This window comes from Lagopus muta, chromosome 7 (genome assembly GCF_023343835.1).
Source record: "Lagopus muta isolate bLagMut1 chromosome 7, bLagMut1 primary, whole genome shotgun sequence".
Taxonomy (NCBI): Eukaryota; Metazoa; Chordata; class Aves; order Galliformes; family Phasianidae; genus Lagopus; species Lagopus muta.
In genome coordinates, this window is record NC_064439.1 from 47,997,278 (window position 1) to 48,141,456 (window position 144,179).

Below are 144,179 nucleotides of genomic sequence, written 5' to 3' on the forward strand. Positions count from 1 at the left end.
CCATTAAATAAAGAAGCAGATGAAACTTCAGTTTGCCCCAAACCTTGCAGCTACACCTTTTCCATTACGTTAAGAAGCAGTTACGTGATTGCTTATGAGTAATTTATAGAAGGGAAAATAACTTTTTTTGAACAAGTGAACCTGGGGAGCATTTTTCTGATTTTTTAATTAAAAAGCACAATCAAGGATAACTCTGTCATCTCCCTTGCACTCTTTCATTAGGTCACTTCAGGGGAAAAAAAACCCCCTATCATTTATTTGCTCTGTCTTTCACATGAATATGACAGACAGTGTCAGTTTGGCCTGCTGCACTTAGGTCATGCTTGATGAAGTGCTGCCCATAGCCAGCAACTTTCATGTAGAAGGGAAAGAACAAGGCCAGGACACACAAACAACAGCCTATTTGTAAAAAGAGAAAAGCACAGTAAGTGATCATAATGAAACTCACTGTCAAAATAACAGATCCCCGTATTTAATTTCCCAAACCCTAGGAAAACCTATACCTTACGTGGAAAACTGAAGCACAAAGTCCATGTTTTGGGTTGATCTAATGGTAACGATAGCCAAATCCTACAAATCCCCAGCCAACCAGGAAGGAACGTGCATTTTTCAGAAGCAAACGTACCCTGTAAGTGCAGCACAGGCTGCTGAGACATCTGGCAACACACTGGAAGACAGGGATCAGATATACTGCAGAAGGAAAAACTTTCTATAGCTGAAAATATTGCAAATAAAAAAAAAATTAAAAAAAAAATCTGACAACTGGTGTTTAATACAGGGGGAAAACAAATGCTGCAACCAATAAAGCAGCATGAAGAGATTTTGCCAGGCAGCAAGTGAATATGAAGATGCAGCTCTGGGTCCTTAGTATCAAAAGCAAGGAACAGACAGAGCATCCCCAGAATAGGGTGATGCCTGCTCCAGGCAGGTGCACCAGCAGTGAACCACTCCTTCCTAACTACTCACTGCTCCTGTAAAGCAGACAGGGAACCTGCTTAAGCAGGGGGGTTGGATTCGATGATCTCTCGAGGTCCCTTCCAACCCCTGCAATTGTGCGATTCGGTGATCTTTCAGGCAGGCAGCGTGTTCAGAAGCCCTGCTTGTGATCAGAGATGAACTTCTGAGGTTTGTCGTTCCTATCAAAAATAATACAGAGGATTGATCAGCTTGAACCACTGAAAACCTTCACAAAGCAAACCTCCCTACTTGCTACACGCTATCTCAATATGCACTGAGATAGATGCACACACTACACTATCAGCTCAGTATGCACCTGTTTTACAGGTTGCTTTCCCTGGAAAATTTGAGTAGTTGCACTGATTTCTTAAGCTCTTGACATGGGAGCAATTTCAGCCTGGAAACGTCTCAGGAAAGGATGTCCTGAACAGGAATGAGAACAAAACTGGTGGAGCCTTTCAAAAGAAGCAGCATACAACAAGAAGTTCCAAAATTATACAGTAAATAAACTTTATTTCATCTCAGCTCCCGTCAGATTAGTGCTGTTGACAGTCACAGATCAGCATATGATACAGTTATGTATTAACTATTTACAATTTACAGTAATGTATTTTTTCTTTTTCTCTCCAGAAAATATAAGTACAAAAGCTAGAAGTAAACAAATGAGGTACTGCAATTCGGATTTATTGTAGGCAAAAGCATATAGGAAGTGACCTTTAGCAAACAATCAGATCAAATTGGTAGAGGAGTAGTCAAACAAGAGTGCCCAGTTCATCCGGAAAAATCACCTCAACTGCTATCCATCCAAAAATGTATTGCACTATTCATTCAAAAATAAAAAAATAAATAGAAGAGACAAACCATTTAGTTCAACTCTTAAAAAACACCCAGTATACAGTATAGAGATACAGTAATGGGCAATTCCTTCCTAGGGTGGCCTTTTCTCTCCTTTAAAAAAATAACCTTTAACACAAAATAGAAGAGTGTTCAATAGAAGAGAAAAAAGACTCATCCCCAGATGACCCCTGATTAGCGTCTCTCGTCAAGGCAGTTTTAACTATGCTCATGGTCCAAAGGTGGTGCTGAGCTTTGGTTCTTGCTGTTCCATTTGTGACCTTGAATAACAGCTTTTCTTCTCGCCCCCCCTCAAGAGGCAACAGACAGAGATATGAACGTGTTTCTAAGCAGCACTGTTAGGAGACATTCCCACTGTCATCTCCTCAGGACGGTCGTAGCCATGACTAGAGAAATGGAAAGAGAAAAGAAATGAATAGACAGTTTTTTATTAAGAGCAACTCAGAAGCACTTACTATTAAAAATGAAATTATTATTGATCATTGAGATACAAGAATTTCAGATTAAATCAAACGACAGCATTATGAGGCAATTTTGATTCATAATTCCATTCTGATATTATCGCAACAGTTGAGAAGGTTGATTTAAAAATCAAATTGAGTCAAAAGACCTGTAACAGAACAGGCAGAAATACCACTGGAAATAGTGAAGTCTGCCATAGTGTCACACATCGATCCACTTAAAAACTCAACACAACTGCTGTCCTCTGTGCATAAGGTCTGCCATCCAAACTGCAGGGAAGTCCCATTTGGGGGCTATCAAGATCACAACTTTCACAACGATCACCTTAATTTTCAAGTTTCATGCACACTAGAAAATTATTCCTTCTGCTGGCAAGCCATTAATCTTAAGTTACAAAAATATCTGAGACAAACTAAAGAGCAACAATGCAATAATGAGGGCTGCAAAGCTTCCATGCCTACTGTCCTACAGTACAGGCATTTGCTAACAATAAAGCCAAAAATCAGGCCCTCCTGTGACAGCTGAGAACGTACAAAGCTTCTACATCAGCACTACAGAAAGCACAAGGATTTAAGTTTCAAATGTGCTTCCTGCAATAATGTTGTAAAGAGCTTTGTTCTCTCATTGCTAACAGTTCAATTATTTTTAAAAGAAGCTGCTGATTTTGTCAAGAAGCTATTGCATTTTGAGTGCAATAAAGTGCATTTGCTATTGTATTTAAAGGGAAAGGTTTAAAAGATCACAAAATAAAGTGGAAAGTGTGAATGTTAGCTAAGAGATTCTTTTTTCCCTTCAGAAAAAATATTTTAGGCTGTACTGGTAAGAGGAAAAGATTGGCCAGCTGCACTGTGTGGTCTGGCAATGGAATGGGCCCAGGCTGGTCCTTTTTGGGTGAAGGGGTGCAGGCCAGGAACACGTGCTGAGCAGGGCACTGTGTTACAGCCAACAGCGACTGCTCCAGGTGCACTGAACTGACTTCTGGCAACTGTGCAGAGCTCTGCCATTGCAAAGGATGAAGGAAAGTTACACTGACCATATCCTACAGAACTCATCGTGAAGAGTTTATTAAACACCATGCTCTAATGGTAACATTAGGCAATGCAAAAAGCATTGCCAGGGCGTTTGCACGTTCTGCTCCTCTCTCATCCACTACTACTCTTTCACATTGTTTGTTTAGCTGGGTTGGTCAGATGCAACCTTTTCCTTTAGATCTACGCCAGCTTTTGCTTTCTTGTAACACCATGAATAGCATTACACCTCCTTTGTGAAAATAACTTCATAAAACCTGGAAAAAGGCAGAGTAAACTGAAAGCATAAAGGTCCCCAAAGGTGCTCTCCCTAATCTTGGTGCCCTACGTTCTCTTGACACCAAGCCAGGGCTCTGATTCAGGGAAGTACTGACTACTAAATGCCACCATACTCCAATCACTCTACAGAGCATATTTCATTAAGCTTTTCTCAAATAACACATTATCATATTTAGAAGATGTACAAAATTCATTTCAGGCAATACCATCGTTTTCAAAACTGACTTATCTATTCACTTATTCCAAAACCTACAAGGAGATCAGAAGATGGATTAGGATAAAGCCAACTACAAAAAAGGTAACATTACACACCTTTGATTTTAAATAAGATTTTTCCCCTATAACTGAGATTTTTGCACCTCAATCAACGTTTCAAGTTATTCTTGTATCTCAGAAAGACTGCTTTTGAATCTATATTTACCATGCTCAGACTTGGATTTGTAACGTAAGAATAAAGCAAAGTTTATCATATGCTTACAAAACAAAGTCTTAAAATGCTTTTAATTACCAAAAGGAGCCAAGAGAGGAGGAGAAAGAGAGAAAAAAAAGCAGAAGAATGATTAATATCATACTACAGGTTTTTATCTCCAAAGGAAACAAGTACATATTAGGCTTCACTCACCCACATGCTAACTAAGCACAGACTGATGGAATATTCAGAAGATACCACTGCGAGGTGAGGCAAACTACAAAGCCAGGAAGAAAACAGCTTATTGGACTACATGGTAAAGCACAGGTAAGAATGCTGTGAACATCTACTGATTACAGATGAGATTGCTGCAGTCAGGTCACAATAAGTAGGTAACAAAAAACACATTAGTGCAGGAGATACATTGGTCACACACTTATTTGTTGAGTGATCTGTTAAAGGTTTAGGTAGAAACCTCTCAAGTACATTCCTACTGTTTAAGACAGACAGACTAAAAGGACAAGTACTCACAGGCCCTTCCTACACACACATTTGTTCCTTTTCAGTAGCACATTTGATTGACAATTTACACACTAAAATTAAACCTTTTGGCTGTAAATGCACATCCAAAACCAGCTAGGCTTTACGTTAACAATGCACATTGATAAGTTTGTAATGTTATTACTCATTACTGCTATCATTCTGGTATTGTGTGGAGAAACACGACAATCATGTTAGCACACATCAGCAAACAAACCAACCCCAGCACATCTCTCTGCAGAATCATTTATGACTCCCCCACTTGTTTCAGTCTGGAACAGAGTTACCAAAGATTCGCCACAAGCATTAATTTGTTGTTTGGTAAACAAATGCAACTTTGAAACTCAAGACAAAACTGACTGTGTCCTTCGTTAGCTACATAAGCAAGTGCTTATATCTGACTTGCTGTCAGATGTCTATTTTTTCATCTCTGTGTACTTGGAAAGGACAAAAATGACAGGCTAAATCTGAGCCAAGAAACACTGCTACGTGAAATTGGAGACGTTTCTCATTAACACATCAACTTCTTTGAATTTTGATATTCAGAACCATCAACGCGCTGGCAGCCTGGAAAAAAGTTCTTTGTGTGACTGGCCATGATTTAGTCCCAAATTATTAGTTAGTACCAAAACTTGTTGGATTAACTTGAAGTTTTCTTTGGTATCAGGATTTGTGAGCACCTCTTTTGAGAAGACCAAGTTTCACATGGAGCTGAAATATAAACTCCAACTCTAACCTCACTTCTGACCAACTCAGAATGGCTCCTAAAGTATTATTAGAGTGTGCAAATAAATAAAATAAAATAGAAAGTCAGCTTTCTAACTGAAGGTCTGAAAAAGAGTCTTAGGAAAGCCATAATTACGGCTGTATTTATTTATAATTTATGATTTGTTATATTATTTTGGAAGCAAGAGTAGTGTGAAGAACTTCAAATAATACAGCAGAGATGAGAAACTGGTTTAAATAAAAGCCTTTTGAGAACAAAAATAGGACTTGCAGCACACAAGACATTACTGTTACACTTTAATCAGCATTTACACGACCTTCAAAGTATATTAAAGACTGCAAGGCTGACAGAAGAACAAAGTCTACAGGAAAATGTTGTAGTATCAAATGCTTTCCTCATCTGATACCTCACGCTGATGAAATGATGGAAACTTTCTATGAAATTCATTTCCAGGGCTCAACAGGATGTTTATGCTGATGCAGTAGCATTATGAGAAGTGCAACTACAGGTGAAAACATTCCAAATTTGATTTTGTTTCTGTAAGTGTTCAATATATCCAAGAGGCAAGTGAGAAAAAGTGAATGCAGCTCTTTCTCTCACTGAAATCCCTAAATATTGTACCCAGCTAATCCACAAAGGGAAGGATCACAATACTGACTTCAGACAAAGCTATGACTGCAGTTTTTGTCTTAATAAAAAGTAACTCCACTGTATAAAACAGTAAGAGGAATACCACATAAATGTTTATGCCCATATATTCTTCATCTCTTTTGGCCCTGCTTCTGAAACCCCAATTCAGCTCTTCAGTAAAGACGAAGTATTTAATATGTTTGTTTAAAATGGAAAGGCAAACAGAAAACAAACAAAACCTATCATCACAGACATTCCAAAACCACAAGGAGTGAAGCTGGTACAGTTCCACAGTATCCCTCAAAAAATTTAGGGGTAAAAATAAAAACAATAAAGTGATAATAATTAAAACAAAGGCTAGCAATATTTAATTATTTACAATTAAAAGGAATCATTCTCTATTGAATGTCCCACCACTTTTACACTCTAATGCATGCATCAATGCAGACTGATTGCCATCACTTTATTTCCTCCCCCAAAGCTGCACAAGGTCAAATCTTGCTATTGTATTACTCAGCACCACTGGTAAAAAGGCAGCACTGCAGAAAATGTTTTAAATTCTTATTTTTCATTTGTCCTTACTGAGAGTTAACTGACATATTTTGATGCTTCCTTAGTACAATACATAAATAAACAAATTCTTGTTAGGATACTGACACAAAATTCCACATATGTGGTTTTATAGGGAAATGGTTTGAAGTTGAAGGAGAGAAGATTGAGGTTGGATGTCAGGGGGAAGTTCTTTACAGAGAGAGTGGTGAGGTGCTGGAACAGCTGCCCAGAGAGGCTGTGATGCCCCGTCCATCCCTGGAGGTGTTCAAGGCCAGGTTGGATGGGGCCCTGGGCAGCCTGGGCTGCTGTGAAATGTGGAGGTTGGTGGCCCTGCATGTGGCGGGGGGTTGGAGATTCAAGATCCTTGAGGTCCCTTCCAACCCTGGCCATTCTGTGATTCTGTACATATTCCACTTTTATAGCACAAATCCCAAGCAGGTGAACTAATGAGTTTTCTATTCTACAAGCAAATGCTGCTCTTGTGTTTATCAAATATTATACTCCAGGGCTAAAAAAGCCTTCTCTTCTACCATTTTTTTCCATAGAACACCTATGAATTCAGAATAAACTTCTGAATTTAAGTAACACAAATATTCCCTCAGTTAACTTTTTTGGTAAGAAAATTAATCTCAGAATAGCAGCTTTCACAAATGCGGTTTAGACAGAAATTCTAGTTAAGAAAATGTGCTTGTTTTTGTTTTTTTTTTTCATTTTTGCTATAACCTACTGGCAGAATTTGACATTCCATTGGAGGGAAAGGGGGAGAAATGGAGTTCTCCTGAATGAAGAAAGTGTGAAAGAGAGATCTAAAGTTTCCAATTTCTTATTCTTGCAACATCACCTCTTGCACTTAAGCTTATTGAACGTAAGCTTATTACTACAACCTACCAGTGGTCGTGCATCCTCTCGTTCTAATATCTTCTGAGTCTGATCAGCTGGGAACTTCAGCACTGTTGTTATAACCTTGGCCATTGTCTGAAAAGAAGCAGATCATCTGTAATTATTATCATGTGACCTAAAATGCTTCTTAACATTTTAAAATATGCTTCTCTTGAGAATACTGAGTGTTATTCTTCAGTAATGTCACCAAAAAGCATAACGAAAGGAATTAAAAAATAACCACCAGTTTCATGCTGTATCTGCATGGCATGATACATTATGTGAAATACATGGAAGCCAGGAGTGTTCATTTCACTGTCACAAACTGCAGCTCCTGTACTACGATGTAAGCTCTGGAGTATTCATGTCCATTAATAACGACAGCAAACTGTTGCCAATCCTGCTCATGCCACATTTAATCTTAATGCAGCCTTTCTGAAAAGCTCATCTGAGGCACGTGGAACCTGAAAGAGTCTTTATGAATTCACCTATATTCACTGCACCCAAATATTTAGTAAAGAAACACAAAGAAATGAAACACCGAGAAAGATCCAAATGTGAGATGTAGAACTGCAGTTGTCAAAATATTGTCAGCAGGTGCACAGTAGCTCGTATTTAACCAGCAAAACATTTAGACAACCTCAGATGGAACATGGTAGAATGTCGAACTTTCGTGCTAAGCAAGCAATTATTTCTCTTTTAAAAACAGATTAGTGGGAAGAAAAAATTCCAGCAGACACAGAAGGTGGTTCTGGTGACTTTCACAAGAGAGGGCAAGGTAAGAACTGCAGGGCAGCTCCAACAGGACGCGGCTGCTACAGGAGCTGTAGCTGTTGCTCTTCAAGAATGCGGGTGAGATAAGATTGCTGCTCTCCAAGTCCACTGCTTATTACCAGCCTCACCACACGTGGAATGAAGAGGGAGATTGCAGCAACAAAGCAGCTGCAGGACAAAAATGACCACAGCTAAAAGAGAGAGGTAAACCTCTAACTTGCAGATACTGCTTCTGTCTATAATTCATTAGGCATAAATATTGAATATAACAAGTCCTGTTGAAACCCTTCAATTAAAAAAAAAGGTTTCATTTAAATATATTGGCAGCTCCCATAATTAAAAAGAGCCTTTAATGCAGTTCCCAGATACAATTAGGAGCATTCCCAGCATCACAAGCAGACCCTGTGCTTCTATCATCTCTTTTGGCAAAACCCTGATCACAATGATCTGGGACTGAAAGATCAGAAAGCACTGAGCTTAGCTTCAAACTGTTTGATCATTTTCCACAGGACACAATAGCGTGCAAATGTTAACAAAAAATATACAAACACTGCAAATACTGCATGAAGGCACAGATTCTTACGTGCCAACTTAAACAGAGGCTAAAATCTTCTTTCCTGACAAGTGTTTTGTAATTCATTGCTCTCAGTGACTTGAAATTTCCCATGGTCTTGGGGCTACTACAGAGATTCTAAAGCAGAAGAATTCAGTACGACTCACAGTGGAGAACTTACTTCACTAACAGCCTCTGTCACTGGGGATAACAAAACAGTAACTGTGAACATACGTGGATGCTCCTGGGTGTGCATCCCTGTACCCAGCCACTGACAGACTCACAGCTTTCACAAACAGAATAACCAGTCCTATTGTTGAGATGCCAGCTTGCCTTTCTTTCTGAGGTCAGTTATGTGAGCTCTGTAAATAATGCTTTCACAGTGATTATCCATCAGCCCCCTTCGTTTAGAGGGCTGCAGGTCAAAGCCAGACCCTTCAAAAATCATGCAGGAGTTTGACAGAAATATCCCTTGTCATTGTGCAGTGCACAAAAGCATGGCCAGCTGCCAGAAAAAGATTTGCATGAATTTATTACCTCCAATATGTGAGTTGGAGAGCAGCAAAGCCTGAAGCAAGTCTGACAGGACATAATTTGTGCTATTTCACTCACTATCTAGCCGATGGAAACACATTTATCAAACATATACAACATTCAGACCGACTTTCTGACTTCAGAACAGACTCCAAGTGGCACAATGAAGTAGCAAGGAGAAGCATCTGCCAGAATGGTCCTCCAGGACTTTTGCAAGACTTCAGATGAAGTGTGCAATAGAGCTGGAAGTTCAGCCGTTCACGTGCTTGTAGAAAATGCAGTGTTATTGAACCTGATTGTGTATGTCATGCATCTCTGAGGTCAGATATTCTGAACAAGGTGCATGCTTAAAAGTTGGTGATTTCATTTGACAGATTGTGCCAAGGAAAAACAAAGGGAAAAAGAATTAAAGGACTGGAGGGGAAGACAATAAACGTTCCCCAGCAAATGCAAATGTGCACATTAGTGAAACAGCTTACAAAGATCGTGACAAGCTGCAGATTATACGGGTTAAATGTTATAGTCATAATCACTGAGTCTTAGCTACTGAGCCACTATCGACTCATTATTTCTCTTAGCTTTCCAGCACTTTTGCACAACTGATGCATTCACTCATCCCCCCACTTAATACAATACCAGAACTGTTTACCAGGCTGCATCAATGGTAAATTGTTCCGGACAGTTTGCACAGCTTCTGTAGAACTGCTTGCACTAAAGAGGGCATCAGGCCCACAGAGATGACTTATTCCACTGCAGAACTACTTCTGAGACACAGAGTGCTTTTTGTACTCTGTAAAGGAAACCCTGCTCAGAGAAGGGCCACTACAATGGTCTGGGGAATAGACTGCATATCTTGTAAGAAATAATTGCCTCACCTGGTCCATGAAAACAGAAGCTAAGAGGGTACATCTGTGTCAAATAGGTTGATCTCAGTCGAGATCTTTAAACTCAATTAATGCATTGGGAATAAGAAGTACATATTAATATACAGTCTAAATCTCTTAACACAGTATTAGATGGATTATAACAATCACATCACCATTTATTATGGATCTCCAATCAGCATAGCAGGAAGAAACCAAACTATTTTCAAGACATAGTTGAGTACACTTAAGGTATGAGACACAACCCTAACTGCAGAAGCTAACCTCAGTGCCTTCCAGTCACATAATCAATGGTTGAACAACAGCACGAGATCAGCTTGAAAGCACTATTTGAAGCAAAATTGAAGAAACCACCAAAATATCTACAGATTTACATTAGCAAATATGTAAATATAGGTATGTTAGCCTTCATTGCATTTTAGTTTTTCATTAACAAATACCAGTACAGCTACATCCTTGATCACCTAATAACAGCAATACCAGAAACCTTTCCTTTTTTGCAACATATTAGAACATTTATCCTCAAATAAAAATTGCTATGATGTTATCAGATCAGGTTAATATAAAAATATGATAGAAATACAATCGCATTCAATTTAAGTTTATCATTCATTACCTATCTAAATCCGATTTCCCAAAGCTAATAGCTGTAGTGCTTTGAAAATTGTTTATTATGCATCTTCATTTGAATTAAATTTACTTTCCCTTTCACTGATATCAATTTTAAAACAATGCCTTCACAAGTTATTATAGGAACTCAATGTCTATTTTTCCTGATACAGTTTTTCCCCTCATCTGCTTTCAGGAGCCTGTGTGCAGGAAAAGTTGTAGTGGCATCTTCCAATTGCAGAGTGTAATCTCCAGAGCAAATACATACACACACAAATACAGATATCTTTCAATCACAGCAACTGGAGGAATGACGGAATGCTTGCTACCTGCACCACCAATACACACCAGTCATCCATCACAGTCTCGTGGGGTGGCTGAAGTTGGAACATGGCTGACAAAGTTTGTTATTGTGGTTAATGTTTAAGTCCCTCAGAATTCAAAAGCTATTGTAATTATCCAGTAATTATCCAGTAATGCACGTATTTTTCCTTAGTGATTTCAATCAGATGCTATTAAGGTGAGAGAGCCAGCCAATGAGGCACAGGCCTAGGAACAGAAGCTAACTAGTGATTCTAGTTTGTTTTGGATCCAGGATTTATGTTTCTCATAAAAAAGAAGTTAAATAGCAAAGTAAGAAAAGGGATGAAAAGAGAGAGGAATCCTGTCAGGACAAGAAGTCCTGTGTAGAACAAATTTTATTCCATTAGGAGCACAGTGAGAACAGACCCAACTAACACAGAAACCTGCATAAAACCTTTTTACTTAATAGTAGTCCAAGTTGAAAGCAGCACAACAAAGAATGGAAAAACTCCAGGGAGGAAAAAAAAATATTTATCCACATAGCATTTATCATCCAAGAAAAATGTTTGTGTTATGACATACCTCCTTTGAACCTGGTCAATCTCTTAGCATCAGTATTGTTACAAGCAAGTAAAATTCCAACATGGGAATGATTTCACAAGCTTGTCAGCGTACAACAAGGAGCCTACTGTGCAGCTTTTCTCTGCTTTTAAAAGTAAGTTAATGCTAACTAGTGAAGGTACACAGATTTGGGTGCCTTATAAAAGATTTTTAAGGAACAATCTGAAAAAAACCGTCATCTTCAGAGCTAGTAACAAGGTAATATTGAATACAACTGTAACTTAATCACATTTGCACCAAGATAACATCACAAAAGTTTGCTAATATAGTGCATATCAGCTTTCAAAGTCCAGTAAGCCTGACTGACACTAAGACTTCTGCTGGTAAAATAACACCTACCTGTAGAGGTATTTGTTTCTGTAAGTACCTTGGTGAGAGATGTGACACTTCCTCCCCCTCCCCAGTGTTCTCTCCTTTCACTTCCCCTATGTTTTATCTCAGTATCTCTTTGTAAAAAAGCCCTGAAAGTCCATTGAATCTTTTTACAATAACAGACAACACATGATGAAGCACCAACATCATGGCACTTTGGATCTATACAGCGAGGAAGCTGAACTTCACTCCACATCACACTGCTGCATACAACTTTCCATACCTTTGTCTCACGGCCCATCATATATTCAAAGAGCACTTTCCTCAAGTATTCAAACTCAGTAGGCTCTCCAAAGAGAGAAACGTCAGCATGATGAAGATTTCCATCTGTGTAAAGAAAAATAAGTATGTTTATACTGAGAGAAGTCACAGTGCAAACTGTTGCCACTGACAATAAGTCTTCCTCCCACCCTGATGGAGTAGCACTATTAAACACCAGCATGCCAGGCTGGCAGCAAAGTCTTGTGGCTTTTATTTATTTATTTTTTTCAATTGGTTGGAAACAGAAATGCTGAGGTATTGACAGGCTGACTCCTGTTCTTACCCCTGCCATCAAAATGGTTCCAAAGAATGTTTACCAATCAGGTGATAGGTGCTTTATATATAAAAATATAAATATATATTAAAAAAAAACAAAACAACTCTTATACATCATAAGAATGTGTGCACTCACAGTCAGAAAGTGACTGAAACAAAATGTAACCAAGTATGAAACACGGGCGTAGCGACCATAATTCTGCCAGTGCCTAAAACCTACTTAGAGCAATTTCCTGAAGCTTAAAATATAATGGATCAGCACATTTAATTAAATAAATTTAATAAATTTAATAAATAAATTCAATAAATTCAATTAAATAATCCTTAACAACGTACTACTCATGAAGTTTTGTTTTTAAATGAAAATTCAGGCATCTCTTCTTTTTAACTCATACCAGACAGACTTAAAACCTATTTCTTTAGATTCCCCTGTTTTTCTTGACTATGACTTGATTCCACTTTTGTATCAGTGCATCTGCAATCAGAAATAATACCAATTTAGGTTTCAGAGGGATTGCAGAAAAGATAAACTGATGTAACAGATTCTGAATTTAAGATAGTTGAAAACAGGGAAAAGTAGACTTAAAAAAAAAAAAAAGAAATAACTGCAAGTGTTTATATTTTTTTCAATGAAATGTGCTTTATTTGTATTAAAAAAGAAAGAATGTTCAAAGAAGGTGAACAGCTGCAGTATGAGATCAAGAGAGAAACTTTAGCTGTCTTACAGACAGCTTAGACAGGAGATACAGGATGCACAGAAGGAAACAAAAAAGGGAATACAAAGTTAAGAAAAAGAAAGAAAGAGGCATTCATGGGTGTGATAGGCAGTGGTATACCAAACTATGAATATAATCGTCAAGTTCTGCAAAGACAGCAGTGAAGGATAACTTTTATGAGGAATACTGATAGAGAATCAACTAATAGTTTAGCTTCTTCTTACCAAGCTAAAGAAGGAAGATAGAAAGATGCATAATTTAACCCAGCGTCGCAGGCCAATGGCAAATTAAATTAGCTGTTTAGAGTAGATATTGGACTGATTTGGACATAAGTCTTAGGAGAAAGTGGACTTTTGATAAAGAAGAAATGGTCCACAGAGATGGGTTAAAAATACTTGCTTGAAGTGCATAACAACTTTTTAAAGGAGTGTTCTTAATAAATATGGATAGAGCAAGAAAAGTAACAGTAAGGTAATCCAGGTGTCAGAGCAGGAGATCTTGGAAAGGACATTTAGTTATAAGAATGGCAGGAGTCCTGACATGGAACACAAGAGAGATTTGTGAAATGTAATAATTGCATAGTTAAGATGTTTAAAGAGTCACAAAGGCTGCACTCAATTAGCTAGGGTATAATTCCCCTCCACCCTATTTTCACTGAAACTGCCTCTATCAATCCCCCCAGAGATAACAGATGCTGATACAGAGCTGTCTCACTTGTAAGACATCAAACAGAAATGCTACATGATTTGCAAAACACATTATGAAAGTGTTTCAAAAAACCTGATGTTTTAATAGATTCTCTAAACAAAAGCATATCTTTCAAATAAACAAGCTTATGTGATGAAAAGCACGTACACACCTCTGAGTGGTGTCCCAACTGATGTGACATACATTTTCTTTTCATAATGTCTCAGCCTGTCTTCCAGTACATGAATCTAAACAGAGCACAGTCAAGATCAGAACTGTTAAAAGTAAGTTAGAAGTCAGCATAAGAAGTTCCAGCTAAACATCCTGACATTCTAGTAGAGCAAAATATATTTGCCCTTCAAAATGTTATTAACAACTGTGCCTAAGGAAAACGGTGCATACATGTATATAGACACATGAGAACATCTACTTATATACATATTCATATACTTAAATACATGTGACATATACATGTATATACATACACCCATATAAAAACACAGATATAAAATTACTTACTTACTTTACCTAAAACCAGAAGATCTAGTTTAGAAAAAGTGGGGAACCATAATTTGGTTACCCTGGGGACTGAGGAGTATTTTGAAAATGTGCATAGATGTATGAGTCAAAACTATTTCCCATGTATTAGTATCATACTTCCTGTACTGAGTTGTGCTCCATCATCAGTCGGAAGGAATAAAACATTTAATATTGCAAATACAGATCATCAAAAAAGATGATGTTCTCCCCTTGTTCAAGCAGCACCCTTACCTGCTCCTTGAACTCCTGCTCTTTCAGCTTTGAATCATTGACAAGTGTTGTCTTCTGTGCAAGCTGTGCCTGAAAGAACAGCCACATACAGAAAACTTGAACAAACTACTGAACATACTGCTTCAATGGCTCTGGGCAGCCTGGTCTGCTGGTAGGTGACCCTGCACATAGCAGGGGGTTGAAACGGGAGGATCACTGTGGTCTTTTTCAACCCAGGCCATTCTGATTCCATGATTCTATGATAAGCAGTACTGCTAGTTTCAAGGCATTACTTAGGGGGAAAAAAAATAAAAATAAAAAAATCCAAACTTACCTGAAGTTCTGCTATCGTTACCTAGAACAAGAAAAAAAAATCAGATGGAAATGCAGATATGAAAAAAGAAAATATCAAATATCTCATTCCCTTTAATCATTAATCATGCTTAATCGTATGACTAATCCAAGATGATAAACTGAAATGATCAAATCATGCATATTCTTTCACAAAGATGCTTCTATACTTACAGTAGCCCAAAATACTTTTTAATGCTTGCTTGTACTGACAAGCATCAAAGCTTATATTTAAATTCTCTTGGGTCTGTAATGCAATCATCATAAAGATAACTTGAAGAACATAGCATGTCTAAATACACAGTATGCCCAACGGTGCTAGCTATCAAAAAGCATATTCTCAAACTAAGGTTAATAGGAATTTTCTGATCAGTGACAACACCACATAGACTCTTCCTCATCTCAGTGTAAAAACAAGTCATATTTTTGTCCATCAAAGGAGAATTCCTCTGACTAAAACATGTTCTCAGAAAGACACATGCAGACACTCTTCTTTCAGTACAGAATTCTCTGTCCATCCTCGATATATTCAAAGGTCTATTTCAGTAATCTTAGGAATTTCAGCAAAAAAAAAATCCTTTTTTTGGAAGGGGAGGAGAAGGGCAGGGGATTTTTTGCCTCCTATGTGTTTTTTTTTTGTCATTACTGTTGCTTTTAGTTTTTTTTAAGAAGGAAAGGAAATTGCATTGGATCATTAGAATGTGATTTTCTTCTTTAACATCTCATTAAAAAAGGTAGTATCAAATAGTGCAGACTAGCACAGGTTCACTTTGGAAGGAGACAACACCTAAAAGAACAAAACGTACACGAAGGCGAATTTCAGACAAACAAAATTCGATTTAGGCTGCACATGTAGAACTTCATGAAGACAAAAACACGTCACACCTAGAGATACAACAGTAATGTCAATGCCAGCTCACATTTTCATTGTTCCGATGGTCCTTTTCTGCCATCCTTTGCTTGTACTCCTTCTGCAACTCCTCTAACTGTGTCTGCAACTCATGAACTTTTGTTGTCATTTCTTCTTCACGAGCCTTCAAATTACAGGAAGAAATCTTTAGTTAAACAATAAATAATCATCTAACCACTCAAAACTTAATGACAGCAGACTGACAGCAAAGACTTATGCCATATACAGAAACAATATGGCAGAAATCCGGCATAAGGCAAGTGAAAAAGAGCAAGAAACAACCAACCATAGGGGCTGAACAAGATTCTATGTTTGCATGGTTTCTTTATACTCTTCTATTTAAACAGTCAAAAAGAAAACTGGCAAAGCTAGTTGATTTTATTTTACATATATTTTTTTTTTAATGCTAAGAATCTAAATTCATTCATTTTCTAGACAGCTACCCATTGAAATAAATCAAAACTGCATGCACACCACCCAGTCATAGCAGGGAGCTAAAATACAGAAACAACCAGAAAGGATGATTAAAACTTCTGTAAGATATGACTTGTACAACCCACTGAGTAGAGATCATGATTTAGAGTTTGAAATAATTAGAGATCATGTGAGGTTCCAGCATGGAATTACATTAACTTCTTGTTCTATACAGCATCTGGCATACTCTGAAAATATATAAACCACACACTATCCAGATTAATTACAGTTGCAAACAAAGACTTCAATAAACCACAGAACCTACTCTTATTCACATGGGGATATGCATCTGAAATTACATATTTCAATTTTAGCTTAGACAGGCTTTAGATAAACTAGCTGGAGTACAACATTTAATTTTTCTCCAATTATACTCGTTAGTTTACCTATAGAAGAAAGACAGCCCTCAAGTTATAGGATATATTGATTTACAAGTCTATAATTAGGGAGACTCTGGTGAAATCCTATGTGATAACAGTGCTTATAAAAGATAAGCAGACAGCACGTAAAGCAAGACAAATTACCAGCAGAACATTTTGTAAATAACTTGTTCTAACAGAATGATTTATTCTTGCTGGTCTTTAAGGATGCACACATCAAGTTAGTCTAATTTTTAGCATCATTCACCACATTTCAAGTGCAAGAGCAAGCCACAAAGTTACTATGATCAAACTTCTTTCCTCCAACTGGCATGATTTGTGCTTCATCTCCTTACCTCTTATGACTGAGAGAAACCTCTCTGCATGACTTTCTTGATTCAAAGTTTCTCAAACCTGTCATGTGCCAAGTTGGGTATATTTATGGCAGTAACTGGTACCTTCACATTAAATTGATAAAATCTGTGGGTGCACGTGTTCCAATTTTTTTAGCAGAGATCTCAGTGAATTTAACAAATATTCACTCACTTTTAAGATTCTTGCAGCTCTTTTTCAGAATTCTCTGAATTGGGGCAAGGTTTCATTATTCTTTTGCCATAGTAACAAAAACACAAATACACCAGAAAATAAACATGGTCTGTAATTTAGAATATCACACCTTATTGTACTTTGAACATCACTGTTTGTGCCTCCAATTGCAACAAAGTCAAACAGAGCATAAACTTGCAACCCTACAAACTGTGTCCAGCATGCCTGCTTGTCACATCCATACAGACTAAATGTATCTCAAAGCAGAAAAGAACTACACCTTCACAATTTCACATCACTGATCTATTTCGGCCTTCACAGAAAGGATTTGAATGGCAGCATACTGCAAATGCAGGTATGATCTGGAATGATGTATGTCATAAAAAAAAATTAACTTCATGGTTTTATATTATGCTATTTTTCTAAATTCTGTGATAAAAAGAAAAAAAGGGGGACTGTTAAAATCCTGTCACATCCACTCAGATTGCCTCATGTTCAAAAACAGAGCAGGAAAGATCATCTGCCTGCAGATTTAGGGTTTTTTAGAATAAAATATTCAGACATAGCTCTTGGGACTCAGCATAAACAAACAGAAGTTCTCTTTATTACTGCAAATGGTTCTATTCAAAAAACAGTCTTTTAAACATTATTTGTGCAAGCAGAACTCGAATGTCCAAAGTTAAAGTCTGCATCCCAATACAGTAACAGTTTAGCACCTGAAAGCCATTCAGTCCATTGCAGTATATTTTCTGCACCTAAGCTCCTGCTTGACTAAAACAGAAAGCAACCCTAGAGGGTCAATTATCTCTGATACTGAAGTTGGCTGCTAACTTCTGGTTGGTGAGATATCAGAGCAAGGCTATGCCTACAAATGTCATGAAGATAGATTGTCCAGCTAGAAGTAAAAAATGGAAGTTTTACTTGCAAAAAACTTCCAAGAAAAGAACCTTACTTTAAGAACTGTGGTACCAATCCTGACAGAGCATGTCACAGAAGGGAGCTACACTGTGAGGATATCTCTAGCACTGTATTTAAATCCTTGCTAGAAGCAACAACATCATCTGGTGGATCTTCAATTTTAACTTGCTTGCTTTGGTTGCTATGATCTGGAGCACAGAAAAACTGCTGGAGGACATAAGGATTTACCACAGATCAGAGCTGGGGGCTGATCTTTGCTCTTCTTACACATTCCAAAAACACAACGAAATATTTTAATTGGAAACCAGGTCACCACACATGTAAAATATAATTCAATCAGAGAGATTTAAAAGATCTTTGCTACAATGCATTACAGTTTTCTGTCCAGTTCTGCAATGAAAAAAGAAGAGTTATTATGAAATTGTATGTAAGTATCCATATGTGTATGTAAGTATCCATATATGGAAGTAGCCAGATCACTTTTTAGAAAGATACCTCAAGGATTTCTTCATATTTTTTCACAGTTCTTTTCAGATCATCGTCTTTTTCTGCAATCTTTTTATGCAACTGAGTTGTCTCTATCTGGTGATTTTCTATCAGTTCAGATTCTACCTCTTGGGCTTTACCTATTCAAAATAAGAGAGGAGGCAAAATCAAAAGGCATACATATTTGGATGAATTAAGTCACAGTGCTATTTTAAAAGCTTAAAAAAATTGAAGTAGGTATCTATAAAAAAAAGCTCTTCAGGAAAACATATTATATTACTTGATTCTAATCCACATGAATTTTATTGTTAGCATTCTGGCATCTGGATCATGTTTTTCTGCCTGATGTCAGACCTTCTTTAGGAGTTAAGATCACAACCAGTAATTACCAACTAATTGCATCTCTTCCTCTATCCAGAAACAGCTGCAAATTTTCAGGAATTCCTCACTCTTAGGAGCATTTTCAGTAAACATGAAGTCAAAAGATACTTTCTTCTCCAACCCCAACTTACGTTACAGTGGTAAAAGATCAACAGTTAAAAAAAAAAGCTGAAATACCCTGTACTGTAGTTATAAAGAGCAAGAGAAGATTCCCCTTATTTCTCTAGGAAACCACAAATCATTACATACATATCTTCATCAGAGATGCAAATCAAATATCTTTTCCAAAACACCTGGTTACTTTCCAGCCTTTCCATTTTACATTTACATTACTGTACCACTTACTGATGGTCTCTTTTACAGCTGTTTCCAATTCCATTTCTTTTTGAGCAAGCTGAGTATTGAACTCTCTCATTAGCTGCTTTAATGTAGAGTTGTGCTTTAATTCAATGTCTTCCTGTTCACATCTGTACAAAAAAGTAAGAAAAAACTCATTGAGAAAATAGAAGTTTGAAGAGTATGAGAACAGTTTAACAAGGGAAGACATTCAGGAAGTTCCCAAAACTATTTTATAACGGGTTGGTTTTGAATTCTGTGGGATCCTCCTTTCCATCTAATTCACCTGGAAGACACAGGTGCTTCATTTGTAAAATAAAACAAACAAACCAGAATTGAACCATCGTGTGCCATTATCCTCCCATTCTGCTTCCCTCAAAGATACACATTTTTTCCCCAAAACTTTGAATTAAAGGGCCCCCATGGTTGAGTTTTTAGGAACTTCCTTGCCTGATACACTATCAGAACACTGAACAACGTTTTTTGCAGTTCATATGGACAATTCTTGGTAGTACTTGTTTTCCTCCCACCACCCCAGTTTACACTCTGAACTTTCAATTGATACTGAGCTACTTCACAGGATAGCCACAGGAAGCTCTCAGAATTGAGCTTTAGTCAACTTTGTTTCTTGTTTCAGGAAACTGTATCTCATGTTCTGGTAATGCTGGAAATAACCCTCACTGAACAATTGGAGTGGTATTGCTTTGTCAAATGAGAAACCATATTTTAAACAGGTGAATCAAATAATGTTTTATGTGTTCCTTCCTTGCTTTCTGTTTAAGTCTATCTAGAAAACAAAACAAAGCAAAACAGTCATCATTGCATTGTAAGAAATCATGCTATAAAAAGGTCTTCCTAAGGTTTAAGTTGTTAAGATGTTAACCATGCTGGCAATGAAGAACTTACCTGATTTTCTGCTCCATTTCCTCTAAGGATTCCTTCTTAACTATGTCAAGCTCCTGTTGATGTTCTTTTCGCAGAGTACGCAGGTCTTTCTGAAGACTGTTTACATCCTTACGTAGTTTCTGTTTCTCCCTGTCAGTCTCCTCCAGTTTAGCTTGCAAGTCCTTCTGCTGGTTCTGCATGTCTCCCAGTAACTTCTGCAGCTCCAGAGCAGATTTAGCCTTTTCTTCAGCATTTGCTTCAGAAGCTTTCAAGCGGTCATTTCTTTCTTCCAGCTGCTGCTGTAAACTTTTTAGGTTTTCTTCATATTTCAAACTTCTATCTTCCATCTCTACCTTGTGCATTTCATTTACCTTAGCGAGATTATCTTCCAATTCTCTCACCTTCTGTTCTAAAGAGTGACTGACTGCATCTTTTTCCTGCATTTTTTTCTGGAAATCTCCAATTGTATTCTCCATATCCAGATTTTCTTGTTCTTTAGCTTTCAGCTCTTCCCTACTACTTGCTAAATCACCACCACACCGACCATGTTCATCCACTAGCAAGGAGTATTTTCTAGCCTGCTCTTTGAGCTCTTCCCTGAGGCTTTCAGTCACACTCTGCTCCTCTCTCTGTGTCTTCTCAGCACATTCCAATTTTTTCAGGAGCTCTTCCTGTTTCTTTTGCAGTTCTAGAAGAGAATCTATACCTTCACGTTGTTCGCTTTCATACTTCTGCAACAGCTTGTTTTTCTCTACCAAGTCCTTCTGTAACTTGTTAATTTTCTCTTCGTGTGCCTGTTGGACACTCTTAAGCATTTCATTTTTTTCTTGCTCTATGGCAGCCTTAGCACTCTCTATTTTTTGCAGCATTTCTCTCTCTAATTCCGTGGAATCTTTTGTTGACTTCATCTTTTCTTCCAGGGATTCAATTTTGGCCTCTCTTTCCTGGACTTTTTGTTCCAAATGTCTTACCTGATTTTCTCTATCTTGTTTTAATTGCTCTTCCTTTTCTTCCATTTGAGACATCAATTGCTTTTTAATAGAACCAATTTTTTGCTCTGCCTTCTTTTTCAGATCTGCCAACTTCGTGCTGTTCTCTGCATTCAGTCTCTCTTCCAACTCCTTCAGTTCTTCCTCTTTGCTTTTAAGTATCGCTGATTTCATTTGATCAAATTCTCTCTCTTTTGCTTCGCATTCAGCTTTCAGAGAACCTATTTCCTTTTCAAGATTGAGCACTTTTTCCTCAGCCTCCTTAAACCGATTGTCTTTTTCAAAAGCAACCTTCTCTGCCTGCTGGAGTTGCCAAGCTGCCTCTTTTTGCTCCGCGTCTTTTTGTTCATTATACCTCCTAAGTTCCTCCATCAAGGAATCATTTTCTGAAGTTTTCTGAGCAATGTGTTCTTCCAATTCAGCAACTCTTTTTAACTCTGCAGTTAACTCACTTTCTTGTTTTTCCATCCTGTTTTCCTTTTCTTCCAGTGCACTTTTTAAACTATCCAGATCCTTGCCTTGCTGAGCCAGCTCCTCCTTCAGCCTGTTTAGCTCTTCATCTCTTTTAGTGGCTTGGGTATTGCTTACCTCAAGTTTGCTCTGCAAATCTTTAATAGTTTCATGATTTTGTGTAAACCTCATTTGTGCTTTTGTCTTCCACTCTGACAGCTTGGCAGTACAATGATCGACCTGCTCAAGAGCCGACGCTTTTTCTTGTCTCAGTACCTCAATACTGGATGATAACTCCTGTACCTGGTTTAACAACTGCAACCTCTCCTCTTGATGTTGAGTGCTTAATAGAGAGATGGCTGCTTCCTTCTCTGTTAAGCTCACCATGCTTTCAATTCTAACGTTAAGCTCATTTATTGTTTTGTGGAGAGTTGAGATCTCCGATTCTTTCTCCCGGAGTTCCTCTCTCATTGAGGTGACAGCATTGATATTTTCTGATAGCTCCTTCCTGAGCTGTGTTATGCAAGTTTCTTTTTCTGTTGCTGCTTGCTTCTGATGCCCTCCTTCTTTTTGCAATTGTTCCTTTTCTGTTACAAGACCTTCAATATCAGCCCTCATGGACTTTATTACATTGTCCTTCTCTTGCAGCTGCTGCACTGACTTATTCATTTGAACAATTACCGCTTCTTTAACTTTTGTAGCTCGGCGCTCACAATCTGCAATTTTGCATGTCACTATACTCATTTTTTCATTACATTTTTCAATTAATTCATTGCTTTTTGTTTGCAACAGAACTTCTGCGCTCTTCCAATAAGAATCTAATTGTGCTACGAGCTCCTTAACCTCAGTTTCTTGTAGCTGAAAAGCCTCGATTTTTTTCTCATAATTTTCACGATCCTTATTGTGAGAAGACTGCATAGTTTGGACTTTCTCCTCCAGGGCTTTCAGCTTATCAGCCAGCTCAGTAATTCTGGCTTTGTCCTCCTCTTCAATTGCTTTCTGCCTGCTGATCTGCTCCTGAAGTCCTGATTTCTCTTTCAAGGACTGACTAAGATCACCCTCCAGCTTTTGGAGCTGTGCTTTCAGGCTACTTTCACTATTTGACAGAGCACTCATCTGAGCCAAGGACTGTTTTAGATCTTCTTGCAATTGCTTCAGGGTCTCATTCCTCTTGACCTGCTCCTCCTTCAGTTGGGTTATTTCTGTCCTCGAGTCCTCCTTTTCAGCACTGCAGGTGGCAAGTTTCTCTTTCAGATCTCCAAGTTCCTGCTCTTTCTCTTGCAGTTCCATTTCATGTTTTTCCTGGAGCTCTTCAGCCTGCTGATTGAGTTTCTTTTCCCAACTTCGGCTAATTTCTTCCAACTCCCTCTTATGAGCCTCAGCCAGACTCTCCAGTTGCTCTTTCTGATTAGATTCCAGTTTTGACACAGCATCATTGATTCCGGCTGAGCTGGCATGTGCCATTTCCAATATTTTAGCATTGAACTCGCTCTCTTTCTGACTGAACTCCAATTGCTTATTTTCAAGCTCTTTCCTTAGCTTAGATTCCTGCTCAGCGAGTTTCTTTTTGAATGCTTCCTGCATATCTTTTGATTTCTGCTTCATTTTCTCCATTTTGTTCTCCTGACGCTTTAGCTTATTTTCATAGTCTCCTTGTAAAGTACTAATTCTCTCCTCTGTGGCTAATAGTTTCTGTTTGAGCTCTTCCATTTGTTCATTCTGTACTTTCCTCACATGTTCGATGTCATTTTCCCTTTCAGTCAGACTTTGCTTTGCCTTATCAGCCTCTCCTTGTAGATCCTTCAGTTGAGATTCATATTGCTGTGTTAGAGATGTTACTTTCTGGGTGTTTTCATCGCTTTGTTCTTGCAAATGCTGCTTCAGGTCACGTACCTGAGAGGTGCACAATTCTAACTCCTTCTTGACTTCGTTCAGCTGGGATTCAGTTCTTACTAACTGCTCACTAAGTTCCAACTTTTCTCCTTTCAGGTCCATCAGCTTTTGCTGGAGCTTTGCTAATTCCTCTTCATATTGCTTTGCCTGCTGGTCAGAAGTGCTCTGCTGAGATAATGAAGCCTCCACTAGCCTTGCAGATGCTTGGACAAGTTCAGCTTCAGATCTTTGTGCAGATTCCTTTAGTTCTTGCTCACGTGCTTTTATTTCCTCCAGCAGTCTCTCCTTCTCCTCCAATGATTGCTTCATTTGGTTCAGTTCCTCCTTCAGTACCTTCTCGACTCCTTGAATAGACATCTCATGCTCTTTTAACATAATTTCAACCTCTTCTCTGTGTTGATTCCTCTCTGCTTCCAACTTTCCTTCAAATTCTTGCTTTGCTTCACCCAATTTACTTTTCCATTCTGAGAGCTCTTGCTCTAAATCCTGACGTACTTTCAGTGCTTCGGATAGCTCAGATGACAACGTTTCTAATTCTGTTTGTTTCACGTCAAGTTTTTCTAATGTTTTTTCGTTCATCTCTTCTATATGCGTACGGAAAACCGTTTCTTTCTCTTTCAGTATCGTATCTATTTCTTGTTCTTGCTTCTCTCTCATTTTTTCTATCTCAATAACATGTTGCTGCTGTAAAATTTGAAGCTTTTCTGTCCAAAGCTTTTCCTGCTGCTGCTTCACGTTCTCCAACTCCTCCTTGTGTTTTTCCACTATATCACTCACTTCCTTGTCATGCTGCATCTTCTCAGACTCCATCAAAGTGCTTAATTCCTCTGAACGCTTTCTGTCATCTTGTGAGCACTTTGCAAGAGAGCTCTCCAATTCAAGAATTCTCTGTTAGAAAACACAGTTTTATTTAATTTATCTAGTTTGTTATCGACCTTGCTTCCATTAAGTTAAGTGAGTTAGCTAATGGAAAAAAGAAGTTCTATTCCACTGCAGTGAAAACAGGCAAAATAAAAACTTGGAAATAAATAATTCAAACAACTTAATTCATGCAGTGTATAAAAGAGCAATGTTGTTTGTTTAAGAACAAACAGGATTGGAGTACAGGTTTCTTGAGTCTACAAGGGCTATTGGGCTTTATACCTACACACTAGTTTTATCTTAATTCCACCTCTTATATCATTGCTGCTGTAAAGATGAAACCCCTCCATAGGCAAAATTCACAACTTTCAGTTTGGGAGTGGTTGAATAAAATGCAAACCTCCTTTAGGAGAAAATACAAACTTTCCTTTGACAAAAAGCAAAAGACTTCAAAAAACTTAGCAAATTTTTACTACTTAAGCACCTTTGTAAGCATTCGTACGGTAGCACTACCCACAAATTAAACTGATGAAAGCACTGTTCTCCTGTACCACACACATAAAACCTGCGCTGATGTATACAACTCCATATATTACACCATGATACAAAGTGAACGGATTGCTCTATTTTGAAATCAGACCTTGTACAAAAAAAAATTCAAGCTGCAGCTTACTTTGGTAATACATAACATCTTGGTCACCACTATTGCACCATTATTATTACACTATTACACTATTATTATTATTGGTGTAGTTCAACCAAACCTGATCATAAAACATCCACATTATTCATAAACTTGTCAGAGTTAAGAATACTCTGAACGGCGTTCTTAGAAAATGTTTACATTTCTGCAATATTTACTCACAGTTCTAAAAGTCTCTACTTCCTGATGCATCTCCTCGAGTTTTTTGTCACATTCTGACTGTATTGCTTGCTTCTGCAGCTCTAGTTCTTCTAAGGCTAGGGATTCCTGTTGCTCTTGCTCTTGAAGGGTTTTTAAGCACTCACTCTGATTTTTCTCCTGGACCAAAATGAATAAGACAATACACTATAAAGATGGCCCACACCTTCAAAAACAGTATAATGGGAAATTTACCAACAAGTTAGTAGGAATCATATAGTAATCACATATATTTCCTCTACATACAAACACATGGTGTGAATTTTTGTGAAAACAGATTATTACAAATCATTTCCATTTTCTTTACTTGGCAACCATTTGCCTCCCACTTTTTCTTTTTAAATGCATGACAAACAATTCAACTCAAGCATTTCATTTTTGTTTGGTCACCATTATTAATTGTGAGTAACACCTCTGGGGAACAAGCATCTGTCTCCACTTGATTCTGCTAAAAGATTTTTATATCTCTATTTCTTATAATTAAAAAGTAATCTTAAAAACAAATAGAAGAATACACTCAGGAAGGAACAGTCAACATCTTCTGTTCTAGTCACCAGCCATCAAAGAAGAGCAGAAAAGAACACCTAGCTGAGGAGTGAAACTGCACAATGAGCTGAAGTGGACTACAGATTATGGAAAACAGCAAAGACCCACCAGGATCTTTTCTACCAGAGATCAACCACTGCAAATGTGTAACTCTGACAACATCACATAACCAGACATCATGAAAGTCAATGCTTTTCGTTTAACAACTTCATTCTTTGTACCTCGTTTTCTCTAGTTGCTGTGGCCAATCTCCAATAACCCAGAGGTAGAAATTTAAAAAACAAGTCTAACAAAGAGTGTTAAAGAAAAAAAAACAGTAATAATTTCTCACAGAACATGCAGCTGTCAGTGATTACCAACACTGATTCATTATCTTTAACTCGGTCTGGATCATTGTAGCTGCTTATCTTTCACGCTCTGATGTCTCTGAGCTCCTTGACTTTTGGAGAGCACTCACATCTGAGTGCTAAAGGACTCCCATTGTGGAATGGGATTTAAAACTTCTAGTACCCACCGCATACTTAGAGAAATGTCTTTCTACACATTTTAGGAATGCTTACAAGAGCTGCCTTCATCTTCTCCTGGAACTCCCTTTCTTGGGCCTGCAATCTCTCTTTTAGCTCCTGATCTTTGGTAGCCATTTCTTTTTTATGTAACTTTTCCAGCTCAGCAACACGATCTTCTGAAGACTTCTGGGAATCAAACATCACAAAAAAACTAATTTCAAAACATGAATTAACAAAACATTTTGTATTGCTTCCCAATAAGAAACACAGTGCAGAGAAAGGAAACCAAAAGCATTTGCTTCCTTTTAGTAACTAACAATTATTTGAGACACTTCCTAGAAATAAGTCCTGTCAAATGTTATTTTCAAACTTCAAGTCTTCCACAGTTCTCATCAAAGAAACATCACATTTTCAAAAGGTTCTTCTACAAAGGTGAACGTAGTGTTTTCACTTTTAGTTCAGATGTAACAACAAATTGGAACAGAAGCTTCTGTCTGCGACTTTCCCTCTATTCCCATTATTTCATGAGCGAGAAGAGAATCATCACCTGACCTTAAACAGCTACCTACAGCTTACATAGATGCTTTACCAATGAATTACATTATGTAAGTAAATCATTCTCCCAAAGCATCAGTGAAAAATTAGCAACATAAACATCAATATTAAATGCATTTTACAGCTATAGCTTATTTGTAATTTAACGATTAGGTTAAAAAACAACAATAAAAGTTGAGTTTCAGCTTTTACCTTCATAATCTCAACCACCTCTTGCTTCACTCTCGTCAACTCTTGCTGAAGATTTACCCTCTCTTCCTCACTTGCCTTTTCTACTGCTTTGATTTTTTCATCCATTTCTGCCTGTAATTTTTTCCGGGCTTCTTCTGTTCTTTGGGCCGTACTCAGAGCCTTCTCAAGCTCTTCAAAAGCTGGAGAGATTTAGAAAAACATGAACAAAAAAATGCTCGTGAGCTTATGAATTCATCAAGAATTCTCAGCATTTTATTATTAGAAAGGAAAAAACTGATAAATGGCTGTGAATGCCTTGCTTTTGGATTTCAGTAGCTTCTCTTTCTTCCCCTAAAATCCTTATAAGGTATGTAAACCATACAAGTAAAGCTATGGCTCTTTTTCCAGCCATAAGCAACAAATAACTTTCTCACTTTTTACTAAATCATGAAAGAACTCTTCCTGAACAGAATACTCAAGTACAATGGCACTGTACTTTATTTACCAAAGAATTGTTGCTTTCCCACAGCATAACCCTGATAACCTTCTCTTTAATACTGTGTAGAGATGGGGTTTGCTAATTTCATCTTCTCACTGCCTATCTTCAATACAAACTGCTGTGAACACAACCAAAAGGGACACTGGAAAAATGTGGGTTCGTGAAGATTGCCTTGTGCTTCTATAAACTTTGTAAAAGAAAATCTGAGGAAAAAAATATTAGCATTTGTTCTCAAAAGAACTTGAATACTTGTAACGTGTGTCAAAGAACACAAGCACAAGTAAGGACAGACACGAGTCTGCTGAAACACAACTTAGGTATCGGAAGCAATCATCTCACAGCTGCTTCTTACCATAACAAATATTCCAGCTGTTTCATTCACTTCTGAGGTGATCATTTGAATATAGAAAGAAAGCAAATCGATTCTCGAGTTCCTGAATGGGAGCTGTTTTGTTATGATTTCTCAATACCAGTTTCAATATCCAAATCCCTCGCTGGAACTGACAACAGAATCTCCACAGACTGACACAAGACTAGGAAGTATTCACTATCAGGGAAGTCCCTTTTCCTGAGAAGGGCATAAGCAGAGAAGCCTCTGCTGCACGTCAAAGGGAAATTCAGTCTCAAGACAGCATAGAAATTCAGTCTCAAGACACTCTTCACATAAACTAACTTTGGCAAAACACCTTTGTAAAAGTCTGTGATCACAGTACCAATGTCATGTTCGTAATTTAACAGAGCACAGAAAAACCTGGACTCGTTGGATATTAGCCTGGAGCAGACATAAAATCACTTTTTAAGATGTTACTCAGTATGCTCACCTTTCTTTACCTTAATTCTAAACCCCCAAAACACACATCCCTTGTTTCCTTGATACACCATTGCTTAGTAGGCATTCACAACAGTTACTGTCATCCTTTTTTGTGAAACAAATGCAGTTAACCATATTTAATAACATTCAGGCATGAATTAGAAAAGCAAATTATGATTCCTATTAAAAATCTTCTGATAACACTTGAAACCAGTCTTTCTAAACAAACTGTGCTTGCTGAACCAATGCCACAATTACGTTTCCAAGTTACTTAAGTCCATAAAATTGCATTCATCCAATTTCTGACCTTTTCCAACTGTTTTGCAAAGAAGCTTTTCTCTGACTTCTCACAGCAACAGTTATGTTTTAGGATGTTAACAGGTCTGCTATTGACCATGACAATACCAAACCACATAATCATACCCAGTTTTTCATCCCTCATTCTACTTCAATACCTCCTTACAAAGTACTTCAAGAACTCTTTACAGAAATCTAATAGATTATGTCAAAAAGCAAAACAGTGTAAAGTACACTGCCAGCATGCACGAGGCCTATAGCTCCTCATGAGGCAGCCACTTGCTTTCCAAGCATGTTCTTCATCATCTCCACTGGGGCATTTGCCACCCAAGGCCAGCAGGACTCCACTCCTTCCTCCTGTGCCCCAAACCATGAATGCAGGCTGCACCACTGCATCTGGAGACTGGTAGTGACTGCTCTCCTCTTCCCTTAGCCCTAGCCAAAGCACACAGAGACAGACAAATCAGCCTAAACTTTTACTAAATACAATTTGGAACAGAAAACCTGCATCTAACAGATTTGAAGATACTTCGCTGTTTCATTTTCTGATTCTTGCTATGAGTAACAGAATCTTAATTTCATTTAAGAAATCTCTTCCTTCCGAGAAATGAATGCATTTGCCACCACCCACAAACTCACTAAACAGACGAATCAAATTTGCACTAAGATTGACCTGCTGGTAAGTGAAAGCTGAGCAACATGCAGGATGACAGCTGCACTGCCATAATTGCAAGCAGGATGCTAATGCAAACAGTAGGCAGAGCTGCTGGATGAAACGTCAAGGGGGTATGAAAGCACAAAAAAGCAACACTTCACAAACACACACGGTTCTGTAAAAGTTAAATTATATGCATCTCAGGCACTTAGAGCACTTCAGCAAAACAGAATGTTTTAAATCACAGTAGTTAATTCTAGTGTAGCATAACACAAGCGAATTTCAAACCAGTAGAGGGCTAACACCAGGGAGGGAGAACACAGCCTAAGTTACTATTGTTACTATTATTTTTCTAATCTATTGAAGCTTTTAATGCTACTGTGGATAAAAGCTTGGAATAAGGAGCCTGTGTTTTTATCCAAGTACATCTATTCTGAATCCCAAGAGTAAAGTAAGGACCCTGCCACTGCTCTTCTGAACCAGCACAGCTAATGGTGAGAAAAGATCCTTCTGTCTAAGGTATTGGTCTCATTAAGACTCACTGGCAAAACAGAAGTGCTAACAAACACACCAACAAAGTACCAGACAAGTCTTGCAAGAACTCATTCATGTGACCAAAGCAGACCAACAGATATTTTTGATATAAAATCAAACAAAGCCTGAGCACAGTCTAAGAAGCGCCAGGTTGCAAAACTGATTAATTAAGATGTGCACCAGAAAGTTAACTGCTTTACATATCCTACTCCTAAGTATCAGTTCCAGCTCTCCCTTCTTGCCTCTGCTGACCTGTGTAACATGAATCAGTATTGTGAAGGCTTCTTGGTTAGCCTGGTCAGTACTGCAAACACGCATTACCTTCAGCTGTAGTGCCATCTACTGCTGGAAATGGTGCACAAAGCACAAAACTGATTTGGCAAAAGATGCTTTCTTACCAAAGGCTGAGAGCGGGCATCTTGTCAAAAAGCTACTTGAGAAATAAAGGTTGAATTAATTTCCTACAGTTGCTTTGAGCAGCTATGCAGGATTCTTAACACAGAGTCAAGCCTTTTTTAATCTCCATAGAAATTTACAAAGCATAAACTCATTAATCTTGCAAAGGAAATGTCATCTGCAGAAAGCAGCAAAGAAGAAATAGGAATTCACTTTCTAAAGCCTGCTTGTTTATTTTACTTCACAGAATATAAACTCATCAATTAACTGCATTCTGAGAAGTCAAAGACGGCTTATGCCAAGAATTGAGGAATAACAAACTTCAGTTTAGCAATAAATTCACTAATTCTAACAATATTATTGTTAAGTGAAAAACATTTTGAAAAGCATTCAGTAACATTTGCGGTTGCTTCCAGTTAATGAACTGCCATTGCCTGAGAAGCACAGAATTTACTTTTAGAGCCCAGACCAAGCACCCAATGTTTGATGTAAGAAAAGAAAGCCCTTACCCCAGTCCTGTTCATACAAGGCTTGGGAAAGGCACCATGATTCACTTATTGGCATGTGTGGATGCACAAAAACAAGATGCTCTGTGAGATTTCATACAGCGTACTTCTAACCGTAACAAAACTGAACTGTAACATTAACTGGGAACACGGTTGCAGTTTATACAATGCACACAAAATAAGGATATGCATCTGTCAGTACACAAAAATGCATTAACATTAAACTGTCACTATTTTTCCTTGTATTGAATCAAATACTGGTGCTTTACAGCACTGTCACTTCATTACAATACAAAAGCCAGATACGTGACACTGACAAAATTTAAAATACAAAGTAGCCACACAATACAATGATTTTTGTCCTAGTGCTATACTGTAGGCTGAAGTAGATGCCAAGTACAAAAAAAGTACAAATCTTTATTTTATCATAATGTGGATGAAATGTAACACAGCTGCAAATACAATATTGCGCTGAGTAAATCTTCACTGAATCACCATACAGAAAATCAACAAGTCTACAATGGAAAGTAATCTCACATTAAGTAGCCAAGAAACCTATCTTCAGACCTCAAATACATAAAGCTGCCAAGTTTGCAGAACTTGTGAAAGCCAAAGCCTGTGACAAAGAACCAATTCCAAGCTTTCCTAATATTGATGGTGTTTTTTCAAACGCCAGAACAATGATTTTGACTGCATTGAGCTCCACCTCAGTTGTGCATCACGACTTCTTTGGAATGCATAGAGAAACCTAATAAAATTCACTGCACTAAGTAATCTTCCAGAGGTTCCAACATCTGCATATGGATGCTTCAGAGAGTGCAAAAATAAGCACTCTGTGTTAAAATGGACATTTATACACCATAAACTTCACCATAAGCACTTAGAAATAAAAAGAACATATAACACAGTGAAGTGTTGTATAGTATGTGAAGTGCCACGTGTTCAATACATTATTACTAAGTGAAATTCCTTGTCATTGCAGTGACAGCAGTGAATATGAAAACAGACTGCCTTTAACTCATTTTCATATTCCAACTAGACAGACATGAGGCAACGACTGTACAGACAGGAGGGAGTGGACCTCAGTTCCTCATTAAAGGTTTCCACCACTTCAAAAATGGCTACGTTTCAATGTCTGCAGTAACTTCCTATCTGGGGGATGTTAAAATATTCTTGATAATTATATTTTGTTTAAAAAACAAGCAAACAAACAAAAACAAACCCCAAAATCTAAGCTTTCCAGTCTCCAAAATTCCAACTTCAGCAAAGGAGTCACTGATTTCTAGAACAAGGATTTCAAAGCTAAAAATTTTCATGAAAGGATGGGGAAGGAGGGCACCTAATCCAAATATTTGCTGTTTTCATAGGTTGTACAGAAGTCTTCTGTCTGACCATTTGTTGCTTTGTTATCTTTATGTATCCTTTGCTGGTTTTGGAAGCTGAACCTGTTCTTCTGTATCACAAATTCGTCTTTAAAATTGGAAGTTCTGATCTAAGCTTACATAGATTTAAAATAAAACTGCTACAAGATGTATGGTTTGAACTCCTCAATACTTACAGAGAAAAAAACACCATACTGCATGCTTTATGCAACTGATCACATCACAGCTCCTGCCAAGACTGTGAACTACTCCCTCCAAATGCCTATGAGAACAATCTAAATGTTTCTCTAAGAATTTAGACAGATATGGTGCAAAACAGCTTTCACCATGTTCAAAAAGAAAAAAGAAAAAGAAAAAGCTGGAAAGACTGACTGTAAGTCCACAAAATTAATGCTACCAAATTTCCAACAGCAAACTTTGATGTGTAATAATTGTACAAACATGAGGTCACAAAACCCTGAAACAACAGGATCATCACTGATGTTTTACTAGGAAAAAGACCTGAAATGCTTCTGCTACAACTACTGAAAGCAAAGGTTTGTTATGATTGTAACACATCCTTCTGTCCCTACATCTTCCCAAGTTCTTATGCATTAATTGCTATGTTTTCTATAGCAAACACAGAAGGCATTAACATTTAAAAAAAAAATCTTCCCAAAGCTTCTCTCCTGAAATTACACCAGTACAACACTATGGCAATCTTTTCTGCTACAAAGGAGGCACAGCTGCTTCAGCAGTTTCCTTACTTGCTCCAGTTGAACTGATAGTAGAGCATCACACAGAACAGTTAATAACTCATGACCAGAAATGAAGTTAGTAACGATGCCAGCAGGGGTGACACAGCAGAACATTAGGAAAAAAAGCATGTTTTAATACCCATTCCAAATAACACCTGATGAAAAACTGCAAAAATATGCTGAAGCTTTCTTGTGATCAAATACGAAAGCTAATAAACTTCAGTTTCTTACCAGCTCTTTCAGACTTCTCCTTCTGCTCCTTCAACTCCTCACCCTGTGTAGTTATCTGCTTGATCCGAGCACGCAGCTGGGCCACCTCTTCCTCCTTCATTTCCAGTGTTTCATGCATTTGTCGCTTTGTCTCTGCAATTACCATGCCCTATGGAAAAGGTCCTTGTGATAAAAGCCAACAAACAAATAAAATGTGTATCGAAAACAATTTCAAGCTGGGATGCACTCCTTGTTGGAAATAAACTTTTATCCATTTCTACAGTATCAGAAATCGTGGGGTTTTTTTTTCTATGTCAGAAAATAGAAAATAATAAAAAGATCAGAAACTGAATTATTTTCAAGAGCCAGAATTTATCCAGTGGTTAAAAAAACTCCTCCAGGAAACAAGGACCATCAGAAAAAAATTATTTTCTTTTATTTTTCTTTGAAATATGTATTCTGTAAACTAAAAGCACCATTGTGCATCTGCTTCTCCTTAAAGAGCAAGCACAGATGACGAGTGTGAGCCATGCTGCTTGTTACACCACCATCAGAAGTTACTCCAAGTAATCACAGTTTAAAAAAACCCCAAAAATGTTAGAAGGAATAAAAATGGAGAAACTCTGCATATTCCTAAGAAACTAGAGCTACTTCATTGGTTGTTTAACTCCTTTATGTTGCATCTCATCCTCATTAGATTTTTAAATCTTGCACTGAGGTGTGTAGCCATGGGAATCCAAAATAGGTGACCAAGAACAGCTTCAAACACCACTAGGTCAGATATTTCAAGTTTAACCACTCTTCTTCCAACAGTGCAGTTTGTATTAAAATCCCTCCTTATTTACCTTGTCCTGTTCTAGTTGCTCAATCAAATTCTTTGCATCACGCAGCTGTGTAATCAGTTTTGTCTTCTCACCCATGTGAAGGTCCTAAAACGAAAATAAAGAGAGCCCATCCACAAAAGCTTTAATCACTGCCACCCACATGAAAATACCTTCTGGCAAGCACTCGATGTTTGGCTTTTAGAAAGAATGATTCCTAGACTGGTAAATAACCAAAGCTGTCGTTACATTAAGCAAATTAAATTAGGCTAGCAGTGGGACCCTGCAGTACTCCTTGGGGGTAAAGCAGAGAATGAAGTTCAGGGAAATGAAAGCAGGCAGCCTTAGAATTACTCCTAAATCTTCCACTGTTAGGCTGCTTCACTGCTTCCATAACAATTCAGGTATCCAAAGGCAGGGATTCTCTTGTGAATGAGAGAGCTCTGACAGTAAAATGGGCAGGAAACATGCCTAACATCTGCTCCCCTTCTTGCATCTTGGCTTACAAGATGATCTTAGCAACACAGCATTTGTGCCCTCTGAATAAATTCTGCAAGTTCTGGAATTCTTACACCGTTCTTGTAGCTACGCATAAAACCAAGAGCGTTTTACCTTCATTTTCTCTAGCTCCTGAAGTCTCTCTTCCAGCTGCTCCTGCAGTGCCTCCTTCTCATTGCTTAGCTGGGCACAGCGCTCCTTGTGTGACCGAATCATCTCCTTGCAGCGCTGCAGCAAGTTCTCTTGGCGCTTCACCCTCTGATTAAGAGTTTCCAGTGTTTTAACAGAATCTTCATTACCCTCTACAGACAATATACCAACATTACCACGTGCACACTTTTTCCAAAATGCAGATCTACTTTCCTAATTCACACGGTGGGTGACTCACAGCTCTTTAAAATAAAAAAAGCTGTGCAAACTTTGCAAAACTTCTTACTGACTACTTTAAATGTATTCCAGGTCCAGCCAGAAATCATGCACACACGTACACAAGATGGCAAATGCATTCTTCAACTCCAAATTAATCTGCAAATCCCAAAATGCAGAGCAAATCACATCCCTAAAGTGCCAAGCAAACAGGCCCCTGTTTTCACAGTGTTGTGTATGACATTAATTCTAGTACAGCAAGGTTGGCGATATTGCACAGGCAGGAAAAAGGTCAAGTTCAGCATCTCTCTAAGCTATGCTCTTCTCTATATGAATGGCTTCTCATAGCTAGAAAAGCTACTCTCTTCACTGGATATGGGTAATATCTTATGCTCTGTCTTGGTGCTCTGGAAATAGGATCAGACACATTCTCAGCCACTCATTTCATGACCATAGGGTCTTACACTCCACAATCCCAAAGCAGATCTGAGCACAGGAAACATCCTGAACTCTGATTCCAGGGGACTAAATGCATATGTTACTTCCTAAGCAGCATATTCTTAGCAAAGACGTGACACTGGGTAAGAAAATCTTCGCTCTAACACCACAAGTTACCTAAACAGAAAAATCATGGCAGATCCTCAACAAAGACCATTTCAAGATGCATGTTTATCTCTATCTGAATCCTAACTTCTATGAAATCACATAGTACTTCATGGTATACAGCAACATATTATCCCACAATCAATAACCAAATCTAAACAACACTGGGATTTCTATGGCTCTCATATCTCCATATAGAGGAACACTTAAAAAAGATCAGCCCAAATATGTTGTGCCTTAAGTTCCTTTACTCCATCATAAATAACAGCAGGTTTATTCCCCCCAAAACCAAGATCTCTTAAAAAAAGCCCCAATACCTACCATCGCTTCCTGGTTCCACAATATTTTCTGCATTGATTTCTTTTGTTTGACTTTGAACTTGTGGTTCAGACTGGTTATTTGGATCAGGTAATTCAATGCCTATCTGACCATTCTGTAACCTCTGCTTCAGCAACGATACCTAAACAAAATGTTCTTTTTGTTAAAAGGTAAGGAATCTAAGATGACCATGTTTTCATTTGCAGAACAAGAGAAAGTTAAGAAAACTGTTCTCAAGCAGAGAAAGGAAGAATCTGTCTGATTATTTTTAGCATTTTAAAAAATCACAATTATGTTTCCAAGCAACAAAAATAGTATGTTTAGAAGTGGAGAAACAACAAAGATCAATGAAGGAAAATCCATGTATTTTACAAAAGCATTTTTAGCTCAAATATCTGCTAATGTTATGTTCTTGATAACAAAGACATTGCTAAGGTATTTAAATGCAGATCAAACATCTCTGTTTAACAAGAACAAGATTTTCCAAAGGTATTCTAAAGGTATCTATTTAATTTCTAGGGAATCATAGACTCTCAAGCCTTAAAACACAACAGCATTTATAATAAAACATGGACACTCAATACAGGAAATTCATAAAAAGTGCCTGGAAAAAAACAGTTCTTAAAAACATCTCTTGGTGATGGTGTTCTACCTGAGTTTGCAGAACACTAATAAGCTGATCCTTTTCTTCTAAGGAAGCATCAAATTCTTCCTGGAGATGTTTCTTAGCTTGTTGATCCATCTGGAGCTCCTGAGAACCATAAAGAAACACACTTCAAATGAAAACTGAAACACGAATTTAAAGAGCTTCTCTCTATATTATGAAGCAGCAAAAAATATGTCATTGCAACTGGAACTTCAGAACAAAACCACAAAGCATCCATTTCTTTTACTAAGCAACATAACAGGAATACCAGCACCTAAATAAGAGATTAGGATTTGATGTAGAATTATCAAGGATCCTCTCTTCCAGTTTGTGGTAGGATCCCTTCAAGCCTGTTCCTAAAAACTGTTTTCCACAGACACATTTCTCCTAGGATCTACAAACTGCACTTTGGTAAACCAGACTCTGCATTTAGGCACCAGATTAAATCAACACAAACAGCAGAAATGCAAATTTCCCTTATGCTCATTCAATACACTAGAATTGGAATATGACACATGCCATTTATAACAACAGAAAGTAATAGGGGTTCTTTAGTTTTGTTTTTTTTTTTAATCTTGAATGTGTCTCAAATGAGACAGAGGATGCCAAAAAACTTCAGAGTGGCTTTACTTGGTACTTGAATTCATTTGGCTGAACAGCTTTAGAAACTTGTAGATGTAACCTAAATATGAAAGCAATATCTACACTATTTTACACTATAAATATCTATATTTACACTATAAAATACTTCGAGGCAGTGTCTGATTGCTTTTAAAGTTTGTCTATTTTTTGATTATTATTTAAATAATTAGTTGTTATGACAATTGGTGTATTTACATTTGCATTCAACTTCCTGTTGAGAGAACCAGAACCATACAGGTTTCATTCACGCACTGCAAATCACTTTATTTACATGTGTTTTTTTATTTCCTAATCCACACGCACCTTCACTAGGAAGATTTACCCCAGAAAGCCAACAGTTCTATCACCATTACTCTGCAAGGGTGCTGCTTGTGTAAAAGCAAGCACTGCCTGTAAATATGCCTATCTGTAAATAAGGCCGTCAGCCAGGCTTAGCTGCAGCACAGAAAGCATAAAGAAAGGATGAAAAAGCAAATGAGACAAAATGCAAGGCACACAGTGCTGCCTGCTTTGCTTTCACTCAACTCCCAGTCTCACTTTTATGGTCTCCTGCTATCTATCCCTTCCCCAACCAGTAAACACCAACTACGAGACCCGCAGTGGTGAGCACTGACCAAGCCAAAAGGACAGTACTGCAAAGCAGCTTCAAATAAAGCTGCTCCCCTTCCCTTTCAACAAACCACATCCACTTTCGATCCATATGCTGCCTCTAGCTGTCAACAGGTAGTGATCACATCTTCCTCCTGTGCTCCAGAGGCAATTCCTTCCACAGCAAAAAGCCAACAAAATGTTCTGAATCCAGCACTGCAATACACCTCTGCATTCAAAAGCCCTTTCTGATCCTTGTCTGAGAGCTGAGACACCAAGAACTGTTGAGGGATTATTTTTAACAGGAAAATCCCAGTGCAAAACCTAAAGCAGAATAAATATTTACATGCAAGGGCTTTTTGCACCATCAGCTCATAACAAGCAAAACTTCATTTGCTCTTACATGGCCTCCTCAGAAGAAACTTGTCTACTCCAAAACACTTACAGGAAGAACAGACTGTACGATGAAGGACAGCCCTTTTGGTTTTGTTTTTTAATTAAATGCTGATAATAAGTGGCTACGTCAATGAACGATGAACTCTGTAACACTTCAGTTTCCACAGTGGAATCTTTCCATTTTATTTGTACATTAAGTTTTAAGACTGTTTCACTACACGTTCTAATATTTGGGCTTTCAGAATGCTAAAGAATTGATTTGGAATATTTTATATTAATAAAGAATTTAAATCTTAGATTTTAAGAATCTTTACATCTGTAATACTTTTAGGATAAATAAATTACATAGTATATATATTTTATATTTCTTTTTAAACATAAACACACAATTACATCTATTTCTAATCAAACAACTTTGTCAAAACATGCTAAAAGTTCAGTATGCAAACACGCAACCCTTTTCCTAATGGAAACACTTTAATTCTGACATATATAAACCTCTCAAACTTTACAAAGCACCAATACACAGGAAAATTAAATCTCCTGGGGCATACAGCTACACACTTGGCATGGGATACATTTCTACATTTGTAGCAAACTGGAAAGAAACACTGACTAGTCAATTTGTCTGAAAGGCTGTGGGTAGTTTTAGAATTATTTCTATCCAAAAAAAGCTAAGTAAAGCAAAACAACAACAAAAAAAGAAACCAGTGAACTCAACAGCCATGAAAACCCTTATATAAAGAGCCTGTTATTTATATTTACCTAGTATAATTATTTCTTAATACTAAAAAAGCTAGAAGTTGCAGAGCCACATCTAATGCCAGCCCCAACAACACTGCAATAACCACATGCATTTCCACCAGCTTCACAATGAACAGAAAAGCAATTCAGTTGGTGCTACAAACTGCTCTGCCTTAGACTGTGACAATAATCAGCTGAATGGGAGATAAACAAGAGAAATAGCCCCATGTTAGGCAATAAAAGCAAGCAGTTAAAAACCCTGCTGTGCAATAGGAAATATTTTCCAAATTGAATTTAAAATCAAAAACCAGGCACAGAGAAAGATCCTCTGCACGTATGGAGGAAAGCAAACATTCAACCAATAAAGGAATTTACCTCTCTCAGTTCTGCAATTCTGCGAAGTGCTTTATCCTGACTTTGACTCAGAATGCCCTTAAAAAGGAATAAACCATATTAAATGTAACTGCAGGTGCAAAGTATAAATAAATTGATAGAATTGTGTATCAACAGAAGAATTTGTGTTTATATTTATTTTTCTTTCAAGTCAAATTTGACGTGTAAGTATTGTAACGAACTGCCAAATGTGAGTTGGCAATCCATCACATGAATGCAGTTGATCCATTCAAAAAGGCAGAAGTACAACAGCTTCAGTTATTTGCACAAACCAGTATTAGCTGAGATTTCTAAGGGCACCGAGCAAAAAGACAGTCTTCTGTTTATTGTATTTATAAATAAAACACTCCAGTGTATGTAAACATGTAGAAGTACACATAAATGAATACAAACAAAGGACACTGTGGTGCAGTTGCTCCATATATTTCAAGATTCAGAAGATAGCAATGCTTACCTGTAGCTTCTTCTTCTCTCGTTGGATAACTTGATAAGCAGACACCAGCTAAAACACAGAAATCAGTAATAATGATGATAATGCATCCACTTAGAGATATCACAATAATTTGCTTAGTTGTATCACTGTATGCATTCTCAAATTCCTTACTTTACTTGGAAAACTCTCTTGACAGAAATGTATGAAAACAATTGTCTTCTGCAATGTTCATTTTTTCCACTTATAAAATAACTTAAATAAAGTCTATGTATCAAAACAAATAGATTACTCACCACTCAAGCACAGCACTCCCTTCACTGAAAATAATCCTAAGGACTCCCAAGCTTAAGTACAGGTGGTCAAAAAACTACATCAGAAAGTCATACCCCAGAGAACTGCCTCCACAGGGATGTACATTTTTAAACTTAAATTTAAATTTAAAAATGATTTTACTTTATAAAGTACACTTTCAACTCCAGGAGAAAAAGGTTTGTGTAACAGTGAACGCTCTCATCCCAAGTGCTTTGCACATACACGAGCAGACAGACTGGAAATGAACAACATTTTTCATTGTAAGCTGACAAAAGGACTTCATGAGTAACTGCACAATTTAGTTTAATTAAAAATCTGATCACAATTGCCTAAGCTGTCCGAAGCTGAAGTAGCATAATGGCACTTGGAATTAGAATGCACTCTTCCAACTACTGAAAAACTATGGGAAAACCAATGCAAAACATCAAAACCAGAAATCTGTAAGTCAATTAACATCTTCAGAATGTAATTTAAAATAAATTAGAACTTTTCAGAATTCAAAGCTACTGTTAAATTTGAGTCATAGTTACTTCATACTTAGAAGAAAACAAAAACTATATTCTTGAGATGCCAACTCTGGGCTCTACCACCAATGAGAAAGAATTTTAAATCTTAAAATTCTCATATATGTCCAATGCCTTTCTTCCAAACTCCAACACGTCTTTAAATGGAATCCAAAGATCTGGAGAAACTCTCTCACACAAAAACTATCTTTTTGATAGAGATATCTTTTTGATAGAGAGGACTTGCTGGACAGACTGCACTAAAAACACAAAACCAAATCTACAATTTGGAGAATTCTCATTTTAACAACACTTTTTTACCTAAACCTTTAGAAAATATAACCTTATTATACTAACTGGAAGACTATGAAAAAAGAATGGGAGATGATAACGAATGAATTAATGAAACACAGCTAATTTTTAAGATATATGTTAAACACGGTATTTGCTGTATATCTCTTAGTTTGCATGCATTTTGGCACTGATAGCCAAAAATCCACACAGAAACACACAGAACAACAAAAACTTAGAAGTGGTATACCTAGAAGTTATGGTGAACAGAACTTAATGACTGAAAACAAAGTGTCTGTCTACGATAAATGCACAGAGTGAAGCACTCAGTGTAGCTGTACAGCTACAGAAGCAAAGTATGACAAGTTAGCCATGCTCAGCACTACACAATACCAGCCCAGGTACACACTTTCACCAGAAAACTTCCTGGACCTGTATCTGGGTATATAGCTGAGGAAAACACACAGAGTGACGCTCAACTCTGTTCCCAACAGCAAGTAATTAGTTACAAACAAGAGATGAAAAGGGAGAAACTTGAACAGGCTGGAGAGGCTGGCTGACAAGAATCTCATGAAGTTCCACAAGGAAACACCAAAGCCCTCCACCTGGGAAGGAATAACTCCAAGGGCCCAGCTGGGAAGCAGCTCTGCAGAGAAGGACCTATGGGTCCTGGTGGCTACAAAACTGAATGCGAGTCAGCAACGTGCCCTTGCTGCTTAGAAGGCTAATAGCAGTCTTGGCTGCATCAGGCAATGCACTGCCAACAGGTCAAGAGAGGTGATTTGTCCACTTAGGATTGGTGAGGCCACAATTGAAGTACTACTAAGTGTTCCAGTTTGGGGCCTCCCAGCACAAGAGAGACCCGGACATACTACAAAGGGTCCAAGGGAAGGCTGCCGCCAAGATAATGGAGGGATCAGAGCACCTCTTCAACAAGAAGAGGCTGAGATTGTTCAGCTTGAAGCACAGGAGGCTCTTGCCAATGTCCATAAATTCCTGAAGGGAGGGCAAAGACGGAGCCAGGCTCTTTCCAGACAAGAAGCAATGGGAACAAACTGGAACACTAGAATCACAGAATGGCCAGGGTTGGAAGGGACCTCAAGGATCATGAACCTCCAACCCCCCTGCCACATGCAGGACCACCAACCTCCATTTAACACTAGACCAGGCTGCCCAGGGCCCCATCCAATCTGCCCTTGAACACCTCTAGGGATGGTACATCCACAGCCACTCTGGACAGCTGTTCCAGCACCTCACCACTCTCACAGCAAAGAACTTCCCCCTGACATCCAACCTAAATCTTCCCTCCCTCAACTTAAAACCACTTCCCCTTGTCCTGCCAGGTTACCTCTGAATACCAGGAAGCACTTCTGTGCTTTGCAACTGACAGACCACTGGCCCAAGGTGCCTGGGGGGCTGTGGAGACTCAACCAAGGAGAACTCCAAAAGCCACCTGGACATGCTTTGGGTGGCCCTATTTGAGCAGGGATTGGACCAGATGGACTCAGATTCCTCCCTACCTCAGCTCTTTTGTGATTCTGTGAGAAGTATTTCCACATCGTGCTACCAGCAAAACTTTTGGCTCGCCTAGGCCAAACATAACCAGATTTAGTATCATCACTGAAAGTCCATGCTATCTACAACAGCATTTGTTCCAAGCTGAGGAAAACTGCAGAGAAAAAATGATGACTCACTACTGTGTATACCAGTCCTACTTTTTCCTTCCTCTCTCTTCAGTGCCATCGCTTACCTCAGCGTATTTCCCTCTGTAGTTGCCCAAGCTGCGCTCCATTCGGCGCAGTCGCTGCAGCAGCTGCTCCCTGCTGAGGCTGTCTGCATTTCCTGAAACCTCCTCGGTCTCACTTTCAATGTCAGAAGGTGGGTCAAAGGTGGGACCAGCTGCATCCACATCCAGCCGATTCAGAGAATCTCTGGAGGACGTTCGTACCAGGGACTCTTTAGAAGAAGAGCGGAACAGGGACTCTTTCACTGGGCTTCGAAACAGTGACTCCATGGAGGGAACTCGGAGCTGAAGACGCTGGGTGAATGACTGAGCATCACTTGGCTGCGAAAACCCAAACAAGAAGTTACTTCTGCACTGCTTTTAGGCAGACAAAAACAGTAAGGCTGAGGAAACAGAGACCTGAGTAAGGTCAAGGAACCACTGTCACCCAACAGAGCACCTTAGAGATGACACCATCTCTACCATTCCCTTAGCAGTCACCTCCTTGTGTGGAAAAAACAGCCGTGCAAACTACCAGGTGTGGGCAGTTTCAGAGAACAACTAAATTCAGTACACTGCAGCTCTGATTTACTCTCCTGGAAGCATATATTACTGTGCAAGCCCATCAGAAAGTGAATACGTAACTAAAACAAATAGCTGCATTTACTTTTTATCTCAAATTAAAACATATAAATGTGACTCACTTCTTGATGTATTAAACAGAAGTTTGCATTTATCGCAAAGATACCAAAACCTTTTCCTACGATTGAGAAAATAAACTCATTGTAAAAGTCCTTGTACAACAGTTCTAACGGGATCTTGAAGATTCTTTTTCATTTTAAATGGTTTTAAGATTTTTACACAAAATGCAATTACTGATTTGTGCAACACAAATCCTTGTGAGGTTTTAAAACAGCAGAGCCCATGCTATGGAGATACGCATTGCTGGTGCTACAGCAGTGACTTTACAGCACTACCAAACGATGTAGCCCACACAAAGGCTGGAATGCACACAGTAGGAATTGCTGCTAATCCCACTCCAGCAACCCAGACCTATTTCTGAGGTGTATTAAAGAATGACCTCCACCTTATTACTAGTGACGACTTTTTTTAAGCCTATCAATTCTTTTCCTTCAGCTAGAAAGTAACTCTATCTTAATACCATCTTAGTAACATGCCAAAGTACTTCTCATCCCTTCTCCAGCATGAAGATGCACACTGGGCACTTTGGCTAAATTAATACAAATGAAACATGGCAGTGAAAGACAAAACAAAAGCCCCATAAGTACCTGAGGGGATGCTGGCTCACTTCCATCGTTTTCAGTCGATCTGGGAACTGTTTGCTTAGGTAAATGCTGCAGGAGGAAAAACAACAGTTAGAAGGAATAGACTAATGACTAGATTTCATCATTCCTACAAATGACACCCATGCTTTTTTCTTGTCTGTGTTTCTAGTACTTTAAAATGTTTATTCCGATATGTTCATGCAAACAAGCTAGTTTGTTAAACTCCAAACATACTGCTGCAATATAGAGAACTACCAAGCAGCTATGTGTGCATAGATTAGTATGAGACATCCGCAAACACCAACATTTCCAATTAAATTATTCACAATGATTATTTATGTAACATTTATGCACAGATCAAAGGAACATCAGAAAAAGACAAAGTAACAGCAAGGGGAAAAAAAAAATTGAACTGGGGATCAGTGTCTACAGCTGATGTGAGGAACACTGAAATCACATCATCCTCCTCTACTTAAGAAGGCATAGAAAGAGGGGAAAAAAAACACAAAAACTTGTTACTTGGACAAATACACCATTAACACTAACACTGTTTTAGACTCCAAGAAAGCCCAATATTAGACTTTCAGAGAACACATCTTGTGTAAGACTGGACACATACATTTTTCTGCACTCCCAAATAAGGAGGGGAAAAAAATTCTACAAAAACAATAGTTTTATTTTTATTATGGATTTCAGACCTTTCTGTCCTTTGTCTGTTCTGCTGTTCCTATGCCCTGTGCTCAGGTGCTCCCTAACCTGAACAGATTCAGAGAGTTTTCTAGTGCTGAAGTCAGGTCACAGTGATGTAGTAGAACAAGCTAGAAACTCTCTTGGATATTATTTTTTTCCAAGAGAAGCACTGAAAAATACTGAACAAAATATAAGGAATAGGGTTATGAGCAATGTAACTTTCCAATTAAGATGTGCAGATATGCATGGAAGCACAAGCATCAGAGGAATGCATCAGAAAAAAAAAGGGGCTTCAGTATGGTTTGATATGGACCAAACTCAATAAATTATTGAAATGTCACAGAAGATAGAAATCCAGACAGCTAAGTAAGCTCGAGAAATTAGCAGATACCCACACATACTCAGACTAGGTGAAACGAGCAATAATGAGCCACACAGCAAGTCTGCCTGGATTTGGAAATTGCATTTCGTCTGGCTTGAACAAAATCTGCGCTCCATTTAATAGCACCACATTGTCATAGTGGGTTTGGTTTTAATGGATTAAGAGCTCTTACTGGTTTTTGAACTAAAGCATTCCCAGGTTTTACTCTGGGCTGCATTACCTGTTCTCTCATTTCTTAACTGGAAAGCCAGCAGTAAGGGTAATCCAAATAAAAAACTACTTTCTGCTTTATAATAAAGCATCTATTTATTATTTATTTCAGTGGTGATAGTCCAGGTCTAGTACTCGACAAACAGGAGAGAAAAGACATACTTCAGCAAGAATTCACACTAACTACACCTTTCAAAAACCACCTATTCTGATTATTATCAGTAGAATTAAAGGAAACTGTGTAGGGTTTGTACATCTACTTCATAACGTTTTGTACATCTACTTCATAATGATACTTTAATAATATTTAAGTCATTTTAAAACGCAAGAGTAATTAGATTTATAACATTAAATTTATAAACACATACAAAAAAAGTATCCTTTTCAACTGTTAAGATCCTTTAAAAAAATGCCATCTCAAAACTGAAACTAATGCCACCTCTTTTAAAGTTTTCCTCTTCATTGTGCTGGTATCTTTGCTTTCAGCCTACGTAAACAGAAGCAGAGCCTACATTTAGGACTGTATTTGCTATCAGAATAAATCACAAGAATGCACTGGTTATATTTCATGTAGAACCTGGACCCTCACATACCTAGCTGCTGCAGTTCTAACTGCCCTAGCCTGTGCTCTAGGGCAAAGGGTCATTCTGTAGTGTCCATAAAGTGAAAGGTAAGCATGAATAAAGGTTGCTATATATAAATATAGATTCAAGAGGCTTTGAAGAGCTTAGAAGCCTCTTGTAAGCCTCAAGAGTTGGTTTGGTGAAACTGGAAGCAAAAACTGTGGGCATTTTGAGTCTTAAAACCTCTAGAGAAATGACAGGCTTCCTGACCAACAGAAGCCTTCCATTATTGCCCAGAACATAACACAACAACTGTATCTGTATCCAAAGACAGCTACGTTTACAATTATTAATAAAATGTTTGCTTTCCGTCATTAAGAGGTATAAACCAGAGCTCAATTTTAACTGGAACCCTCAGGGAACTCTTGATATTTGTACTTCCCTACATTCTTATTCCTGAAATGCAAACTGCAAAAACAAATGCAAAAACAAATTTATCTTACTATTTATTTCCTAAGGGTATAAATATTTTCATGTGCCTAAAAATTTAAAGCTTAAGTGTCTGTATTTAAAAACACTCTACTGTTCTGTGTTCCTCTCTTCCTCAAGCACCACAAAATTTTGAGTAAATTATGGAGGAAGGAAGAAGGGTTTTGTATACATTTTTTTCCCCACAATCTTTCCTCTCCAAAAAAATACCTCCACATCCAACAATATCTGCACTGTATTTTTTCATGTAAGGAAATCCCCAAAGCTCAGTTAGCAGAGAGCTTACGCCAGCCTCCTCAATGCTGAGCAAAAAAGCCAGCACAGTTCCAGCCGCTTCGCCCTGCTGCCCATTCTCTTGGATCACACATCACCTGTACACACACAGCTAAAATACCAGCCTGTCTTAGCAAAACTTATTTATATGTTTGTGTGTGCTGATGAAATGCTCATTTTCCTGTATCTTTAGTTTATGCAGGTTTCCCACATGCTCATCTTTGGTTTTCTTGTATCTGTAATAACCAGCACTCTTCTTCCTTGAAGACTTTTCATCACTGTTTTCTGTTCTTCACTGCCCCGTCCTGAATTCTTACACTGAGAGCACTTCTTGTCAAAAGGTTCAGAAAATAGAATCAGTTTTACAGGTAAGCTTATTAAACACTCATTGGTAACACATTACCTATAACTCCCACATTATAATTACTTGCAGCGCACGCAGCTTTGCATGTAAACATACAAGATGGCGACTGCTGGCACTGAAGTATATACAGAGAATGCAAAGGCAACTTTGGAGCATTCTTTTCACAATCCAGTTGTACAAGGGATATTCTGCAGTGTACTGAAAAACAGTCCATGATTGTTTACGCTTAATTTTATCTGCAGAATTTAAAGTAACTATTACTGGACCTTGAATGTGGTCAAAATATCTAGAAACTAAAAAGGAAAAAAAAAATGCTTACAAAATCTAAAAACTATTCCAAAGCTTCAGATTTCAGTAGTCTGAATATCAATTTTGCCCATCATCAAAAAGCTCAATCTGGTGAGCACCATGCCTGAGCTAGTAATGAAGCTGTGCTCTGAGATAACAAGCAAAAAACACTCTGGCACACACAAAGACTTTGCACAAATCACCTTTTCTAGCAGTTTCAGTCTCATCATTTCTAGCTTGAGACAATCCCATCACAGCATAGTGTACACCCTGTTACAGCCTTCAGTGTCTTTTCATTTTCAGCCTCTGGATGAGCAGCAAGAAAGGACTTGCTAAATCAGAAAAGGAACGTAAGGAATCACGAATTGAGGATGATATGTGACTCCACGATTTTAGCATGTTTTGAATTGCTGTGCACTCAGGAATGCCATGGCTCTGAAGCACGTGAAGGAGGACACCCCAGTTCCGTGGCAGCAATCAGAATCACACAGCTTTGTTTCTGTATATGTCAGAAATTAGAAGGCCACTTTCCTTCTTGTGCCTGCTATTTTCTCTCCAGTTGTCTTGTTCTCTTCCAACCAGGCTTTGCCATCTGCATAATTTGTATATTATGCAAACAACATTTCCAGGCAAACAACTATATATTTAAAATGAAATCTAACAATTTAGGAAAAAAGTCCATTCAGCCTCACAGTAATACCATTCAGGTTACCAATTAGAAGCAGTTGAATTTCTCTGTCTCTGTATAACGATTTCCTACTGCCATCAACAGTAAGTTACATTGAGCCTTCCACTGTAGGCAGCAAAATGTTTCTGTGTCCAAAAATTACATGCAATCTCAGTGTTTATCATATTTATTTATCTTGAAATACAAACATACATAAAATGAAGAGGAAGACTTTCAATAGCATTATCGAATTCTAAGCAACAAGTGTACAAATTTGTGCAACAATTACTTAAAAGTTGAGTAAAGTATTGTTACCCATGTAACAGAAAATGTGTTAATTTAGGTGTTACAATAAATTCACATCATACAGCACACCAGCCAGGAGCTATCAGGTACTAACTCAGTGAAATTTAGTGCAGGGTTAGCAACAAGGTAGTTAAGATGCCATTGTGAGAACAAGCCACAAGCAACACTAGGTTTGCCTTCTAGTACAGGACTCTCCTGCCTCTCCTAAAGGCATCACTAAGAGGGGTGGGAGGACTCACCACACCGTCACTCTGTGGCTTAGGTTGCTTGGTGGGATCCAAAGCAAAGATAGTATACTCAGAGAGAAAAGCAGGCTCTGCTATCATCCCGGCTAGAAGCTGTCATTCAATGCAAAAAGTACGAAAACGAAGATAAATCAAACGATAAGGTAAAGAAGGTTGCAAAATTGTACTGTTTTTTGACTACTGAAAACACTGTCAGAAGGTACAGCAGTTCATGAGACAAGACACTGATAAAGGTAGGACAAGAGCACAATTATGCATTAGATCATTCAGTTCATTATTTAGAAGAATGGGAAACAGTTTTTGAAAAGTATTGTATTCAAGCCCAACATAATGAAAGCATTTCAGGTACTGACATTGACTTATTTTTTTAAGTTCTGTTGGTGACTTGCCTTCTGATCTCACTGAGCCCTCTTTGCTCTCAAAACTACATGTGAAAAACAATCACAAAAGAAGTGTATAATCACAAAGCAGCAGTGCTACAGGAAAGCCTGATGGCCTCACGAATCAGAAGTACATAAATTCTCAGTAAGAAATAAAATGCTGATGAAATGTTTAAGATGCAGAATGCTTTATACAGGATAACGTTTAGACAACACCAGTTAGGATGATGAAACACCATTTTGAAAGTACTTGTACCCAGATTATGGTGAACACTATTAACCAAAAGATGATGAACATTTTAGAAATGGAACTTACATTACTTTCAGCTTAGATTAATCGCTTTCAAAACATGACTGCCAAGGACTTCAAGAATCCAGATGGTTCTAATTACCATTTCCTAGCAATGGTAGGCTAATGCTTGCTTCTCAAAATATTAGACTGTGCAATTTCACCACAGCATTATTTTGCATAAACCAAATTCCTTGCATTACCCAAACAACTTGTATTAAAAAAAAAAATCTTATTTCACCTCTAAGAAATTATTCTTCATCTGAAATAAAAAAGTGGACAGTCATCCAAGAATGGTTGTTTTTAGTAATGCCTTTAAGTCCACATCTATATAAGTGTAATAAGGTTCTAGCAGGAGGGCTTAAGCAGTACTGTCTCTCTCACACACACACACACAAAAAGCCAAACAAAACAAGAAAAAAAACTCACCCACACCCAACCATATGGGAAAGACAATAAAGAAGCTTAAACAATGGAGTTGATCTTAAAAATTCATTCCAGCTACTTGGCAGACAATTGGCAGCTTTTCCATAGCAAGATAAGCATATCCAAGGTACCAGCATCTGCATAGCCTAAGCCACCCCAATGCACGCTACTTATTGTTACGTTGTTAAATTCATACATGCTTTCTTATTTCTTATGCCATACTACTTAAATCTGCCGACATACAACTCTGGGTCGCAAACAATTGTTAACACAAACAATAGAAAGCAATTAACAATACTGCTGAGTTTCATAAATGATAACCAGAAGCCTGAAGCAAGCACATCACTACATTACCATGCTGTTGCTCGAGCCTACTGCCAAGAAGACAAGGCTAGCACAAAAGGGAAGGAACAAACCCTACAAACAAAGTCAGGTAGAAGACAACAAAAGTGCCTGAGGCAGAACAGAAAATCATGTGAAAATGAGATCACAAGATACTTCATTCCCAGTAACCAGCAGATGAGCTTCACACTTCAAACAGCTACAAAAGAGAGTCATGGTCCAAGAATGATACTTATTGGTTAAAGTAGCCCTTTTAAAACTGGCTTTATCTTCTCATTAATGAACTCATCCTCTGTTCTCAGATGTTGGATGCTCAACACTGAAAATGTTTAAGTAGTTGCTCATACATATTTTGCTCCAGCAATTCATTACCTGCTATTTTATATAGTTATATTATAGGCAGTGCTGCTAGATAAGTCTTATAATAACACTACCAAATACTTCCCAAAGTATATATCATTTTTATTAGCATTTCTTCATTTCTAACAGTTCTGCATGGTGTTAGTGCTAGCTATTTTTTTTTTTTTTATTAGTCACTAAAAATGATTCACCCATACCTGAAAAAAGAAGAAAAGAAAAAAGCAACAAGAAAAAAAAGGCAGCCTGCCAAAGCAAAACCGTTGTAAATATTGCCACAATGGGTTCTCCTTCTTGAGAGCTGTGCCACTCCTAATCACCTTAGCGGGGTCAGAAACATTAAGCATCATCTACTGCTAAGCTATGTAATGTATCATTAGCACTACCACCTCAGCCTAATGTCAGTTGATGTAATCAGTAAACTAGACAGGTAGAGAATCCGATTGTTCCTAGCATGCTTCAGACCAGAGAATTTGCAAAAATCTAAGTAATGCTTTAATTAGTTTTCTCTAGTGCTCTGAATGCCATTAAATTGCTCTTAAAGCTTTTTAGAGAAAAAAAACTAAAATGCTACTAAAATCTTTCGATATTCTATGCTTCAAACATGCTCCATGGTAAATGAACAAATGAACTCCCTATTGCACACTGACTTTTAACTCAGGCACCAAATTAAGTATGTGATGTTGCTGATCTTTTCTCATAATACAGAACTTCTACTTTATCTTACTGACCAACAGTAAGGATTTCTACCTTTCAGAAAAAGTTAGAAATGAGATAAATTAAATAATTAACCAAAAGACCAGATGATGCTACACTTCTTTAAGTACTATGTATTGTTACTTGAGAGTTAATCTCTTCAGGGTTTTAGAAACAGAGTTTCTTCAGCCCTCAAGTCTGGTCTTGGTTAAGCAGTCTTACTTGTTCTTTGAAGGCTGAACCCCAGAACCAATCATGTTTATAGCTTCTGCTATTCTTCCTCCCTCTGAAGAATCACCCCGCTCAAATCTTCTTTTGCTCCGCCGACTCTGAAGAATGGAATGCATAAACTAAAGCAGCTATGACCCCTACATCAAAAGCTTTCTTAGAAGGCTGTGAAAGAAAAGACAGAATTTAAGGGGGATTATGGTGCAACTCAACTCTTACTGTTCATGGAAGATGGGAATTATTGAATCAATTCATATTGCACATACATAACGCTTGGTTGTCAAAGGCAGTCATTCCCTCTCAGTTTCAGATGAAGATGCTGTTATGTAAACTTGCAAATTCACACATTTTGCTAGCCAAATACATCATGGTGCATGTGCATTTCAAGTATATTGATGTTTAGAAGCTTCTCTAATTGTATGTGTACAGTTTTCCATGCATACATGTACAGTAAAACCGAGGGAAAGAGATTATACTACAAGCTTGACTAAAAGACAAGCCAGTAGTTCACTCATTCTGCTCAAGAAGCCAGGGATATCAGCTATCAGGTGTAACTAAGAGGAATATACCATTCCCCAACAGTAAGGGGGAAAAAAGAAAAAAAATAAAAGGAAAAAAAAGTTTATTTGCCCAATACGGGGAAAGCCAGAAAAGTTGTGAATAATTCAGTAATTTGCTTATTGAATAGGTTTGTGCAATTCATAATGATCTCTTCATACCTCATTTCTACTGTGTTCGTGGAATTAAAATACTGGAGAAAGAACTCAAAGTTCAAGAGTTCTCTCCAATTAAAAAAGCTTCAATTGATGAGTTCTGAACTTCTGAAGCATTTACAGGAAGAGGTAATACTGAACAAACAGCCCTTTCTGGATTTGCTTTCATTTTCATGAGCTATCTAAACAAATCTGTGCATGCATCAAGAGCTATAAAAAACAAGCTTTAGATAAGAACTAGGTTGTACAGCCTCCAAAACTCAGTTTTGAAGTTGCATTTAACAGAGACTGATCCTGGCAGTATTTATTTGGAAGTACTTCAAACTGGATGAATAAATAAAAGATGCAGCACTAACAAAAGTAGAAAAACAAAAACTATTTCCAGTTTTACTTGGCTTCTTTTATTATTAGCCTATGCTAGAAAAGTGTTTCAATTCATTTTAGAAGTCAACATAAAGCCTGAGAAGCCCACTGCTAGTTTATCTTTAGCTCTAAAGGGAGCTAAATATACAGTGCTCTGCTGTTACTTCCATGACACTCCTGAGGATGTGAGTGATATCTGGACCTGGATAACTGACAAGTCCTACACAGCAAGCTATTGGCTGTTTGCTCGTGCTTGGTGGCCCCAAACTACCTTTCTAATCTTCACTGGGTGGACAGGACTTGGCAAGTGGTACTACATAGGTCATAGATTGCTCCCAAAGTAATGCCTCCCATTTATTTCCATGGAAACCACAACAGATTCAAAGAGCACAACAGCACCACTTCATTGGCAGAGCAAGTTAAAAAGCTGCATGACCCTGTGGAATCTGGTTTGTCTTTCAAGTTGCTGCCCACTCCCAAAACACACCACCTACTGTCTCACTGTGCTCACATACACTGTTTGGTGGCCATAAACGTTCAGCAAGTGTCAATGAATATCAAAAAGTGCCATTTTTTCCACGTGGACGAATTCAAGGACACACATTTGCTTCAGATGCACTTCCATATCAGATACCATTCTGTTAGACTGCCCCTCTGCTGCCATCTTTCGCATGACAACAAAACGTAATGGAATACTGGTGGGAAGGTTCAACCTTTATCACCATATTACCAACATCCATGTCTGACACAGTGGGCCAAAACAATAAAATACAAGGCATTACTTACGGAGCAGCCCTTGTGCATACCAGAAAAATTTGAATTTCTAGGAAAGATAAGGAGGATGATTGATGCATTTGCCCTCAAATTCTGCTCAACAGACTGAAATTTGAAAACCAAACTCTGTTCTTCTCTGGAAAAGACTGGAAGTAGCAAGAATTTGGTTTTAATCATGCAGATCTGTTTCGAATGACAAGAAGTCCGATGCAGAAAGCACTTGATGGACAACTTGTTTGAAGAAGTTCTAGCTAAGTATCAATAAATGCTTTCATCTCACATAAGAAGAGACCTCTGCTTTTTCCTTATACAGAAAACAAAACAAGCTTCTCTGTATCCTCCATGGAGAGTCACAGCTTTATTGAAATAGAAGCCAAAGAATGAAGGCAACAATAAAAGAAACTTATGCGAGTGTTCCTTAAATGAAATGCAGAGGTTTTTTAAATCTGACAGCACTTGCAGTTAAAAAAAAACAAAGAAAAAGTTGTCACTGAAGAGTATCAAGTAAGAATGTTTGCCTGAAGGTTTTATTGTAATTCTTTGATCACGATCATATTGCCAATTACAAGTTTAATTCACTCTGATTTTTTTCAATTCTAAACATATTGAATTTACATTGCAGTTTCCACACGCCATACCTGTAGCCTTGACATTGCAGCACCAAAAGTATGAGAACATCTTTACTATGAGAGTGGTGAGGTGGTGGAACAGCTGCCCAGAGAGGCTGTGATGCCCCGTCCATCCCTGGAGGTGTTCAAGGCCAGGTTGGATGGGGCCCTGGGCAGCCTGGGCTGGCATTAAATGAGGAGATTGGTGGCCCTGCCTGTGGCAGAGGGCTGGGGATTCACGATCCTTGAGGTCCATTCCAACCCTGGCCATTCTGTGATTCTGTGAACATTTATCTATTAAAATACCTATTAATCTATACATACTAAAATAGAATAGACCAGTGAGAGGTGAAAAAACACACAATGGAACTCCAAAACACTGCAGAGTTCTATTTGCTTAAGCTTTCTATACCATGTTGGTTAATACCTATCCATGTACTACAGAAACATTACAGCATCCTTCAAAGCCAAACATTTTCAGTGAATTAAATGTTGTCTAACCTTAGTTCTTCGTAACACCGTTGACAACATACATAATAACATATGAATGATCAAATAATAACATTGCTTAAAATTCTCTCCTCCTACCCTATAATTACTGTGTGTATTTTCAGAGATGGTCTGTAGTATCTGCATCTACTTTAAAGCACTATAAATACTGCCACTGAGCTGAACTTTAGGAAAGTTCAACAAATACACTTGAAAGACTTTCTGCTTTTAACCAGTCCTAATATTTATGAGTAATATTTGGAAAAAGAAGCTTTAATGCCATTTATCTTTCTTTCAGTAAAATTTCCATTTGATGTGAAAACAGACCTTGTTAAAAAACAGAGATTTTCATTCCTTTAGCATCCTTACTGCTTTCAGAATTTTAATTACAGAATGTGTTTCATAAGCAAAATTCTCATAACAACCCCCTATGCCAAGGGATAACTATAAATCTGGGGTCACTTTAGTACTCCACTGCCATTCTTAATCTTATTTCTCCCTCTCTCTCTGATTGTTCCAAGAGTAATCACTGTATTTAGAGCATGATAATGTTCTTCCAGCAAAACCTGGCATGTCCTGTGGGGGATTCTTTGCTTCTCCTGTTTGTCTTGAAGAGCAAACTAGAAAAAAGAAACTGGGGCACAACAAAATCAAATGAAACACTAGAAGGCAAAATTGGCAAAAATGAAGGACGGCCCAGGAAGTGTTGATATATATATAGGTAAAGTCAGAAGAGCTCAACAATACTTCAGAATGTTTTCATTTCTTAAAATACGACGTTATCAGAATGGTGGAGATAGGATTTGTTTGTTTTAATATTTTTTATTAAATCAACTAAAGAAGAAGATAAGCTTTTAGGAATGTGAACCTTCTTCAGATACGGAATAAAAGCTGCCATTCTCAAAAATAAAGGCAATTTAAAGAAAACTGAGTTTGACTCAATGAGTAAGTTGTACTATTTGAGTGGACAAAACAGTTGGTACTTGCATAATAGAAGGGAAGAGGAGAATAACCACTTACTCTTTTCCCTTATTATTTGCCACTGAAAACAGAGGAAAATTTCATGTTGGCAGTGCCAAATCAGTGACTGACAAAACCCAGTGAATCAGTCACAGACAAACAGCACTGTGTCTCATAGCTTCACTAAGCATATTCCACTAAGCTTTTGCTGCTTAAAAGCGACTTACCACCCCAGTCAAATTGTTCCTTTAACCTTTATCACATTCTACTTGTTGTCTTGAGGCACTTAATACAAAAACAAACAAATGCAGCAAAGTACTTTCCTAAAATGCTTAATAATTTACCAGGGCTTACACTGCTTGCTGACACTATGGAGTATCAGTTCAGACAAAGCCTCCCTCCAGTGACAAATGGAAGTTGTTCTATATATGCAAGAGTACAGGAAAAAAAAACACACTATTTATTAGAAACCTTAATATTGCTGTTCTAAAGCACAAACCAGAACCACAAGATAGTCTTTGCTTTGTTTCTGCTATCACTGCAGAAAACAAACTGCCAAGCATTAATCACTGGCAGTGTTTTCAACAGTGTAAGGCAAATTTCAGGATAACTGGTTACCAGCTGACAAAAATGTGTTAAAAACTGAAGTAGGTGGGCCCATGGTAAGAAAGTGCACCTTTTTCTCTTTTCCCCAGTCAAAACCAGGAAATTTGGTTTTATACCTAGGAGCTGAAGATCTCCTTTGACAATTTCACAGAATCACCAGCATTCCCTGCTTCACCACTCCAGTCTATTGCACATTCTCTAAATCGGTTCTTTTTTCATTTATTTTTAATCCTGCCATTAAAAACAAACAAGCAAACAAAAAAAACCCCCAGCAAAATGCACAGTGCTCAATCTGAACAAGGACAAGTTCAGATTATCTCCAGCTTGCTTATGCAAGTCATTGCAAATTTAATCATATTTTATGCCTGTATTTTTAGGCTGGTGTTTTCTTGTTTGTGTTTGTTTGTTTGTTTTTTGAGACTGTTCTGAAATTTGATAATTATTACTGGTACAGTCAGAAACACTGATAAGGCTTCACTTCAATACTTTAGGCTCAATTTACCCCAACAGCTAACAGAACTCCCCCAACTTTTCAAACAAAAGGGAAGAAAAAATAATCTCTCTGAATGTCACTTCTGTCACAGTTGCTGAGCAGCTCAGGGATAAGATTTTTAAAACTCCAAGAAACATTTTAAAAGTTTCTTAATATTCAAGCTACAGCTTGAAGTTCCATTTCACTAGCAGTCAACACTATGGGATTTAACCTATAAGACTGTTCTTGTGTATAAATGCACAAGAAATAGACTGAGAAACAACAAAAAATGTTACTCAATGCAAAGCTGTTTTTCTTTTTGTTTTGCTTTTTTTAAAGGAAATATTAAAGCAAAAAAAAATAGAGAAAACTAGTTCTGAACTGACCTCTTTGTCTGGTGTTGAAGTGCCTTCATCATTCTGCTCTGCCAATGAAGACGATCTGCTTCTTTTGTCAGTTGGTGGAGGAGACTTGGGGGGAACCTATACAGAAATCACATATATCAACAACCAATAACATCACCAGTTCAGAACTAATTTATTTTTAATTATTAATAAATAATTTATTTATTATTTATTTATAATTTATTTCATTTATTTTAGCAATTACTGGCTATAACATGTCAGCAAAACCCTGTGTACATCTTCCTTTTAAAGAAACCAAAATCAGCTTCCTATGCCACCTATGACTGTACCCAGCACAAAGTCTACACAGCATAACATGTCATGAAACAGCCATGAAAGCATGCAACAAAATACTTATTTTGATTATTAGCAACCATGGTGCTCTCTGTCCACACTTGAAACTCAAGCTTCATAATACAACAAGTCTGTATTAACACTTGTTTAAAGTATTCATGCGTTATGTTTATGTTCAAGTTTAGTTTATGTTAACATGTTCATGTTTAGTTTATGGCTCAAAAGTTTTGCACTCTGACAGGCATTTGATCATTCACATAAGGAATACCATCGAATTCCTTTAAGAAATTAGCAAAAAAACCTGACTGAAGAAAAACTTTTTAAAAGACTGTTTAAAATAAAATAGCATCTAAGCAAAAGAAAAGGGCAGTGGCAGAACATGACGCATTTTCTGATGTCAGTACAAAATTGTTCCTATCAGCACTGAACATCCATTCAAAGGCACTTCACAACTCTGTGTTGAGTGAGGTTGCAACAGGCCAAGCCAACCCAAGTGTAGCTGCCAGCCTCTTGCTTCAACATTCACCTGGAGAACTTCAATACCGAAGTAAGGAATATTAAAATATCAGCAAGTTTTACATATAAAGAAACTACTGAGTGAGATTTCCCTTTAGATAAATGCAACAACATAACCAGACAACAGTGTTACCATGAAAAAAACAAAAGTTTCAAATCCTTTCACACTTTGTTGCAGCACCATCATTCCGATTGCATACATAAATTCTTCCTTAAGAAATGTCTGCCTCAAGACCGTGACTGTGCTGGGTGCTCTGAAAGGCTACCAGGCACAACAACAGCAACCTATCCCAGCTCCTCTTCCTTCCACCATCTAGCCTAAAGTGAGTTATATGAGGAAGACATCTAGCCCTCACCACACAGAGTGAGAAAGGTTTCCAAACGTTCATCAGCACTTAGCTGCTGTTTAGAAGGAGTATGAAGGCCTCTCTTTGCTCTGCCCTGGGTGGTTGTGCATTTGGTATTGCTGCTGGCACTCATCTGGCCAGACAATTTAGAGCCATTTCACGGGCACCACGCAGGGCAGCAGGAGCAGCCGTTGATCCTATGCAACAAACAGCACAATTCCGGAACTGAAGTTCAGAAGATCAAACGGTTGCCTCCAACTGCAAAAGCAGTTTTTTTCTCCCTGTCAGCAGTCAGAAGCTGACGTGTCCTCCATCAGACAGGTTTTCAGATGCAGGGAGCTAACATCCATTAGCTAACCACTCATGTGCAAGAGGAAAGCCTGCAAAGACCTCATGAGAAAAAGCATTCAGATGAATGCTACGATGGGAGAAATGGTGCCTGTGGATTTAATCAGTGTTTGAGAGGTAATTACAGCCTCACATACCACAGCTAGAGCACAGCTGACAGGTTTGGTGTCCTCTAGAGGGGATGACAAGTGAAGCCTCCCTGTGACAGGGTACAGGAACAAAAAGAGCAAAAATGAATGCAGATACAAGTCCCGTAGAACAAAAAGTGTTGAAATTTGGAAAACTTGGCTTGAAAGTATTTCACCAGGAGGTAACTCATAGTGTCTGTCATAGATGACTGAGCACACAGTAAACTGAACACAGTTTATTTATGTTTCTAGTAAGAGCAAGGGAACAGAAGTACTTCCCACACCTTTGCATGGCTCCACCACATTCTACAGGCCTCAGTACCTTTGCCCTCCTTCCTCAGTTACAGAATCTATTTTGAAACGAGGCACGGGAGCTAATAGATCAGTTTATTTCACTTTTAGGAACAAATATAACACCAATTTCCTGCTAGTAGTACCAGAGATCAAAGAATAAGTAATACTCCAAGAAATTTTCACACATAAACAAAAGTCTCCTCTTGTTCTGTCTGCTCCTCCATGTCAACCTTTGAGTTACACAGCCTGCCCACAGCAGCGCACACTGGTTGAAAGTATCTTATATTATGTTTCATAAGACTTAACAGTGCTAACATTTGTCCTGTTAATGCTGTCCATGCTAACAACCAAGTAAAGACTATAATATATTGAACTGTTGGCTGTGGATGTGAGAGAAAAATAAAGAAGTGCAACCACAGCCATTTGGGCCCAAATTTATCCACTATGTTGATTTCTAATAAGTACTCATATATAGTGAAAACACTGACACGTAATGAGTGTCCTGCTAACTGGGTGATAGCATTGTGTACTAAGTACTGTGATCTGGCTGTTTAGAAGTAAGAGTAAGTTCTGCAGCTCTCTTACCACTGTACTTGAAAGTTCAGCACTCACACCAACTCAGTATGCTATTCTGACCTGACTGTGACAAAAATGTACTTCAACTCTCCAGAGAAGACTCAAAATGAATAGATATGAAAGGGCTCAAACTTGACAAGCTACAAAACAGGACAAGGAGAAATGGTTTGAAGTTGAGGGAGGGAAGATTTAGGTTGGATGTCAGGGGCAAGTTCTTTCCTATGAGAGTGGTGAGGTGCTGGAACAGCTGCCCAGAGAGGCTGTGGATGCCCCATCCATCCCTAGAGGTGTTCAAGGCCAGGTTGGATGGGGCCCTGGGCAGCCTGGGCTGCTATGAAATGTGAAGCTTGGTGGCCATGCATGTGGCGGGGGGGTTGGAGATTCAAGATCCTTGAGGTCCCTTCCAATCCAAGCCATTCTGTGATTTTGTGAAAGAGCTTTGCAGACAATCTATCTCCAGAATTACTGCCCCTATTTGACAGGTAAGCAATTAAAACAAACATTAAGTAGCTGAATGTCAGCAGGGTCGAAACCAGGAGACCACACAACGCCAGATCACCCATGCATCATGTTTCATCCAGCCCGGGCACAGGCAGCCGATGGCTGATCTGTCAGAAGAGCGCAGTTGCCGCCTGCAGCCTGCCATTAGCACGAGGCTGAGTTTACATCACTTCTACTCTGTTAGATTCCAAGATTTCAAGCATACTTAACCCAGCTTAGACTCAAAAAGGCACAGGCTACAGCTCCTGTCTCAGCACAAAGTCTGATGAAGTAAAGTTAACTTGTGTCAGGGCTTTTTTACCCAACTGGCACAGAGAAGATTTCTGCTTTGGCACACTCATGAAATCATCACATTTCTGGCCATGGCCGCTGCCAAAGCCTGCACACAGCAGTGCTTCATTAGGAAATGCCGTTTCTAGAAACCAATGCTAATCATGTACTTTGATAGAAGTATAAGTAAGAAAAAAAAAAAAAAAATTAAAAAAAAAAAAGCCAACAGAATTATCGCTAAGGAAAAAAAAAAAAAAGTAAAAGTGAGAACAAAATTTTTTCTCAGCTTTTCCACCTTTAAAAACACGCATGGGGCTAAACCGAGTGATAGCCGGTCTCCAAATGAGGGAAGCTGAAGGGACTGGGGGATGTGACGGGCGGACAGCAGGACTACAAACCCTAACTCTAACCCTAATCCTAACCCCCCACCCCCCGGCGGTCCCTGCGCTACCTGATGTTGGTTGGGGGCGGCCCGGCCCCCAGCGCCGCGCGGCGGCGTCTGCTCCTCACTGATCTTCTGCTTCAGCTTCTTGAACATGGCGGCGAGGGGAGCGCGCTGCCTCCCTGTAGTCCTTCTCGCCCTCCTCCCGCTCCTCCTCCTCTTCTCTCGCCCCTGCGCTGAGACGGCGATGACCCCCGGCCCCTGCCCCGCTCGGCCGCCGCCGGCTCCCCCCTCCCACAGCAGGTGAGCGCGTCGCTGCGCCTGCGCGGCCAACGTGGAGCCGAGAGCTCGGGGCGGTACGGGGCGCGGCGAGGCACAAACTTCCCACGGGAATTCGCCGCGCTCCGCAGGCTCGGATCCGGCTCGACTGCGGGGCTGGTTCAAAGTCCGCCCCCGGGGACCTCGAGCGGGTCCGGGAAGGGATCACGGTGATGGTGGGTGGGAGAATAGGCAGCGATAAATGCGTGGCGCGGCGAGACGGAGCCGAGATCTGAGTGAGAAGCGCTCGAAGGGTCGTCACCGCAGGGCGCGGAACAAGCTCGGGTGGTCCTGTGTGGAGAATGAGCTCGGCGATCCTCGCGGGTCCCTTCCGCCATCCCGTGATCCTGTGACTCACCAAACGCCATCCGAGGTTCCTAAGCCCTTCCTCGTGTGACGAAGCTCTTCTCCCTGCCGCCCGTTGCTGGGTGTGTGAAGGGCTGTGGAAAACACGCGGGCTTGGCTCCTGGAGCTGGCAGAAAGCCTGTCTGCTGGCAGCCACCTCGTGTCCTGTTCTATTTGCGAACATGAGGTGTGTTATTTACAGATAGGATGTGAATAAAGCATCACTGTTGCGGTTTTCTATTTGAATCTGGGTGGGAGACATTCTTGGACGCTTTGCAGAAGCTTTGGATAGCTTGCTGGATTTTCTTAATTATTATTATTTTTACTGTGTGCATTCAGTTCTGTCAGTGAGACACAGCGAGCTATTAAAGCAGCTGCCATTCATTCTCCAACCGTGGGATTATTTCAGAACTGTCATGTTGCCGATGATGTCATACAAAGGCTAGAAATACACAAAGGGATTTGCAAGAAATGCTGAACCATGAGTCTTCTATATAGCGCTGCTCTATGAATACCACAAGCATCCTGACATAGAATCATAGAATGGCCTGTGTTGAAAAGGAGCACAGTGCTCATCCAGTTCCAACCCCCTGCTATGTGCAGGGTCACCAACCAGCAGCCCAGGCTGCCCAGAGCCACATCCAGCCTGGCCTTGAATGCCTGCAGGGATGGGGCATCCACAGCCTCCTTGGGCAACCTGTTTGCACTGAAATACACTGCTATCACCTTTAAATAATTTGAGGGGGAAAAAAAGTATGTAGATGGATAGTTTGCTGTGCTCTGACCACAAAAATGAGCAAGATACATTCACAGCAAATATATATATATATTTCATATGTGGGAAAAAGTAATTTTGAACAGTGTATTTAGCAGTAGATAAACTGAAAGACTGGTTGTGATAGTTATGTATAGGTAGATTTGGAAACAGAGGATTAGGAAAGTTTTTGAGACTAAGATGGCAAAAATACCTGAAGAGCAGCTCACAGGGATATGAAGCAGAGTGAGCGATCATATTTAACTGTGGTTTTAAAGAGGAAAAATTTGCTACTTGAGTCAGATGGCTTCTATTCCTCTAAACCTGGCATGCAGTAGCATAGACCACTCCCAGGCAGCATGTTAGGGCACTGCCCAAGGAGTGCTCTGGAAAACTCTCTAACCACTGCACCTCCAGCCTCACCTCCAGCCTCCCAACACACACATCCCCTGTTACCACACCTCTGTGCTTTGTCACAGTGCTGCTCTGTCTCTGCAGCACCTGTAATTACACTCTAATTTTGAGTGTGTCTCTAAATGTACTGTGTGAATCTGATGGCTGGATGCATATTAAAAGGAAACTAACTCATACAGCCATCAGATAGAAAAGCTGAGATTACAGCTGCCTTTCATCTTGCAGGGCATTATTATCCAGGTGGACTATCTGTGCAGATACCAGTGGGGTAAGTCAAGTTTTTCTTCCTTTCTCCAACCATGTATTATCCCAGGTATTGATACAATCTGGGGGAAGATCTCCTTGAGAGCAGCCCTGCGCAGAAGGACTTCGGGTCCTGGTGGATGAGAATCTGGCCATGAGGCAGCAGTGTGCGCCTGCAGCCCGCAAGGCCAGCTGTGTTCTGGGCTGCATGAAAAAGGGGCGGCCAGCAGGAGAGGGAGGTGATCGTCCCCCTCTGCTCGGCTCTTGTGAGGCCCCATCTGCAGCGCTGCGTCCAGGCCTGGGGCCCCCAGCACAGGAAGGACGTGGAGCTCTGGGAGCGGGGCCAGAGGAGGCACTGAGATGAGCAGAGGGCTGGAGCAGCTCTGTGTGAGGAAAGGTTGAGGGAACTGGGCTTGTTCAGCTTGGAGAAGAGAAGGCTGCAGGGAGACCTCATGGTGGCCTTCAGTGCTTGGAGGGAGCGGATAAACAGGAGGGGCAACAGCTGTTTGTGAGGGTGGATGGTGATAGGACAAGGGGAATGGTTTTAAACTGAGACAGGGGAGGTTTAGGTTGGATATGAGGAGGACGTTTTTCACCAGAGGCTGGTGAGGCACTGGAACAGGTTGCCCAAGGAGGCTGTGGATGCCCCATCCCTGCAGGCATTCAAGGCCAGGCTGGATGTGGCTCTGGGCAGCCTGGGCTGCTGGTTGGTGACCTGCACACAGCAGGGGGTTGGAACTGGATGAGCACTGTGGTCCTTTGCAACCCAGGCCATTCTGTGATTCTGTGAACCATGTCTTCTTCTATTGCCACTGCCTGCCCTTACTTTTGTCATTTTTCCTTTTTTTCTTTTAAAGCATTTATAGCTTTGTTCATTCTTTCATAAAATGTACAAAACGTGAAAACAAGCTCTGTATTATTTCATTGGAAAAGTTAGTTCTTGTGTTCTGAGTATATATATTCAAATTCTGAAGATATATCTGATAATTCCACAAAATATGTTCATAAGCCTTCAAATTGTCCAGTGTCTGGGCAAGTTTGATTAAAACATTTTGCAATATACAAAGAATTTACTCTGAGCTCAGTGAAGTCCTGGGGGAACTGTCTGGAGTCACAATAATTCCCACCCCTTCTGGGTGACAAAGCCCTTTATGCAATGGAATAGCACTTTATTCATAGAGGGTAAGTCAGATAAAGATAAATGTATTTCTGCACAGTTCTGGATATGGTAGATAATCAAGAATAAAAGTCTGTTCCCAAGTGAATCTGTAGCAGTTATTAATGTATCTCCGTGGGAATGGAAAGTGAGCATTAATGTAAGAGACTGTTTTCATAGCAGTCTAGACGTCCCTAATTGTCAGTGACAGGGGCCCACATATCCCTGCAGTCCCATTCCTCACCTTGTGCTAGAGCCAGTGCTTGTCAGGCCTTTCCTCCAGCCATTGCTGTGTGTTGATTTTGCAGAAAACTGAACTGACAAAAGAGCAAATAACTATCTGCTGACTTACTGTGCTGGGTCTCTTGACTGCAGGAGAGCCAGAGGCAGCCAAAAACTGGATAGCTTTACATTGCCGGAGTTCTTATTTCAGATCACTCTGGAGTCTATGGTCTTTGCTGAGCAATTTGCTTAATTTTAAACTGAAGTGATCCCACTAAGTGCTATTTCAAGGTTAGCTAACAAGCGGCTCTGTTTCTCAATCAGTAACTTATCTTGGCTGCTAATGACAGTATTCATGAGATGGCCTCTAGTCAGCCTAACCTGATTTTCAAAATGCTCTCTTTAAGTTATTGCAGCTCTGTGGAAGTCACAAGAAAGCCCTGGGGATGAATTATGAATGTGGCTTTCAGTACTCTTTTCCACACCTCAACTCCAATTACTTTGTGAAAAATGTATGAATCTGCTAACAGCTACTTCTTTCAATCCACTCCTCCATCACAAATATGGAAAGACATAAAAGAAGGAAGCATCACATATGTATCGTTTCTGATAACTTTTTATATCGGTCCATGTTTTTTGAAAGGAGGTTTGTCATCAAGAATTCTTGAATTTTTCTTTATATTATCATCTCATTGGTAAACAAATGTCTGGTAAAAACATTGCTATTACTCCTACTGAATCTTATTTGACATAGAAGAAATTGCTATAAAAAACAGCCTAATGTGAACTGGTAAGAACATATATGTAAGCAGAAAGGAGCACTAGCCTAACAGCAGGAGTTACTGCCCTGAGCTTACGATGCATGTTGCTGCTCCTTACATACAGCTTATAGAAAGTTGGATTCTGTCGTAATTGCAGTGTGTACTACTCGTAACATTCAAAATATTAATGTTGCTGTGGTGTATACACAGGTGCATAGGTAGTCAGTATCAGTCAGGAAGTCTTTATTTCAACACAAAGATTACAGACAACCACACATTATCTGATAGTACAGTGAGAACGGTGACAGGTTTTTATAGATGCAGCTTAGGGAGTGAGAAGCATCACAGAATTGTAGGGGTTGGAAGGGACCTCCAGAGGTCATCCAGCCCAACCTCCCTGCAAAGCAGGCCCCCTACAGCAGGCTGCACAGGTAAAGAAGAAGTTACACAAGATACATCCTTTAATTATATTACTGTGACTACCAGTTTTAAAGCGAAAGCTGGACTTAATGAATAGGCAGAGTGCGTCTTCAGCCTGATTTGACGGATAATTTTCTATCTAAATATCATGACTAACAACTACCAGCAGATGTCAGTGTTCCAGAACATTACCACTACCTCTGTGGTCACTGTCAGTAACACAAGTACAAAACTATACCGGCAATGGAATGAGAGTTCTAAAATACACAGAACAGAGAATTGCAAAACAAACCAACAAATAAAAACCTACGATAAATATTTAACCATCTAATCCTTATGTGTATGAAGAAGAGACTGCTCTAAGTAACCTGCTGGATATCTAATAGTACATTTCTTTATCGTGTGTCTGGTTTGATGGTTGCCTAACAGTCTATTTGTGCATTAATACGTTCATCTGTGCTGCTCTGCTATTGGTCTGAGCCCAGTGAAGGGAAAACTGAGCAAAAAGGTTCACCAACAACCATCTAAGAAAAGATACACGTGAGAGGAATAAGATCTGTGAACTTGTGGAAAATGCACAAAGCTACGTAGAGAGCAAGGGCAGTGCCTGAGAAAGCTGAAAGACAGCCCAGGATCTGCAGTTGTTTCTTTTGTTGAAAAGGCAAGAAACTCACTTCAGAGTGAGGAAAAGCTGACAGGCATTGCTGCTCTGCACCTTGGAAAAGAAAGGAAGCTTTCTGCTCTAGTGGGAAAGTTGTTCAGAGGTCATATTTCATGCAACATGCTGCTCTTCCCAGAAGTACAGAGTGCAAGCTCAGGCTTTCAAGGCTACAAAGAGCCACTGGGTAAACTGAATCACTGCTTATGACTGCAAGGAAAATATCTGGATTCATGCAATTGAATAAGACATCTTATTCAATAGAATAGAAACATAAGCCATGAAGAGATTTAACAGTGAGGGCCAGGATCTTGCAAGAGTCTTGCTTTCTTAAAACAACAATAATAATTTTATCTCTATCCTGGTTAAGTGGCATTCCCATTCTGCTTTGTCTGAATTGTCACAACTCTAAACTTGTATTTCACTTTGATTGCTGTACTTCCTTTAAAATCTCTGGATGCTATGAAGGGAGATAAGGACGCTGTAAAACAGGAGATTCTACATATCAACAGTGATGCCAGTCATGAGTTCAGTTCTATATGAGCTGGCAGCAGATTCTCACTTGAATATTATTTATTTATTTATTTATTTTTAATGTACAATAGAACGAAATCTGTATGGGCAGGGACCTTATATCTAAGGGAGCAAAGAACTTGCTTCTGAAGGCACAGTGTCTTTATGGTAGATTTGCTGGTTTCAAGGAGTCCTCAGTTTGCTTCCCAGCACTGCTCTGCTCATCAACCCTGGGCAAGCTGTTTTGCATTTCTGTTCTTCTGTTGGTCTTTTAAGCAAGAAAGGGATGCTACCCAATTTCTTGCAAACACACATGGTCAGATTTTCTCTTTGCTTTCCCAATTGCTGCTATAAAGGTCACCCTTTTAAAGAATACTGATAGACAGATTCATAGATTCAGTTATTTCCCTGCTAGGATTTTAGTATGATCATATTTCCCCTTAAGCTCTGTCTTTAAGAAACAGCAAATGATTTTGCTCGATAATTTTCAGTTAGCAGTGCTTAGAATACATGCAAGTATCTAGAGACAGGAAGGGTATTCAGCTGGAAAGACCTAAAAATGCTTATATGTAATCTGTATGATCTGTTTAGCTGAAGTGTGGAACTTCTAAAACCCCATTACTAGACTTCTAAAACCACATTACTAGAGATGCTACATTAAGCAGAATTCACTGCTGCATTTCTGAATATAACACAACTAGGAACACTCAACCAATTTCAGATTAAGAAAATCTGCTGGTGCTGGTATATTATTGCTCGAGTACTGTCATACTCTAAATCCCATACTACTCTTAGTTTTCCAGTGTTTTGGACAGAAGTGTTTCTTATTCTCCTTAACTCCTTTTCCTAGCTCCAAAGATTTACTGCAAACTTTGGCACCCACTGAGTAGGGTGGAAGAGCTGGTTGAAGGCACCCAAGGCCTTTAGGCCTGAAATTCCTTTCATATTTAACCTATTTCTCAATGACAGGCCCACGAGGCACTTCTAGAAAAAGAATTACTTACCTTTCAGCTGAAGAAAGTGGATATTTAATCACCTCTGAACTATTGCAAGAACAGTGTTATTACTCAGCAGTTATTTAAATGCGTAATATCTGCTGTTGTTGAAGTGACTTAGAAACAAACGCTAGGTAAGTCTGATGATCTGCCCATAAAATAAACACAAGTCATTTTACAGCAGAGCAAAGTGATTTCTGGAAGACAAGTTCTACAGGTATTGCACAACAGCTCCATCGTAGATATGGGTCTCTTGATTTGATTTTTAATCCCATGGTCTAGGAAATATCCTTAGTTGTGTACACACAGAATGAGAAGAGATCGTTTCCCTTGCTGTATTCTCATGCTATTTCATGATCTCCATGGGTTGGTATTGGGGCCTGTCCTGTTTGATATCTTTATTGATGATCTGGATGAGGGCACTGAGCAAATGATTACCCCTCTGTACTCTGCTGTAGGCCTCACTTTGAGTACTGAGTTGGAGCATAAGTCTGATGAGGAGTGCCTGAGGGAACTGGGGTTATTTAGTACGAAAAAGAGAAGGCTCAGGGGAGACCTTATAGCTCTCTACAACCACCTAAAGAGAGCCTTGGAGAGGTGAGGGTTGCCCTCTTCTCCCATGTAACTAATGATAGGACTAGAGGGAATGGCCTCAAGTTGCGCCAGGGGAGATACAGGTTGGACATTAGGAAAAACTTCCCTGAAAGAGTGGTCAGGTGCTGGAATGGGCTGACCAGGGAAGTGGTGGAGTTGCCGTCCTGGAGGTGTTCAAGAAACACTTAGATGTTGTACTGAGGGACATGGTTTAGTGGGAAATATTGGTGATAGGCGAACGGTTAGACTGGATGACCTTGGAGGTCTTTTCCAACCTTGGAGATTCTAGAATTCTGATCTATAAGAGTGACAGCCACTGGCATGAACCCTTCTATTATCTCTCCTTCTTAGCAAAGAAATACTGCCTGGCATGAAACACTTCTTGACTTGCTAAAATTGTTACCTAAAAGGAAGCTCCCAAAAAAAAAGGAAGCGAAATGTTATTTTGCATCTTCACCTGTTAACATGTGTAATTTCAAAGCAATCTCAAGCTCTAATTATCCAATTGTTCTCTCTCAGACCTCATTCAATTTATTTGGTTACTTCAATTCCACACTCCTACTTCATATACATGAAGTTTTTCCCTGCTTATTCCTAAGAGGCCAGAGACATTTGGTTTGGCTTAACAAATGCAAATTGCAGCTCACGGCACAGTTATGTTTAATTATTAATAGAATATATCCCTCACCAATGAGTGCATCTATTAGAATGGTCCAGAGTTGCCTCGAAAAACCCCAAACAAACAAAGAAAAAACAACAAAACACCTACCACCATAAAACAGTGACAAGTCTTCATAGAAGTACCTCTCCTGATAATTTTCTTCAAGCAACATATACAGTCTTAAGGCTCCGAAAGGGGAGGCAGTGGTAATCTCAGAGTTGCAATTTTGTACTTCAATTTAAGGGCTACATAAACTCAAACTGTTGTAGCAGGAAAAACTCAGCTGACCTCAACTTGTCCTCCGGGATCTGAAACTTCATTTGGAATAATATCTGTGGGAGGTGGGATTTCTCCCTGAGAAGAGAGATGCTGAACTGATGGGGACTGCAGCAGTTTTAAACTGCATTCATTGTCATTGGGTGAGTCAGAGGTCAGGATCTGAAAGTTCAGATCTAGAAAAAATATTGACAGTTTTACAGGTGGGTTTGGAACTACAACATTAAGCAAACTATTTTGGCATTAGGAAAAAAAAAACAAAAAACAAAAAACAAAGCAAGACTACTCTGTCTGGCTTGATATAAAGGATTTTGAGCAATTTTTATTTCTGACAGTGCTAAGTCCTCCTTATGAAACCAGGAGCCTTACTGTGAGCTTCTTATGCTAATTTAGCAACAATCTGCATGAGTAATGCAACCAAAGAAAGTCATGATGCAAGTCACTGCTTACTAAAGAGTTTGCAGTACGATTTTTACTCTATGAATCTTTTATTTTAAACACATGTGATAATACTTAATCAGAGAAGGGAAACAGTGACTTCTTTACCAGAGATGAAGGCCAGACCTTACACTCAGGCAGGACAGCCTGCTGCGGGTATTTGGGTCAGAATACACAGAACACACTGAAGCACTGAGATACAGTTCTCCTGGTAAGAACTACAGTGGAGATGACATTTAGTTTTTGATTTCCAAGTGTAAGATGCCAGGTATTGTTCTTTTATTATATTACCTTTATTCAGTTCATCCATGTAACTATTCAAAATAGGAAGAAGTGTTTTTTGTACATCATGTTGCTTCCTATATATCTGTTCAACTCATTCTTCAATATAAACTGCTATGATCCACAGCACCAAGACAATTTTGTATTTGGGACACTGAGAGAAGTGTTGCAAACAGTTAACATTTCATAATTATACTAAGTGTGCACAAAAATGCTTAAACGGAAGGCAAAACTTCCTTTTGGGTTTATTCAGATACTGTAAGAAAGATAAGTTCACTTGCTGTCATAACACATTGTCATGCTATAATTCTCATTCAGTGTGTACCCCACACTACCTAACATTTTGTTCTGAAAATGTCTCATGCAGTGTTTTCTCCTCTTTCTCTGTGTAGTAACAATTACTTTCTTTCTCCAAGTTCTATCTAATTAAGCACAATTTGAACGTTCATTTAATTCTGTACAGTTAAGCAGTCCAGATTTTTTCTAGTCCATTAAGGACAACGCTAAGCAAATAACATACTGCAGAGGTAAGATCAAATATTGTTCTTGCCAACCTCTGTTGCAACCTATTAATCTTTAAATAACTAGGAACAATGCCAGAAAGTCTCACTGGGCAATACGCAGCCCAGAAGACAAATGGGGCTTGGATTCTTTTGGTGTGGTCTCTTTAGCATGTACTCATGCTAAACTGTGGAAAGTTAAGAATAGGAGATAACTGTGGAAAATTGTACAATAACAAACCAGTGGGAATGAGGCTGCTTTAGTTTGTGTGGTGTTGGTAATCTAAAGCACACAGTGTGTATTTATAAAACAGTCTCTTGTCACTATCGCCTTACACTTTGCAAAACAGCCATTGAAGCTACCAAACAGTCTTGCAAGGGATTTCTCTTACCTAAGAACCTTGAAAAACTTTAGAAGCAAAGTTATATTTCTCTGGAGATCAAAGGAGAAATTGCTGTTTCAGGATAGCATCTCGTCTCTAAAACCAAAACTGGAAAAGCAAACATCACACAAGTAAAAACAGTGGTTGCTTAATGCAAGCCTCAGAGCAAAGAGAACAGATAGGTGATAAATTGAAAACACAGACTGGAGCAGAGACATGAACATGACCAGTCTTCAAACCACTCCTGGTCCAAACATGAATAAAACTTCCAAATTTTAGGTTCAAACATTCACTCTTTTTGAATGAAGTTTTGTCTCTTTACCACTGATTGACATGCACATAAATCCAGATGTACCATTCATGTAGAGATACCTCATGATAACAAAGCAGAAAGGATCAAGTAAAAACCTTTGTTACGTGTTGCAAAGGAAATAATGAGAGAGAGTCCCCGTATAATTATTCCAGAAGATAAACCAGGCAAGTAGTAACTCCTATAAAATAAAGGCCATTAATGACAACTAGTAATTTTACTTCTGGTTAGTGAAACTAATGCCATTTTTGCTGCAATGGAAGAATTTGTTTTGTTAATTTAGTTGAGCAAGTCTGCTCAAATGTGAAGGCTGATCAAAGATAGAAATAATGAAAGTGTAGAAAACTGAGATTTGACTCTAATGCTTGCAGAGAACATGCTTTTCAGTGGGAAAGGAGAAGCATGTGAATAATGACTGCACTCCAATAGCTTTCTTACTGAAATGAAATGGATCCTTTAAGAATGAGAAACAGATCAGGTACATTACTCACCACAAAATATTGCTATTTTTTTAAATCAAATGAGAATTGTTCACTTTCCATCACCTTACTGACTCCTTTGTTTTAAATACTTACACATATTTTTGTTCATATATATTGTTTGAAAACAGGGAAAAGTACAAACACTGAAAACATATGTTATTAACAACACTCTGAACTGAAGTCTCAAAATCAGACCTCACAGTACTAAGGCAAAGGAGACAAGAGAAAGGATCAGAAAATGGCAGCCCTGTGGAGAAAACAGCACGGTACTGAGCAATGAGAGTAGTGGTACTGCCCAGCATTAAGGACAGAAGTACTGGGTCTTCTGTATAATCACATCTTTGTGACCTTACCTGCCAAGTGCTGAGGGACTGCCAACAGCAGCATTTTGCAGTGGCTGCTCAGGGATAATAGTTTCTACTTTGCATGTTATTTCTCTCCTATCTTACCTTTACTAAGCCTCTGCCAGCTCCACTCCTTTGTCTCTTCTGTGTTAAACCATCCAGTCCTGGAGTTTTGGCCAGATGCCTGGCTCACAGGGTGCCAGCCAGTAATGGCTCCCTGCCCTTGATGCCATCCCACTGCTGGGGCACGTGGGGGGCCTCAGTGCATTCCCCCAGACCCTGACCTTGTGCACAATAAGCACTCTGCCAGTCAGGGGCACGCAGCAGAGCAGCTCAGGGAGCTGCTGATGTGTGTTATGTTCTAAACTTTTTTTGTGCAATTCGTTATTAAAGAAATAATTTCAAATTAAAAGCTTTGAGATCTTTTTTTTCTAAGCCAAACTCTCGCATTCTTCATCTTAACCTTGTATGGCCAAGTTGAATGTGAAACAGTTTAGTCCAGTTTTATTACTTAGTCTTATATGCTGTTGCCAAAAATGCAGGAAGGAAGTAAAATACTTGTATGTAACAAAAGGCTAGATGAATTTTAGTTTGTATAAACTGATAAATGTACTGATTGCTGTTTGTGATGCACTAGTATCAACATCTTCCTCAAAACTCTTTTCTTAATCACAATCATTTCTCAAGTGGCTGTTTCAGAACCATCCCTTTGAAGACCTTCTGGATGTTACTCCTGCAAGTGGATGGACAAACACAACCCTCAAATAGCTAACTTCAATGAAGAGTTTCTATTAGTTTTCCTTGTGCAACACGAAAGGGCTTTTTCTTTCTGTTTGTGAGAAAACATTGTGCACGTTTTAACAATAACTACATACAGTTGGCAAGCCACCTTTTCCTCTGTCTTCTCTATGTGAGGTTACATTTCAGACATAATACCACTACACATGTCAATGACTAACAGTCAAATTAGTTTCAAGCAACTGAATTTCAGTTGCATCAAACCATAGCCTTAGGTTACACAACTGTTATCACCCCACTGGCTATGTCCGGTACCATTTATTATAAGCAACCCAGAAAAACATCCTTTCCATAACTTAAAAGTAGATAAATGCAGATGCAGAACTGGTTGTTCTAAAAATGAACCTCGATGGTTTTCTTACCAGGAATTGAGAACTGTGGTATCTCCCACAGGAAACAGGCAAAGCTTGAAAAGTCAGCACGCACTTACGCTGCTCTGGCAGCCCTTTACATTTCTTCTCCCAGGTTTTGAAGTAAAGCAGACATGGAAAGTTAGTAACCCAAGGACTCCAAATGGTTATTTGAGTAACTGCTTGTCATGAGACATTGTAACCTGCATGAGATTCCACTTAGACTAGATTTAATTCTTCATTTATTAGTACTTGATGTTCCGGCTTGTTTATATTTATATATATATACACACACATTGCATGTATGTAATATTGCATGTACATATGCATGTTTTATATACAAATGAACAAAAGTTTTAGTTTCTGTTGACAATTAGAAGAATTTTTAAACTGGTTGATTAAATTTTCCTAATGAATCCTATGTAAGTAAAATTTATTTTACTAATAAATACTAAAAATATTAATTTTAAGTCTTAGGAAAAGAATCTAATGTGTACAACAAAGTAACAAAAGTTAGTCATTGCATAAAAACCTAAGGTGTCACCTCAGCTATGATTTTGCCCTGTAAAACAGTATAAAAAGATCACATTTATTGTGCCTTCATTCTGGTACCAGATGTGCTTTTTGCAGTCACGTCAAGAGGATGTTTTAATATTTGGGTGGTGAGTTTTGTAGGTTTTGCTTTGGTTTTTATTCTTTGAGTTTGTTTGTGGTTTTATTTTAAACTTTCAGATCTTTTGCTTGTTTTGTTTTTCCCCAGGTTGCCAGGCGCACAGATCCAACCTTGGCTCCTCTAGTTACCCAGCACTACTTCTCATGCACGCTTTACTTCTCGTAATGCAGCGTAACATCACTGCAAAAGTGTCCTCATTACAATTGTGTAATTCTTTTAGGAAAACAAACAAACAAAGTGACTCCATTGGTGACAACTGGACAAGCTGATTTGAAACTGTGTAAGTAATCAATCGGCTCTCTGAATGCTAACAAACAAGTCTGCTCAAGAAAATATAATCCAGTTTGTGTGTTCTGTCTCTTTTTAGCTGAGTTGTTGTGAGCGGTCAATGAGAGGACAAGATATTTAAATATGAATCATCAGAATTAAATCATGTTTGGAATTAAAATTCACTGTATTCATTTGGAGTGACATCTTTGCCTTCGGTACTCCTTTTACATTTGCTCAGCCTATTAAGAAGGCAGATCCTGCCTCTTGGATCGTCTCTATTTTCACTGTTTAAGTAATTTTGACTTTTGGTCTTGTAATTCAAGTAATCAGAGTAGTGTACACATGATTTTTCTGAAACAAAACAAAACAACAGTGAAAAGATGGAAAACAGCAAAAAAAAGTCAAAAGTTGCATACAATCTTTTTTATGCATCACATACAGAATTCTACAAAGTTTTTTTTAACATCAGGACTGTACATTAGCTATAGAAACATAAAAACCCGCTTTTTACTCCTTCTACTTCATAGAGATTGAGCTGCCATAACCCTCAGGCAAATCCAACACGAGGTACACATAGTGATAAATCTGCTACAAAATCCAGGTATCCTCAAGCTCCAAAATGGAATGTGCATTTGTAAGGCTATTATCAATTTCAGTTTAATAAATACAATATTTTCTAATTCAGCTGGAGAGGTACTTGCTATCTCACAATCCCAAATAAAGTAAATGACCAAACAAAAGATGAATCAATGGGTTAGACTTTACAGACAAGTAAAGTGCGGTGTCAACTGCACTGAATTCAAAAGAATTATTTCAAATTACCATTCATTTAGATGATGTACTGTGAAATTTTCTGTGAACTTTTCACATTTTTTGTCGTTGTTTTCCAGTGTTTGAATTGTTAACATAGCATTTCTCTGATATCTTAAGAGCAGGAACTTCCATTGATAGCCCCAAATTTCAGGGATTGGGGTTACTGTTCTAACCATAACTTGGAAAAGCATTTTTTGCCCTACATCTTAGGTGCATGTACATTATAGGCAAATATCCCTTAATTTCCAGTCTTCCAAAGCATATGCTGATTTTTCAGTTTACTAAGTGGAATTATTAAACCCAATCTGTTTAATTTGTATGGGCTTTTTCTCTCACAAATGTTGAGCATTCATAGTTTCCAATCACTGAAGCCAACAGCATCTGTTTAGGACGTGAAAAGAAAAAAAAAAACAGGCCAAAAGTGATGGTGATTAATTCAGAAGGAAGATGCCAACATACTTTTGACTGGTTTTCACGAGCAATAAACAAATATGACCATCTCTGAAAAGGAAGAAAAAAAAAAGTGGGAGAGCCTCACAAATTTAAAATCTCAATTTCAGTGTCCTGCTTCTCTAATTGGACAGGAGTTATATGAAGGAAGCATCCACTTCCCCCCTCAAAGTAAGATACGGATTAACGACAGAAGCAGCAAGCAGCGGAATGCAAGCAGAACCGTAATGGAAAGGAAGCATCTCTCTCAAGCTGGCTCTGTTGCTCCTTTTGGTTTTAAATGCTGAGGGTCAGCTTCGCTGTTGGAGAAAATGAGGTAAGGGCTGTTCTCACTATATGGTGAATCCGTGCAGTTGAGTATTACAAGAGAATTGTAAAGGAGCTGTTTCTTCATGTAGGAAGCTAAGATTAAAAAAAATATTTAAACTCTTTTCATATTCACCAAAGAGAACAAAAAACTGCAGTAGATATGTCTTAGTTATGTTAATAACTTGTTCATCTCTTCACAGCCAACGGGAACTCTGTAGTAGGTCAAGATAAGCTGAGTGGTGCTGTCAGGCATAGGGGACATCTAATAAGTTAGATTTCAGTGTGTTATAAAATCTAAATGCTTTGAGAAGCCATGTTTAAACTTTCTATACTAATGACATCTACTTAAAAATAATATATGAATGGTCAGAAAAGTGACTAACAAAAACATGAGTGCATACTAAAAAAAATAAATCACATCTAGTTGCTTACACTTAATTTAGACACTGCTTGTCAGTTCTGCAGACTCAGCACGGCTACGTAAGGGTGAGGTGATTTCCTTTATGTGGTTTGTGTGTCACCAGTAAAATCAACAAGCACTTACACAATCTTTTTTGGGGGGGATACATAACACACGTGGAACAGCTCATGATTTTAAACTGAGCTTTATAGAATGACGTTTAGCCTACATTAGTTGCTAGTATTTTTATATGCATCAAACCAAACAAATCCGTTGAAGAGCATGTTAATTCTACAGTTCTGTGATGTCTGTCAAGTCTGTAAGGATAACACCGCCTACATCCCTAGTTGTTTTTACGGTGGAATAATAATGAAAAGCTTTGTATGAAAATTAACCCCACCATGTAAATATAAAACTTTCACATTCTAAAGTACAACTGATTTCTAAATTCCCTTTTTCAGATGATAGCTTCACTTTACTTTAAAAAAAAGTTTCTAATGAACTCTCAGTTCATAGACACTGTTAATATATTTCATAATCTGTATACATGCAAATTGTATAGGTCAAAATAATGCTTGTGTCTTCTCCTTATTTTTTATTCAACAAGCTGATCTTTGGAAACTGCTCAGCACATTACTACTAAAATATTAAAGTATAAGATGAATAAAAATCCATAGTAATTACAGAAAAGGTCCCATAAATACATTTTGAACATAAAACACGACATTCCAGTGCTTACCTCTAGAAGTCTTCACTAAGAATTCAGTGACCAAAACAGCAGAGAGGAAGTGAAAAGAGCACTGTTTTCAATAGTTTGGTAAATTAACAAATCTGCTCTGAAAACAGATGTTTTCAGATGTGTGCAAAAGATTATATTTAGTCAGAAATCTAGATTTCTGGGAAAACACTGCTTGCTTTTGCAAGTAATTTAGTAAATGTTTTACTAGGCCTGCAAAAGTCTTATGGAGGGAGTCTGATAATAGTCCTTTATTATTCCACTGAATTCTACAAAAGTTTATTAAATAATTTGATAACTATATTCAGCATACAGTCTGCATGCACTCAGCTTTGTAATTATTTCAGGTATTCTCTTAAAGTAAGCCTTAGAATGATTCCCAGCATCTAGCATTTAACCTATGCAGACTTTTACCTATTGCTTTGAATGCAACTGAAAATTTGCTTTACTCTGAGTGATGTTGAGTTCAGCAGAGCTCCTTAAAATCCACAAAATCTTAAAACTCTATGCAAATCACTGCAGGAACTTGATGTTGAGATATTCTATACAACAGATCTGCACATTCATCCCAGATACACTTTCTCAGGTGATGATCTCTCACTGAATGTCTCATCCGAGTAAAACAGTTTTAAAGAGAGCTTTTTAGAGGAAAGGGAGAGTAAATCAGCAGGTTGAATAACATATGAGGAGCAATCTATAATAATCTACCTTATAAAGAGAGAAAATACCTTGAAAGGGAGTTCCAGTGCTACTTCATTTATTTATTTCAGTTGAAACACTATTAATGGAACAAGCTCTACAGCAGCTTCAATAGTATTTTGTTCAGGTTCGATTCATAAATCAATTTCTATTTTGTAACTGCAGCCATTCCACAGCAAAAGTTCAATGTGATTTCATTTCTTGCCTTCTAATTAAAGGTCTATAATGAAAAATGTACGTAACCTGAGTGTTTGTTCAACTCCTCATTAATGATGCTGAACTCAGAATCGCTACTGTGACATCTGGTACCACTGCCTGTAGTAACTGCTCTGTATACACTGCTCTGTGCACTGCTTTTCAGTAAACAATTGCTCTTTCAAGCCACAAAAATGCACGCCTGCTCTCAAGGAGACATGCTTTTTGCTGCATCATTACAGAAAAATGTGCTGCCTGCGATATCAAAAGACCAAACACATGCAAATCCTAACACTTCATCAGAAAAAAAAAAATACAAACAACTGAAAACATGTTTTCTCTTTATATAGCAATATGCTGACTGAGAATTCCCACAGACCAGGGGCATGGCATCTATCAGAGGATTCCACAGACTCTCCATTCAAAATACTTCTCCCTGCAGCTCAATCAAAACCACCTGAGACATTTCTAATGAAGACTCTCGCCATAAAGCCCAGAAAATCAGCACATAAATCCTTCTGTAAGAATTAAAAACGACATCCTTATTTGAGGTTAAGTCAGCATTCTTTTCTTGTCTTTCCTACTGATATTCCAAGAAAAACTCCCTCTGCAACAGCACTTCCTCTCTGCTCCATCTCCCTGCGGTGAGATCATCATCTATTACTACAGAAATCAACATGATGTTAAAAATAAGCATGGAATGACCACACTGCACGAAGAAGGAGACAGACACTGTAATGTTTCTCAAGTAGAACGTCCTAAAATACTGAAGAAACCCCAGGAGGTTGCTTTATGTCTACTGTAATAGATCTAATTTGCCTGGACACTCCTTCTTCATGTTCATCCACTTGAGCTTATTTTAGTGTAACATTTGAACTCTGCCAAAGGCTCTTGGGAACATTCCTGAGCGTTACTCCTAGGCTTGTCAACCCTGCAGTGCCTTTTTGTTATCAAGTGTCTTCCAACACGAAATACCATCTCTGCCAGAGCTCAAACCATCCCTGCGATCACCCTGCCTTAGTGACAGAGGAGTTGGAAAGGCAGGGCTGTTTCAAGGCAGATCCTCACTGGGGCTCCGATGGATATTAGTCAAATCCTGGTGAACAAACCGGGATATATTTAACGGCATGTTTAATTTAATATTTGTTTTCTACATCTTACATCCCTAGGATTCTTCGCTTCCTGCATTTGTCGTACAACAGCGTGCAAGTCCAATGGCGTTTGGGGCGGTGTGGGATGAGGTGTGATGCTTGTACGGGATTCTTACCCTCAAACTGGCACCTCCCAACGTTCGAACCACTTAGAACCCAGAGAAGGAAGCACCGCGAACCTACCTGTCCCTGCCCCGCGGTGACCCAGCCGTAGGGGACACAGCCCGTCAGCAGGAGCTCAGCACACCGCGGCCGCAGGGAGCAAAGCAGCGCACATTCCGCACAGCGGCACGGCCACAGCCCCAGCTCCCGCACCGCCCGCAGACGCAGCCCCTCCGCGCGCTCACCGCCCCACGGCCGCGCATGCGCGGTGTGCGCGGAGACTGGAGGGCGGCCCGCGAGCGTCGCTTCGCTCCCGCCTCATTGCCGGCCCGGCTCCTTCCTCCCCGCTTCTCTTCCTTCCTCCTCCTCGCCGTTTCCTGCCAGTCTCGCGCCGCGGCGGCGACCGCTCGGCGTTGAAGGGGAAAAGGCGGCAGTGTGAGGGCGGGGAGAGGAAGAGAGGAGGACGGCCCTCATCCGCGCGGCCGCTCCCGCCCCGCTCCGGTTCTTGCGGTTCCTGGGGCGGGGAAGGGCGGAGGGGGCAGGGTGAGGAGAGAGCGCGGCTGCCCGGCCCAGGCCGACGGCTCGTCCTAGGGCGGCTTCGGCCTCCGTCCCTCCGCCGCCGGCACGGAGCTTGAGGCCGAACCGGGCGTTCCGGCCCGCAGGTGAGGCTGGGGCGGGCGGCGGGAAGGGGAACAACGGCGGAAGAGAGACGGAAAGCAGGCCGGAGCGGATCGCGGGCATTGATTGCCTCGTCCGCGCCTTTCTCTGCCGCGCTTCCTCGAAGCGCAGCGCTGTGTCTCCGCCGCTTGCAGGGCGTGTCCCGCCGGGCCGTGCTGCTGCCGGGCCGGCTCCGTGTGCCCTGCTTCGGCTGCGGGCAGAGAGTGCTGATAAGGGATGGGGACATTCCCGAGCCTGGAAGGGGCCTTTGTGCGGCTCCGGGCTGCGATCCACCACGTGTGTTATAGCTGATTTCCACACTGATTTCCGCCTTGTTCCTTGGAATATTTACTTACTTGCACGAATTTCCTGCAGCGTTAAAAAAGTCATTTTTTAAACGTTCGTTACCTCTTGAGTTTGAAGTATTTCAGTGGGGCCCTGAAGCAGCTATGATCTTAATACACATCTGCTTCCTCGCACAGCCTGATTGCTTAGTGGTGAGGTAAGAACAGATGAAAGCTGCTCAGGCAGTACAGCACAGTGATAGGTGACGTGCTTTTCCCATGGCTTTGTGTTACGTTTGGAGATGTTGACCTTAGGGTGTGAAGTTGTGTTATCTGAACAGAATTCCTGGCTCTCGTGCATGTAAGGCAGCTGTGTGAAATGTCAGGTGTGAGCTTGTTCGCCTAGACATGATGCTTCTTGTGAACTCCTTTGCTTTATAGCTGTCATTTTGCAGGAGCTGACATAGTGTTTTAACACATGGAGTCCGGTTTAACCAGCACTGTCTAAAACGTCCAGTTGCAGGGGGCTGTGCAGTACGTGCTAAGGTCTTAAATAGTGGCTGAGGGAGCTGGGATTGTTCAGTTTGGAGGAGGCTCAGGGGAGACCTTATTGCTCTCTATAACTACCTGAAGGGAGGTTATGGTGAGCTGGGAGTGGAACGGCCTCAAGCTGCATCAGGGGACATTCAGGCTGGACGTTAGGAAATACTACTCTGAAAGAGTGGTCAGGTGCTGGAATGGGCTACTGGAGTCACCGACCCTGGAGGCGTTCAAAGAATGTTTGGATTTTGTGTTGAAGGACATGGTTTAGTGAGAACTATTGATGATAGGTGGATGTTTGCACTGGGTGATCCTGTGGGTCTTTTCCAACATTGGTGATTCTATGATAAAGAATAAACACATAATCATAACACACATGCCTTTTTTATTTATTTTTGAAATCTAGATAGATATATTGCTTAGTACATCCAGTATATAACAGCAATGAAAAACCAATGATGTTTGTTTTTGAAAAATAATAATAATATAAATGGTGACAGAATAATATAAATGGTGACAGAAGTCAGTGCAATGCACATATTAAAATATATATATATTAGAGATGCTTTTTGAGAAAGTAACATGAATTTATTATCCCGAGTAACTGGAAATGAGTTAGTAAATGTATGCAGTGGGCAACTTGTTCCTATGCAAGCTTGCTTCTTTGTGGTCTTCTGTGTTATATATCATTTGAAATAGTGTACATAGATAGTGCTGTTGGAAGTTCATGGATGTGTGTTAGGCATGTAGAGCTAGAGCTGCTGCCATGGCAGAGGTGAAGGAGCATCTCCCCAGGGCCTGATAGCCACACAGGGGACCCCCAGCTTCAGATTGTGCCCTGCAAGGTTTGCTCTGTTGTGCTTCAGTAGCTTTCCTGCAATGTAGAGTAACTTCAGCAATAGTAGCAAAGAGTAGGAGTGCTGTAAATATGAAGTTGTTAATGGAGAAATATCTTCAGTAGTTGCAGCTTATTACTTGACGTGGGCTGTTACCATGGAGCTCTTTGTTTGTTTGGTTCATTAACAAATAGTCTCAATAGAGTAGCAGTGTGTTGCAGTGTTTTGTTTTTAAACAGTTAATGAATCATTCTTTTGCAAAATGATAGCGGATACTCATTTTGGAAAAGCTGACAGTGTGAAAATGCAGTTTGCTTTGTTTTTGGAAGATTCGTGTGACTTTGTTTTTCGTTATGCATTCCTTCAATTTTTTTCATTGTGTTCATTGTAGTTCTGTCATTTCCTCGAATTTGAAAATCATGCTTGATTTTCTTTTATTTTCCCTGAATCTTCGGTACCTGTGGTAACACTGGTAACACTGTAAATGTCCAGCTGTGTCACTCTGCTTCTCTGACACCTACCTTTACCTCGTGCCCTAGGATAGTCTTGGCTCTGAGACTATTATAACAGCTTTTCAGATGCTTCTTCTCAATAACGATAATGTTCTGCATGTCATTTTTTATCACGGAGTCATGATATCTGCAAGTGCAGCTGTAAGCAGCTGACTGGCAAAGAATTCATGCTTCATAAAATAAATACCAGTGATTGAAGTCACTTCGCTCTGTGGTGTTTGTCTCAGGATTCTGGTAGTCTGCAAAGACAGGAAGGTCACCAAAGACAGATGGATGGGCCTGTGGGTGTTAGGTACTCCCACAGGGTTGTAGGATATGTCAGTACAGCTACTGTCTTGCCTTGCTTAAAGTTTACCAACACTAGCCTGATATGGTTACACTTCATGGCTCCGTCAAGGCAGTACTTTTCCAGACTACATAATAGCTTTCTGGCTCTGTCTATTCCTAGCTTTGTAACACTCAAGAGCTAAGGGATTTCAGCTTTCTCTAAGGAGCTGTCATTCTATTGTTAAAAGCCACTAACAAGCAAAAAGCTGTATTTCTCAGGTTTTTAAAAGGGAAATAAACTGGGAACGTGTTGTGTCAGAGTGTGGATAGTTGATAGTTAACTCACTGCAGGCTGACAGCTGTGCACAAAGTAACTTTAGGGGTTTTTTTTTTGCCCTGAAGAGGCTGATGTGAGCTTGTTCATTCAGAGCAGAATCTCTGTACCTCCAGTTTGAGGTAGGACGTGATTTGAGACAAAGAGGTTTTCTGGTTGTTAGTGGAAACACTGTTCATGAACTGGAATAACTGCCCCCGTTGTAGTAGTAAGCGCTGTCACCTTTTGGCTGACAGTAACTGTCAGTCTTTACTTCTTCCTTTAATGCTAGATGTTTTACACATAGTATCAGTTTCTCCACCCCCTGCGATGATTCTGGTTTCAGATAATCTTTTTCTGAGCAAGGTGGTGCTGAGTGAAGATTATGAATGAGTGCTTAAAGCCATTATGTAAACAACTGCTGATTCCCCTCTTTCCTTCATTGCATGGTGGTCGCTGTGATCATTAGCACATGAAGCTGCCTTCTTTTCCCCTCGTGAATTAGCCATTCTAATTCCAAAGAGCTGTCCTTGCTCAGAGGAATGCTACAAGTGCATCCTTCTAGGGAGCACTCTTGTGTCAGCCTTGCGTAATTTAACTCTTCGTGTATCTTTGTTCTGTGTCCATTTATTTCTGTTTCTACTTTAGAACTTGCTTTCACAAAGCGCTGAAGCTTAAACAAATAAGATTGTAATTTTCCAGTCTGATTCTTTCTGCTCCCTCTTAAATATAAATGCTACCTCTGCTGGCTTGCAATAATAATACCTCTGATTTATTATTTTTTTTAATAGATCTGTGTTAACCTGAGCTGCAGCTTCATGAGGCAGTTCTTCAAAATTACTGAGTTGGGAGTGTTCTGCTGAGCATATTCTGTTTTAATTGTGGGCATGGTAGCCTCCATACCTTTCATAGCTATGAAATCAGCTGTGTTATCTGTTAAAGTGAAGGTCAGGTGTTCAATTAAAATAGGAAGTATATTCAAAATGTTTGACTCCGTCATTGTTGCATAGCAGTCTTGCTTAGATCTTTCTTTTTAGTGAGGTGCATGAAGAAGATTTTGTACTGAGTAGTGTATTTCACAAGCTTGTTCTTTTGGTATTCTTGGGGTTTGTGGAATTCTGAAATTTGTCAGAAATCAGAATGAGTTGCTGTTTGTTTTTATCAGCAATCTGTGCTTGTTTTATTAGTGATGAATGTGCTTTTCTTTCTTCTTCTTACATCCATCCTGCTTAGTGTGTTTCTATCATTCATCCAAGCAACCTTAATTCAGAGTCTTCTAGGTTTTCACACTGACTTTAAGAAACTCCAGCCCTCCTTTTTGATCAACTCCCACTGATTTCATTGCCTTTTTGTCCTTGTGAAATCATAGTTAACCCACAAATTGAAATGGAATCAACTTATAACTGAAGTTGATCATGTGGACCATTACAATTTGTGATCTTTGAGTTTTGTTGAGAAAACACTTACTGCTGGCTCTTGTTTGATAAAGGGCAGGTAAAAGTGTGTATCATAGACATTTGTGTCATCTAGTAGCGTGAAATTACTTCCAGATGGTATTTTATAATGAACACCTTCCTAGTAGTATTTTCTCTCTCATTACACGTCAGAGGTAGCTATCATTAGGGGCAGGTAGTGCTTTCATGGTGTTTTATGATCCATGTGATTCACTTACGGATAGTTAAAGCAGATCAGCACGCCAGCTTGCCAGGTGGGCAGCTAAATTTGTTCTAGAAGCTAGGTATTGTGGGCAAGAGGTTTAGCTCCTTCCCCAGATCAGAAAAGTTGTTTTCATTTTTATTTTTATTTTTTTTTTTAAATACGCAGCCTCTGCTGACTTGGGCTTTAGTGTTAGGAAACTGCAAGGCTGGCTCTAACAGTGGTTCTAGAGCAGTGCTGCTCTTTGCTGGTATTGGATCAGATGCACACAGATTGTTTCTACACAGGTGAATTTCTTAAGTGTTCTGTGGTGTTACTTTGAAAGTCTCCTTTTCTCTTTCAGTTTATTTATAGCATCTTCACACTGTAGTATCTGAATGCCTCGCATGCATGCGATGCCAAATACGCTGGCGTAGACCCAGGCATCAGAACAGGTGGTGCTATTGAAGGTGGTGAGTGATAGGGCCTTAAAATGTAGAGTAGCTTCTGTTTTATGTAAGACTGGTCACCTTTGTTTAGGAAGGAAAAGTTAAACAGATTACCTTTAGTCAGGAGATGGTAGGAAGAAGAGAAGGCAGAAATGTTTAACTTGTGGAAGGGGTGAAACTTTATATATCTCTGAAGCGAAGGGAAATCAGAGAAATTGAGGGATTTCCTCATGAGTCTTTTTTTATTTTAGGACTTCAAAAAAAATAAAAAGAAATACACAGCTGATGAAGCGATATCCTGTTGTAATAATACTGTAACCCCGCCTACGTTAAGGAATGAGCACGTAAGAGATGTGACTTGGGAATTCTGAACTGTAAACGCAGCAGATTACAGTGTCATTTCCTTTCCATCGTTCAGGAAGCCCAGTGTAACAAACTGTTCTTTGGGTGGTTGTATTTTATTTTAGGTTGTATTCAGTTTTTTGTGTTTTTTTTGGGTGAAAATTCTGCTGTTATGGCACGTGTTCAATTTATTGTATTGTGCAAGTTACACAAATGAAGTACGTAAGGAATATTTTTACTCACATTTGTGGAAATACTTGATGCTGTCTTCTATGAGAAGTAACATCCTGATACCTTTAGTGTTAGACTTATTGGTCTGTTAGCAATCCAACTAGATCCCTTCAGTACTGAATCATAGAGCGAGACATGAAATACTCTGTGATACCTCAGCTTGATTAAAAGCTACATGGAATGCAAGAAATTGTGCGATAAGGTTCTCGAAGGAATAGAAAACATTTTGTTAAGAGATTGTATTGAGAGTTTCAAAGTTGGCAGCTATAAGAATTACGTAAGCAAAAAATGAGTAATTTTGGAAGAAACTTCTGGAGATCAGGCCTTGCTCAAAGCATGGTCAGGTAGAGCAGGTTGATCAGGGCCTTGTCTGATCACGTTCTGAATCTGGAGTTTCACAGTCTCTCTAGGCCAGTGTCTAACTGCTCTCTGTTCTTCAGCTCCGAGATCCTCTGCATGTGTTTCCCATTTGGAGATGCTCTGGATTTGCATGTACCTGTGCCGTTCCCCACAGTGCCTGAACGTGTGCTGGTGAGAAATGACCTCAAGGCTTGCCTGCAGCCAGGCACAGATTCTCCTTGCTTCCTGCACCCTGTACTGGCTGCCTGCAGGCTGAAGGGTGAGAGAGGGACAACGTGGAGGGATGCTGTCTGACCTGGGCAGGGATCACATTGTAGTGTCAGGCCAGGTTTGGACAGCTGCTGTTTCCTCTCCAAGGCCTCCCCCACTGATGTTTGTATTTTTGTCCAATTTTCTTTAAAGCTGATTACTTTGTTTCAGACACTTCTTTGTAATTTCCTGCTGTTTGATGTGAATGATAGTCATTTTGCTCTCCATCATGACATGTTTTGGGCAAACTCACTGTCAGACAATTGCATATTTGACACAAGTTTTTTTTCTTCACAGTTGCTATTGTCTAACCACTGGCATATGTCCTCTGCCTTACTGAGCAATGGCCATACTATTTTCTCAGCCTGTCTTTTGCAGTCATGTCCCCATAGTCACCTTTCTTGCTGTATTTAGCAGCCTTTGCTAGTTTTGACTCTAGATGAGTTTTTGGCTTTTCTAACTCATCTTTGTATGCAGAAGGAATGTCCCTATGTGTCTTCTAGGTAGTTTGTTCATGCTTCCTTTCCTGGGCTTGAGCTCAGTCAGGAGTTCTGTGCTCATCTTGGTGAGCAAATCTGGCAGATGGCTGTAAGGAATGCTGTGCTCTCTTTACAGCACAGTGACTCCTGCTCCTCATGCTCCAGTTCAACTGTGACGAAGTTCTATTTGCACATTCACTGCTCTTTAATTACACGTTAAGTACTGAACTGTCAGTCTGAACGTAGCCATACTAAAAATAGCTATACAGCTGGCTATATTTCATTCCCTAAATTACTCTGATCCTCTGAGGATCTCAGTGAATTCACAAAATTGAATTAGTTGACTGTTAGAAGTGATATGTTGTTTAAACCCACAGATGTAGGTCAGGTCTGCATTGTGCTCAGGTACTCAGCAGTTTTTACTTGCATGCTAACTGTTAATGCTGATGTTGTAGATGCTAAAAGAGAAATGCAAATGGTAAGAATTTCATTTCTTGCCTATTGGCCTTTTTAGCACATAGTTTTGAGTTCTGGTGCTTAAATGAATTGGATTATCATAACAGCACGTACCATAATTTCTTGTTTTATTTAGGCTAATCCATAGCCTTTATGAGTACTTGTTATAGTAGGAGAATATCACTTGACATGTTGATGCTGCTTCTGTCTTGTGATTTATCTGCTTTTTTACTTGAAACCAGTCAGTATTAATTACTGAAAAGAGATGTGGTTTTTTTTGGACACCTCTTCCAAATGAGAGCAGCAAGCCAAAGTTCTGAGCTTGTATCTTTGCCACCAAAACATTTTCAATCTGCTTTCTCAGTATGGATACTTCAGTTCATCAAAGTACAAAGTAGGAGCTTGCTTGCTTTGTTTTAAAGCTAAGAAAACAGATTCTCACAGAATTGACCAACAGGGGCAGAACTTGTTTTAGACCTCAAATCAGTCTGTAGTCACCTTGAGTTCCAGCTCTGCTGTCCTTTAGAACCATTCTAACTTCAGATAAGAGTGAGGTTGGAATCTTATATTTGTTCTTAAAAGTGCACTTCTATCCAACACCTGCAGCACTGAACGTCATTAGTTTGGATCTCAGAATAGCAACTGGAAATTGATAAGATTATATTCCATAATAGCAGTGTCTGTCCTATGCAGGAGCTTTTAAGAATGGAAATGTGTAGTTTTCAAGGCTCTGTTGTCCTTTCTCAGCAAACAGAATATTTCCCTATTCTAAGCACATAAAGGTTAGGAAAGTACCTGTGGAATTGGAAGCAGGATGAAAGATCCACACCTGCAAGGGAGAGAGGACTTGCAGTGTGGTATTATGGTGGGGATTAGAAGTATAGAAGCTAAATTGAAAAAGAAAAAAAGAAAAAAGATAAAAAAGGAAGAAAAGGGCATCATGCTGCTACTTGATCTCTTTGCCAGAAAATAGCCCAAATATTTTGGTTTTGTTACTGTAATAAAAATAATGGAGTAAGAAATGAAGTGTCCGCGCACGAAGAATCCTTGTCAGAATTTATTTTGCCTGTTTGATTGAAGCATTAGGGATTTTTTGATGTTTCCTAGTTAGAGGTGGTGGAAAAGCTCTTAAACCAATTTGTTTTCAAAATGGTGGCCAGTAAGAGTTTGCTCCTGGAACTTTTCTATTTGCATGAAGAAGTTGTTTTTACTAAATAAGGCTTTTTCCCAGGCCCTGTGTGGAACACTTATCTCCTTTATCTCAAGTAGCTGGGCTACCAGCGAGTTCTGATCTGCCACTTGTAAGCAACTGGATGTCTGGAAGTAGGCTGTTAGTAAGGTATTTAGGGAAAAAAAACTAATTGAGGTTGTTCCCCTACTTTTGAGTAATGTTTTACTCTCTGTGACTGTATGTTGTAAACACGAGCTGTGTCTTGGTTTGCTGGTGATTTTCTTTCTCCTTGCAAAAGGTGCTTGGAAGATGTTCTGTATTATACTGAGTACGTGACACTGGAATGTTTCTCTCCTCATTTTCCAAGTTAGGCAAAAGAATATTTTTGTTACCCTAGATATGTCTTTAATTCTACTGTAATATACTGAAGTTTGCATTCAGTTGCAGCTGTGTTAAAATGTAAATAAATGTCTATTACCTGCCTGGATGCTTTGAAAAGGTTCTGTCTGCTGAATTTTTTCTGTTTCGGAGAGTGTTCTAATGACTGTGTAATTCTAGTTCTTGAACCTGCTGCTGACTGTGGGGTCTCTTAAGTCCATGAAATGCATTTAATTGTTATTTTTAGGAGTTGTGAAAAATGATAGGGTGTGTAAGTATCTTCACTGAGCTAGGAGTAGCTGATGGTTGTGTCTGACTTTGAAGCTGTAGGTAAATGAGTGGTTTCTGTTAAGTGGAAAAACTTGTGTGCGCTTTGTACGATGCAGTCAGATTTTATAAAGCTTCCATAAAAGTTTGATAAAGTTTTTCCAAAAATACAGCCCTTATGCCGATGTCATACTGAGTTCTTGAGTATTAAATGGCTGAAAAAATAGGTAACTAAATTATTAAGATTGTGGGTGTGGGTTCGTTCTGTTGTTTTTTTTTTATTTAATTCCAGATCTAAAAACTGAGTGTTATTTTTCTCCAATTTCTCTTTGCAAATACAGAATTAGAGAATAAAAATGGGGACTCCCGGATCAGGACGGAAGAGAACTCCAGTGAAAGACAGATTTTCTGCAGAAGATGAAGCTCTGAGTAGCATTGCCAGGGAGGTATGTTAATTTCAGTTTGTTTCTAATTCATGAATAGAGATGAAAGCAAATTCATAGTCCAATAATTAGACAAAAATGAAATACCAGTGAGGAGTACTTTAAATTGAAAAGATGGCATTTACTGGAATTAAGTGTCCTTACTTCTGTGGTTAGTGTAACTTCGTGGTGCCACACTTTAGCTTAGCAGCTACTTCTGCAGGTAGGTATGCTTTAACTGTTTGTTACCTTGATTTATGAGAAATCCAGTTGCTTTCTGAAATGTGAAATAAAAAAACCTGAAGGTTTAGCCTGCTGTAGTGCTCAGTATTCCTACAGTGGTCAGTGTAGTCTGTTAGCACTGAAGGTGTAACAGTTATTGAATGTATTTACAAGAGTTGACAAACGTGTTCTATTTCAAAGATGAAGTCACAGTTCTGTCAAAAATAGATTCATATGTTATTCATATTATTCATATTCCAGGACTTTTCTAGTAGGATCAGCAGCTAAAAAATAAACACCTGGAAGTAACCAGCCAAGAGAGTAGCTGTTGTCATTGAATTGCTTGCTGTAATTCAAGTATTAGCCAACTTTTTTTCTAAAAAGCCCTTGTATTTTACTTTAAAGGAACAGAATTCATTTCCCAGGGTATAACAGCTGAGGCCAGTTAATAAGTCTGTCTTTAAACAATATCTGATTTTACTGTACTGTTCTTCTCATTTGCCTTCTCATTTGAGGCTGCAGAGATGTTTCCATTTAACATGCTTATGACATAGGGATTTCCAATTCTCTGTGCATGAATATGTACACAACTGTTCTCGGTCAGTTATCTTAGCAACATGTCTTGTTTATCTTTTCACTGTCAAAGGGTGTTCTGTTCTTCAATTTGCTATACTGAAATTACCTTTTAGCAGATGTAGATTACAGGACCAAATTCTGACTCGCATGTCTTGTGAGGAAATATTCCTTTGAGGTGTTCTAGACAGCAAGAAATAGTAAACAGCATTTGCTGAAACAAAAGTCTGGCACACAACTGGAAAAACTTCATGGAAATTGCTTTGGGATTCAAAGCAGTCACAAAATGTCACTAGGAGTTGTCAGTAGTTGTAATACTAAGGGTTTCCTGCTGTAGTGTATGAGGTTTGGGGTTGTTTTTTTTAGATTTCTTTTACTTTCTTACAATGTTCATATTTAAGGAAGTACTAATCTCACTGCTTCTCGCCACTCTATAATTTGACATAATTGAGATCATTATTTTTATTCTGTGGGATGTGTAAAAAAACCAAAGTCTGTTGGAACCAACGAACATCTGCAAAAATGGAAATTATGGTGTCAAATTCTTTGGCACTGAACCAATAATCTCACTTCTCTATGGTCATTTTTTTCATCAGTTGAATCTGATGTCTTGTATGAAAGCATTCAATGGAAAGTCACTGTCATGGGATCTGAGGGACTTGAACAAATTGCTTTCTCCTTGTCAGTTTTCTTTCGCTCTTTCTCTCTTGTATCAGATAACTTTGCTGTTAGCATCCCCTCCCCTTTACCTGTTACAACTAGCCTGGAAAGCTTTCCTGTCTTCTGCTTGCTTTGGGGGTTTGCATTGAGGCAAGCATTTCCTCTGTGCTGTTGCACTAAATGTGACAGGAGCATGCTAAATCTTCATCATATAAATGTTAAGATTTTGTTGTTTGTATTCTTTACGTAGTGGCAGTTGGACAAAAAGCAGGCATATCAGACATGAATGTAAAACAAAAGATACAGCTGAGGAGAGACAAGAAATCCATCTGGTGTGTAAATGACTGTGCTGTCGTGGAGAGACAGTAAGGAGAGGATGAGAGTAAAGGAGCATGGAAATAAGCTGAAGAAATGAGCAACAAGAGAGAAAACTGAAACAACTTCCCTCAATAAGAAATGTGAAATAAGCTTTAATGAGGCTGGTGAGGTAACTGTATAGAAACTAAAATCAAAATACTGTTACTTTCTAGTGATTGCCTTCTTGCAAGTGAGGTGAAGGAGGAAAAATTCCTTTCCATACTGTGGAGGCAAATTTTATGTTCGCTTAACTTTGCAGAGAGGAAAATTTCTACCGTGTCACCTTTGTGTGATAGTAAGCTTTTTCTCGTTATGAAGAATTTCATCAGTGCTGTGAAGATGCTGAGAAAAAAACACTTCAGAAAGAAGACTCCAGACTGTCTGCCAAAGACATTCAGATTTAAATCTGGTCTTTTTCCTCTTTCTGTTTTTTGTTTGTTTTTTTCTTCCTTTCCTACAGAAACTGTTTGGATGCTAACTGAAGAACCAGGTGCTAGATAAAGTAGTTTGGGAGTTCTTAAAAAGATTGCAGCAAAAAATTTATTTAAAATAAAAATGGAAAAGAGGAGAAATGAAGCATGCAGAGGCAATTTTTAAAATAATTGCAAGTAGTTTTTAGTGACCATTTTTAGGTGAAAATGAAGAAACTGACCATTTCACCAGTAATGGAAAGAGAGCATTCACTTCCAGTGCTATGTTTCCTAAAATAACGTACTCCAATAAGAGGTGTTTCTTGACAGATTGTGTACTTGAAAACAGCAAAAATATGAATATATATTTCTAGAATGAAATGATGCTTATACAGGCTCAAGGAAATACGTTTTTATAATATATAATACCTTTATATCTGTTTTGAAATGAATGAGATGAATTCCAGAACTCAGAAGTAAATGAATATTTTAGCTCTTCTTTGAGCAGCAGAGCTGATACCTGAAGAAATGCAGATACAGTGCTTGATTTAAAGTCATGTCTGTGCTTACACTGAAGGTAGAAGATGAGGAACAGTGCATGTGTATTTATGTACAGAACAAAACAAAAAATATTACTGAAATCTTTTTTTTCCTGTCCAAATAAAGTAGCAAGGGCCTCTTTCTCGTGTTCCTATCTACTTGATGTATGTTATTACAGGTATCTTATCTGTCTGTTACTTCCTTTCTTGATCATTTCTCTGAATAAATCTCAGGCAAAGTCACTGTCTCTACCTTAATTTTCCTGTTTGCCTTCCACTATAATCAAGGAGTTTCTTTTCTTTTTAGCCACCAGTTAGGTGTACTGGTGTGGATTGAGCAGGCTTGGATACTTCATCTTTTTTGCAATTGAAGCGACTAAGAAATCTCAGCTATCACTTTCTTTTTCCTTATAGCAGTTGGAAATCCCCTTAGAAGCTTTTAAAATAGTTTCATGTTTGCTAGATAGTAGACAGTGCAGAGTTTAATTTTGTTGCTTCAGGATCATTTGGATTTGATACATCGCTTCTTAAGAAGCTGCGTTTAAATTCCGTGATATTGTAATATATTTTCATAAGAAACATTTCTTCTGATTTTAAAACTATATGAAAAACAACAATTGATAAAACTGAGCTGAAGGCTCTATTGGCCAGTCTTTAGTTTTTTAAGATTGAAATTTATTTATTGCAAGCTGTAAAAATCAACCTGTACTGACTCCCAACTGCATTTGAGCAAAGAATATTTTAAGAATGTTTTTCAATTCAAGTATTGATTGAGTTATGAAAGCATTAGAATCTTATTGTCTGTTCTTTCCTTTTTTCCTGATTAAAAAAAGTCTAAATGTCTTTTTTTTGTGCCACTTCTGTGGTCCAAACAGCTTTGTCTTTTCAAGTCAGCTGTCTGTGCAGAGCTGCCATGGCACTGTATTTCCCCTAGTAGATATGTGAGACTATTTCAATCTGAAGAATTTCTTTTCTTTTGTAACAACTTTAACAGACTTTCTGCAGTATCACAAAAGAGTAAATAGCATTCTTCCTGAGTGCTGCTATGTCCTTATGAATAACAGTTATTTCTTTAATAATTAATTGCTTAATGCTCATTTTCAGTTTCAGCTACATAGTTATCATAGTTTTCATGACAAGTCTGCTGTCTAACAACTCCATAGTAAATAAAGAATAATTGATGGCCTTTTGAATGCAGTGTGATCTAAAGCCTTGCATTTTGGTGCTTTTTCAATTCTGTACTTTTTTTTGGTGAATCTAGTTGCTCAGATTAATAATTAACACAGTACCAAACTGTTTCTTTTCCTGTTTGTTTTTTTTTCTATAACAAATTGGGATTATTTTTTTTCAATTTCAGGCATATATTTTATGACCAATATGTTAATAGTACTGTTCTAAGTATTATAGAAGGTTTGGTAAAATGAGGAAACATTGGGTTTTCCCTCTAGAAACATGGTTGTGAAACTTAGGCTGCAGGGCTAGGAGAGAGTGATGAAAAGGGAGTTGACTTTTACCATGCATCAATAAACAGACTTGCTATGTTTAACCAAAAAGCCTTACCAGTCTAAAGGCTGTTTGCTTATGTCTGCTGAGCTGTAGGTGATCTTTGAGGTGCCGTGAGATATGGTTTATTAGCTTAGTGGTAGTAATGGTGATAGGAGGACAGTTGCACTAGATGATCTTGTAAGTCCTTTGCAATCTTGTGATTCTATGATTCTATAGATAGATCTGAAACTAGGCGTATCAGCTACATGAATCCTCCCTCTTTTTGTACAGCATGTGGAAATAATCTCCCACGTAAGCTATGATCACAGGCAATTGCAGAGCAGGGTTACAAGTGAGAAAAGACTTCCTGTTGCTGGGGATTCCCTTGCTCTCTTGTATGTGGTCCTTAGGCAGGAAGAGCAGCCTTTGAGAAGTGATCAAATAGTGGCAGTCAGCAGTGCTGGCACTGATTTCCAATCATTTCATCTACATATGCAGAATAGAGAGAAAACATCCTTGAATTGTTTGAAATTAAGACTATTTTAAGTAACAAGGCTGTAATGTTTTTTGCTGCTTTTTTTTGTTGTTATTTGATAATTCTTTGATAGATATTTTTGTCCCTGTGACATCATTCAAACGCTAATTTCCCTTTCTTTTTCCTGAAGCATGGTAGGTAATCACAATATTCATGCATCTGATAGGTTTCTAGTGTTTTACATAAACCTATGGTGGTACTGATGACAAATGCAGGAAAAAACAAACAAACCAACAAAACAAAAACCCCTAACCCTTAGTTAAGGCAACATCCCATTGAAGTTTGCAACCTCGAAAAAGTTTTGTAGAATTGTTCTGGATAATGGAAGTTTTGAGTTTTTGGTTCTCAGTGCTCCTTTTAATCAACTTTAGAAGAACAGCGGGATTTTTTTATGGCAAACTTGTCATGAAGAGTTTAATGTTTCAAAAAACAGAGAAGTTTCATCCATTCATTATCCAAATGTGAGAAATGTGGATGTTTTGGGGAATGTGAAGTTGTAAGTGGAAAAGAAGTCATGTTTTGGTGATGGTGGTCAATTCTGGATTACGTGAAGAGGTTATTACATTCAGTATGCAAACAGTTACACACAGAACTTATTTTAAACTTGGAATGTTTTCAATTTGCTTGTAGGCTGAAGCCAGACTTGCAGCAAAACGGGCGGCTCGAGCAGAAGCAAGAGATATACGTATGAGAGAGCTGGAGAGGCAGCAAAAAGAGGTAGTGTTAAAGTGCCAGGAGTCACTGCAAACCTGTGCTAAAATCCTTAGTTTTGTCCTTCAGTGTAATTCAGTGGTGTTCTGGGACTTTGAGCATCAGATAACTGTTAGCTCTCTTTCTCCTTCCCCCTCTGCTCCAAACTGTACTCTTGTTACCCTCCTCTTTCCTATGGATTATATACTCAAGGTTATCTTGCTTTTTCATCTGTGCTTAACACCTCACAAAGTATTAGTCTGAATACTGATTTTGAACTTGAGTAATATTTAAGGCTGTATTGCAGAAAAAAATCTGCTGTACAAGTAGGCTATTAGAACTCGTGCTTCCAAAGGAGAAATAAACTATTTGTAACATTCTTTTTTTAATTCTGCCTTTGTGGGCAAATGAGGTATTTGAGTGTTTTACCATTAACAGAGCAGTGAATTCAGTGTGTTAACATTTAGAAGTGGGCATAAATGAATTCATGTTTTTATGAGATATTTATATATTACTGCTTATTTAAAATGTTCAGAAGAGAATGTAAATGGCAATGTCCAGGACTCAGGTGTGCACAAATAATTTTGTGTAGAAAGGAACAGTTTTCATTATCTAATGTGAAGCTTAATATTGTTTGGATATGAATCAGTACACTTCCACCTGAGACATCTGGCTTGTATTGCTTTTGTAAACATTTACTGTACTGTAAAACACACTCAGCAGTTTTTGTCTGTTGTTGCTGTGAAAAAGATTCATTCTAAGTATGGATAACTGGCAGCACAGTGTAGATAATACATGTATAACACTGCTTAATATAAAGGCTAAAGGATGAAGGGAAAGCAGTTTTTGCTCTATTTTTATTTATAATACATTCAGTAACTGGATAATATGAGTATGTGACTTCAGATATGCAATTTTCAGTCAATGTCTTCCCTTTTGATTGCACTCAATGTTTACAGTAAATACTTACTGTTAGGATTTCTGTTTAAAACAACTTACTGGAATTGGGATAATATTTACACACTGTGTTTTACTGCACACATTTCTCCTTTTAAAAAAAAGAATCACTTTTTTTGACTGAAAAAGCATAAATAAGGCAGATTGTCAGCTGTGTTTGATTATTCCATGGTTACTGCAGTCTGCTCAGGTTTTCACATGGCAAGCAGAAGTTTCAGTGTTTCAGTTAGTTCATGTAGTTATTCAAATCTGTGTAAATGATATTTGCTTTTTTTGCTGTGATAGTAAGTACTGCTTATAAAATACATAACATGTTTTTATGTGTCTTTCATTACTGCATACCTTGTTGTCTAACTGCTGTTGTATCTGATGCTACTTTGAAGATTACATGGCAATGAACTTAGATTTGTCTGGAGGTTTTGATTTGGAAACTATTTTGTAAATGGTTTGTTTTTGTTTTTTTTTTACATTCTGTAGTTTTCTCAGCATTCATATGATACAAAATGGGCTCATATCCAGAAATGGATGGTAGGCTAAAACAACCTTTTGTGCATGTTTTTGCCACTCAAGGAACTAACAGGATTTGGAGGAAATAATTTACTAATGGTTTGTGGTGTGTCATTTTGTGCTGTCTTGAACTGCTGAAAAAAAACATGCATAATAGCTGAGTATGGGTGTGGATTTGCAAGACGACGTATGGAAGCAAAAAGGAAGAAACTTAAATGAGATGCATATTGTTGACATCATATTCTGACTTCAGGTTATGTGTCCTTCAAATTTACTTCAGTTTCAGTATTGGTAAATGTCTTTTCAATAGTAAATATTTTTACTTCAGTGAATTTGAAGGATTCTGCTTGTGGGGTTTGGTTTGAGGCTTTCTCCACTGTTTTCTTGGCAGAGTTGCATTTATTTCCTTTTTGAGTAACACAGCAAACAGTGGTTATTTCATTGATCATCGATTAAGTCGCTTTTGTGACTTAAATCTTCAAGTAATATGTTTTAAAACAAAACAAAAAAGCTTTGTGTTACTTTCATCCTTTCACCCCTTGCCCTTTGCTTCCTCTGACTAGGGAGGCATATGAATAGTTGAATTACAGTCCTAGAAATTTGCTTCTCAGTTTATACTGATTTAGTCTGTCTCTTGAGAGAATTCCTCTTAAAAAGAAATGTTGTTGTGAATTGGTGGGGGTTTTTGGGGATTGCTTTTATCCTGGTGTTCACTGTGAATGATTTGAATCAAGAAGATTTAGGACATGCCAAAAGTAGTCAGAAGGTAGTGACTGTTAATTGGCACTAAGGATGAAAAAGACTGGTCTGTCATTAGAATTTCATTTGCAGAAGTTGTGCTGAGCTGTACTGACTCTTTGGCTAGCTAGCATGTTTGTGTGGTAGTTTTCACGTCACTTATAACAAATCAAAACAGGTTCTGTTAATGTGTGATAAAATGTGCATTTATGTACACTGCTCTCCTTCCCCCTTCAAAAAAACAAAACAAAAAAACAAAACAAAACCACCCATGTGTTCCATAATGCAAATCTTCTTTGTGAGCAATTTCACGTCAAAATTAGGCAACTGTGTACAGAAAGTCAGGCTTTTCATAATTCAGGTATGTTACTGAGGAAACACTGGTGTTATACAGGCAACCAGGAGGAATTTTATCTAAGCATCTGTTTGCAGGCTGCAAAAATGAGTAGCAGGTATTAATTCCATGGCACGATGTTCATTTTAAAACTCAAAGTAGTTGTTACAGAGAGGAAGACTAAAATGTCATTATGTAATCCACCTCTTCTTATGGTAATACAAGGGTAGAATAATAAGAAGATGTACAGTTTTTTTTATTGCCAAGAATTACCCAGGCAATTTTTGAATAGTTAAACATGCTAATATACCCAGTGATAATAATATAGAAAACAATCTTGTGACAGTAATGATATGAAAGCTGTCTGTAGGAAGCTGAGCCTTGACATGTGAAGATCAATAGCTTACAATCTTCATAAGTTTGATATATGGTAAAATGGTAGGAAGTGATTTATTTGAGTAAAGATCCTAGGTCTAGAGCCCTGCTCTAGTTTTCAAATGGGATGGCTTTGAAATTATTCTAAATGTACTTATCTTTTGTAATGAAAATTTTGAGATGCTAATTTGAGACAAAATAAACATTCCTTGGTCTTTCAAAATAAAAGGTGAAGGTCTCTTAGCTACCTCCCCAGTTGTGTAAGTTAGGTTCGTCATTTTCCACGGGCACTACAGATGTCAGCTTCCTATAGATTCTGCAATTGATCCATTTGCTTAAGAAGCTTTATTCCTATGGGATAGAATATTTGAAATATACATCAGGAAACAGAGAACAATAATCTCCATAAGGGTTAAAATGCCTCTGTAAAATGTAATTCTGTAAAGCTTTTTAAATGGACTTTTTAAAAAATCTTCTGCACTTTTCTACATTAGTACAGTAATCAGAAGGTTTCTGTGCTGGACTCTAACTAAATAATTATATTCACCTTTCTCCTCTTCATTTTATAACATAATGCATTAATACACTTCCAAAATCAGCTGAAATCACAATTCCTCCTGACTTGAATCTTGAATGACTTCACTTACCACAGTGATTATTGAAAATAATACATGGCATTAAAAGTGCTAACAGCATGTTGCTCACCTTCACTTGCTTTTACTTTGTCATTTTCTTTTTTTTTTAATGTTTTTTATTACCATGAATAACTCTATTTCTTCTTTCTCAGGAAGATTCAGAGCGGGCCAGGTATTCTCACCGGTCCAGTCGACATTCATATTTGGTTCGTGTTAGAACTGTATTTTTTCCCTTGCCACAAGGCCCTTCTTAAAAAGTACAACTAAAGTTATATTTAAAAATAAGTACAATTTCATGTTATCAGGAAGCAGATGATGCTTTCAGCATTAATGATTTCGGGGACAGTATTTTAAATCACGTGTGATGTTGAACTTCATTTGGTATTTTAATTCCATCAATTCTACATCAGTATTTCATGAATGTTTTTTATTGTATACATTTGTGTCTTTGCATTTAAAAAGAATGTCATTCGTCACATTTTAAATCTTTGAAGTTAATGCTGTGAATACCTTGAGGTTTTTTCCTCTTCTGTTTATAATAATTTATGGTCAATTTCCGTGGCTGAGAGTAGGGCTTGGAAATTGCTTAGAAATGCATATTGTGAAACATTTGGTTCCTTAGAATAACTTATTTAATGACAGTTTGTAAGGGTCATCTTTTAGTGTTAGTCCAGCCTACTATTAAATGAAGTATTTCTTTAAAAATATCTGAATAACTGTCCTCATTTAGGCTTCAGATGTTGCCCGTTAGTAAGAATTGATTGTTTTTCCTTGAAGGGCAGAGCATTAAAGTTCCTGCAGAAGCTGCCCATTGTCTCTGTGGGTACTGTTAACGCACCAGGAGCTCACGGTTGGATGTGAAGCTGCTATTGACAATAACAGTTCAGATGGCAGTGGTCTCATGGGGAGAAGTTCTCTTTTCCATTTTGCCTGTGTCAGAAGTTCTGCAAATAGAAAAAAAAATTAATATTGCCTCTGTTGACTCAGTCATCCTATAGATAAGGACCACTTACTGAAGATGAATAATACTAGTTGGTAGCTTCAGCTTTCATTCCCAGTCGATGCTTGTGGTCTTCTGCTCACTGTTGTGTTTTCTTGCACTTCAGATAGTACTGTTTCTGTAATACTTGTGGGATAAAGAGGAGTACCTGAGGATGTGTTCTGAAGAAGAAATACAGTGCAGGGTTTTATTTGTTTGAGAATGTGGGAATGTATTATTTGTTAGTGACAAAGCCTTACCCGAATGCTGTCAGATACCCTGAACGCTGGTAGTAAAATTATTTATTGTTGTACTGGCTTTCCCATAGTCTTTTTGAATGAAAAATGGTGCTAAAGAATAGTTGTAATAAAGGCCCAAGGGAGGGACAAGTTACAATACTAAAAGGGTTGGGTCTGTTCAGTTCACTGGAATAGAATGTTCTGGTGTGACTTAAATAAAAATGATTGCCATTTACTACAAGCAATTAGAAATCAAATTCAGTTTGGCAAAGATTATGTAACATCTTACACGTCTCTGTGTTAAATACGTGCTTCTACATTTTTTGTCACAAGTATTTTCTCCAAATAAACACTTTTAATGACCTAATATTGACTACTTTGCAAACAACAGTTGGCTGACAGGGAGAGAAAAAATATTGTATTGTAAGTGGAGACAAAAACCTGTGAAATAATATAGATTTGCTCAGATTTGTTCTTACACTTGTTCACTTAGTGTACAAATACATGAAGATTGAGAGTAAGTAATTTAGTGAAGCTTAACAGTTATCATTAGAGAGTCTTCTAGTGACTTTATATATTGAAATATTTTTGCAATTTCATTCTTAAGAGTCCTTTGGATAGCAGTGGGTCTCACAGGAGCAGAACAAGTACCACCAGGAGGAGAGATCTTGTGGTGTGTAACCCAGAATGAGCATGCCTTGATGTGTTCCCATTATAACCCTTTCAATCTCTACTTACCAAAGCAGTTGCTTGGTGAAAGCATGCTTCTTCAAGGAAAATGCTGCTTATTGAACTGCTGGAATAACTGATGTAATCAAGCATTTTATCTGTGATAGCAAATTTGGGGGCATAAGGAAAAACTTGAGTTTGAAGGGAGTTAATCTCTCAGTCTCTATCCTAATGTTTGCGAAAGAGAAGTAAAATCAGGTGACAGAGGTGGTGCATCAACCGTGGTGGGTACAAAAGTGTTCCTGGAAGTTCTGTCAGGAAGCATTTTGTTCTCAACTATTTTTAAAGTAAATGTATTGCTCTGCTATTTCTGCATTCTGGACTAAAATATGAATAGAAATTCTACTTTTTTTTTTTTTTTTTTTTTTTAGAAATCTGTATTTGTATCTGATTTGTGTCACTCAGAGCTTAGGCAGTTTTTCAGTAAATATTTACATGAAAAAAGATTTTTTTTGTAAGCTCTTAACTCTTTATAGTTGAGATGTAAGTTAAACTCTGCAGAATTCTCAGACATACCAGTAGATATATTATTTTTCTTGTCCTCCCAGGAATTCTCACCAAAACTAACATTTGGTAGTGCTCTAGCATGCTTTTAGCATATTACTGTGTTCTTGAATCATCTTCAACTTCTGTTTATTTTTGCTTTAAGAAAGCTTAGGATAATAGTGAGCAGCATTTTGAATTGTGGATGATGTACAGTCAGAATAACTAAGTTATACGTATGAGTTGAAATCAAAAGAAGAAGCTTACTGTGAAAGCCTAAGATGTATGTTCTTCTTTCTTGTTGTAGTTGTTTGGTATTTTTTTTTCTAATTAATATACAGATTGTCTAGAAGTCTTTGAATGACAAAAGACATGGGAACACTGGGAAACTTATTACAAATGAATTTCCTAAAGCTTTCCTAAGTCTGGTAGACTGAGAGATAAACTATCATTCCACTGTCATTCCATTTTCCCACATTCAGCTAATAATATTGTTGCTGAATGTCCAAAAAAGACAAATATACAACATTGGATTGTTAAATTTATTTTGTTTATATTTAAACACAAGGCTGATGTGGACAGGAATACTCAGTGTTCACATGAACACAGGCAGCCTCATTCTGCTCCTGTGTCATGCTGACTAAGAGGAAGGCCTGTCAGTGAGCAATACTTACATGTATGCAATATGGATCCTCCAGTAACTGGCCCTAGGCGCCCAGTCTGTCCAGTGATTTGCCCTGGGCCTCCATATCCAGATGTGCACCCAGGAAAGTAGTTAGAAGTGGAGTTTAATAAGAAGCCAGATCAGACTGTCTTGATGAGGCAGAGGGCATGGCCAGACAAGGACAGTCACCAGAAGTGTTTTTACACACAGAGAACCCCTTTTATCTCCACTATTCTTCCCTCATGCACCCGTTCCTTCCAAAAACACTTCTCTCTGCTTTTCCCCACCTGATCCCTAAATGCTATTTCCCTGCGTTCCATATTGTCTTTGGTGCCCTAGAGGCTGTAAGTTCCCATGCTCTGTAAGGTGCTCTGGGGAGCCCCCTACATTGTGATGTGTTTTGTACCTCAACAGTGGGGTTGACTGATGGTGGTTGACTCCTTTTCCTGTGTAGCTGTCTGCCTTTCATCATGTAACACAACAAGCACTGCCTCAGTTTAATGCAATTTTATTTCTGTTCTGTTTTCCTTTTGTAAGTAAGCATTTTCATTTCTTCTTCTTTTACCTCAGTATGACAGTGCTAAGGATAGACCTGCAAGATATTCGGTCCCTGTATGTTAATGCTTTGCATGTTTTTTGTGTGAATGTAGACTGTGATTTGTTCTTACACAGTGTGATGACACTAACTTGCTACTTTAAAAATGACTTTTAATAAAGAGAAGATTTGTGCTATCACACTTGAAGGTCAAGAATACTATTTCCCCACTTTCTGTGGGGAAGAAGTCTAATGAAGTAACGTATAGACAACTAACAGCTATTTTGCAGTAGGTACTTCAGTCATTGCTAAACCATAAATGTAATTAAGTGCAACTTATAGAGCACATAATTAAAAAAAAAAAAAAGCAACACTGTATCTGTATGTACACATTTGTATTCTATATTTCATATAGAAGATTAAACTTAATATACTGGGTATTTTTCGGTCTAGAGAAAAAAGCATGTGGTTTGTATCCCTTCTTACCATTATGAAGCACTGTAGTTCTGATATGGTATTATAGTAAGTAAGATTTGCGTGCATGTCCTTCAGCAAAATGAAGCACCAATTCCACTCAGAAGCATGTTAGCAGCTTAAAAAGCTGAATTTGCTTATTTGAATAATCTGCAAGTAGGCAGCATAATAAAAACAGTGTTTAAACTAATCTGTAATATTAAGCACTTTAAAGTTGATTTTTGCTTTTACATTTCTTGTGAAAGTTAAATACTTTGGTTCTAACCAAAGATAAGGATGGTTATAATTTTACTTGTCTTTTTTTTTTTTTTACACAGTGTTAGATGTATGGCCTATTTTTCTAGTCACGTAATGTCTTGAATTGACATTTTGTGTTTTAAGAATGAAGCTGCTGTTTTGTAATGCTATTAATTTTTCTAAATTTGATTCTTAGAGTCATGCTTATGGTGAATCTCACAGTACAAGGAAGAAAACTGCTTATTCCCGTAAAGATTTATTGGTTAGTTTTCTATGGTATTTATTATAGATACACTGTCTAGATTGTTATGTACTAATACAGTACATGAATAAATGGATTGGCTTGCTGATATATGCATTTATTTTATTTTATTTTTTTGTTAACAAAGGAACTTGTAGTACTGACCAAATTCTGACAAGTTGAGCGTGTTAAGCTGTGACACATTAGTAGGGCTACGTGGATGGAGCTCATCTGAATGAAAAATACCATTCAGTGAGAAGCCTTTTCAAATGGCTTAGAAGTGGCACTTCTGTGAATTAAAGTTTATTCAGTCAGAACGGAAATACGGGTTTTTATTACTTGTGCTTTGACCACTACTTGTTAGAGTTTAACTGTAGTTTTGAACTAGCTAAGGTAGTATTTACCATAAACGTTGACATTATTCATGTGAGTTCTTGAGGAAGATGTGGGTTATTGTGATCTTCTGAGCACTCTTCTAGAAAATCCAGTGTGTGGCATCAATGTAGTGCCAGCATTTGGAGGCAGTTTTTCAGGGATGTTGACAGCTGATGACTTAGTGATTGGAGCAGTGGACGTGTGGGTTGAGACAATGCTAAAAGTACTACATTGTGCCATGTACTTGCCTCTCTGTTTTCTCTCTCTTATATAATTTCTTCTCACATATGTATATGCATATGTGTGCTATTTGTCTGTGAAATGTATAAAAGCAACAGTAAGCCAGAATTTCAGCCGTTAGCCCTCAGAATTTGTGCTTGGTATAATGCACAGCGTTAGGCTATGGACTAAGGGTGATGATGCAAACGTCCATTCCCTATTAGATTCTTCTCTCCCTCCACGTTCTGATATAAGTTGGTATCTAATAGAAAAAGAAAGACAAAATGAACAACTGTAGTAATCATTAGTGAGTTCTGTCTCATGTTTTTCTTATATTTCATGTTGTACTTGTCAGGGTTTAGTCAAAATTCTTAGGGTTTTGTTATAAGGGAGTGTAACACAACTGTTCTCTACTTTGAGCAAGACATTAAGAGTATGGCATATGCTAATATGTGGCAAAAAAAAAAATCCCAATTTTTGAACTTGGAAATAGTTGGGCTGTCAAATTTGGTCTTTCAATATTAGTGTTTCTTTCTCTTGCAATATTAGTGTTTCTTTTCTTTTTCTTTCCCTTTCACAGAGTGGACTTTACCATGATCAAAGAAATTATAGCAGCCTTAGATATAGCAAACCGATTCCTTCCTACTATACTCGGGTCTGTCCTTCCTTCCTATATTTGTTGCTTAATATATAAAGTACATACAGCATGTTAAAAATCTAGCCCCAATATGCTACTCACTGTACATTGCTGTGAGTGATAAATTAACAGCCTGATGAGGTAGATTGCATCTCACAGTAACTGCAGGTATGTTTGTGGTCATGTTTAATTAAGCGTCTAAAGGAAATTGATGTCTTTTAATTTATTGCTACTTTTGTTTGATAAAAATTCTAGACTATTCCACTGAAAGTTGCATGTTTCGTTTTCAAAGATGATGGATTTTCCTGGAATGTTTATCCATACTTTTCTTAAAAGTTCTTACATATTTTGCAACTATAATACCTTACTTCCATCTTTAAAACTTTTGGTGAATGTAAAGCAACTGATAAGAACATATGCTGTACACAGAAAAAGTTTCTTTCTCTCTTGTTTTCTCTGTTCTTCGCATTACAGTCGTCTTCTCTATACAGTGATCCAGTGGCAACAACTAGGAGTTACAGGGTTAGTACTACATGAAAGACATTTTTTCTCCAGATGTTTTAATGGCCCTTGAAAATTCAAATTACGCTTTTCTTTATAGGTGTCTCCTTCTGTAAACACTGGTTTGATAAGAAGTATCAGTTTGGTTCGTAAGCCCCATTTTGCACGGTTGCCTTAAGTCTGTATTGTATGGCCGTGTGGCTTGACAGCATTACATGTGCATTCTTCTTGTGCTCTTAAATATACATAATTCATGCATCTCGTTTTGGGGAGGCATTAGTTCAGGGTCCTTAAATGCTAGGTTTCCCCCTTTAAATTGCTTTTGTAATTGCTATTCGATGATCTTTTTACGGACAAACATAAAGTTTATGAATACAGCAGTAATGTTCATGAACACTGGCCTTAGAATTAGTTAATCTAAGCATGATAGACAACAACTGCATGTGTAATATTTTAAAAAATCTAGCAATTGAATGAGAGATTCATTGTCTGGATGTTACAGAAATTTGTGGTAAATACATTTCATGTACTTTCAAATAAGATGCCAGAATTAAAACTTCTAAGTGTGCAAAAGTGCAGGTGGGCATCTTTGCAAAGTACAAAGCAGCTAGAACAAGAATGGCTAAGTAGCTCCATAAAGCTTCTATTTAAAAGGTACCGTGTATGCTTGAAACTAAATGCCTTTTATTGCTACAGCAATTCAAATCTAACTTAGCTGCCACCTAGAGAAGTTTTGAAACTATGTGAGAGAATAGTCAAATTTTTTGGATGTAATATTTGTATGCACTTATGCACTTGAATTGCAAGCAGTTTGCTTCTTGATTTTGTGTGCGTTTTTGTCATAACATTAGAAGATCCAGTGAGAGAATGCGACTGTGATAACTGCTATTGCGTATAATTCTTAATTTCTATTAAGATAGATAGATAGGGATAGCTTCAGAGGTAGGGGAAACCAACACGAGGCTCTACATTTTTATTCAGCTTGGTGCCAGAGCTTCTGTTATTATTCCATACATAAATAGATTTCAGCCTTGCGCTCCGAAAAAGTTCTTCAGGAAAATCTGCATGGGTTTTCAAGATGGATAAGTGTACGGTACGACTTCAGTTCCCAGGGTGGTTTGCAACTTCTAAAAACAAATTTCACTTAAAATATTTATTTTTCTGAAAAAAGCTGACTTTCAAAACTTATTTAGCTATTTTTTAACTGAAATTTAGATTATATTGGGAAGTAGACATCATATTAGTTGGAGGAGATGCTACTGGCAATTAAAAACTGTTCTTCATCCTTTCAAAAAACATAAATAGCAACTGGAAAATGCTTAGCTGGGTAAGATAATAAAAATGAGATTTAATTTATCAGTGCATTTCAGTGTGAGTGTGTGACAGTAATTTCTGAGTCGGAATATAAATGGCATTTTATTCCCTCTGTTTCTCAGGCATCTTTGAGTGGTGATGGATTACGTAGCTCATGTAGTTCTTGCACTGTAAGTGTTACAGGTTTTCTGTTGCTTCCTTCAAAATCTTGGTTTTTTTGGAGACATAAAGCAATGAAAATTAAGAAAATTTTCAACACTTTTCTTCAGCCATCTGAATACAGTTGGTATTCTTCAAGAGCAAGCTCAATTCGAAGTAGCCCTGTGGTGAGCATTCCTTTGCATGTTTTGCTGAATGCTTTGATACTAACACACAACAGCTATGAGAATTTTCACTGATTGAAATGAACAGTGATTTTACTGATTAATTAGATTTTCACTATTTATTAAAAAATTGCTGCTTAACAGAGATGTAAATTTTACCAAGGTGTGAACTTCAGGCAGTGAGATAATGAAATAAAGAAGCAGTAAGGAATTTCCTGTTTTAAGCATCTCTCAAATATTTGTGATGTACAGAACTGGAAAGAACTAAGTGCTGAAGTGCAGTACTTTGTGCAGTTACCATTTTATGTCACAGCTGGAGCCAGCATGTGGAAAAAGTCTTTCTGTGGGGGAGGAGGACTGATGTCAACTTCAGTGTTGTTCATATAGTGCACTGAGAAGTAATCAGCTCACTTTTCTGGTGACTGGTACTTAAAAATGAGATAAATTTGTTCCTGAATTAGATAAAAAATTAGATAAACTTGTTAAGCTGAAACTGTTGCTCCAAAGATGACTTTTTGTGCTGCAAAGTGATTTTTAGTAGCTACACCATGTTTCTGCCCCAGAGCAGCTCTGTCAGTTTTACTGATGCATCTGCTCATCTGTCATGCTACCCAAGAAAAGAATGTCAGCATTTTGTGTGGGTTAAACTGAAATAGTCATGTTTTCATTTTTCACATGTTCTTATCAGTGTTAGAGAGGAAAAAATAATAATAATAAAAAAAAGATTTGTCAGAAACTGATTGGTTTTTTTTAGCTGCAATAGACTCAGACTAAATTTTAAGGAGTATAGGAAAAAGGGGCTTTTGCCATTTCTGTAAAGGGTTCCAAAACTTAGCAGTTACTGTCATCCATCTCTGAAGTCTTCTGGATGTTGAGTGTACTCATTGTCTCCTCTGTTTCTCAAGATGGAGTGTAATTTCTTATATATAAAACATACATATTTAGGAGTTTAGGTATCAGTTTTCAGTATGTTTGTGATATCATTAATGTCAACATATAGTAGTGAAGATTTAATAGATTTCCAAGTGGAAAAAATTGCATGAAACAATTCTGAGAAGGATATTAAGCAAAAATCTTGCTCATAGCTCAATCATTGCTCCACGTATTCTTTCTGTTGTTAATACTTGGTTTCACTGGGGTGTTGCATTGGAAATCAGCTCAGTAACCTTGGGAAATCAAAAGGGAGAATAGAATAGAACATGAAATCAGAGTAGCAAACAACACTAGAAAACATACAAATCCATAGTGCTCTGCATCTGAAAAACACATTAGGAATAAGATGCAGGTGTGCTGAGTACCTTCTCAGAGGTAGAACTGGCATATTGGAAAAAGGCTTCTCTTAAATTTTCTGATGAGGCTTTTGAAGATACGTTTTATGAACTTAACAGTAATGAAATAAATCTTTACTGAAGAGAAAAACCAGGGTAATTTTTGAGGAGCACCTGAGCAGGTTTTTTTCCTTCCCATTGGCCACCATGAAGATGCATACTATTGAGTTTTACTCACAGTCTAAATGTGTTTTGATCCATTATTGTGCCTTCTGTTTGGCTTTGTATTGAGGCAATAAATATGTTAGACACATAATTGTTTGGTGCTGTAGGGTTTTTAATGTTTTTGTTTGTTTTTTAATACAAGCCTTACTTTGTGCCTCAGCCTTCTGACCTAACTGTTTCTGTTTAAAAAAACATATATATTACTGTTGAGAAAAATTATGCCTCAGCAGTTGTTTCTCAAGCTTGTATAAGTCATTCATTTTATCTTATTTTAAAGTTTTTTATTGCTTTTTATTTTGCTTTAATTATAAGCATAGTTTCTTCATTGTTCCTCGCAGAACAGATCTTTCATTTGTGCTATACAAATTTCTTGGACAAAGAAATTCACATTCAAACATTATTTTTATCTATAATAAAATACAGAAATATAAAAACTATAATGACTTAAGTGCAAGGGAATGTTTTCAATCCTTGTGATGTACAGATGATGAAATGGAGAGAAATGCATCCTCTCTGATCTTGCCACGCAAGGGAAGAGTGGTAGTATGGTGAGTTGGGTGGCATGGTGGTCTTTGGAATTCCTTCTGTTTCCTTAGTTATTGTACAGTGGCTGTAAGTATTCATCAGCTGACTATTTTATGTCACATTTGTGTGCAAGGCATCTCACCATCTTCAATCAAAATGAGATGAAGCTACATCAAGTATTTATTTCAAGTACAAAGATATTCTGAGTTATTTTTTAATGGTGAAAATTGACTGGAGGCCATGTATTTTCAAATTACTTAAAGATTTTTCTTTCATACGAGTACTTTTAAAACTAAATGCATTGTTCACTTTTAACATATATAATGTGCTTTTAAAAAAATATTTCCCTTGAATTCCTGTGGCAGTTGTAGTGATCGTCATGTTTAGATATATCTTGCCTTTTCTGTGAGTAATGTGAGCACTTCTTCCCCTCACTTTTTAGCCACTTGAGGAGGGTGGCTTCAGGGAGAAAACTTTTTATTCCATTGTAAAGATTCTGAAAATTGAGAGAGTGAAAGCCCAGATTAGATTGATAACAGTGTGATCCAAAGAAGAAACAACGTTTGTAGACAAAAGTATTCTTCTGCTTCTTGACTTCAGACTGTATCATCTGTTTTTACGGCTTGCAATTTTATTCTCTTTATTTTTTTAAGGATTTATGTAGTTTGGCACTACTGATTCCAAGCCGTTTTTCTATGTTTGACTGTACTTCTTATATTACTCAAATGATAGAAAATGGGTCAATAATAAATATCTATTGGTCTTGCTTTTAGATAAGCACCTAGCTAGATAGACAATGATCAGAACAATAAATTTGAAGTGTACTTAAAAATTATGCATGGCTAAAGTATTGATCATGGTGTGGCACATGTATTATTTCTACAGAGACAATGTCTCAAAAATTCAGCAAAGAATATTTTGCAGTTCTTATACTTCAAATCCAGGAATAAATTGCAACAATGAAAATGTCAGTTGTTGCTACATCTAAAAAAAAAAAAAAAAAAATCTCGTTCATTCTGTGGTGTAATCTTATAATCTTCAGTTTTCTTTCAATCTCTTTTTTTTTTTTTTAATTTTTTTTTTTCAAGTCCTCTGATTTTTCTGATAAAAGTGAAACTGCTGCTGACTATTTCAGTCGCTCCAACCGCAGGGGAAGCGTTGTTTCTGATGCAGATGATGTCCAAGGTTTGAATAGTGTGAGTGTAATGCTTGTTGCTGCATTGTGCCAAGCAGAGCAAACTGACTAACTGTGAATTTTATTTTTGTTCTATAGAGGAGTAAATACTGTAAAAGAACCCCGAGTTCTTTTGTCAAATAAGTCTGCTTGTTGAAGGATTGGGGCTTATTTCAGTCCACGGATTTTCTTAAAACTGTTTCATGTTGCATGCTGCTTTATTTTAAGGAGATTCTGCCTGTTGCTTGAAGCATGTAACGTCTTAACACTTCACATTGTTTTGACAGGTGATGAGCATAAGCATCACTTCAATGTAAAAAATCTTTTTTTTTTTTTTCTTGTGGAAGTTTATTTTATGAAGTTAGCAATACCTCGTTTTGCTTTGTGGAGTTTTGGAGTACTAATATTTGTTTTAATGACAAAAATAGACTTAAGTACGTTATTGTTAGCACATTCTAGTGTTCATTAATCCATTGTAAGAGTTTCTAAGAATCCTTTATTGAAGCCATCTATGCCCTCACCCTGAGCCCTAGGTTAACAGAGCTTGTTGCAGGAAAATTGGGATGACAGTTTTTCTGTGCATTCCTTTGATCTGAGCTTCAAAAACCTAGCTGCCTTTGTTTTTTATTGCTGTTGTTAATTAAAGTTTTTATGTTTAATAGTAGAAAGAACAGGGCATTTTCTGTACATAAACTTATCTTTGAATGATCAGGGCTAGCATATACAGTAGAAGGAAAAAGGCTACCTGATCTACTAGCAGCCTGCCACTGCTTAATTAGGTAAAAGCCAAGCACTTCTTAACAGTACGTCTTGCAGCCTCATGCTGCTCCTCAAGGCTAGAGCCTGGGAGAAGCTCCACAAGGAGATTAGTGTTGCACTCAGGTTACAACAAGGTTGGAGAATCTCCAGCCTCAGGAGCTGGTGAAAGTTAACCACACAGAGCCTATAAATAAAAGCTAACCTGGGTTTCTGTTTGCAGCAACTCTGCTATGGTTGGAAGGTTGGACTAGATGACTACTAAAGAGTACCCTTACAACTGCTGTTTCTGTCATTCCACATTTTGACAGTATGATAGTCATATAGTGCTGCATAACTTGTATTTTATTTGTCTCTGTATGTGGTCAAAGTATGACAGAGAGCATTTATCTATTTTAAGTCTTAGCTTTTTTTAACTTACAGTAGAGCTCTTTTACTCAAGCTTGCTCTGCTGAAAGTGTGGAAGCTGAGACAAACAATTGTTATTTTCTCAGTTGTTTTTATTGTAGTTCCTATATAAGTTAATTTGGAGTATTTAAAACTACTTATTCTTAATGTAAATGTAGACTATGATATTACTTTGTCTTTCCAAGTGATTCTTCAGATCATTTGGATTTTTCATATCGTTTTTACCATCATGGGGGTGGCAAACATTACAAATCAAAATTTCAGTATATCATTGGAGATGATAAATCTGCCATGGAAATGCATTGTCAAGCTGTAGAAACCATAGCAGATGGAAAAAGATCTCACAAAGGAACATTTGTTTGTACTGTGATGATAGCAAACTTCCAAATCTGTTGTCACTGGGCTGGGAGCAAAGTGGGCGGTTTTGGAGAAACCAGCTTTTGAAGAGGTCATGCTTTTAAAAAGTACTCATCTGTGTGTTAATTTCCCTGCAATGTTGGAACTATGGACGTCTACAGTGCAAGTCTGGATTACCAAAGGATCTGAAATAAAAAGTTGGGATGGAGGTGAAGTGGAGGAGATGTTTGTTTGCTCAGGCTCCAGTCCAAAAAAAAAAAAAAAAAGAATTAAAGTTATTTAATAATTCAGAGCTTTCACTTGTGTGTGTTCTTGTCCTTATGTAACTCCTGGTTTTACTGAAGAGTTAGAGGTAGCAAATGTGTTTTCTAATAACTAGACCATTCACACTGATGTCACTGATTGTCTGAAGTGCACTTGCATGAATCTTTGTTATGCCACCGAGTGCTGCAGTCACTACTGTGCTCAAATTTGAAGTAATGGAACTTGTTTTGCTCAGTACTTTATTCTAAGCAATGACTCTTTGGAAAACTTTGTAAAGGGTTTCTGGCTTTTTCTTTACAAGCATTCATTTATTTTGCAGTTAAGGTAAAACTCTGTTTTGAAGCTGTATTTTTTTTCATGCATTTTGATCTGTGTTAACTTCTGATATTTCTTTTTTGTTTCACTTTTTGTTCTCAAATATTTTTCAGTATCTTTGAACAGAATAGTGCTTTTTAGTAGTCTTCTGTAGCAAAAGGTGTATTGTGACCAGTTTTCCTTCTCTTTTTCAGCTGGAAGAAAAGAGTGAAAAATCACACTCAGAAATTTTTTCAAGGGTAAGAATCTTTGAATTAAAATTTTTGCTTGTTGGTATTCATCCATCAGTTTAAAAACATCAACATTTTTCCAAAAGTAGAAATACGTGCTTTCTTTGTGGAGTGTATTTTAGTAATTTTAAGAACTTGCAAAGAAATAATTTTGGACATGTTGCTTCTACTGAAAATAATGCGTTGCATCTTATTCTCAAAGGAAATAACGTTATTCCTTAATATCCTTTTAAGAAGTATCGAGTTCTTGTAGAATTCATTTTCTGGGTAAAACATTCACCAGGAAAGGTTGTATTTTAAGAGGCTAAGACTTGAAAAACACAGATGTTGGATCCCATTGGAGAATTCTGAATGCTGTGTGACAGAGAAGTTTTAGAAGTGTTTTTTGGCACTAACAGCTCCTTATGGATATCGCCTGAAGAGAAAATTGGGAATAAACTTGAAATGTCACGATAACTGATATGTTTTCTATTTCTTTCTGTTCTGCTACATACTGTTCTTTAAGCTTCTCATAAATCAGATGACTGTAAACAGAAACCAACATCTCATCAAGAAGTGACATAAGTGCTGGAAAACGTTTGGTGGAAAATAATCCTATGAAAAAGTAAAGATGAGAGAAAAGTGCTTGATGGTTATGAAGTAATTTATAAAGACTAAAGTCAAGTGTACCACTATGTCATACCTGATGCAATGTTTTCCCTTCTTTAAGCCGTCGTCTCGCAATTCAATTCCTCTGAGTGGCAACTCATCTAGGAGAGGAAGTGGAGATACAAGCAGTTTATTGGATCCTGATGCCTCCCTCAGTGAATTACGGGTAAACTGCATTGCTGGAGAATTTGGATCTAGCTTAAAATTGTATTTGTGGTTGGGAGGAATGCTTTTTACTTCTGGTTTCATAGTAGTAAGAAAATGCTATCAGGGTTTAATTTTCAATCAGGGGAAAAATGTGTATTTTGTACTGATCAGTATTTATGTTGCTGGTAGTTTATTTTAGTGGAACTTGTTTATGTCAAATCTTACGATCTTTCAACTGCAAATGTATTTCCCCATACTTCTTATGCAATGGTTCATTCCTATGTCCTGCAGGATATCTATGATCTTAAGGACCAGATACACGATGTAGAGGGGAGATACATGCAGGGACTTAAAGAACTGAAGGTATTAGGGCTTCTCCCATGCATGCATTCTGTATGGGTATTTTGGGGTAATGGAGATCTCACTGGTTCCACTAACTGTATAAAGCTTTACTAACAAGCTCTAAAATTTCTTCAAAGCATGTACCTAACTTTTAATGCATAGAGAGCATCAGATTTTGTCATTTGGATAAAATATTAAGATCTGCTCATACATTTCAAATCATTATTTGGTTTACGTTAACATTATTTTAACTTCCACATTTTAGTGAATGTTTTGTGATAAGGTTTTAAGAGGTTTAATGTATTTTTCAGTGCTTTGTTAGCAAATAGATATTCAAAGTAGCTGCTATATGTCAGATGAGGAAGAAAGAAATAAGATACAGTTATGATGAGTAACTTAATTACTCTTCTAATTTCCAGGGAATTTTATGAAGTAAAACTGAAGTAATGCTTTTGAAATATGGACATGTAGGCAGGCATGTTGCTTGCAGGAGGAGATTGTTTTGTTTGGATCATTTGTAGACTGCAGTTATGAAAGATAATGATTTGATTGTATTGGTTTGCACTTCCAGTTATATTCTTCTTAAATCATAGACTGATATTTTCAGTATTGGGTTAATGAGATTTGTCTGTATTTTGGCTTGCTTAAATTAATATGCTTTTCTTTTGTAAATTTTCCACAATTAACAGTTTGCAGTTAATCTAAAGTATGATTGGTCTCTCTTCTGCACTGAAGGAAAACTAAATATAACAAATCAGGCAACTTACAATATCTTTTCCAGGATTTGTTCTCTTTCCTGCTATGTAGTCATGAGTGGCTTTGTATAAAATATAGAGCTCTTAACATACTTGTTTTACATCCATATAGAGGAAGAATTCAATGGCTGCTTCTTGCTGCTAGAGAATATAATGTTGGCATTTAACAGCCTCCTTTTATTTTCTTGGTTTAACAATGTGGTAGACATTCTAGCAAAGAGAAAATATGTAATTAGAGCTGTTCAAGGTAGCAAAAATGTTCTTTAGAGGATAATAATCTTTTGATATGATAGGATTAGAGCAATTTAAGCCTCTATTTTAACTATATTTGCTATATCACTATTAAAAAGATTTCAAAGAGTGTCAGAGTTGGTATGAAGCTGATTTATTTTTTTTAATAGTGTTAAACTTCCTTTGCATTTTCAAAGCTTTCCTCAACAGACTTAAGAATTGCTAGATTGTTAGACTTATCTATGATTGTACTAACTTTGAGATTGCATTATATTTTCAGAGTAGGTCTTCCTCTTACATTTCTGCATGTTTGCCAGCATGCCAAGGCAGTTGTTCTGTCATTACTTAGCACTCTTATTTGTGTGTTGTCTGTTAGAGTTGCTGAAGAGCACAGGTGTACAGTAGGCACTAAGATCTTTGACCTATGATCGACTTTAAAGATGGTACAAAATGTATTCTATTTTTTAAAATTATTATTAACGATATAAAATATATTAAGTTAATTTAGAGAAGTTCTTTCAGGAGCCCTTCTTTCTAGTTAGGAATGCACTGCCTTCTCAACTGCTAGTGTTTTCTTTCGTTTAACAAGGGCTACAAGGGTACCTGCTTCTACTTCTTGTGTTTTTCCAGTGCCTGGTAACTGTGATCTGTAGGCCCACTTCCCCCATATCTCTGTAGTTGCCTATCTCTCTTGCTACAAAAAGGTTTTCTTTTTCCACTTGGCTACAAATCTGGGTGTCAGCACAGTCAACAGTATTGTAAGTACTTTTGATTTAGTCAGTTTTTCACGTTTTTTAATGTCTCAGTTTGCCTCTGTTTTGCTAAGCCTTTCTGTATTCTCTTGCAGCAGCTAGAAAAGGAATCATTTTCCTTTCCTCAGCATTTTTTTCTAATGCATTTTATGGAGCTCTGTCTTGATGTCTGCTTTGTTTAGTCTTTTGGTTCAAGCTCCAGAGGCTTATTTGCACAGCCCTTTGGCTTTGCCAATGGAATTATTGGTGGTATTTCTTCTTAGTTACAGGTTATGTACAGAGTTTTATCTATTTTCATTCCAGCCCATTTCCACTGCTTCATCCTCAGGCATCCTACTGCCTCATCCAGGTCTTTCAGAAACTCTTCCAAATCCTTATTACTTCTTGCAAAACTGGGATATAACTGAAAATGCATGTAGTTCTTGCACCATAGGGAAGATGATGCTTTACAAAAATAAATAATGGTATCAATAATTGCACGAAATGGAGCTACGGTAGCTTAAGCTAGAAGAGAACATAGCATGAAAATTGTATACTTAAGAATATTTTTCCAATGCTAAAAGAAAAAAAAAAGTATTTTGTCATGCAGTTGGTTTAATCTCAAAAGCTTCTCAGGTGTTTTGATCACTTTTTAGACAGAGTTAACAGTCTGCGGTATAGGTAGATTTTGCTGCAAGTGTCCATACCTAATCCAGAACATCTGCTGCCATATCCTGAAGTCATCCTTGCAGAGCCTACCAGCACAAAAGGGCAGGTGTAGCACCTAGGGGACGACAGGGTGGCGAGGTGATGGGTTAACGGTTGGACCAAATGCTCTTAGCAGTCCTTCTAAGCTTAGTGGCTCTGTGAGTTAGTCTTCTCTTAAACAAAGGAACTATTCCAGAGATGTCTTAGTAAGATTAACTTTTTCGATTGGTCAGGGTCTTCTAAGCTTATCTCCTTTCTTGGAAACAATTGCCGCTCTTCTGTCTCAATATCAGTTTTATTCCTCTTCCATAAATGCAGATTTTTTTTGCATTAATTTGATGATTAATTGCGTTTTAATTTGATCTTCTAAGCTCCAAGCAAGTCTTTTTTTTTTTTTTTTTCTCTATTTTTTAAGGCAGCTAGGCATCTGTTTTGCAATCATTGTTTGCTCTTTTCTTAGTTCTTTCACAGAATCACAAGGTTGGAAACGACCTGCAAGATCATCCAATCCAACCACCCTCCCATTCCTATCAGTGCCACAAGCACTAACCCACCTCTCGTAGCTCCTCATCCAGGCGCCTCTTGAACACTACCAGGGATGGTGACTCCACCACCTCCCTGGGCAGCCATTCCAGTGCCTGACCACCCTCTGAGAGAAAAAGTTTCTCCTAATATCCAACCTAAACCTCCTCTGGTACAACTTCTGGCCATTTCCTCGGGTCCTACTATTTGCCTGGGAGAAGAGGCCAGACCCTTTTGCACCACAACCTCCCTTCAGGAAGTTGTAGATTGTTCTTGTTGATGGCTAGTGTTCTGGAGCACATGGATGAAATAAGGGGAATGTGGACTTGTTAAGATGGGGCGTGGGTTCATTTTGTAGATGTTTTCAGCTGCCTGAAAGGAGCTGTAGAAAAAACAGAACAGATTCCATACAGAGGCAAGGAGCGGTAGGGCAGGATGCAACAGACAAAGATTGTGTTGCAGCAAGAGAAATGCCAATTTGATTTCAAGAGTTTTCACAAGGAAGATAGTCAAACACGAGAACAAGTTACCCAGCCTTGTTGTGCACTCTGCATCCGTGGAAATCAGTCCAAAATAAGCTGCAGAGAGCTCCAATCAGCATGATCTTGGCCCAGCTTTAACTGGGAGGTTAGGCCAGATGGCATACAGGGACCTCTGCCAACATACATTACTGTATGATGCCACTCAAGACGCTCACGAAAATGAACAATAGTAGGCATTTTTCTCTGGTGTTTTTGTTGTTGCTTTTGTTAAATATAGAAGGACTATATCATCTGCCTTATATGACTCCTATTATTTTCCTTTTTCTTCCAAATGGAATTCTTCTTTAAAAGTGTTGGAAAGCTGTACTGTGTCTTGATGTTTTGCTTTACCATTAACTACAGAATTTGTCATGATTACATAATCACATTTTTTAATCTAAAACTTGAATTATCTGAATGCACTTCGAAGGGGTCTTTATTTTTTCATTATTTGCTTGTATCTCAGCCTGAATCTTCTTTGCTGTTTATTATTTTCTATCTCCTGGATGAGAACAATATCTTTCTCAATACTTCCTATGTTGTGTAGTCTATTCTGACCTGCAGTCTATCTGGACATCTCTGGAGTTATTTCTTCTGGAGTTTTTGAGATACTAGATTTCTCAGCATGAAATTCCAAAATTCAGTGTATTGAATTGATAGGCATGAATTTATATAATCATGATAGAAAAATAAAAGAGAAAATATGCACTTTAAGGACAGCTTCCTAAAAATGAAGGTTTGTTGTAACATGGATAAATAATTACACGTGTTATGATGTTATGAGACCTATGCATGATTTTGTATTTCTTAGAAAATTTTCTCTATTCTACTCCTTCAAAATAGGAAGATAAAACAGTTTAAGCCAAAATAATCATAATTACTAGAAAGATTTGTCTACCTTTCAACTTTGAATCTAGATTATAAAGCCCTTCTTATATAATGAGAATAAAATTAAAGCTGCTCTGAGAGATTTTTCTGTAGACATTTACAGTCATTTGTCTGAGTTCTTTCAGATTTGTTGCTGTGTTCTGACATGTTTTCCTTTGCATGCACTGAATATGAAGTAAATAATATGCTGATAATACTTTGTTCCTGTAAGTTATGAATGTTGTGAAGCAGAAAGTGTCAAGTGGAATACTACCCTGTAATTTTGTTACTTGTGCTATGATAATTTTCTCTATTGCTGTCTACAATATAATATGAATAATGGAAATTGAGCTTGATATCCATAAAGTTGTCACAGAAAAAATAGATCAGAAACAAGAGTAGTCGCGGAGTTTGACTGTGTAACAGTTAACACTTCAATTTTTATTATTAAAGCAATTAATAAAAAAGACAAATGTAACCCTTTATACCCATAGGATTCGCTCTCTGAAGTTGAAGAGAAGTACAAGAAAGCTATGGTTTCCAATGCTCAACTAGACAATGAGAAAAACAACTTGGTGTACCAAGTGGATACTCTAAAGGATGTCATTGAGGAGAAAGAAGAGCAAATAGCAGAGTACCAGAGGGAAAATGAAGAGAAGTCAAAGGTACTGATTTCTGAGGGCTTTATCTTCCCCCCTCCCCACTCTACAAAGATAGTTCATAGGAAGCTCCAACTTCTCAGTAAGAAGCAGACAAAGACCTCTGTATTAAGAGAAGAATCCGTCCAAATACTAAAGCAAAATATTCATTTGAACTGAATAGGATGAGTTTGGTCAAACTTTCTTGGAAACAGAAAATCTGTGGCAGTTTTTTTTTCCAGGCAATACATAGATAGACTAGGTATCGTTGATATTATGCATAAACCTTTATGGAGTCTTTTGTCTCCATTCCCTATCTTATTAAATGAATTTTCTGTATAGTAAGTATCTGGGGAACTTACCTAAAATTTAATCTGTGGTTTTTAGACTTTACATAGTTAGAATTTCTTAAGTTATTACAGGGGTTTCTTAGATATTGTGATGTCAAGATAGACTAGTAACTTGTTTAACTTAAATATATTTAAAATGCATGTCCAATCACAAATCAATAAAAATCATTTAATTCCATACAGGAATTGGAAAGACAGAAACACACGTGCAGTGTTCTGCAGCACAAGCTGGATGAACTTAAAGAGGGCCTGCGACAAAGAGATGAATTGATAGAGGTATGTTGATGTGTGGTAATGATGCATGATAGAACTTGTACAAATAAAATCAGTGCAAGATTTGAACAGGAACAGTCATCACACACAAAATTAGCTAAAATATTAACTCCCATTTTTATTAAAGAATTTATCTTGTTTTAGAGAATAGAATTTAAGCTAACCAGTCTGTTAGCTCGTAAAGTTAAGAACGTCCCTGAAAGATTTGCATGTATGTTATGTATTAGAAAATCCTTTGTTTGGTAACCATGATTCTCATGTGAATGTGCCTTGTGCCTTTACTTTCTTCTGAGAACAGAGATAATGCTTGTATGACCAAAATCTCATCCCACGTCCAGAAGTTCTGAAGCATGGATAGAACAAATTATTCTTCTTTGCTTTTTCCCAAAACTTCCATTTCAGCTGTTTCTGATTTTTTGTGACCATCAGCCACTGGAGTTCTCAGTACTGAGTGTTTGCTTGCTTTGCAGTCAAGCATAAACACAGCAACAGTTGTCAGTGTTACTGGGTCATAACCATGTTGCTGTTTTTTTCTTTTGTAGTGTAGTGCTGTATTTGAAATACACTGATTAAAACATCTGAAAGTAGTCAGCAAGCATGCTTCACTTCCTGGATGCTTGATTCAAACATTCTTCTCTTATGCTTTCAAGGGAGTTTTCTATGTGTTAAACAAAATCACTTGCCAAGGGAAGTGTGTAAAAAGCACTAAAGCAAGTGTTTTTTGCCAGTTGAACATAACTAGTTCCTATATAGCCATAATTCCATACATATCATTGTACTGTCCTTGTCAGCTAACTTTTCAGTATCAGCTGGTAATTAATCTTCTGCAACAGTTTAACTTTTCCTATTGTCATGTCCTGTACATTTACTATATTTCTAAATTTCTTTGCTGAACAGTGTTGGATATTGCAACTTGTCCATGTACTGTGATACTTCCTACTGCTTTTGACTAATGTTGCAATACTTTGAAGGCAGATTACATGAAGATGCTATATATGTAATACTCTCCTCAGCAGTTAATTCTAAATTTTTTTGTTGTTGTTAATGGTCAGCATCTAGCAAGCACCAATTTAAATTTTAAATTTATGGGCTAAAAGCCAGCTCTGTGTTTATTTAATGAAGTATTTATTTTGCCACCAGTGGTAGACAAATTATTGAATACAAGCGCAGGCTGAAAATCTATTAAAGTTTCTTGCAGTAGTACTATCTTACATAATTAGTTTGCTCTATGGCAGTAACCTTCCAAATGTATTTATTTCATTATGTGTTCTCTCAGGTCTTACCCCATAAACAAGGTTGTTTCTAGTTAACAGATTGTGTATCTGGGGAGGGGTTGGGGGAAGCTAGCAGGTGGGGTAGAACGTTGACTTCCAAACAGTGCTTAAAGGTGTCTGGAAACTACCACCTAATAATTGTTTGTCTGAAGAAGGCATGCTATCTCCAAACTGCAGTGGGAACTCTTGAAGAACAGTAGTGCTAGCTGTACAAAATTCTGCCCTTGACATGAAGAAGTGGAATAAAACTACAGTTCTTTTGCATGAATTCAAATGAAAAACATTATACAATGCTTAGTCACACTCGTTTTCTTTAACCTCATGTTCATATACTCTTTGGTTGGCTTTTATTGCTTTATTTCCTTTACCTTCAAATGTGAATTTTTGTTGTTTTTTTCCTCATTTCTTACTTGTCTTTCCTCTTTTATTCTTCCCTTATACTATTTACTACAGGAGAATCAACGCATGCAGCAGCATATAGATTCCATAACCAAAGAGGTGTTTGATCTCCAGGAGACAATTAATTGGAAAGATAAAAAAATAGGGGTAGGAAACAAATACGGGGGCAGAATTGTTCTTTTAAGTAGACTAATTCCCCTCCTCCTCCCAAGGAATGCTGTGTACTCCAAAGAAATGAAGGCCACTCCCAATTTAAATATTTAAGATGTTTTGCAGTCATCTTGTTTGAGAGACAGAATTAGCTCCACTTTCTTTACTTGCATAATGGTCAATAATATTAATATATAAAAAAAATGGAATTAACTGTTATGCACAATTTTTTCTTTCAGAACACTTTTAACCTGTAGTCAAGACTTGTAGAAGTCACTGTTAGCATATCCTTAACAGATGTAAGAATTGTTCCTTTACACTGATCCACAGATACATGGCACTGATAGAGTTTTACACAGAATTGAAGTAACTTTTAACGCTTTTAGTGTTTATGAAGGTAAACTAAATTTTTCAAAACCTGAACAGAGGTCAACCTTTGCTAGTGATTTGGCTGCTACCTTTATTGCTGCCTTAGAAATTTGCCTAAGAATCAGTGGATTTTTAATTGGTCTGCTTTCCACTAATTGGAATAGTGGAAAACCTGGGGAGCTGCAGGTGCTAAGGGTTCAAATGCAGAGAAGTCTCAGTGAATACTTGTTAAGGTTGTAGTTAGCATACCTAGTGCTAAGATATGTATGCAGACTTGAGTTGAATTCTTCAGCCACACGTGCACGTTTCTGTATTGCATTCTTGATCCTTCTAGGTCTTTACTTTGGATACAGTACTGAACCAGGCTGACTGGTACCAAGAGACTGAGAGCTGAAATTGAAACAATGGCTGTATCAGCTCTTTTGAGGAGTATCTATGGGGTTCCTGTGTAGTAGGAAAGGTGGTGCAGCAAGAACAGAGTCATGTATTTGTTTCACAGCTGATACAGTTCAGTCAGGGCTTGTCAGCTTTGTTTCTGGGCAGTCACAATGGAAAAGCTACCTCAAAGCCAGGCTGACCCTAAAAAAATAACTGCATGGCCTGAACTTGTGGCTGTTCTGGTCTACAAGTAAATTGCCCAGCGGTCAGAGGGAGTTAACTGTGGGTAGTCTTCAGAAGGGAAATGTCTTTTAGTGACTTCAGGGTTGTTTCTACCAAACTAATTTTACACCAGGATTTTGACTTATTCACATTTCTTTGAATATTAATGTATTTGCTGAAGCTCAAGTCAGTGTTAAAAGTGAAAAGTTGTCTTTAGCTTGCAGTGCCCAGGTTTATTTAAAAATATATGTATATACAACCTTTTTCCTTCACGTCAGTTTTATTGTTTCATTCCTTCAAACCATGCTGCTACATTCTCCTGCATCAGAAAAATAGTATTTCAACTTCCATAGTTGTTGTTTTTTTCTGGGTACACTCCAGGAAGCTTATTTTAATTCTGTATTAACTGATCATATGTCTTCCATATTTACTCTTCATCACTTCTATGTACCAGACTGTCTCAGTTTCTGTTTTTTTCTTTCCAATACCTCACCACAGTTAATGCAGAAGCTATTATACATCTAACGTTCAAAGAAATAAAAGCTACCTGGACAATAATTTTTCCTTTAGTTACTGCAGACAGTCACAAAGTCAAGAGCTAAAAAAATTTCCTCACAGTTTGTGTTCTCATCTCAAACTTAAAATCTCCTACTGCTTGAAATGTAACAATGCCACTGCCTTTTTTTCTCACATTACCTAAAATGTTCAGGTATCTTTCTAAGCTCTCAGTTCTTGTCTTTCTCCTCAGTACTGAGTCACATTGCTAATTCTACTCTCTTCCAGCTTCTGAATTTCTGAAGCTTTGCAAAGGAAGTAGTTTGACTTAGAATTATAACCTACCTCTAAAATGTTTGCAAGACTGGTACCTCAGAGGAAGGGAGAAAGGCAAGCCTAACAAAGATAGCACGACTTGTTTTACCCAAGTCTCCTTATATTATCCTGTTTCTACAAAGCAATCAAAATTTGTAGTTGCACCTTGTTATAATATGGTCAATTTGAGGACATTGAACAAAGCTTTTAGGTTAGATTATTACTGAAAGGTACAGCTGTTGTAGTCTAGTACGTGTGTGACCAATTTGAAATTAGCAGTGGTGCATCTGAGTTTGGTATAGATTTCATGGTTTTTGGAATATTTAATAATAAACACCCTGGACAAATATGCTCTTTATCAGGCAGTCAGATTTTAATCCTGTTGGTATGTCAAAACGTGCTTGTAGAGTTCAATTTGTTGTTATTATTACTATTTAAATTTTAATTTTCCTATGAGAAGAATTGCAATAGTACAATATCTAGTGTGAAATCCGTGTCATATCATAACCCTCAGGCATACAAGAACTAGCAGTTTTACTAAGATTTTTCAGTTTTGAGTAGTTATTAACAATCTCTCCATAGGTATAAGAACGTGGTTACAGCTATTTCCTGCTTGCCAGCACTTTTATGTGTTGGGAGAAAATAGGAAGGATTTTCTAGCAAGGCCAGCAGCATCACAGGGCACTGCCAAGAGCACAGGTTCTGCATCTATGGTGTGACTTTAGGCCTCTGTGCCCACCCTTGTGGGTGAACATAGAACACTCACCCCCACGCCACCCCTGTATGCTTCAGAAATGGCAGTCATCTTTAAGTGGAACACAAAACAATGTACTGATTAAGGATCTTCACACTGATGTTGTTACAAAGATGTAGTGTGGGTCTGGAAATGGAAGGACATCTTAAATTCTACATTTTAATTGTTTCGTGCTAATTGTTAAAGTTCAGCATACTGCAATCATGTGGAGCAATTACAAGCAATACAGTGGTATTCACCTTCATTTCTTTCTTGTTATCATTCCTTCCTAAAAGCATGATGCCAGGTGTAGCTAAATAACTTTCTTAGGAAAACTTGTGCATGTTTTTGCAGTTGCCCTGTAGTCAGGATCATTTGTAATGCATGCAATATTGAGCTTGAATGGAATACTGGGATCCTGCCCAGTCAAGGGAAAATGTCTGATTAACTGCCAAGTAACAGAGCTGCATTTTAGTTCGGTAGGCAAACCCATCTATGCCCCATATGTTGTGCTTTTAGCTGTGATCCTTTCTCGTGCTGGAATAGTACTGCTAGTGCTTGTTTCTGCTTTTCTGTGGAAGTGATTACTTTGCTTATAGTAAAAGGTGCTTGGTAGAAATAACCTAGACTTCTAAGTGGATGGCAGTGGTTCAGTGAGGTAAGATTTCTGCTTCCATACTTTAGAACTTACAGAAATTGATCTCAATGAGTGTGATGCTTGGAGATCTTTTGACAATTGAGTTCCAGCAAATTTTATATCTGGCCATGTTAAGAAGAATGAAGAATGACTTGCTCTTCTGGTGCTTTGTTTAGATTATCAAAATCTATCAAAACCAGAATATTCTAAAAAATTCTGTAATAGAAATTAACTAAGACCCCTCTGGGACAAAATTTGTCATGAGAAACATGGCAGTGAGGCTAGATGTTTGACTTGCAAAATGTAGTTGTTAGATGTTAGACACAGATGCATTTTACATACATAAAATACCCCTTTTAATTTCTTTTATTAAGCTTTTTGTATTTATGTTTAGAAAATCTTCCTGCTGTCTGTCATCTTTTTTCTCTATGCCATTCTTTTTCTTGCTATCTGCCTGAACCCAGGCCCTAGAAAGACAGAAAGATTACTTTGACTGCATTAAGAATGAGCGAGATGAGCTCAGAGAGGAGTTGGCTGACCTGAAGGAAACAATGAAGAGAGGAGAGGTATGTTGGTAGTAGCTGTGTGATGGTGTCAGAAATCCAGCAATGGGGCATGAAATCAAGGCTGGTGAAAAGGAGGAAGAATGGTTACTGTTCTTGTGCAGCCTGGATACATGACCTCGGGGTATGGAGCGTTTCATTGTAACTGTTTCAATCTCTTCAAGAAGGCTTTTCAAAAAGATTTCTGTACGGTTGCAGTTTAGCAGTGGTCTCCTCTGAGTGCCAATTTCTCTTTTGTACTTTCAGAAACATGGGTTAGTGATAATCCCAGATGGCACACCAAATGGTGATATCAACCATGAGTCTGCAGTTGGTGCAATAACAGTTGTATCGCAGGAAGCTGCTCAAGTCTTGGAATCTGCAGGAGAAGGGCCGCTAGGTAAAAATATCCCAAAATAAGTCAGAGTTTGAGGTCTGCTTGCTTTCCGTTCACAATCCAGGAGTTTTAACAACAATCAAAGATAACATATGTTTTTTTTCTTTTTCCCAGACCTTTATTTTAGCTTCTTAGTTAATCTGTGTGTAGTCAATACCCTGTGAAACTGTTAACATGCAGATAAATTTCTCCATACACTTGCATTATATTTGCACACAATGTATAATAATTAAGCATTGTTTAGATGGGGGCTGGGCTTGGTACGTGTTTGCATTGTGAAATACACACCTTTATGCTTTGTTACTGACAAGGTTATGCTTTCCTTGTAAACTACTATAATCATTACATTTCATTATCTGGCAGGGTATTTTGTAGCTATTACTGATCTCCTAGCTGATTTGAGATTTTGAAGTGTTCCTCTGGATCTTTCCCAAATAGTTTTCTGTGGTTTGAGAACAGCCACTATAAGACTTTCTACAAATGCATGCTTTCCACAAGCCTAGTGCCATACCTGAAGAGGTAGCAATCTTTAAGGATAAGGCAAGAAGAGTATGTGACTGGGAAAAAAACATGTTGGCTGCCTCTAGATTGAAACAAAACTATGTTTTACTATTTAAAACCGGTCTTCACTTGACTACTTGGTTGTTAATTTGCTTTGAAGAACTATTAAACTCAGAGCCCTTTGTTCTAGAGCTGTTACACTAATATATAAACAATTGGGTATTTTTCATGTTACTGCTATTAACTGAAAAGCATTATGTTATTGCTAGGGAGATATCATGGTTTTGTTCTCCCAATGCTGTTGGCTTTGTTTGAAGAATGTTTTACTTAGAAAACAAAAATTACAAGAAATAGATTCCTTACTTAAAGATTCATGTTTTCTAATGGAACTCTCTTGTTTTAGATGTCCGGCTACGCAAGTTAGCTGGAGAAAAGGAAGAATTGCTGTCCCAGGTAAAACAACCTGTTATTGTCAGAAATGTACCTCTTGTGTATCCTTTACAGGATATTCATAAAGTAGCAGTAAACAGATGCAGGCACCTAGATTTCCTTCTGGTATTATCCAGGAATACTGAATTCAGTGAAATGTAGCTCTCAGAAGCTCTAGCATCTTTCTGCCAAGCTGCTGAGCAGTGAAGTGTACAATTTCTTTAATCACTTCAGTTACTTAAACAGAAAGTTACTGGTACCAAAGTAGCTGTGTTTTAATGTAGTTTCAATACTGAGGAGAGAGCTCAAGAAAACATATGTCCAGTGAGTGTTCATTAGGAATACTAGTTTCTGTGCTTCTAGTTGAACGTATCATCAATATAAAAAAATATAAAGTGATGTTGCCAACATCTATTTTTGCTGAGAATGTACCTGCATCTTATGTGCATAAAAATATGTATAATTATAGCCATGTAAGTGTAAAAATCAATTAAAAGACTTTGCAACTCCCATTGCAAAGGCGACATGCAGAGAGTCCTTACCTTGCAACAGTGGGGAAATGGTTTCATAGGCAGATGTCTGGGAATGGACTTCCTGCCTCTCCTGCAAGGCTCTGCTATTCCCCCTTGCAGAACTGTCTCAGCAAGTGGCATCTTGCTACTATTTGGCCTCACTGAATGTTTGCATGTACTGCTACTGAATGTTTGTGTTTTTCACAAAGTGAAACTTGTGTTTCAGGTTAGAAAACTGAAGATGCAATTGGAAGAAGAAAGGCAGAAATACTCTAAAAGTGATGGCATGAATCCAGATATAGTAGGCTTAGAGAATGGTTCTGACTTGCAACTAATTGAAATGCAGAGTACGTATACAGTTACTATTCAGAGGTATTCTCACTGGGGAGATGAAGCTGGCTACCTTTTCCTGTGTTGTTACACAGGGTAGTATTGGGAGCAGATACATCATGGAGTAGGTATTTTTGCCTTGGTATGACTCCTTGCAGGAAATTTCTCACTATGTAATAACTTAAAAAATATGTATTTACTTGTGGTTAGTTGGGTTCTCAGTTAACAGTCTTGCCTAGAATGGGTGTCGATACTTGAACAAATGTGTTTTTTAGCTTTTAGAATTTCACCTGAATTGCTTTTGTTACAATGTCCCGATTATTTTGTTTCACACAGAAACTTACCTAAAAGATTTAACCATTCCCTAAAGCAAAATATGAGAAGTTACTAAAATATAGCTCAAAATTCACAACTGCTTCTTAGCAGCATTACACTCCTTTCCGTTCCAAGCAAGTTATTCCTTCAGCTGAATATTTTGCTTGTTTAACAGATTGTCATATGCCTCAATATAAATAAAATGGGCTTTTTTTAGTGAATTTGACTTAGAAGGAGTACTGATAGTACAGAGAACCACTCTGAGAAATGTATTCATGTCAATTTTTGTCTAGGAGATGCCAACAGGCAAATTAGTGAATACAAGTTTAGACTTTCAAAAGCTGAACAAGACATAACCACCTTGGAACAAAATGTAAGTGCATCTTTCTTCAAATTTATTCATACCATTATGCTTTTTCTGCAAACTTTCACAATACTTTTTCCTCAAGAAAACCTATGAAAACCTATAATTTGATTTACTACTTGCTTTTTAGTTTGCACAGAACAGTGTTACATTTGTACTTTCTTCCTACTTGCTGCAAGTAAATAGCTGTGCATAGTCTAACTCTGTATTTTATGTTTAAGTTGCACATTAATATACAGCAGAATGTAAAGAGGGACTGAATTCAGGAATTGTAGTCTATTAGCAAAGGGTGAGTAACAAGGTGGTATAATGCAGCATCTCTGCAGATCACTTGAAAATGTGAGTCAGAGTTGCACGACTGCACTCCCGTAGTCCATACTTTTCTGTTGAAATCCGTGCTTTGGCTTAAGATGCCTTGCATCATGTTATGACTCTTTCTTCTTTCTACTTTCATCTGTCTCTGCTTCTTAGCTTTCCAGGGTTAATATTAATCCCCGTGTATTCCCCAATTCTTTGTTTTACAGATTCCTCTCTCTGCTTAGTTCAGTCTCTTTTCATATCATCTGAAATATTTCCATACTATGTTCCATTCTCTACTGTTTTCTGCATCCTTTGCCAGGAGACCAGCAGAGAAGGGAAGGAAGTTCTGCCTGCCATTTTGTTGCTTTTAGCTTTTTTTTTTTGGTGGTAATAGTGGATTTTTTTGTTTGTTTTTGTTTTAAACACTTTGAAGTTATGGTTGTAGCTGAGTACATATAAACCTCCTCTTTCTCTACAGAGATGGGGGTAATTCACAGGATGCCTTGTGTTAGTGTTCTTTTGGAAATGGAAGAACTGATGGTAGGTGAGCTCAGAGTGGAACACCTTGGGTAATCATTCCTCTCGCTTTGTTTGGGTTTGCAGGTTGGACGGCTGGAGGGACAGGTTGCAAGGTATAAAAATGCAGCAGAAAATGCAGAAAAGGTGGAAGATGAACTCAAAGCTGAAAAGAGGAAGCTTCAGCGAGAGGTAATTAACTTGATTCACTTGTCTGGAACTGCACTGTCTTTTATGTCCAAGCTCTCTCTTTTTAGTAATCTTCTGTTACAGCTTTGAGTGTTTTCAGAAGGCCTCTGACTCTCAGTGCTGCATTCAGAGGACAACTGTAGCACGTGAAAGTAGCACTAAATACCATTCAATGCAGTATTGTCCTTGAAAGAGAGGATCTGAAGTTATATTTTCTTCTAAATGTGGTCACTTGGATATCTTAAGCTAATCCTTCCATAAATATTACTGAGGAGCCAACCTTCCCATAATCAAGTATCATCCTAGGAAGTTTCCATCACATACCTCACAAAGAGCTGGGAAGAACATGTTTGCTGCTGCTTGTGTGATGCCTGCTACCCATGGGAATATGTCCCCAGCAGCTAGTGACAGTAGTTGAGAGGACCTTATCTTTCAATAGCATGTAATGGGAAACTGGTGATGACAGTGTTTCATATTCAAATTGCTTACTCATTATTATGTTAATATTTAAGTTCTCCTTCATCTGGCTGCAGTAATGATATGGCTGCTCTTCAAGTATCAGCCTTAACTCACACAGTACTATTGTAAGGAATTTAATAGCTGTATTTCTGACTTTTATTTTCACTGTCAAGGCTTAAACACAGCAAAAAGTCCAATTAAATTTGGTGGTGATAACTTTTGATTTCATTTTATAGTTAAGAACAGCACTGGATAAGATAGAAGAGATGGAGATGACCAATAGCCACTTAATGAAACGGCTGGAGAAGATGAAGGCAAACAGGACTGCGCTTCTATCTCAACAGTGAAGTGGAAATTGAAAGTACAATGCACTGCTCCTTGAATAACTAGCCCTAGCTCATTTTTAAATACAGACTTTCATTGGCACACACTATGTGAACACAGAGTTGTTCAGTGGTGTTTTAGTTTCATAATTAAATGACGTACTTCTTTTTGTAACTTATGAGAAAATGAGATGTAGTTTGAATTCCCTTGTGAATAGCAGCAATTCTTCTGTAGCGTTTGATTCTAGAGTCAGAGCTGGAGCACAATGCTGTATGTTCAACCTGGTGATAGAAAACATTTTCACAGCTGTGGAATCAAGTTTACTCACGATCTCTTCTGGCTGCTTTAATGATGCTTGATGCTCAGAGACAACTGCATGAATTCAAGAAGACACTGTATTATAAACTTAACATACGTTTGCTCAAGACATCACACAGCACAAGTGCCTTTTATCTGGTGCAATTTAGACTTCATTCTTGAAATAACCGTTGAAATCAGATAACATTTTATTTTAAGATACATTTGGGGTGTTCACTGAACTTTATACATTTTGAAAATGCATTTTTGTAAAATATTTAAATTTATAAGAAAATAAATAGGGACTGTATATAAAAATCTGCTTTTTTTTTTTTTTGCATGGGCACATGTGAGTTCTAGATAATTTTGTCAAATACTGGCCCTTGATGCTCTTAGTTTAAGAGTACAGATTTTCAGGCTTTTGTTGTATTCCGTCAGTTTGTCATCTGCTGCTCAAGTGTGAACTGAAATTTTAGGGTGGGAGGAAGGGTTGGGGAATGTGGCTGAGGAGTTCATTAAATGGACACTTTACTGACCAAAAGCAGGTGCTTCGTGTTTTCTTTGAAATGCTGAGGTTCCAACAGAATAAAGTCTGCACAGAACAGTGAATTTTGATCTTCCTATTCATAAAAAGGGTTTTTTTACTTTTTAATCTAAAGGTTTTGAAGTAGTGAGTTTGGTTGGGTTTTTTCTGTTGTTTTTTTTTTTTCCTAGCCAGGTCTGGTACTTCATGATAATACCATCATCAAGTCAGTGCAAGTTGTTCTGGAACTGTTTTGTCTGTAGCTTATTCTCTGTGTTCAGTGAAAGCTATTCAGAACTTCCACTCTTTTCAAGCTGGCACAAGGGCTGTGTTAATAAATATCACCAGCAGTGGGAGTTCTTAACTGCCTGACACACTGTTAGCCTTTGTTTGAGGTTAGCGAGGCCAAATGTTTCACTTGAGAGGAATCGTTCTTTTGGACTCGCATCAGATACTTTCTTGTTGCAAATGGTTGCCTGTCAGTATTCCTCAAACCAAAATATATATTTACAATCCAGAGCATTTGTGCTTCTGTCTTTATGGGAGCTTATTTTCAAAGGAACTGCCATCTTTACACAGGACAAGTGAGTGTACTTTCTTTTTCCTTGGATGCTTTAATGTCTCTTGGGCATTAAAAACAAATGCTTTCTGTGTTGAGAAACATCCCTTAAGTAGCAGATCTCCCTAGAGCTGCTCGTTTATAGTAGTACTGTAGTTTGGTGATCATATAAATCATGCTCTTTGCTGTTAACTCTGCTTTCATATTGTGTACTTTCTATTGGTCTTGTTTTTGTATCATGTATTCTGGAGATTGAGATACTTCTGGGGTTCTGAGTGTGTTCACAAGTATGAATCACAATTTCAGGGGTTGGAAGGGACCTACTGTGCACTGGTGAGGCCTCACCTGGAGTACTGCATCCAGATGTGGAATTCACAGGAGAGACATGGACCTGTTGGAGCACAGCCAGAGGGTGGCCATTAAAATGATCTAAAGGAAGGAACACCTTTGGTATGAGTACAGGCTGAGAGAATGGGGCTTTGGGGATACCTGACAGCAGCCTTTCTGTATCTAAAGGCAGTTATGTGGAAGACAGGAACAGACTCTTCAGCAGCATCTTTTGTGATAGGACAAGGGAAAATGGTTATAAAGTAAAAGAGGGGAGATTGTTTTTCTATGGTGTGGGCACTGGAACAGGGACAGTTTGCCTGGAGAGGTGGTGGATGTCCCATTGTTGGAGACATCCTTCCTTTCCACAAGCCTGTGGTAGTTATGCTCAGTGAAATGCTGGTGGTTGGGGCTGGATGGAAAGGTTCAGTAAGCATCTGGTAGGGGCTCCAAGGAACGTGCCAGAAACCAGCACCAAAAAAGGTAAAGAAAAAGTAAAATTTTGCTGATTTGCTGTTGTTTTTTCTTCTTCTTGTCTATGGGACATCATACAGCAAAATGCATCCTGTGGTGCATCTAGTTTGCTCAGCTTTTTATACCAAACCCTGGTGAGACTGTGAATCCCCACAAGCTCATCTTGTGCCAAAAAGCAGACCTATACCCTAGACCAAGCAATCCATCTCCCTCAGATAGTGGGGTGCCAGGGCCCTGCCTTGTGCTGTCAGCATCCAAGCCAACAACAGAGCTCTAGGACTGGCTTTACAGAAATGAAAGTGCAAAGAGAGAGAAGCCTGTGATGCCTATTGCTGTTTAAGGGGGGAGAGTCAATTTCTAAAGCTCCAGATTCATTATTTACAAACAGAACTTCAATCAGAGCAAGTACAAGCATGTGCTGTTATTTTGAATACTGTCTTTGTCTTGAAATAATGGTGAAAATTAGAATTTGTTTCAGATAAAAGAGACGAGTATGATTTGTAACAAGGTACAACTGTTACTTAGGGGTGTTCCCCACTTTGCCTATGGAGCAACATTTTTGGGGGCTCAATGGAACCACCCACTCTGTAGATGTTTTGGATGGTTCTTGGTACAGCTGGTTTGGAAACTGTGCAGATTGCATGTGTGGTATGAGGTAGATCTGGGGAAGAGTGAGTCCAAAGTAATGCAGGCTTAGCACTGTTGAAGCTCTTCCGTACCAGAATAATACATTGCTTCGACAAGCGTGGAAGTGATCAGCTGTTGAAGTATTTGCTAAACCACTGTGACTTTGTTATAGAGTATCTTCAGAACTTTCCATTTTAAAGGAGGAGAGCAGTGCATATCTTCTAGACTGGAAAGTGGCACATTCTGAACATTCAGTGGCACACTTATGCTCGTGAGCTCTGAATCCAAGCAGGTACATCTTGCCAGTTGCAAGGCAAATATAGCATCCAAACTGGCTGTGGAGCCTTCTGTCTGTACTGCAGTAATACATCCTGATACCAGTCACAGTTGTTACACAGTGATCTCTGAGCTATTTCTAACAGGGGCATCTTGAGTGCAATTTTTGTCATTGTAACTGTCTCCAGCTAGCCTCTGGTGTGTTCTTACTGAATAGACCTTTGATTTAACTCCTCACAGGTTTCCCACAAAGCCATGCTGTCACAAGTCTGCTTGCTTTTTCCAGTCCGATGCCTCCTGCAACTTACCTGTAGCATCTGAAAGTATCAGACACCAAGAATGAAATGTAAGTTTTAATCTTCATGGGAGCAGTTCATGAGTTTTAATTATAAAATGTCAAGTGATGGGTTTTGTGGACCGTGCTGCTCTCTGTAGAGTTAAGGGTACCTCTGGGATGCAATGAAAACAAAACTATGTATGTATGTGTATTCAATTTCACGCTGCATGATCCTTTATACAATAGTCTTTTCTCTCCTGAGAGCCTTAAAGGCACGTATCAGTGAAGAGGATGACATGAGGTTCATCAGAAAGGGCATCAAACCCTCATCCTGTTCAAGGATACACATTAGATTTATCTAATATGCCAAAGTCTAATATACCAAAGAAATTATCAAAGATATTTGGGGTTTTATGTCCTGCATGCTCCAGCTCAATGTAGCGTTAAGCATCTGGATGGGCGCTTTTGTCTTCATTTACTTGCTACAGAACTTCAGTTCGCAGGCAGAAAGTTTGTTAGGCCCCCAGGCAAGGTGAGTTGTACTTGTGTTGGTTTAGGACCTGATAAAAGATCCATGAAATTATTTTTTGGAAGTTGTTCCTGAATGCTAAGTTTTGAGAAACAAAAAAGGGTTTGTGGCTGTAAGTCAGGCACGTGGTTTTGGTTTGCAAGGAAGCCTCCCTTGTTATTCACACTCACTTCAATTATGACTCTACTGCACTGGCACATTGGTAAAACTTATTCTCAGTGTAGTTTGCAAACAGTCACTGTGAAAGTCTGTTGAGAATGATTTTAAACACGCAGCAGGTACAGCTGTGTAAAAATGAGCTAATGCTGCATTGAAACCAACAGCAGGAATAGGCAGAAGTAGAATGGAAAGCACCTCCCTGTGCCGGGGTAATTAAAGCATGAGCATGATCAAGTGAGATAATTATTTACTGTTTGGCTTTTTTAATGCAAGATGCATGGCAGGAGGTGCAGCAGGGAGGCATTCATTCCTGGTGCAGTTGGCACTCTCTGAACAGGCCCTGCTCATCTGAGTGCTGCACATGCCAAAGCCTTTGCTCAAGGCCGCCTTTAGAGCCATCTGGTGTGTGGCAGTGGGATTCTCTGTAAGGGCTGCTCCTCTGCACCTGGAGCACATTTCTTGTCCTGGAATGGAGCAACACCTCCAAAAAGTGGGTAGAGCTGACCTTGTACTGCAAACAGCAAAGGACTGTGTATTGATGGGTAGGGAGTCTTGCCTAGTTTGACCTAATGGAGGACTATGAGCTTTCAGTGTCTGGTTGTGGTGGGGACACACAAACATAGACTAAGCTTCACGAGAAGAGCTGATATTAGAAGAGATTTAGGTAGTGATCAGTTTCTCCCTCTGCTTGCTGTCTGCTTTAGTCCTCTACCTTGGCCAAGGGTCGCATACGCTCTGTTTATACTCTGCTTTGTGTTCCTGTTTTCTCCAATGCTTTTGTCAAGCTTGGGAAGAGGAGGAAGACCTGAACCTGCAAGAGCTGCTTGATGGAGGGCAGAGGGAAAATCTGTATGAGACTATTGTTTCAGGATGGCTTGGAGGCAGTGTTCTTGACTCTCCTGCCCACAAAGTGCTGGGAAACTCCTGCAGAGAGAGAAACTCTCCAGGGAAGGCACTCAAATTCACATAAAGCACTAAATTCCCCTAAACCCTTCTAGGGGATTTGGGACAACCTTTCAAGCTCAGGTGCTTGAAACAGTAGTTAATTAAGGTTGCTCCTTTGGATAGAGTTGTTCTTACACCCAGTGAAGAATAGCAGAGACTGTAGGTAGTAAATAGTTTCCTCTACAAAAGGAGGAGAAGAAAATATATTCTACAGCTGCATTCAGAGAAAGCTGACCTTTGAGAAGCTATCAGTGGATCCAGGATGGTGAGCATTGCAGGATGTCCTGGTCTCTTCTCAAAAAGGGCCCCATGCTTACAGCCCACTGCTGCCAAAGCCTTGATGCCTGCACCCAGACACCTCGACTGCCTCAAGGTTTGCTGCCTGCCCTGACTGTCAGCAGAGGGCACTCAGTCTCTAGATGAGCAACGGGGAGAAAGCACAGATCTCAGGAACGAGCAATTGGCCTTCCTGCTTCAGCCTTTGGGAGACACCTGGTTTGAAAAGCTGTTAGTGATGTGGTTCAAGGGTTGGTAGCAGAAATGGGTGGTGTGAACGCAGTGAGAAAGGATGTGTGCAAGCACTGCTGAACAAAAGGTTAAAATGACCTGCATTGGTGACAGGCTGTCCTCAGCAATGAGAACTGAGGGCACAACATTCTGGAAGGCCAGTCTGAATGAAGGAAATGGGACAAGCAAGTATAGTTTATTACATTCTGTCTGGAGTCAGTGGAGTGCCCCTCAGAAAGGAAATCTCCCCTGTATTTTTCCTGTACATCTCTCATTCTGCTGCACAAGAGTTGCTTCTTTCCCATGTGCATTTGTAGCAGAACAAGATGCCCTGCAGCTATGGGAGCTCCTTTCTCTGCAGGCAGACAGAAGGGGAAGCTGGGCTTGTGCTGCTGGCTGTGACAACTGAGATGTGGCACCTTCCAAACAGCAGCTGGGGGTGCTGCATTCTTCTCTGGTCCTGTCCTAGCTTGAAACTGGTTATATACCATCAAGTTCCCCTCCTTTGGGTGAGAGAGACTGCTGGATGGCACTGTACTCTCTCATCTTTGGATGAACACTGAAGGTAGTTTTTGCTATCTTGCATTGTGAAGGTAGAAATGTTTTTTATATTTTTTTCCCAGCTTAATTGCTGCCTTAAAAGCTGTTAAGTGATGACACTTAGCAAGTGAGGATGTTCAGCCCGAAGAGAAGCTGCTTCTCTTGCTGCAGCTTGGAAGGCATTTTTTGCCTGCCCTCTGAAACTTGGCAGCCACTTGCTTTCTGTCCTGGTGTTTCAAAGTGATTACTGGAATATGCTGAAAGAATGGGATTTTCAGCATAAAATCTTCATCCTTGGCTAAAGAAGGGATTTTTGTTCCTGCCAAGCCTTTTTTTTTTTTTTCCTTAGTTCCCAGACAGCACCTTCAGCTGGTGCCCTGCACTTCAGCTTGTCTGTGATGGTGAGCAGACCTGTTCTGTACCTACTAGGAGTGTAAAAGCTTTCTAAAGAGGAGTTAGGAGCTGATAATGCAGGGAGAAACCTTGCAGTGCTTTGACATGGTGTGTGACAGCTCCACGTGTGGGTGAAAAAGCAGGACAGCAGAGAGCATCGTGCTGTGCTGTACTGCACTGCAAATGGACACAGGAGATGCCCAGGAGGAGAAAACTTTGATTACAGGAACACTGCTCATCAGTGCTGCATCCTGATCACCCGGTTGTAAAGCCAAGTCAGTCTTTCCTATACAGAGATTTTTAAAACCTTATTACCAGCTTTGTTTGGAGCTCAGCGTGCTGCCACCAGAGTGACAGCTCACATCCTTCCTTTCTGTTAGCCTGCCTAACTGTGAAACAGTTAATTTTTACCATTATTTTAGAGTTGGAGCCTGAAAATAAGCAGCAGTTTTGCTGCACCAGGAAAGATGAGGAAAAGTCTCCCTGAAATGACAGCCAACCACCCTCCTGCAAAGCCCTGCTTCCTGCAGGAGCCATCTCTGGTACGTGGTCCTGTGCCCACCTGATCTTTCTTAAGGGCTTAGAGCATGAAGGGGCAAGGGGAAGACAACAGAAGGAGCTATTTGGGTCGTGGCTTGGAGTTGAGACAGCTTCTTTCCAGATTGCTTATTACAGAAATGATTTATTTTGTAAAGCAGTGCTTCTGGCTGCTCCCAAAAGGGCTTCTGAAGATGTCCTCTGAAGGGGAAGGCTGTAATGAGTGGGAAAAACTGCTTGCAAGGGAGGAAACATGGAGTTGATTATCCTTGCTGACAGAACCTTTTGTGAGGAAAGGCATTTCAGCAATGATCCTAGTGAAGTTGTTTTTTTGGATTTGATAATTAAAAGCCTTCCAGGTTACATCTAAAAATTTGTTCTCCAGCTTAAAAGAAAAAGGGAGTAATTTGGGGGAAATGCTTGATTTGAAATGCCTGTGATTTCTTTCAGCGGAGTTAGTAACAATCCTCTCTTCCCATTTAGGATCTGAAGAAGTCTTCAGAGAAAAACAGGGCAGTGGAAAACTCATTGTAAATGAGAGAACCTTTGTGTAGAACTCCAGTTTTCTTGGGAATAGGTACCTTTTTTCTCTTTAGCTCCATCCCAAAATAATTTGATTAGTGGACTATTTCTTTGAGTTCATCTTTGAACCTGCTGCAGGAAGTCCTGCTGGGTTCTGGCTGATCAGAGCCTGAGTTGGACTCAACTGCTTCTGAATTCTGGCTAATCCAAGTGCAGGGGCTGAAGTAGCTCTTCTGCAGCACGATGAAAAAGACTCAGGATGGAATGGAATCATAGGATATCCTGAGTTGGAAGGGATCCACGAGGATCATAAAGTCCAACACCTGGCTCCACACAGCACCACCCAAATCTCAGATCTCATGGCTGGTCTCCATCATTTCTTCAACAGCTATCCTGGAAAGACAATGATGGACCAGAAGGGGAAGGGGTGCAAAAAATTTCTCTGGAGAGAGGAGGTTCCAGGAGAAGATTCATTTGTCCTACAACTAAAGTAAAAATATACTCATCTTGAAGATTGTCGGACAAAACTACTTGAGTCTTTACCTTCTTCCCTCTGCTTAATACCAGGAGAGTGTTACCCTCCACCACCAGTGTCTTAAGATTTTTGTGGTGTGCTTCGGTTAAATATGAGAGTTGATTTTCTCATTTTTGAAATGACTTAATTTATTTTCAGGATTGTCTTGCATTCGCTTTACCACAAATGGCAAAGCTCCAGCCAAAGGCGGAATTCAACCTCAAGAAGCTGAGGATTCTGATCTGAGATCTTCTGGTCCTCTTTAAGAATGGTGGATGTAGAAGGAATTACTCATTAGAAAGTAAAGGGAATGGTTCCCCTGTACTGCAGTGTGTGCTGCACAGCAGCAAAGGTGTGCCCTGTTGGCATATGCATGTTAGATTACTTGCAAGCAGTACGAAAATATTTGTCTGCAGTGCATACCTGAAGTGATCTTCTAAATAGCTGAGTACTCACTGCAAGTGATGTCTTGTGCACCTAGCCAAGGGATTGGTAAAAGATTGAAATAAAACTTCTGTATGGTGGAAGTATATTTAGTGATAGTTGAGACTAGGGAGCTAAAACTTGTCAATTGATTGTTGTTGCCATTTCATCTATTTCCCTTTAGGTGCAGAGGAACAAACTCGTGAACCGTTCTTTGGAGGTTTTTGGTCTGCTCAGCACCTGTGAGTGTGTGCTGGTGCCCCACATGTTTCAGAGTCTCAAAATGATTTAGTCTGCTCTTGGGATCTCCTTTAAAATTTGTTTTGGTAACTGGTATCAACAGAAGTCAGCTGTTGGCAGGCTGCTGTAATCCTTACGCAGATCTTTCTCCCTTGCAACTATTTGTGAGAGGAATCCACGTGTTTCTATCCTTATCACCTATTCTAGGGCATTTTAGTAGATGAGAAATCAGAATTCTCAACCATGCAAGTTCTTGTTCAATATAGGATGCAAAGTGCTTCTTAGCAAGACAAAGAAAACAGAGGAAATCCCTTCCCACAAAAAAAATTCATCTGCACATTAGTCCTTTGTGTTTTAGAAATGTGTTCCATTCTGTCGTCTTTTCATTAGAAGCACCAGATTGACTGCAATCATTTTCTCAATACTTTCATTATTTTTGCAGCCACAGCAGGAGCACAGCAGCTGTAATGCTCATGCTTTTAGAAGCTTGAAAGCACTGAAAATCTGCTGTGATAAGACACTCATTTGAGAAGACGTACCTTTCAAGCATTAAGAAAGTCCTGGCTGCAGAAATTTGCATTAGATAGCATCTCACTCTGGCATGCATACATGATAAATAAGAGTGGAAGTCCTGCAGCACCCATGTTTGTGCACAGCGGCAGCCCTTACATGTGGCTATCACAGTTAGAGCAACGTGTAGTGAGCCATCAGTGTCACTGTTTTTTACCACGTCACGTAGGCACGTGGTTTTATCACTCTGCATTTCCATCGCCGCGGTTTAGAAACTTTATGTGGTAAAAGACAGGGCGGCTGTGGTCTAACTGTCCTCAGCTTATCGCCCATTTCCATCGCAGCCCACCTCCTCTGAGCTGGTTGTGACTGGTTCAGTTTACAGGTTTTTTCCACTAAATAACCTAAGCTTCCTGCCATTAGCCCCCCCTGCACCCCACGCCTGAAAACATCCGCTTGTCCTCCTATTTGGGCCAAATAAATAAGAATACAAACGTGCTATAAGCAGCGTATGCCTGTATAAATACACTACAGGGGCATGTGATCTGTTGCAAATGTGAGACTTGCAGATATGCACTTGAGAAACCCCATAAACTGTGAGATAAGAGCTATTCTGAACATTGTTCAGCACTGCTTATGGGCAGGGTTTTTTGTTCAAAAAGCTTAAAAGGCCATGTTTTCTCTTTTTTTCACTGTGCAACACGGACAGCATCTTTGGATTTGTACGTGAGACGGCACAAGTGGATTTGAGGATGAGCTTAGTAAAAGCAGACTTGATTCACTGTAGCAATCAAATGCATTTCTAGCCTGATGGACTAGCAGGTATAATGGTGAGGGAGGCCTGGCAGTGATATTAATTATGTTTCTCAAATCTACAGTAAGTGCATTTCACAAATACTTTTGCTGTTGTATTTCACTTGCACTGGAATCAAGCCTTAGCAAATAATAATGCAGGATATCAGCCCGTTTTCAAAGAGAGTTTGACTAAAGATTATAGAATCTCAGAATCTTAAAGATTGGAAGGGATCTCTGGAGGTCATCTATTCCAACCCCCTGCTAAAGCAGATTCCGTAAGAGAGGTTACACGGAAAGCATTCAAGGTGTTGAGCATCTCCACAACATCTCTGGGCAGCCTCTTATCCTCTAAGTAAAGCAGTCAATCCTCATGTTCAGATGGAATGTGAGAAATGTGTTCCATTTGTACCTACTCTCTCTTGTCCTATCACTGGGCATCACCAAAGAGAACCTGGCCTCATGCACTTGGCTCCTGCCCATTAGATATTTATAAGCATCGATGAGATTTTACCCTTGAGTGTTCTTTTCTCTAGGGTGAGCAGTCCCAGGTTTCTCAGCCTTTCCTCATGAGGGAGATGCTCCAGGATCCTAATAATCTTCGTAGTCCCCCTCCGGATTCTCTCTAGAAATACCCTCTCTTGGACTGGGGCCGCCAGAACTGGACACAGTGCCCAAATGTGGACTCAGCAGAATGGAGTAGAGGAGGAGGAGAACCTCTCTTGACCTGCTGGCCATACTCTTTTTAACAAACCCATTGGCCTTCTTGGCTGCAAGGACACACTCCTCGCTCATGGTCAACCTATTGTCCACCTGGATACCAAGTTCCTTTTCTGTAGAAAGAACAGTTTGTGCTTGATTGTCTGTTTTATTTTCTTCCCATTCTCACTGTACAATTACACTGTCCTTCTCTTCATCATCCATCGTTCCTGTCTGTTATCATTCTGCTGCTTCATCAGTAAGGTCAAATTATAGAGTCCTAGCCCTGTATCTTTATTTCCCTTTGGTCTGTGGCAGATACCTTCTCTGTTCTAAAGGTAGATGTACACCTCCTTCAAGAACAGAAGTTTTGTTTCCCTGCTTCTCTTCTAGACATCACCCATCACCCTATTACTAAAGGCTCACACACAGACTCTGTAAACAGAGGTAAGGGCCCATGACAGGGACCCTGTGTTCATACTGCTGGTTGGACCATTTCTTTTGAGCCCAGTCTGTCTCTATTTTGTTCCCTGAAATCACTTTGACTCTCAAGCTGATGTCTGCAAAGCTTGGCTGAATACAGCTGAAAGATAATTACATTCCATCAGGTTTTGTAAATATTGAAGCTAAGGCAGTGCTGAAATAGCTCAGCTAGGAGAGAGTTAGACTGAAGATCTAAAGGTCCCTGGTTGAGTCTTGAGTGTCAGCAGTGGTTTTCTGGTACTTTTGAGGGCTCCAATTCTGGGCTCATCTGTACAAGACAGACATGGCATGTGGAGAAAGCCCAGAAAAGAGCCAGGAGAGATAATCAAGAGGCCAGAGTATCTTTCATATGAAGAGAGGCTGAGAGATTTGCTACTGGTTGCCATGGAAATACTCAAAAGACATCTGGCCACAGTCCTGAGCTGCCTGCTCTAGGCAGCCCTTCTTGAGCAGGAGTGGAAGACAGGCCTGTTGTAACAGCACCATTGTTTCTCCCCAGCTTTGCTGTTCAATGGATAAGACTTAATGGGTTAATTTTCATTTTTCTGTGTAGAACTGTGTCCCCATTTAAAAATAGGAAAAGAATAAAAGAAAAACGGGTGGTTTTAAGGATCCTTCATTCTCCAAGGAATTCAATGGACATGGAAAATAACCAAGCTTTCAAGACACCGTGGTACAGCCTGTAGAACAAATAGAGGTCTCACAAACGCCTCTCAAGGGAAGCTTTTATTGCTCTACATCATCACAGGTTTGGTGCAGGCATTCCTCTCCAAACTTGTACAAGCTCTACATTAGCAAAACTTGGAGATGAGGAGTTCGAAGTACAGCATCTGAGAGTTCTCTTGTGACGTGAGAACACTTTCTCTATTGAAGCACCAGCTGTAAGGTTTTGCTGAGTTTGAAAAGATTTCTCTAAACAAGGTGATAACTGCGATCGTTTTGTACCTTTGAAGATACCATACGCAAGTTTTCAGTTTGTGCAGCAGTGCTACCTGTGGCCTGGTGAATTTCTTAAATTTCTATAGATATGCATGTTAAAATTGCTTTTATGGTCATTAAACTTGCTAAAAGATAATATCTTTGCTTTCCAAAATCATGCCTTGCCGAGTCTTTTAAAGCATTTATCGCTTCAGAATATTCAAGTCCTGATTTAGTGGACTTATTTTTTGCAATAAATCATTGAAAGTAAAAAATAATAATAATAATAAAAAAAAGCATTGATGCGTTTTCAGCAGTGGAATGCTCCTAACTGATCCTAAAATGCATTGATAAAATGCATCAATGTTTTATGTTTTGAAAGCTCCATTACACCTCTACTCCTATGCATGCAAAAATACTTTAAGCAGGAGGAGGTTGCATTACAGAGTTCCTTCTAAAACCCCATGTAAACTTATTTTTTTTGCTCACCTCCACCTCAGTTCAACACTCAGAAAAAATTAGGAAAACACTAGCAGTAAAGCACAGCAAACCCTATATGCCTGTTCTCTTAGGATTGTTTTTGTTGTTGTATCTAGCATGGAGAGCAGGAGAACCTATGTGGATAATTATACAGCAAAGCAAATTGAAGACAATCTTATAAACCTTTCCAAACCCAGTATTTACGTTCTCTTTCCCGAGGGCTTAGCTGCATTCCTTGCTCTGTACTTGAAGAAGAAGAAGAGTACGATGACATAGTACATGGAGCTCTTCAGAAGCAGAACAACGTACACCAACTGCGCTGCCTTGTGCGTCAAGTGATCTGCAACAAATGTAAGGCAGAAAATTCCTGTTGAACATCAGTACTGTGCAACCTCCTAGAAGAAACAGCTAGAGCCAGGTCTGTGTGCTACATTTATGTGGAAATATATGACACAGTGTCTGACTGTCCCCTGAGCAGGCTGCAGATGGGGCAGGTTTCTTAGCGCTAGATTGGCTGCCAGGTTATCATTCCCTGCAATGCAAGAGCGTCTGGCTCTTCCACCATCAACAACACCGTGTTTCCTGGAATCATTTTGCATCAGTTTCTTGACACGAGTGCCCAAAGTATTTCCTAAATCCTCATTCAATCTAAAGGAAAGCTTCTTTGCCAGTTGCTAGTCTGAAGGAGCATCAGCTCAAGCGCTGTGCATTTAACTGTGCTGAGTATTTAAAGCAGTGACGTTTAATGCAGGCTAATAACCTAGAGCAGCAGCCCCAACAACATCTGCAACCAGCTAACAAAGTCCAGCCAGGAGGGCTGCTTTTTATACTCCAAAACATGGTGATTCAGAGTAGCATGGAAGCCTTTTTAAGTTGCAGACCCCAGAATTTAACAGATTTCCTGCAAGCTATTTAAAATGTTCCCGTTGTTCATATTAAGCGATATCTAACTTCCGCATTGCTTTCCCCCATTTTAATTCATTGTCATTACCTCTGTTAAAAACTGTGCTGTTTTTAGATTCAGTGCTACAGTTCTTCTGAGGAGAGATCTCTGAAGAAAGCAATGGAAAGAGAGTTTAAATGACAAAATTGGACTTAAATTTTAACAAAGATTAACATAAGGCTAAAAAGAAGAGCAACAGTGAAGTGGAAGTTAGTATTTAAAAAAGTAGGATGTTGAAGACATGTCTGTAGATCAGTTGTCCACCAGTAGGATTCCGTCACGGGGGGAATTGAAGGGGACAAATGTTGATCCAGAAGTGAATGAGTGTTTGTTGCCTTAACCCGGGGCTTTGCTTTTGCCCTTTTGTGAATGCCTCTGTTAGGCAGATTTTTGGCAGCAGCTCTTTAATTTCCCAATTGAAGTCAATCTGAGCACCCGGTTGTCACTCACGTTCCCTGTTGTGAATTTGCTGTTCCAGTGGTAGGTTGGTGTCTCTAAAACGACCTCCCTTTCTTGAGCTTTTTTCTTTTTGGGGTTTGTTCTCAGTTATGGTATTTGAATTCATTGAGGTGGGAGCTATAAGTACACTTGAAACATACTTTTGTCAGAATATATTCTGAAAGTAATGGTTGTGTATGGCTACATTTTCACGGAGTGGAGCTGTACTCATGTACAGCAAGGCGAGCTCAGGAAAGATTCACCTATCCAGAATAAGCAGCTTTCTCAGTGATGTTACCATGATTCAACCCGTTTGTAGGTTTAGACCAGTTATTATAGATTGCCTTTTTTTCCCTCTGAAACTGTATTGGCTTTCAGATTTTTCCTCACGTAATCAGTTTTCCAGCAATTAAATAATTTCTTTCTTTTTAAAGTGGTTATTACCTCACTGCCACCAGACCATGAATAAGTAACATATTCAAACATCGCTCTACACACCCATCAGCCTTATTTTTGCCTCCTGCATTTATTATAGCCATGTCTGATGTCAGTGGGATCGATGCCTCTGCTGTAACACAGCTGTAACACGGTTTTGAAGAAATTCTGCATACTGCCAGGTAAGGCAGTGCAGACCTTTTGGTGCAACCCTGCTTTACACCTGCTGACACTGAAGAACTACAAAGGAGCCTTCGCTTGGCAAACTCAGCATGGGTTGATTTTTTTCTCCTGGAAAAGCTTAGATTGTTTCAGCTGATGAGAACTTTAGTTATGGTGCCTAGGAATGCAGAAGCTTGCAGGAGCAGTCATGTACAGCATTATTTCTGGAATTTTGCTGAAAAATAAAAATTCATTTATAAAAAAAAAAAAAAAAAAAAAGGAAAGACATAGTAGGTAGAACGAAACATTTAAAATGCAGTGCTTACCATGTGTGAGCAGTGACTGTTCTCCACTTTCATGCTCAAAATGGCAAGAATATTTCTTGTTTTTGTCCTCCAGTGGTACAGATAACCAGGAGCTGACTGAGTACTTCTCCTCACCTGGAAACTTCCAGACATCTCCTTTTACTACGTTCTGTGTTACCTCCTTTTGTGCTTCATCCATCCATTTCACCCGAACAACTTCTGGGTAGAATTTCTCAAACAGACAAACATACACGAGTTGGTTTTTGTGCTCCTTCTGCAGGATTTCAGAATTCTCTGGTCCAGAATTTCCTTTGTCTGGATTTATTTTTGGAGGTGAAGAGAAATAACAAAATGAAGAGTTGGAATCTTGGAAGTGTACAGCAATAAATCACAGGTGTTCAGAGACAAAATAGTTCTTCTCGACAAATACTTTAGCTCTCCAGTTTATTATGAAATACTTAGGATGGGAATGGTGATGGCTCAGGTACAAAATACATTTTAGGTAAGTGGATGGATGGATTACAACCCTTGCTATCCTTCATGTAAAAACAAGCTTTCATTTGAGCTGACTGTACTTGACATTTAGACACGGTTTATATGAGATGAATTTAAACTATTAAATCAAAGTCTACCACTTGGGTTCCAGTCAAAAACAGTTACAAGACTCTTTTGAATAACTGGGAATAGAAAACAGGACTTCCAATCTTATTTTAAATATGCTATTTCATAGAGAACTAACAGCAAATCAATTGCAAAAGCAGAAGATTCACTTAAAACAGTCTAAACTCAATGTTGCTTATACAACATATAGACTCTTCCAAGTCCAGAGAATGTTGGATAGAAGCTTTCATACTCTGCCACGCGCATGGCGAAACACCATTTGAATTCCAAATTGTTCAGTGAACACGAATATCTAGACAGCTCTGCTCATGCTTCTCCTCAAGCAGCACATCTGATAGAGAAGCTTTTATCACTGTACATTAAAAATGATCTCTCAAAAGATTTCTTGAGTGCTTTATTAAATTAAATTTTGTCCGGTTAGTCGAAACTTTAGATACGTGTTCAAAAATGTTTGGAGGGTTGGTTTTTTTGGGGTGGGATTTTATTTTATTTTATTTTATTTTATTTTATTTTGAGAAACACATTAAGAAGCTGAAATATTGTTGAATATATTCAAAGCCACTCTCCCTTGAAGCTGAGTCAGAAGATGTTAGGGGGCTATGGGGCAGCCTATATCCCACGGTCTTCCCAGCAGAACTGCTCCCAGACAGAGTCTGCATAGGTCATAGGCAATTATTAAATAATAAGTGATGGTTCCAGCAAGAGCTGTGTTCATTTATTTATTTGGGAAGTTTTTCCAGTATGCATGAAACAATTATGTGTGAATATATAGATAAGCTGCAATTATGTTTAGCAGAAAAAAAAGTCAAAAACCTGTCAGTGGATTTTGATGTATTTTCAGGCTTATCTGTAAAGTTAATTAAGTCAACAAGCTGATTTACATTGACTTATCTGTGCACAAGATCCAATACTTTCTGAGGAATGTTGAAGTAGTAAATATCCACTCTACACTCTGCTGCCTTTTTTCTTTAGTTATGCTCTCTCTGTGCTGCTTATTTCATCAAACAGTTCTTTTATGCAGGCTTGAAGAGGCAGCCATGTCTTTTTAAAACAATTATCACCATGCAGATGTAACCTGCGCATAATTGTTAAGCCAGTGCATGGCTTTTCTTGTAATAAAGCAGGGAGAGTTGGATTGAAATTCTAATTATCCTTTTTTGGATGGCCCCTCAAAAAATGAGCTGAGGGCACTCAGCTTATAGACAGCATCTTGGATCTGAAGTGTTGGTGATAACATTGCCTGTGCTGAGCCTCCCCAGGAAACTTAAGGAAGGAGCCTCCGCTCAACCTTCACTCCACAACTTTGCCATTACAAAATGTAAACAAATAAACAACAACGAAACAAACACCAACCCAAAACAAACAGAAAAACAACTTTAAAAGACCTGATGGAAATGAGTTTATGAGATTCGTGCCAGTGCCAAGTATCTGGTATAACCACACTGCTGTATTTCCTTACAGAAAACGTTTATGACATTTTGGC

The 144,179-nt window shown here is 38.5% G+C and overlaps 3 protein-coding genes across 19 annotated transcripts in view; 1 reads left to right on the plus strand and 2 right to left on the minus strand.

Moving 5' to 3' along the window:
- Positions 1-1,442: 1,442 nt before the first annotated feature.
- On the minus strand, positions 1,443-60,302 carry GOLGA4 (golgin A4). 4 transcript variants are annotated; one of them, XM_048950750.1, is made up of 26 exons: positions 60,076-60,302; positions 56,333-56,428; positions 48,238-48,336; positions 43,770-43,835; positions 42,508-42,822; positions 39,673-39,720; positions 39,201-39,257; positions 36,462-36,560; positions 35,813-35,951; positions 34,637-34,824; positions 34,049-34,132; positions 33,225-33,372; positions 27,198-27,376; positions 26,505-26,636; positions 25,363-25,518; positions 20,326-24,524; positions 19,429-19,550; positions 18,712-18,842; positions 15,930-16,043; positions 14,993-15,013; positions 14,680-14,748; positions 14,081-14,156; positions 12,192-12,295; positions 7,328-7,414; positions 4,204-4,267; positions 1,443-2,198 (listed from the first exon to the last, which is right to left on the minus strand). In XM_048950750.1, the coding sequence occupies exons 1-25, from the start codon at positions 60,160-60,162 to the stop codon at positions 4,238-4,240; spliced, it is 6,846 nt and encodes a 2,281-aa protein (XP_048806707.1). In that variant the 5' UTR covers positions 60,163-60,302; the 3' UTR covers positions 1,443-2,198; positions 4,204-4,237. The 4 variants fall into 4 exon arrangements, with proteins under 4 accessions (XP_048806707.1, XP_048806709.1, XP_048806708.1 ...); XM_048950752.1 differs by lacking the exon at positions 48,238-48,336; XM_048950751.1 differs by lacking the exon at positions 4,204-4,267.
- Positions 60,303-75,426: 15,124 nt separating this feature from the next.
- On the plus strand, positions 75,427-128,208 carry LRRFIP2 (LRR binding FLII interacting protein 2). 14 transcript variants are annotated; one of them, XM_048950776.1, is made up of 27 exons: positions 75,427-78,683; positions 87,789-87,893; positions 93,281-93,367; positions 94,775-94,825; positions 97,039-97,092; positions 98,712-98,777; positions 100,551-100,592; positions 101,423-101,488; positions 102,642-102,716; positions 103,173-103,220; positions 103,300-103,344; positions 104,636-104,683; positions 104,783-104,839; positions 107,943-108,050; positions 110,323-110,367; positions 111,068-111,172; positions 111,445-111,516; positions 116,325-116,495; positions 117,002-117,094; positions 118,819-118,911; positions 122,528-122,629; positions 122,873-123,005; positions 123,907-123,956; positions 124,671-124,791; positions 125,383-125,462; positions 126,357-126,461; positions 127,154-128,208. In XM_048950776.1, exons 2-27 carry the CDS (start codon positions 87,804-87,806, stop codon positions 127,262-127,264), a joined length of 2,118 nt encoding a protein of 705 aa, XP_048806733.1. In that variant the 5' UTR covers positions 75,427-78,683; positions 87,789-87,803; the 3' UTR covers positions 127,265-128,208. The 14 variants fall into 14 exon arrangements, with proteins under 14 accessions (XP_048806733.1, XP_048806737.1, XP_048806734.1 ...); XM_048950780.1 differs by lacking the exon at positions 118,819-118,911; XM_048950777.1 differs by lacking the exon at positions 103,300-103,344 and having other exon boundaries at positions 127,154-128,207.
- A 9,880-nt stretch (positions 128,209-138,088) lies between these two features.
- LOC125695825 (immunoglobulin kappa light chain-like) overlaps positions 138,089-144,179 on the minus strand; it is a 29,026-nt gene continuing 22,935 nt past the window's right edge. Inside the window, exons 4-6 of the mRNA XM_048950810.1 lie at positions 142,097-142,390; positions 140,784-140,843; positions 138,089-140,132 (exon numbers count right to left, since the gene is read on the minus strand). Of these exons, the coding sequence (XP_048806767.1) occupies positions 139,993-140,132; positions 140,784-140,843; positions 142,097-142,390 (494 nt within the window). The 3' untranslated portion in view covers positions 138,089-139,992. The remainder of the gene's footprint in view (positions 140,133-140,783; positions 140,844-142,096; positions 142,391-144,179) is intronic.

What these genes read in the sequence shown, in the direction of transcription:
- LRRFIP2 (XM_048950776.1), top strand. Translation starts at nt 87,804, where the DNA reads ATGGGGACTCCCGGATCAGGACGGAAGAGAACTCCAGTGAAAGACAGA. An exon ending in CCAGTCGACATTCATATTTG is followed by an intron (nt 97,093 to 98,711) that starts GTTCGTGTTAGA and finishes TTCATTCTTAAG; the next exon opens with AGTCCTTTGGATAGCAGTGG. An exon ending in CCTCCCTCAGTGAATTACGG is followed by an intron (nt 111,173 to 111,444) that starts GTAAACTGCATT and finishes TATGTCCTGCAG; the next exon opens with GATATCTATGATCTTAAGGA.
- GOLGA4 (XM_048950750.1), bottom strand. Translation starts at nt 60,162, where the DNA reads ATGTTCAAGAAGCTGAAGCAGAAGATCAGTGAGGAGCAGACGCCGCCG. An exon ending in ACAGAGGGAAATACGCTGAG is followed by an intron (nt 39,721 to 42,507) that starts GTAAGCGATGGC and finishes TCTGTGTTTTAG; the next exon opens with CTGGTGTCTGCTTATCAAGT. An exon ending in TGATGGGCCGTGAGACAAAG is followed by an intron (nt 7,415 to 12,191) that starts GTATGGAAAGTT and finishes GCTTCTTTTCAG; the next exon opens with ACAATGGCCAAGGTTATAAC.